Source organism: Capra hircus, chromosome 21 (genome assembly GCF_001704415.2).
Source record: "Capra hircus breed San Clemente chromosome 21, ASM170441v1, whole genome shotgun sequence".
Taxonomy (NCBI): domain Eukaryota; kingdom Metazoa; phylum Chordata; class Mammalia; order Artiodactyla; family Bovidae; genus Capra; species Capra hircus.
The window spans coordinates 25,652,278-25,779,830 of record NC_030828.1 but is presented as its reverse complement, the minus strand read 5'-3'; the positions used below and the strand labels follow the sequence as shown (position 1 = coordinate 25,779,830).

Below are 127,553 nucleotides of genomic sequence, written 5' to 3'. Positions count from 1 at the left end.
TCGTTGTATAAAGGAGGAGAAAAACCTTGCCCTTTTGTTTTGTGTAAGCCTCATGTGAATGAAAGGGCAGGAGGGGGAGTGCTTTGAATGTAAATGTGCCGTGGGGGGAGACAAGGAATAAGTTATTGATTATAATGACTCCTTTCCCTCTTTTCCCACCCTTCTCACCCCCCTCACACTCCATCCCCTAAATCTACGACCTTGCAGCAAGAATACTGGACCAGAGTCCACAAGCCTGGTCCCGAGTCCCAACTCCTCTACTTTCTTGCCCTGTGATCCCAAATAACTCAGCCTCTCTGATCTCCAATTTCCTCATCTGTAAAATGAGGGAATAACATCTACCTCACAAGGTTGTTGTGAGGATGAAATGAGAGAACATGAGCAAACATTCATGTCTTTTCTTGATTTTTACCACCCCCAGGAGAAGCCAGGGGTCTGAACTGGGAGAATGAGGGGTCTGGGTTCCCCCATCTCAGAGGAACCTGAAACCCTGGGTTTTCCTCAGTTCCCAGGGCCCTTCTGAAAGGCCAGACTTCCCAGCCAGGACCTGGTCAGAGGAACGTTCACAGCAACCTCTCCCACCCAGCACCTCACCTCAAGAAATATGGTGTCTACTAATTTACGTAATCATCATTGTCATCAGTAATCCTGCAAACACAATATAAAGTTAAATGAGACCACCTGAACACCCCATGATTCTGAAGGTATTTATTTTATGCCTCTAAGGCATTCCTGCCATCTGCCTCAGAAGTGACCTGCAGCTGGGAAGAAGCTCAAGGCTCCCTTCCCATCACCCACATCCCCGCCATCAATACCACCCCATCCCGGCTCACCTGGGAAATAGCTTTCCAAAGCACCGTCACCACTAGGTGACCACCTTGAAAGTGAACAAGGGCACCGCTGTTCAGGTGGCATTCGAGGGCATTTCCAGCTGTTCCCCATGCCACCCTCCACTGTGTGGGATGCAGTAAGGGACAGCTGACAAAGGCAGTGGACTGAAAAGCACTGGAGGCTCCGTCTGAGGGAACGATCTAGAGCAAGGACCCTGTGCATTGCCTCAGGCCCAGCAGCAGCCTTCAGTCTGCAGCCTACCTCAGAGACACCAAGCACTTCTGTGAAAAGCTCATCAGCATGGATTTACAGTGCCAATCAGAACCAACTCCCAATCGGCAAAGATCCTGAGGAACCAGAGGTCTTGAAGACCTCACTTAGAGGTATTTTAGAGCTCTAAGGAGTGAACAACAGGTGCCTGAGGGCTGTACTACTCAAACCCTGATGAAGGACAAATAGCACCTGCAACAATGAGGAACTTGCTAGAAATCCAAAATCATGGACCCCCACTCCAGACCTCCAGAACTCTAAGCTCTGCAGGTGGGGCCCAGAAATCTCTTAGCAAGATCCACTGAGTGATTTCTATGCACAAACGTGAGCTTCCCAGGTGGCTCAGTGGTAAAGCATCCTCCTGCCAATGCAGGAAACTCAAGTTCCATCCCTGAATTGGGAAGATCCCCTGGAAGAGGAAATGGCAACCCACTCCAGTGTTCTTGCCTGGAGAATCCCATGGACAGAGGAGCCTCGCAGGCTACACTCCAGGGGGTCACAAAGAGTCGGATGTGACTGAGCATGCACACACGTTAATTAAATGCTTCAGTATGTTTTTAGAGAAGGATGTGATCAATTAGTTTGAGAAGCACTGCCCTGGGGGTCCTCTGGTCTCACTTATTTCTCTCTCACTCCTAGACTTGCTAATATTTCCCACCCTATCTCTTGTGACTTTTTTGGTGGCAAAGGGAAATAATAACATTTCAGCAAAAGATGGAAAATTTCAAAATCACTCCTATTCTAAGCCTCCAGATAGTAGTGATTTCCATTGTATGTCCATGTGTTCCCTTCTCATCTTCGTCCACATGCAAAATATATTTTTTCATAAAAGCCTTCTGTTACAACATTTTCATCAGTATCTCATAACATTTCTTCGCAAGCATGTTCCTGCTACAGTCTTCTGTTTATCATGTTAGTGGCTATAAACCGTACCATCTCGTGCACGTGCATAGTTATCCAGAAGCCTGTTGTAAAGTATTTGGATTGCTTTCATTTTTCCCTAGTATACATGTTACAAAATAAAAATAAAGAAAGAAAGAAAGCTTAAGACAGATATGATGAACCCTGGGGCTTACTCAGGATGGTGGATAATAAATTTTAAATGACAGCCGCCGCACCTTAGAGACACACGGAGGAAGGAAAGCCATCTAAATATTTGATCATAATAAGGGAAAACCCAACTGAAGAGTCAAGCTTTTGCTGTTGCTTTAGCTGCTAAAGGATGGAGGAGATGGTCCTTTGTCATCAGAGCATCTTAGCCAGTTTGTAGCTGGCTGAGATGAAGTTAGGGCTTGGGATGGAGAGGTAAACTGTTCAGCAAAAGAAATGGAGAGAATTTTTGAAGACTGGAAGCTGGCAGAGAGAAAATGAAAAGCAGCAGAGAGAAAGAGGTGTTGACCTCAACCCAGGATTTAAGGCAAAATATGATCAGAGAGAAAGAGTTGTTGACCTCAACCCAGGATTTAAGGCAAAATATGATCAGAGAAAAAGTCCCCTTGCAGGGTATAGGTGATGGGGTCTCCAGACAGTGGTGTTTGGTGGTTGATTTTAAGTTGTTGCCTGTTCTGTGCTCTGCTCCAGTCCCTTCCTGTTACCGCAAACTTTCAATAAAGTCTGATACACAATCCACGTTGTGGCCGTGGTGTTTGTGGGGGAATAAAGACATCTGGGGAAAAAGATATCTGGGAAGTGGGTGATGTGAAGGAATGTTATCTGGAAAGGGATGTCACGCTAGGGTGATGTAGGGAAAACAGCAGAAGCAAGAAACCAGTGATGGTCCCTAGCAGAAACATGAGCCCTGAGAATGCTCAGACAGGCTGGTATGACTAAGAGGACACTAGTTTTACCTGCCTGGTCTATCAATTCCCATCAACTCTGTTTCGTTTTTTCCAGTTAGTTGCTCAAATCTCTACGTGTTCTTATTGAATTGCTACTCTTTTTTTTCAGCGGCAGTGGGGTGGCCATGCCATGCTGCAGGCAGGATCAGGGATGGAACCTTCCCCGCTGCACCGGATGTGCAGAGCTTTAGCCACAGGACCACCGGGGAGTCCCTTCCTATTGAATTGAAACACCCATGACTCCCTCTCCTGTAAAACTGCCACAGAATTTGAGGCTAACTCAATCCAAAAGGAGCTGGTTCTGCTTCGAAACATCAGGTGGGGAGATTTCAAAGCCTGGCGTGTCCACAAGTGTGTTTCCACATCCACAGTCCTGCGTGTGTGAAGGAGGACAGCCTGCAGTGCCCTCTTTGCTTATGGCCCAGTCTGCTGAGAGGCACTTGAGCCGAGCTCCCTGGTCCACGTTCACATACCCAGTCATTCCGTCCAAACAGTACCCCAGGCTGGCTGTGTCCAAAAGGACAGACAGCCTCAGCCATGTCAGCCCTGAATCCACATGTCCTTGGTCATCGTCGGCTAAGATACTTCCTCCTTGCTGGGGAGTTTGTCTTGGGGACTTGTATCACTCAGAATCCTAGCAGGAGAGAGATGTACCCCCAAAAGATTCCATGAAGACAGTTTAATGACGGAATATTTACAGAGGTTGTCAGAGTCAAGGGAAACAAAAGAAGGGGACAAAATACCCATGGATGATCCACAGTGCAAGTCCATCACCACTTTAGCCAGAAAAAAGGAGGAGAGGTTGTCCCCAGAAGCTACTGGAAGAGGACTCCCCCCCAACCAAAGCCATGGCTACAGATAGCCAATCAAAGCGCAGCTTGGAGGGAAAAGAATAAGATTCTCACCCTCTGCCCTCTAGTCTCCTGTCCCAGCAGCCAAAAACAACAGAAGCAAAAGGACAGGGAACTCTGGGTGACAGGGTTCACATATATTAGTGAAACGGAACAAATGAAAACTAACCAGTACTGGGACTTCTCTGGTGGTCCAGAGGTTAAGACTCTGAGCTTCCAATGCAGCGGGTTTGGGTTCGAGCCCTGGTTTGGGAACTAAGATCCCATGTGCTGCACAGCTCGACCATAAATAAGTAAATAAATCCATGCCCCCCTAGATAATTGATTAATTAATGCCTCCAGATAATAAATTCAAGCCCCAAATAATAAATTCCTGTCTCTAGATAATAAATAAATAAATAAAATCAAGCCCCTAGATAATAAATAAATGAATTCGTGCCTCCAGATAATAAATAAATAAATTCTTCTCTCCAGATAGCAAATAAATAAATCCATGCCCCCAGATAATTAACTAATTAATTAATTAATCCCCCAGATAATAAGTAAATGAATTCATGCCTCCAGATATTAAATAAATGCATGCCTCCAGATAGCTAATTAATTACCTCATTCCCCAAGATAGTAAATAAATTCATGCCCCCAACCTAGACCTACAGAATAGGGATATGGGATGAGAAGTAACTAGAGAATCTCCAGTGAAGCCCTGGGTTCTACAGCCAGTCTTCCTTGTCCCCATTGTGTTACATTGTTCCCCTTTCCCCTCAGATGCTGGAATAAATCACCCTGAACAGCTCAGTGGTCCCCTTCTCTGCCAACTAATACAAGATGAGGAGACCCAGATGCCTACAGGATGATCTCAGCATGGGGTGGGGGGTGGGAGGGAGGCTCAAGAGGGAGGATATATATATATATATATATATATATATATATATATATATATGAATATAATATATATATACACACACATATGTAGTTAGGACTGATTCACGTTGTACAGCAGAAACCAATATAACATTGCAAAGCAATTATCCTCCAGCCAAAAAATAAAAATTAAATTATAAGAAAACATAGCAACCTTAGGATGCACCCAGTACATGCAGCAGAGTGGTACACACGAAGATGCTACACATTGCTTAAAACTCCAAAGAGGTTCATAAACCACTGAGCCTCTTTCTTCATAGTGGATGGCACAAGGAAGCAAGGTTTCTCACCTAAGAGGGGATATCCCAACATGCCCCCAGCCGCTGAAACCCAAGAAATTTCTGCAATATGGAGGGCACATGCAGAGGCCCCACACTGACCTTGGCGGTGCCTGCTACCCATCAAGTCTTCCAGACACAGGGTGATGGCAGAAACTAGAGACAGGGCTGCCATCCTTACTGCCCGGCCACTGAGCACCCCCTCTGCACCAGAACAGAGAAGAGAGGTGCTTGGGGGTCCCTGCCTTCAAACGGGGGGTGGAGAGAAAGACAGACACATGGCTGCTGAAGACTTCCCATGTTAAACTAGAGCACACAGTTGAAGCCAAGTCATGAGAAACCCGAAAGGAGATCTTCTAATCAGATCAGAAGGGCTAGTGTTGAACGTGGCCTGAAAGATTGCTCCAGGGAGTGGGCTTTAAGAGACAGCAGGATCTGTGCGAACAAATCATTTCCCCATGGAAGCGGCGAAAGTGAATTTTATTTGGAACGAAGATTTTCATTTTAAGAAGTAAGAGATATATTCACTTGTTCATTTTAATTGGCATTAGTATACATTGGAGATGGGCTTCCCAGGGGGCTCCGTGGTAAAGAATCCTCCTGCCAGCCCATAGGGGTTTGCTCTCACCTTCTGGCACGCCCATGTGCACTCCACTCAGCAGAGGCAGTTAGCACCATGTCATCAGCACAGTGCGACTGAGCACAAGCATTAGTATAGCAGCCATTCGTGAGGTGCAGTGGGTTGACAAGATGATCGGGGTCCCACACAATACAACAAAGAAGAGTGGGCAAACCCTGGAGGGAATACAATTAAGGTGTGCCACCACCTCCTGCCTGGCGAAGGTGACTCTTTCTATTATCTTTATTGATCGGGATGCAGCAGAAAGTACTTTCTGGTACAGTGGTTCTCAAACTTTAGCATGCATCAGAATCACTTGGAAAGTTTGTTCTAACACAGCTTCTGGACTCCCACCCCAGAGTGTTTAATTCAGTGGATCATGTTGTCTGTCCTTTAATTTGTCAATCAAAGTACTATAAATTTTTTTGGGGGGGGTTGTTTACTTTTTAAAGTATAGTTGATTTGCTATGTTGTGTTCATTTCTGCTGTACAGCAAAATAGAAGTCCTATAATTTGTGTTTTTAACAAGTTTCAAGGTCCTTGCCTCAGCTAAGAGACTTTATTGACACACACAATTACCTGGCATTGCACGGTTCCCTGGCACTGCAGCTCTGCAAGCCAGACCTTCGTCTGTCCTACAGCCGAGGAAAGTCACTTTACCACTGCATGCATGCCTTCTGCTTCTCCATCTGACACTCCAGTTATGAATTCAGGACTTGGAGTTTATCTTCCTCTTTATGCAAACTCTCCAGGGCAATCAAGAGCAGCCCACCCATCCTAGAATCCACGTAATCATCACTATTCCCCTAGCAATTAAGGGCCAGTGATTTTTTTAAAAATATTTGTTCATCTATTTAGCTGTGCCAGGTCTTAGTGCTGCACACGGGGTCTTCAGTCTTCACTGTGGTGTGTGGAATCTTTAGTTGTGGCTTGTGTGATCTGGTTCCCTGACCAGGGATCGAACGTGGGCTCCCTGCATTTGGAGCACAGAGCCTTAGCCAGGGGACCACTAGGGAAGTCCCACCAATAACTCTTCTCCTAGTGTTTTACTCTCAACCTGCACTCCATCCTATGCCAACACTGATAATACTCCAATAACTGATAGCATTACACAATATAGAATATTCATGTCCTGCCCCCCCCAAGTCAGGAGGTTACTCTGTGGTCATTTAATATGCAAGAAACCCAGTTCCAGCATGCTATTTTCAGAGCCTGTTTCCTGACGCCACTCCTGGTACCAATGGCTTTATTAGTCAGGAAGCAACTGAAGAGGGTTTGATTGATTGAAGAGGGTCTAATTTAGGGACTATTTTTGAAAATGTCGGCAGGGTTTAAAAATGCAACACAAATGAACATATCTACAAAACAGAAACAGACTTGCAGACATGGAGAACAGGCTTGTGGTTGCCAAGAATCTCTCTTGTGAATCTCTCTTGTGGGAGAGAGAATAGGGGAGGGAAGAATTGGGAGTTTGGGATTAGCAGGTGCAAACTAATATCTATAGGATGGATAAGCAAAAAGGTCCTACTGTATAGCACAGGGAACTATACTCAGTAGATTGTAATAAATCAGAATGAAAAACATATATATATATATATACACACACACACACATGTATATGTGTAACAGTCACTTTGCCATACAGCAGAAATTAAACACAACCTGGTAAACCAACTATTTTTCAATAAAAAATGTTGAAAATATAAATAAAAGAGAGAGAGAGAAAGGATGGTGGCTAGTTCAGGGTTGATGACCACGAGAAGCCACTGGCAGCTCTTGCTTGGGGAGGGAACAGTGGAACCAGAAACAAGCAAATGTTATTGAGCCACAGGTAGGCAGGGAGATGCTGGCACAGAGCCACCCAAACCCTAGCCCAGCAGGGAAGGAGTGAGGGGCGCGGATGCCCCTGCCTTCGTTCTCCTCTTACATTCCACCCTCAGCCTGTGCCCCCTTGACCGAAGCCCAGGCAGAAGCCAGAGGGCGGGCGCCTGGGTGACGTCATCCATGGAGGTCTTCCTCCTCCCAAGACACAGCAGGACAGGGAAGGATGACCAGCAGGGCTGGAGGAACAGAGGGAGAGGAACCTGCATGGAGCCCCGGATGCTCTTCCTGCTAGCAGATCGTAGGCATGGCCCAGCGAGAGCTTCTGAACCGACTTTCAAACTGTAACTATCAGGGAGAGGGGATCAGTGTCAGTCACTGACGCCTCTCGGGCTTCTTATGACGTTTGGTCCACTCTCTCTCCTCCCTTCTGCACCAAGAACAGGGTGACCTCACTAGGTTCTGTTGTGCTCACTTCTCCAAGAAAAGGGGTGTCCTCTGGCCTGATACAGTCATTAAGAGGGAACAGGGAACTCAGAATCCTTCAGCCTGACTACACAGAGAAGCAGCTGATTAATCCACGCCTCCTCCCAGGAATTATACTCCTCCCCTAGGGGTCATGTATCATATTGTTTGATAGCATGTAGAATCTCCAGCTACCTTCTACTGTCATAAAATATTGTAGTGCTAAATCTGGTTTTTGCATTCTTGTATTGTTCCTGTGGGGGCTTCCCAGGTGGCTCAGTGGTAAAGAATCCACCTGCAAATGCAGGAGATGAGTGTTTGATCCCTGGGTCAGGAAGATCCCCTGGAAAAGGGAATGGCTACCCATTCCAGTATTCTTGGAAGGGAAATCCCATGGACAGAGCAGCCTGGCAGGCTTCAGTTTATGGCATCACAAATGAGTCAGCATGACTGAGCAACTAAACAACAACAAATATTACAAGTCAGCCCCGTTTCATATCAGTCAGTCCATTAAACGGGGAAACACTGGGTGTCACCTTGAAGATGGAATGGGGACTCTGGCTTCCTATGAATAGACACTAAGGAAGGCATGACTCCAGAGGGCTGTGATGGGATGACACCCACAGGGCTGAAACTTGGACTACATCAGGAGTGCTGCAATGACCACCCTTAAACACACGATTTTTTCTTTCTCTGCTTTGCTCAGATACTCAGTCGTGTCCAGCTCTCTGTGACCTCATGGACTGTAGCCCAACAGGCTCCTCTGTCCATGGGATTTCCCAGGCAAGAATACTGGAGTGAGTTGCCAGTCCCTTCTCCAGAAGATCTTCTTGACCCAGAGATCGAACCCAAATCTCATCTCCTGCATTGGCAGCTGGATTCTTTACCACTGCACCACCTGGGAAGCCCTTTTCCTTCTCTTGGATTACCAAATGCAGCTGTAATATAACTTGGAAGAGCTTCATATTGAGCTCATAGTGATGAGATAGGCAACTCTGTGATGCAATGCCACACATGTTTATGAGCAGCTACTGTGCTGGGTTTCCCTGGTGGCTCAGTGATAAAGAACCCGCCTGCCAATGCAGAAGATGCAGGCTTGAATCCTGGGTCAGGAAGATCCCCTGGAGGAGGGCATGGCAACCCATTCCAGTATTCTTGCCTGGGAAATCCCATCGACAGAGGAGCGGTGGGCTATAGTCCATGGGGCCACAAAGAGTCTGACACGACTGAAGTCATTAAACAACAACCTGTGTAAAGGGGTTTGAACACAAAGTCAAGCACAACCCTGCCTTGAGAAGTTCACTTCCAAGGATCAAAATCAAGGTTCCAACCACTGTTTCAAAATTAGCCCTAGATGTCCAAACCTGTGGAGTCGTCTCCGTTCTACCGCTCTCTAGTTATGTGAAATGAACAAGTCTCTTCATCTAAAGGTTTTTTTGATGTGGACCATTTTCAAGGTCTTCGCTGAATTTGCTGCAATATTGCTTCTGTTTCATGTTTTTGTCTTTTTGGCCATAAGGCATGTGGGATCCTCTTCCCCGACCAGGGATCAAACCCACACCCCTGCATTGGAAGAAGTCTTAACCACAGACCACCAGGGAAGTCCTCAAGTGTCTTCATTTACACAAAAAGATATCTGAGACAGTGTGGGTCCAGAGATAGAGGTTAAGGCACAATATTTCCTGTAGGCCTGGGGAGGAGGTAGGCTTTCCCTGGGATCCATGCTCCAGAGGGCCTCTCACAAACATACACACAAATGAATGTACTCAAGAGCACATGGGAGCACTTCACTGGTGGTCCAGTGGTTAAGGCTTTGTGCTTTCACTGCAGGGTGCAATAGTTCGATCCCTGGTCGGGGAACTGATTTCACATGCCAAGTGGTGTGGCCAGAAAGTGAAAAAAAAAAAAAAAAAAGAACACATGGGCCCCTATCTCCTTGGGACTCAAGCCCCAGGGAAACATCTCTTCACACCTCTGGATTATGCCCTCAAAACAAGAGCGCCGTGTGAATGCCGCACAGCTGTGTGGTGGGTCAGGGCCAGCGCTCTCGATGGACACTTCCGCCCTCCTGCAGGGGGCGCAGGGCAGCAGAAGCACTGTGGAAAGAGAATCTGATGGTCATTAATGACTTCCTACAGCATGAATGCAGCTGGTGATTGCCCAGCGTCATTTCTCAGTCCTACCCTAACTTCATTTCCTTGTTTTTCAATGTGTGGTTCTGACGTGGCATCCACAACAGTTGCACATGGCAATTAGGGCCCATTTTGCAATGTCAACTAATTCATATTAATTTATATTTATATAAAATAAACAGAGAGTGATACTAATTCTTTACTTTGCAACCAGATGACCCTGAACACTAGGATTGTAAATAGTTTTATTTTTATAACAGGTATTTAGTAGGATTTAATTGAATTAAAAATAAATTTAAACATTTCAACTTGATTTAAATAAATTTGATGTTAATGTTCTTTAATTATAATTTGTATCTTACCTTTTAATTTTAATAGATAATTTTGAATGTCAAAGAAAAATTATTGAAGACTTCCCTGGTGTTCCAGTGGTTAAGACTTCTCCTTCCAATAAAGGAGCTGTGGGTTCAATCCCTGGTCAGGGATCTAAGATTCCACATGCCTCAGGTCCAAAAAACCAAAGCATGGAACACACGCAATATTGTAACAAATTCAATAAAGACTTTAAAAATGGTCCCCATCAAAAAATCTTTTTTAAAAAAGAATAACTGGAAATTAATATAAATGTTTCAATTTTTAACATTAAGGTGTTGAAAATATTTACATTTCATATACTTTGAGTGCAACTCAATTTACTTTATCTCATTTATATTAGTCTGTCAATAAAACCCAAATTATGTGAATAGCTTAAGAGAGTATAATTAGTGATTCTAATGAAATTAAGGCAAGAAAAACTAACTTAAATAATAAAATTTTATTTTAAAAATATTGATATAGCAATTCATGAATTCATATATCTTTAGTGCTCATCGCACAGTCGCCATCTCATTAATATTCTTCAAGGGCAATGATAATTATATTCATTTATCATTGATATTTGATGAATTTTCAATCATATAAAAACCATAGCTTTGCAAACATTTTTGTTTTGTAATTATGAAAACATGTAGGCCAAGGGAGAAGAATAAAGAGTATTTAATAGTTTGTGGCTTCACTCATTTCTCTTAAATACTGAGACATAAGTGAATCTCCATGTATATTCTTGACCAGGCAGAGGTGGACCTATGAATACAATCTGTCTAAGCTTAGGTCAGAAAAGAATTTCCAGACACAGAGCATTTCAGAAAGAAGCGAGTTTATTAAGAACAAAGAGCAGAGATGATGTGAGCTCTGCAAGCACAGCAGGCTGACCTCCTGACAGGCCAGGGAGACCCCACGGGATGCTGTTAGAACAGCGGGCTGGCTCAAGGGACAGCCGGCCATTTTCATGGGTCAGTAGCCAACTTTTATAGTCTCAAGACAAGGAAAATTCCTGCTGGAAGGGTGGCATTAGGTGATTGGTTAGGGTGGGTATTTTTACCAGTCAGGGAGCTAGCCGGTAAGGATCAGGGCGACTCACGGCAACCTTGGCTAGGGGGTTCAGTCAGTTCCAGAGATGACCTTGGTGCTGGGCTCCGTGTCTGTGGCCTTGGTACAAGACCTCGCACCTGTGACCTTGGGATAGGACTCCACAAATGTGAGAGGTACTGTGATGGGTAAATCTGTATGTCAACTTGGCTGAGCCATAGTACCCAGAAATTTGGTCCAATATTAGTCTAGATGTGGCTGTGAAAGTATTTTTCATATGAGATTAACACTGAAGTCAGTGACTTTTGAGTAAAGCAGATTACCCTCTCTAATATGGGTGGGCCTCATCTAGTCAGCTGAAGCCTCAAGAGAAGAAGGCCTGCTCTCCCTGGAAGAGGAGGGACTCTGCAGGGGACACCTTCAGACTCACACTGCAGCTCTTCCCTGAGGCTTGGGCTGCCCAGCCCACCCTTACCCTGCAGATTTTGGACTTTCCACAATCACACATGTGCACGCTAAGTTGCTTCAGTTGTACCCAACTCTTTGCGATCCTATGGACCCACTAGGCTTCTCTGTCTATGGGATTCTCCAGGCAAGAATCCTGGAGTGGGTTGTCGTGCCCTACTCCAGGGCATCTTCATGACCCAGGGATCAAACCCATGTCTCTTATGTCTCCTGCGTTGGTACACAGGTGCTTTACCAATAGTGCCACCTGGGAAGCCCAATCACCTGAGCCAGTTCCTTGAAATAAACCTCTCTCCCTATAAATCTCCTGGAGGTTCTGTTTCTTTGGAGAACTCTTCACCAATACAAGTGTCATTCTTTTCCCATGTTCCGGAAAATACCAGGACGCCCAGGATGTCTGATGAAAAACACCAGAACCTCACTCTCACTAATAAAAACCGAAAAACAAGTTAAAGAATGCCTCTCAAGGAAGCAGTACACACCTTGACTCACCAAGTCAAACCAAGAACACAAGGACTTCCTGGTAGTCCAGTGGTTAAGACTCCAAGCTTCCAGTGCAGGGGGCATGGGTTCAGTCCCTGGGATGGGAAATTCTGCATGCCTATGGTGTGGCTGTAAAAAAAAAAAAAGCAAACAAACAAAATAACAGAACAAAAACAAACCAAGAACACGAGTAGGCATTGTGCACAGCCATGCCAGGCTCAGAGCATGAAGACGGAGCACAACAGCTTTATTACTGAGTGAAGAACCAGGCCCACGGCCACAGTGGGGGCCCCCTGGTCCCCCCAGGGAGGTGGAGGGGGCGGCGTGCCAGTCTGGTGTTTCTGGGAGAGCAGAGAGGACCTCAGGCGACCGAGAGGGCAGGCAGCACTTTCCCCGCACACTGGCCGAAGCCAATGCGGTACCCATCACCCTGGCAGTGCCCTGCAACAGAGAGAGGACAGGGGGTCAGCCACAGAGCCACCAAGCTCAGGGAACCAACGCCCAGGCAGCCACAGCACTGGTCAGCACACGGCTGGGCCCAGGGCAGAAAGGCACCATCAGGATGATAAATAGGTATATTCGACAGAAAACTACTGTCCCCAGGACCTGGGCAGAACACCAGGATGGAACTCCAGGCCCATCCCACTGTGGGGACCTCAGAAAGTAGTGCAAGGATGGAGCGATGGCTCTCCTGGGAGGTGAAGGAAGAAACAGAGGTCAACTCGCCCTACGTGAGTCTGAGTTCAAATCCTAATTAGGTCTGCTAATTAGCCTGAGGCCAGGGTTCAAAGTCTGGCTCCTCCACCTACTTGGGTCTCCTGGGAACTCAGTTTCCACATCTGTGAAATGGATCTAATGATAGTACCCACTGAGCAAGACTATTCCAAAGATGACGTGAGTTAATACACAGAGAACTCCCAGAAGTACTTGGCCCAGGGCGAATGTTCAATGTCAGCTACTAGGAGAATTATAAGCTGGGGTCTGGGGGCAGGTGTTTAACCTCTGAGCTCAGCTACTCCCTTGTCTACAAATGGGAACAGCAATCCTTTCCTCTCGGGGTGGTGAGGATTTAATGACGCACTAGGGTGAAGCCCCAGCATGACACCTCTCCCAGAGCAGATGTTTCACAAATTCAATCAATTCCAGAAAGGCAGACAGCAGGAGGCCCTTGTCCCTGTACCCGAGAAGGGTCCGTTCAGCAGGAGCTGCCCGACTAATATGACTTAGAGTAGAAAACTCTATGAGGTGCTGGGAGAGCAGTGTGGAGGACACAGGAGAACCAAGGAGGGAGCTTGCTGCTGGTGGGAACCCCACCTGAGTGGGGGCTTGATGGGTGGGTAGGAGTTCGCCAGGAGGGGGACAATGTAAAGGACATGCTCAACAGAGGAAATAGCATGAGATTGAAGGCAGCCTTGGGAGATGAGTCAACTCAGTTCAGTTCAATTGCTCAGTCATGTCCGACTCTTTGCAACCCCGTGAACCGCAGCACGCCAGGCCTCCCTGTCCATCACCGACTCCCGGAGTCCACCCAAACCCATGTCCACTGAGTCGGTGATGCCATCCAACCATCTCATCCTCTGCCGTTCCCTTCTCCTCCTGCCCTCAATCTTTCCCAGCATCAGGGTCTTTTCCAATGAGTCAGTTCTTCGCATCAGGTGACCAAAGTATTGGAGTTTCAGCTTCAACATCAGTCCTTTCAACGAACACCCAGGACTAATCTCCGTTAGGATGGACTGGTTTGATCTCCTTGCAGTCCAAGGGACTCTCAAGAGTCTTCTCCAACACCACAGTTCAAAAGTATCAATTCTTTGGAGCTCAGCTTTCTTTATAGTCCAACTCTCACATCCATACATGACCACTGGAAAAACCATAGCCTTGACTAGACAGACCTTTGTTGGCAAATAAATGTCTCTGCTTTTTAATATGTTATCTCGGTTGGTCATAACTTTCCTTCCAAGGAGTAAGCGTCTTTTAATTTCATGGCTGCAATCACCATCTGCAGTGATTTTGGAGCCCCCAAAAATAAAGTCTGACACTGTTTCCACTGTTTCCCCATCTATTTGCCATGAAGTGATGGGACCAGATGCCATGATCTTCATTTTCTGAATGTTGAGCTTTAAGCCAACTTTTTCACTCTCCTCTTTCACTTTCATCAAGAGACTTTTTAGTTCCTCTTCACTTTCTGCCATAAGGGTGGTGTCATCTGCATATCTGAAGTTATTGATATTTCTCCCAGCAGTCTTGATTCCAGCTTGTGTTTCCTCCAGCCCAGTGTTTCTTACAATGTACTCTGCATATAAGTTAAATAAGCAGAGTGACAATATACAGCCTCGATGTACTTCTTTTCCTATTTAAAACCAGTCTGTTGTTCCATGTTCAGTTCTAGCTGTTGCTTCCTGACCTGCATACAGATTTCTCAAGAGGCAGGTCAGGTGGTCTGGTATTCCCATCTCCTTCAGAATTTTCCACAGTTTATTGTGATCCACACAGTCAAGGCTTTGGCATAGTCAATAAAGCAGAAATAGATGTTTTTCTGGAACTCTCTCTCTTTTCCAATGATCCAGCGGATGCTGGCAATTTGATCTCTGGTTCCTCTGCCTTTTCTAAAATCAGCTTGAACATCTGGAAGTTCACAGTTCACGTATTGCTGAAGCCTGGCTTGGAGAATTTCAAGCATTACTTTACTAGCGTGTGAGATGAGTGCAATTGTGCAGTAGTTTGAGCATTCTTTGGCATTGCCTTTCTTTGGGATTGGAATGAAAGGACGTCTCCAAAAAGCCCTCCCAGTGAGTCTGGGCACAGTCTGCACAGCCACCTGTGCCCTGCTGACCCAGCCTGTCTCCTCCCACCTCCCCCCTCCTGCCTGGCCAGCCACCTCATCCTCCCTGTGTGGGCTACTCCCACTGCTGGCCTTCTCTGGGAAGGTGGCCAAGTGGACCCACAGCAACACCCCCAAACCTGTCCCTCACTGTCCCTGGCATCCCTGAGGACATCCTGGCCACCCCAGCACTATCCCCTAACACTCAGGGTCACTTTTGGTCCAGAGCAATATCTTTGCCTATTCTGTTGCTCAGTTTCATTATTTTTCCATCAGTCACTTTTGAATCTTGATGCTCAGAAACATTTGTGTCCCCAGGGGGTGGAAAAAAGCCTATTAAAGCAAAACCTGGCAGAAATGCATCAATCATCTATCAAGACAAGTCACTCCAAGAGGCAGTATTTTTGAAGAGCCTTCTTCCTGGAGAGCTGCAGACACTGACGGAGTGTCTTTCTCCTCCCCACCCTCAACGCTGGGCGCTGTCAGTCACATGGCTCCTTCTTGCCCCGGGCACAACAGCACCAACCCTCCCAGCAAATGGCACTGCCTGCTTCCTTAAGCACAGATGCACAATGACATCCTGGTAGGAGAGCCAGCCACTTCCTCCCCATCTTATAGCTGGAGGGCAGATGCTGAGCTGGGTTTCTGAACCTTAGTGACTAGTGACAGTTTGAGCTGAATGGATGATTCTCAAGGCAAACTGTCCTGTGCACTTGGGATGTCTAGCAGCATCCCTGGCTGCCCTTCAGAGTCAGCCAAAACTGGCTCCAGATGATGCCAAATGTCCCCGAAAGACCATGGCCCTGAGGATGGAAGTGATGCTCTGCACCCTGGACTGTCTTTCTGGGCCCTCAGGCTGCTACTCTCCAGGCCAGGGAGGAGAAGCTGGGGGCAGGTGTATCCAGGCAGGGACCAGGGGCCCAGAGAGGCCAGAGAGTGAGGAAAATCCACACCCAAGTCAGAGCGTGTCACCGAGACCTGTGCAGAGCAGGAAGGCAGCTCCCTGACCTTACTGAGTTAGGATCCATCAACCGTGGACACGGAAGGGAAAAGCGTGCTCATCTCCTCTGGGATATCAGCCCAGTCATGCTGATCTCACTGGCTTTTTCCTGGAGACTGACCCTCTGCCTGGGGCTTCCCTGGTGGCCCAGATGGTAAAGAATCCACCTGCAATGCAGGAGACCTGGGTTTGATCCCTGGGTTGGGAAGATCCCTTGGAGAAGGAAATGGCAACCCACTCTAGTCTTCTTGCCTGGAGAATCCCCACGAACAGAGGAGCCTGGTGGGCTATAGTCCACGGGGTTGCAAAGAGTTGGATACGACTGAGTGGCTAAGCACAGCATAGACCCTCTGCCTGCTCCCCACTGCATCCCAAGGGGAACGAGTGTCCATAGTGACAGCTCAGTTTTCCAGCTTCCCAAAATGCCCCACCTGCAAAGTATAATTTTTATTCTTGTTCCTGAGACTTCCATCCATCTATCTCCATTTTCCTCTTCTCTTTTTTACATTTTTAAAAAATTTTATTTATTTATTTTTGGCTGCACTGGATCTTTGCTGCTACAGGAGGGCTTTCTCTAGTTGTGGTGAGCAGGGGCTATTCTCTAGCTGGGGTGCCAGGGAGTCTCATTGCAGGGGCTTCTCTTTAGTGGAGTACAGGGTACTGCAATTAGAGAGTAGCTCCAGTTTGCAGAAACTAGAGAAAGCTTGTACACAGGAGCAAAGACCCAGTGCAGTCATTAAAATAAATAAATAAATAAATAAAAATTTAAAAATAAAAGGCTTTTTTTTTTTTTTTTTAAAGAAGGAGTCAGGATGCTGGGCTTTCTCAAGAGTGGGTTCTGGAAAAAACATCAATAATGATGAGGACAGCAGTGACAACTGCTGCCAATTTTAAGTGCTCACAAAGTAACGCGTGCCTTGTGAGGCTCTTTAGATGTTATCAAAAGGGTGAAGAACCGGGGTTCTGAAAACCAGCTACCTATATGGGAAATCTCTTCCTGACTTACTGGTTGTAAGATCCGAGGCAAGTCATTTACCCATTGCTGGGCCTTTGTTTTCACACCTGTAAAATGGTGCTGCCGTGGTGGAGGAGCACAACCCCAGATGGGTGGGCCCTGTACCTCGAGGTTCACCATGGGAACCCCAGCGGGATCCATAGCCCCTGCCCCTGAGGGATTAAACTGGGTCATGTCAGCAAATATGGAAAACTCAGCAGTGGCCACAGGACTGGAAAAGGTCAGTTTCATTCCAATCCCAAAGAAAGGCAATGCCAAAGAATGCTCAAACTACTGCACAATTGCACTCATCTCACACGCTAGTAAAACAACGCTTGAAATTCTCCAAGCCAGGCTTCAGCAATACGTGAACTGTGAACTTCCAGATGTTCAAGCTGGTTTTAGAAAAGGCAGAGGAACCAGAGATCAAATTGCCAACATCCGCTGGATCATCGAAAAAGAAAGAGAATTCCAGAAAAACATCTATTTCTGCTTTATTGACTATGCCAAAGCCTTTGACTGTGGATCACAATAAACTGTGGAAAATTTTTAAAGAGATGGGAATACCAGACCACCTGTCCTGCCTCTTGAAAAACCTGTGTGCAGGACAGGAAGCAACAGCTAGAACTGGACATGGAACAACAGACTGGTTCCAAATAGGAAAAGAAGTACATCGAGGCTGTATATTGTCACCCTGCTTATTTAACTTATATTCAGAGTACATCATGAAAAATGCTGGGCTGGAGGAAGCACAAGCTGGAATCAAGATTGCCAGGAGAAATATCAATAACTTCAGATATGCAGATGACAACACCCTTATGGCAGAAAGTGAAGAAAAACTAAAGAGCCTCTTGAAAGTGAAAGAGAAGAGTGAAAATGTTGGCTTAAAGCTCAACATTTAGAAAACTAAGATCATGGCATCCGGTCCCATCACTTCATGGCAAATAGATGGGGAAACAGTGGAAACAGTGTCAGACTTTATTTTTGGGGGCTCCAAAATCACTGCAGATGGTGATTGCAGCCATGAAATTAAAAGACGCTTACTCCTTGGAAGGAAAGTTATGACCAACCAAGGTAGCATATTAAAAAGCAGAGACATTTATTTGCCAACAAAGGTCTGTCTAGTCAAGGCTATGGTTTTTCCAGTGGTCATGTATGGATGTGAGAGTTGGACTATAAAGAAAGCTGAGCACTGAAGAATTGATGCTTTTGAACTGTGGTGTTGGAGAAGACTCCTGAGAGTCCCTTGGATTGCAGGGAGATCCAACCAGTCCATCCTAAAGGAGATCAGTCCTAGGTATTCATTGGAAGGATGTTGAAGCTGATGTTGAAGCTAAAACTCCAATACTTTGGCCACCTGATGCGAAGAACTGACTCACTGGAAAAGACCCTGATGCTGGGAAAGATTGAGGGCAGGAGAAGGGGACGACAGAGGATAAGATGGTTGCATGGCATCACCAACTTGATGGACATGGATTTGGGTGAACTCAGGGATTTGGTGAAGGACAGGGAGGCCTGGCGTGCTGCGGTTCATGGGGTCGCAAAGAGTCGGACACGACTGAGTGACTGAACTGAACTCATCTTTACAACCATGCTGTGAGACTAGGCACTGTATCCTTAGCTCCATTTTAAAGATGAGGAAACTGAGTCTCAGAAAAGATTCAATAAACTGAGGTTTATCCCAGGGCTGCTGGGGATGTGGAAGTCCAACCTGAATCTGTGTGACTCTGACCACGGTGGCACCTTCCTCTCCAGCAATATTAAATGATAGGCATAACGGCCCCTCCAGGGGTAAGGGTGCCCTAACCTGCTTGGAATGTGCGTGCTCATATGCTCAGTCATGTCCAACTCTTTTGTATCTCCATGGACTGTAGCCCTCCAGGCTCCTCTCTCCTTGGGGATTCTCCAGGCAAGAATGCTGGCATGGGTTGTGATGCCCTCCTCCAGGGCATCTTCCCAACCAAGGGATAGAACCTGCATCTCCTACATCTGCTGCATTAGCAGGCAGGTTCTTCACTACTAATGCCACCTGGGAAGCCCCTCAGAGTGGGCTGCTACAAATCTTGTCACTAACTCAGTCAGGTAATAGGCACAGGGTCAAAGGGCACAAGGTCAGAAGGCACAGGGTCTCTGCACTGCAAAGTTCAGAATGTGAAACCTGCCATTATTTTATCACTTTGATCTGGGAGGAAGGAGACACTGAGCTGGACTTCCTTGGTCTTTTTGCTCCAGGAAGACTCTGATTTAAAGTTCTAGGCAGGGACTTCCCTGGTGGACCAATGGTTAAGATTTTGCACTTTTACTGCAGGGGACACAGGTTTGATTCCTGGTCAGGGAACTAAGATCTCGCAGGCCACATGGCTTGGCTAAAAGATTAAAAGTAAATAAAGCCAGTGCCTGGCAGGCAGGGCTGAGGTGAAGGCCAGAACAAGCAGACACAGAGCTGGGACTTCCCTGGTAGTTCAGCTGGTAAAGAATCCATCTGCAATGCAGAAGACCCAGTATGATTCCTGAGTCAGGAAGATCCACTGGAGAAGGGATAGGCTACCCACTCCAGTATTTTTGGCTTCCCTAGTGGCTCAGTTGGTAAAGAATCTGCCTGTAATGTGGGAGACCTAGGTTTGATCCCTGGGTTGGGAAGATCCCTTGGAGAAGGGAATGGCTACTCACTCCAGTATTCTGGCCTGCAGAAGTCCATGGACTGTATAGTCCATGGGGTCATAAAGAGTTGGACACGACTGAGCGACTTTCAATTCACTTCATTTCAGTCCCCGTCATGCAGGGCTGGGGTGAAGGCCAGAAGAAGCAGACAGAGCCGGGAAGGCTGGAATGGGGACAGATGGGACAGATGGCTTCCCGGCAGACAGTGAGGACGGCGAGGAGGAGATGCCGCCGTGGGCCTGGCACCAACCCTCACCTGTCATGATGACTTCATCCCCATCCAGCAGGAACTTCCTGGTGTGGCCGTTCCCCAGCTCTACCGCCCTTGTGCCCTTCCACGACAGCTCCAGCATGCAGCCGAAGCTCTCTGGCTCCTTCATAGCAAGAAGGGGAAGAAGTTGTCACAGGCATTTACATCATGGTATTTCCACCACGGTGGGTGGGTCAGATCTGGGGCAGACAGTGGTTAGCAAGGTGAGGGGTAGGGGTGAGGCCTGGGAAGGAGCAAGGGACCCCACAGCCCCTAGAGACCCTGCCTTGGTGGGAATCACCCTGGAAATGTCCTCAAGCCTGGGTACCCTACGTGCCATGCCCACTTCATTCAGGACTTGGGTGTTGGGGGGATGCTGGACCAACCTGCCCAGGCCCATCCTGCCAGGCCCCTGCCCACTCTGGAGGCTGGGGCTTACCCAGATGCTATTACACTTGGCCCCCCAACCCCACCCCCAGTAGGAAGAGACATTCCATCAAAAATAGCCTGAGGTCTGGACCTTGCAGGAAGTGGCTAGTCCATGCACCAACCAAAGTCATCACCAAACGTTCACGGGGGGGCGGTTAGCAGTGGGGCCACCTCATCCTGGAAGGATGTGCTGGGAGGTGGTGACAACCAGATACAACAGTGGCCCCCTGTGTCATTCTCACTCCCCCCAGTAGACAAAGGCAGCCTCTCACCCCTATCCCGATCTCTTCTGCATTTGAAAAAGGAGCCCCTTCTGCACCCAGAGACGGATGAAGCTATGAGGTGGACAGGGTCGTAAGATATGCCTGCTCAAGCTGGACTCCCCTCTCGAGGGAGAACCCTCCAGTCTGTACAGGGAATAGGGATGCTCCACGCAGGCAGCTCCCAGGGGAACCAATCACATACTCACCGGCCCGCTGATGGTTCCGGAAGCCAAGAGGTCACCCGGCTGCAGGTTGCAGCCATTGGCAGAGTGGTGGGTGAGCTGCTGCAGCATTGTCCAGTACATGTACTATGGGCGAGGACACAGAGATGGGGACGGGCAGCACAGGCTTCTCCTGAGCTGCCCGGAGCAGCCAGCCCCACTCACAGCAGCCCGCCCCAGGCTCTCTCCCAGTCCCTAGAGCAAGGACAAGCTGTCCTCCTGCACCTACCCTGTGACCTACCCCAGTTCTCTCCCTGCCCCTTCACCAGCTAGAGCCCCAGCTCCTAGGCTCCTTCTAGCCCAACCCTAACCCACCTTCTCCAAGAAGCACTCCTGGAGTTGCAAACCTCACTGCTCAGACCCTCAATGTGCAGCATGCTCAGGAGTCCATAACCCCACTTTGTCCTGCAATCACCCGAGTCCTGAGTTGACAAGGTCTAGGTCCTCACTAGAGCAAAATTGTCTCACTGGAACAGACACTGGGCAACAGAGCTGAACAACTCAAACAGAACCTCAGAGCAGCCTAAAGGATGAGGAGCACTACAGGAGGTCAGGCCTGGTGGGAAGGGACCAAGGACCACGTGCCCACCAAGCATCTCAGGGGCTGCACTCCTACACCTCAAGCCTACCGCTCCTCAGGTCTGCCCCTCCTAAAGCTACACACCCAGGAAAAGGAAACCTCAGAAATGGGTTTTTGCACCATAGCCCCCTTAAGCAGGCCCCCCCATTCCTTCTTAGCAGCCTAAGGAGCACTTAGGAGCACAGTTAAATTAAGAGGGAGACTAGAAGAAACAGGAATACATTGAATCAGAGGATGTTCAAATGGTCAGCAAGCATATGACAGGATGCCCAGCTGCATTCGTCCTTGTCGTTGTTCAGTCGCTCAGTCGTGTCCGATTCTTTGCAACCCCAGGGACTGCAGCACGCCAAGGCTTCCCTGTCCTTCACTATCTCCTGGAGTTTGCTCAGACTCATGTGCTTTGAGTCGGTGATGCCATCCAACCATCTCATCCTCTGCCACCCCCTTCTCCTCCTGCCCTCGGTCTTTCCCAGCATTCCTCTTTAGGGAGGTGCAAAGCGAAATCACAATCCCCAGAACAGCTGAAATGAAAATGCCGGTGGCTCACCTGTTGACCAGGATGTGGAGCAGCCGAAATGCTCAGATGCTGCTCGTGGTGAGTGCAAATTGTAACAAGCCCTTTGGAAAAGTGTCTGGAAGGACTCCTCAGCCAAGTATGGATATATACCCTCTATGACCCAGCACTTCTATCCCTGGGTATCCAGACATATGCACATTCATGCACCCAGAGACATGGACTAGACTGTTCCCGGTAGCTCTGCCAAAAAAATGGAAACAACCCACCACACGCCGACCCATCATCACATCCCGACATGGATGTTTTCCTCCTGGTCCTGCCAGGAAGAAAGGCCTCCCTCGCCTCCAAAAGCAGTCTGCCCAGCCTCAAAGCTTACCTTAAAATTAGACCTGCATATGGTAGCTGCCTGGCTCATTCCTTCTCCTGTTGGGAAGACAAGTAACATTGACAAGAAGACTTAATTCCATTAATCAAGGAGTGGGGATCCCACCTTGTAAGGGACACTGTTTTGTGGCTTAGGCTTTCCATTGTCTAACATGACTCCGCCTAAAGAGTCTATGAACCAATAAGCTCATAGGGTAGGGTCTCAGAGCTGGGGGACTTCCACAGAGAAGTCAATACCATCATTATCCCACTTGCCAGGTGACAAACCGGACAGATTTAGTAGCAGACAGACTCAGTAACACACCCAAAGTCCCAGAGCTGGTCAGGGGAAGAACCAAGACTTGAACTTCAGCTGTAGCCTGCAAAGCTGGGCTCTCTCACTACTGATCCACTGGCCTTTAACTCAGCCCAGCCGAGCAGCCTCAGGGGTACACCCAGCTGAACACAGCCTCTGACCCCAGGGCAGTACCTTTCAGGGCAACAGAGAGGTTGATGTCGAATGTGTAGGGCTGGTCATGGCAGAGATACGGCAGGGGCTTGGGGTCCTGTGAGGGCAGAGGAACACAGAGGGGCTGGGTTGGCTGGCCGAGCTGGCCAGACTGTCCCCACAGCAGAGCAGCTGGGCAGGAGGCCCTGAGAAGAAGGTGCGTCCCCTCTTTCCAGGACAGTGCCGTGTCCCTCCCTGGACACTGGGGGTGAGGGTGGCAGAAGACAGGGTGGCCAGCAAAGGTTGCACAGTTCCCCTGGTGCTCCTGGCTCAGCGACACAGGCCACTGTGACAGCCAGGCTGGAAGGTCTGTACTTTGTCCAAAAGCAGTGTCTTCCCCAAGAGCCATCTGTGACTCCCTAGTGATCCATGAGCTAACGTGGGGTGACTTTATTTTCATGATTATGGGTTTCTTTTCATGATTGACTTGGTGGCTAGAGACATGGATAGGGACCTAGAAGTTCCTTTTCTAAATATACTGTTTTCAAATGGAAGCTGCTTTAAAGAAAAGCATTCAGCCTGCATCCTTTGTAGATGCTTGCATACATTTATATCTAAGACAATTCTGTGGCTATTTTTGCAGTGTATGGATTTATTCTTTTTTATCACTATTTGGGTTGCAACCATAAAATCTCAATATAAAGAACCCTTGTTGTCGTTTAATTGCTAAGTCATGACCAACTCTTTTGCAACCCCATGGACTATAGCCCACCAGGCTCCTCTGTCCATGGAATATCCCAGGTAAGAATACTGGAGTGGGTTGCCATTTCCTTCTCCAGGGGATCTTCCCAACCCAGGGATTGAACCCACATCTCTTGCATTGGTGGAGAGATTCACCGCTGAGCCACCAGGGAAGCCCAAAGAACCACTGTAGGGATGGGAAAATAAAACGAAAGAAAAAGAAAAGCATTCAGTAAGTCATCATTCACAAGTGGCAAGAATACTGAAGGTTGCACTTTAACAGTATTTGGGAAGGACTGGTATATAAGGAGATAGAGCCCAAAGGTCTTTGGTGAGGGTGAGCGGTGCCTGTGAGCAAAGAGCTGGACCAGGGATAAAGCCTGGAGGGGACAAGCCAGGGATGTGACTGCGGGCCAGGCGGTCCTTGGAGGGTAGTACTCACTGAGGAGGGAGGAGACAGGTCTCAGAGACTGAAAAGGATGGGGAAGGAGATGCTGGCAGGAGCAGTGCAGGAGGGAGTAGGGGGGTCCTGCCAGAGCCCAAAGAGCCTCACGAGGAGCTGGTCTGCAGGGAAAGACTCCCAGGGTTTCAGTACAGCTCCGTGAGAAGACAGCAGGCTGAGACATGTCCAGGGTGGGAGGAGAGGCCATGAGTGAGCAGGGTCAGATGTTCAGGGGAGCAGGAACGGGAATGAGGGAAGAGCAAGGCTGAGAGCTCAGCCCAGGCTGCCCCCACATGGACGATAGAGTCCACTGGAGCACTGTAGGAGATAGAGGACTGAGACTGGTCACATGCCAGAAGCCAGGGGCAGAGTGTCTAGGAAGAGTAGGGGGCTGCCAAAGGGTCAAAAGAAGATCAAACCAGTCGATCCTAAAGGGATCAACCCTGGGAATACTCACTGGAAGGACCGATGCCAAAGCTGAAGCTCCAACACTTTGGCAACCTGATGCTAAGAACTGACTCACTGAAAAAGACCCTGATGCTGGGAAAGATTGAAGGCAGGAGGAGAAGGGGACGACAGAGGATGAGATGGTTGGATGGCATTACAGACTCGATGGGCATGAGTTTGAGCAAACTCCGGGAGATGGTGAAGGACAGGGAAGTCTGGTGTGCGGCAGTCCACGGGGTCACAGAGTCGGACACAACTGAGTGACTGGACAACATCAAAGAGGTCCACATTGAAGAGGGCACAAGGCCATGGCGTCAGTCAAGGTCAAGCGCACTTTGGTGGAGGTCACTGGGGGTGATGGGATGGAGGCAGCAGCAGACTGTGACAGCCTGAGGAGTGAGGACCAAGATCGGGAGTCGGGCCAGGACAGTGGTACAGGCACCAGGAGGCTCGGCACCAGGAGGCCTGTGGTCTGACGCCACGCTGCAGTCTGTCAGACGGCCTCCAGGGGGCGCCATCACACAGAACACAACTTGGCGACCCGGGAGGTTGTGCAATGTGGTGATACTGGAAGGGACCCCTTCTCCTGCCAACTGGCCAATTCCTGTAGCCTCAGAGGATTCTAAAGATTACAAAACTCCATGTTTTTTCCCCAGAACTGTGCAAGGAACAGGGAAAACACAAGGCAGAATGACTGGCGCCATGCTTGCCTAGAGGTCCGTGCAGTCAAGACCCCCCAGGACGTGGGCATGCTGGGGACACAGAGCTTACCCTCCAGACCCTCTCCAAGCTGGATGGGTAAACAGCTGGGAGGCAGCGGGGCCCGGGTTTGGGACTTCTGACGGAGGGCGTCTTACCTGCTCTGGGTTGGGCACAGCAAAGGGCATGAGGGCATCCATGGGCACCACCCATGGAGAGATGGTGGTTCCAAAACTCTTCCCAAGGAACGGCCCAAGGGGGACGTACTCCCATTTCTGGATGTCTCGAGCTACAGGAGAGGGGACAAGCAGGGCTGACAGAAGCCGACGGGGCCACCGGCCAAGTCTCCCCTCTCCCCTTGATGAAGGAACAGACGCTTGGCTCAGCCTTGCCCCACCCTTGGTGCTCCAACCCCGACGAGCTGGTTGCCCCAGGACCAAGGACAGAGGTCCTCTGAGGTCACCGTGCCAGGCTGCGGCCAAGAGCGAGATGACCAAAGGGCAGGAAAAAGAAAAGTATCCAGTACCAGGAGGGAGAGAGACATATTTGTCACAAGAGACAGGAATTCAAGGCCAAGCAGAGTCTGCAAACAAATCTTGTTACTTCAATAATTTAGCACCCCAGACCCAAAATCCTGTGCTTTGTCCGTTGTTTACAAATTTAGTATTTGTTTGAAAAAAGATATAAAAGCTGCCTGCTTTGTTCACTTCCTTAATTTTCTTCTGTGCACTCCTGTATTTACAAATTATATTTGTTTTTCTGCTGTTTAAATAAAAGGGGGGTGCTGCTGCCGCTGCTGCTGCGTCACTTCAGTCGTGTCCAACTCTGTGTGACCCCAAAGACGGCAGCCCACCAGGCTCCCCCGTCCCTGGGATTCTCCAGGCAAGAACACGGGAGTGGGTTGCTGTTTCCTTCTCCAATGCATGAAAGTGAAAAGTGAAAGTGAAGTTGCTCAGTCGTGTCCGACTCTTAGCAACCCCATGGACTGCAGCCTACCAGGCTCCTCCATCCATGGGATCTTCCAGGCAAGAGTACTGGAATGGGGTGCCACTGCCTTCTCCGAAAGCGGGGAGCAGGCAGGATATTTCCCCATGAAGGGTCTGGAACCTTAACCTCATAGTTCCTGGGACACCTGGCACCAGTTTCCTCCTATATAAGGCAGAGGGGTTGGGACAAACTCAGAAATGGAGCTGTTTCATTTGAAATCTTAGCTCAGCAACCAGCTGAAATCACTCTGCCTCACTCCTCACCCCTGTAAAATGGGAATAGCAACAGTATCACTGGGCTTCCCAGCTGGCACTAGTGGTAAAGTGCCTGCCAGTGCAGCAGACGTAAGACACGTAGATTCAACCCCTGGGTCGGGAAGATCCCCTGGAGAAGGGCACGGCAGCCCACTCCAGTGTTCTTGCCTGGAGAATCCCATGGAGGAGCCTAGTGGGCTACAGTCCACCAGGTCTCAAGAGTCAGACATGACTTAGTGACTAAACAACAACAATATTATCAATGCCCAATTGGGATCTGGCAGGAGAGTCCACGGGAGGAGTTCAGCCCTGGGGCCTGGCACAAAACTGCTCAAACATATTAGCCATGTCCCTCTGTTCAACGTACAAGAACACTGGAGCTCAGAGAGGTCAAGTGACTGGCCAAAAGCTCAGAGCCGAGAGGTCTGTTGGATACCCAAGCCTGTGCTCTCAACCACTGACCATCTGCTGCCTCTGACCACACCAGACCCAGGAGACCACCTTGGCTTCTGCAAAAAGTGTCCCAAACACCCAGCCTTCCCCCAGACCCAAGAGTGCATAGGATGCTCAATACCAGAATGCCCAGCTCTCCATAATTACCACTCCAGTCGTTCATAAGGACCATTCCAAAAATGTGCTCGTGGGCCTTGGAAATGGGGATCGGCTCTCCGAGTTTGTTACCAGGGCCTACAAAGAAAGCCTGACATGGGAAAGCTGATGAGAATCTGGCTCTGACCTGCTGCCCTGGAGCACTTGCCTGGAAGGCAAAGGTCAGGCATTTCCAAACCCTGGCTGATACCTGGACTGCTACGTACAAATTCACCATACATCTACCCTGCACCTGAGTTGACAGACAGCCACCCCGGGGCCATGGTGAGCAGCAGTGGGCCAGTGCCCACCCAAGACCCCTGCACGTGGTCCCTGATCACCACGACAGCCCTCTTCATCTCCTTCAGCCCACACCTCTGCCTTTTCCCACACTACATTTTCAGATTTCACAGCTACACAAGGCTTGTGAAAAGTGAAAATACCAGGGTCTGTATTCATGTCATAAAAAATCAGAAGGCTGACTCCATGATGTGGCAAAGAGAGCCCATGGGGGCAAACTCCACCCCTTAACCCATCATACAATTCCAAGAGGATGAGAGATCTAAATTTTTGCAGAGTAAGGCTCTAACAAGTACTAGAAAAACAAAACACCCCCCAAATCGTCAAACTCTTCAGGTGGAGAGAGTCTAAGATGACATAAAAGGAAATGCCATAAAGGAAGAGATTGACATGTTTGACTTTATAAAACTGTAAAATTTCTGCATAAAGAAAGACAACAAATAAAGGCAAAATGATACCACACTGGGAGAACATATTTACAATGTATTACAATGAAGGGTTAATTTCTATTAAATACAAAAGCGTGTTAGTCGCTCAGTCGTTTCCGACTCTTTGTGACCCCATAGTCTATAGCCCACCAGGCTCCCTTGTCCACAGGGTTCTACAGGCAAGAATAGTGGAATGGATAGCCATCCCCTTCTCCAAGGGATCTTCCTGAACCAGGGATCGCACCCACATCTCTTATACCTCCCGCACTGGCAGGCGGGTTCTTGTCCATCTGAGCCCCCGGGGAAGCACTTAAATACAAAACAGACTTTCAAATTAATAAGAGAGCACTGTGCAGAAAGCTGGCAGAGAGTAGCCAAGAATATCTGTGAAAGGAAAGCACTGCTAACACAACATCCAGGAAACAAGAGAGCGTCTAGACATCACTGGGGGAACATGTTGGGAAAATAACTACCAGAAGCGCACAGAATCAACTATGACGTTTGCAAGACCCAAGTCCCAGTTATATTCGTTCTGTGATGGTGTTTAAACATTGAACATTTTTCATCGAGATTATAAAAAGAAAGATGCCATCTTATAGAGAATCTCACCACCATCGTCAAGATGATCTGTGCTCGCTACCCACCAATACACCATTTCTTTACACTCTGACTTTCATTTACCTTCTGCCCACCCCTTCCGCCCCCCGACAGGAACCAACATAGGGAAAGCATCTGCCTGCAAAGTCCCATTTAAACTGGGGCTCTGCGCCCTGCTCTGGGGCATCTGGCTTGGGGAGACCGTCTCTTAGGGGCCACGTGGCAGCCTCACAAAGGCAGTGAGAGGCAGAGGGCTGGCTCAGCACACCCTCCTGGGACTAGTGACTATTTGTCTCCTCTGGATGGAATGCAAAGATATCACCAGGCAGGACCAGAAATACAAGGAGATTCAGCCTGCCTCCAATCAACCTAGAGGCCCATGCTCACAGTGCAACCAGGGGACCCCAAAGCGTACACCAGGGGACCTGCACCAGGAGACACTCCGAGGACCACCTAAACCTGAGACTCAAATTTTCTGCTACCCTGCGTGTCCTCAGATGACCCTTCAAAACCTCTCCGACTACTGATTTGGAGGTTACAAATGAAACTGTTAGTGAACTTACACATACAGAATCAGTGAGTAATGAGGCTGGACGGTACTTCCGATGGCCAGGTGGGGACCCGGAACTGCCCCGTTGTCCAGGGCAGCCACCGGGAGAGCCCTCCTGCCCTAGCGTGTATACAGACCCGACGCCAGTAAAACACCGAGACAAGGCTTACCATCTCCAACTCGAAGTCCAGGAGTTTGCAGGCACCATAAATGGGAGGCTTAGCTGGATAACAGCAGAAAGAGAGGTTAGTGGATGCCAGGCATGGACTTGGGCGTATGGGGACAAAGAGCGGAGCCCGGCAAGGCCTGGGCACTGGGGGCACTTACAGTCGTCGGGTCGCATCTGCCCCAGGGGCCTGTGGATCGGGGTGCCAGACACCACCACGGAGGAAGCGCGCCCGTGGTAGCCCACTGGCAGGTGGAGCCTGAGGAAGGAAGGTGAGAGGAAGCCTTGCTGCTGTTACACATACAAATGAAATTTCAAAATGCTTTCAGATGAAATGAAAGGGAGTCAACATATATATACATGAGCTTCCCTGGTGGCTCGGATGGTGAAGAATGTGGGAGATCTGGGAAGATCCCCTGGAGAAGGGAATGGCTACCTACTTCAGTATTCTTGCCTGGAGAATCCCTTGGACAAAGCAGCTTGGTGGGCTACGGTCCACAGGGTCACAGTGAGTCTGACACAACTGAAGCAACTTAGCATGCATGCAAATATATAAAACAGATGAGTAATAAGGACCTGGGACTTCCCAGGTGGCACAGTGGTAAAGAATCCACCTGCCAATGCAGGAGATGCAAGAGATGCAGGTTCAATCCCTGGGTCGGGAAGATGCCCTGGAGGAGGAAATGGCAACCCACTCCAGTATTCCTGCTTGAGAAATCTCATGGGCAGAGGAGCTTCGTGGGCTACAGTCCATGGGGTGGCAAAGAGTCGGACACGACTGAGTGACTAAATTTCAAAATGCTTTCAAAATAAAAATGAAAGTGAGTCAACACATACATGGTTCAAATATCGAAAAGATCTCCCAAGTGTCCAGAAACGAATAAATGGATGAGCAAGAATGTGGTCTTGATAAGACAATGGAATACTTTCTGTTGGTGTTCAGTCGGTCAGGCTTCCCTGTCCTTCACCATCTCCTGGATTTTGCTCAAACTCATGTCCATTGAGTCAATGATGCCATCCAACCATCTCATCCTCTGTTATCCCCTTCTCCTCCTGCCTTCAATGTTTCCCAGCATCAGGGTCTTTTCCAATGAGTCAGCTCTTCGCTTCAGGTGGCCATTGCTCAACATTAAAAAGAAAGGATTTCCTTGGTGGTCCAGTGGTTAAGAAACTGCCTGCCAATGCTGGAGACACAGGTTCAATCCCTCCTCCAGGAAGATACCACACGCCAGATACCAGATACCATGGGGCAACTAAGCCCATGCGCCCTAAGAGCCTGTGCTCCACAACAAGAAGCCACCGCAATGAGAAGCCTGTATGTATGTAGGTATATGTATGTATGTATGTGTGTACATGTATGAGTGTGCATGTACGTGTGTGAGGCCAAATAATAGCCCCTCCAAAGATATCCATGTCCAGCACAGGGAATTCTGCTCAGTGTTATGTGACAACCTGGATGAGAGGGGAGTTTGGGGAAGAATGGATACATGTGTATGTATGGCTGAGTCCCTTTTCTGTCCACCTGAAACTATCACACCATTGTGAGTCGACTATACTCCAGCATAAAAAGTTAAAAAAAAAAAAAAAGATATCCAGGTCTTAACCTCTGGAAGCTGTGAATATCACCTTCTATAGTAAAAGGGACTTGCAGATGTGACTTAAGGCAATGATCATGAGATTATGGAGATTACTCTCTGAATTATCAGGTGGTCCCTACAGGTAACCGTGTGTGTGCATCACTGCTCAGTCATGTCCAGCTCTTTGCGACCCTTTGGACTATAGCCCATCAGGCTCCTCTGTCCATGGGATTTCCCAGGCAAGAATACTGGAGTGGAGTCTCTTATGTCTCCTGCATTAGCAGGTGGGTTCTTTACCACTGAGCCACCTGGAAGGATCCTTATAAAGGGAAGAAGGTCAAAGGAGGAATTAGAACTGTTGCAGATGGAACCTAGAGGCTGCAGTCACCTGAGGAAGGGGTCCCAAGCTAAGCAGTGCAAGCAGCCTCTGGAAGCCAGAATAGACAAGGAAATAGATTCTTCCCCTAGAGCCTCCCAGAGGAACCAGCATTAGAATTCACCAATAGAACTATAATTCACAGCTTACAAATCAAAGGAGCTGGAAGGATGTTGGTGACTCAGTATCTAATTCCAACCCATGTTCTCTAGATCAAGCCTCAAGGGACTGCCCCACGATTCCACAGCAGGTCCGGGGCTGAGCTGAGAGGAGAACCAGAAGCTGGGGTCACTGTTTCCAAGTGTAGTGATGTCATGACCCTTGTGGGCTTTCCTCCCTGGTTCCTTTAACCTGAGAGGACCTGGCGGCTCCCAGAACCACAGGCTGCTTGACACAGAAAGACAGACTTGGAGCTCAGCCACACCAGGGTACGGGACATACCAGTTTGGCATCAATGCATTCTCCTTGCCCCTGAACATGACCCCGACATTGGTGGCGTGATGCCGAGAGGAATAGAAGTCCGTGTAGTCACCTGCAGGGGAAAGGACGGAGACGCTGTCAGCGACTTGGATGCTGAAGGATGGGGAAGGGCCACTTCCAAGGGTCAGGGTCCGGGCGGTTGAGCAAGGAAGGCTAGCCAGCAGGGGCTGAAGGCACATGCCCAGCAACACTGGCACATCCAAAAGCTATTCACACCACTGAAAATTTGTTTTGAGAACTCCCAATTGAAAAATCAGAAACAAATTAGGGGATTTCCCTGGAGGTCCAGTGGTTAAGACTTCAAGCTTCCCACTTCAGGGGCATGGGTTCGATCCCTGGTCCGGGAACTAAGATCCTATAAGCCACCCTTTGTGACCTAATAATAATAAAGAAATAAAGGGTATCAAAAATAGTTCAAAGTTAGTAAAAAGAAATAAGTTCTTAAATTTGTGAAGATAATAATAAAATAGATTTCCTGAAACAAACAATGAAATTTGCAAATGAATAGCTGCTATCCCTCCCACCCACCAGCTCCCATTACCAGGCCTTTGCTCAAGCTGAGCTGTGACTACCCCTGGGTGGACTGGCCTCTTCCTCGTGTCTGTGTGTCCAGATCCTGGCAGCTCAGTTTAGACCCTGCCCCCTAGACCATTAAGCCACACCCACTCTCCCTAGCTGGATCACCCCTCCTCCAAGTCCACTCAGCGTCCAAGCCAGCCCTTCTCCCCGCCGGAGGGCTCCATGTCCCACTTGTGCCCCAGTCATGTGTGTGCAGGTCTTATCCCTCTGCAAGACTGAAGTCATTTCAGAGCAGCCCAGCACAGGCCGCATTTTGTTTGACTCTCTCTCAGTGCCAAGAACAAGAGGCTTCCTTGGTGGCTCAGACAGTAAAGAATCTGCCTGCAATGCAGGAGACCCGGGTTCAATCCCTGGATCAAGAAGATCCTCTAGAGAAGGGAATGGCAACCCACTTCAGTATTCTTGCCTGGAGAATCCAATGGACAGAGGAGCCGGCTGGGCTACGGTCTACTGGGGCTGCAAAGAGCTGGACACGACTGAGCAACTAACACACACATAGTGCCAAGAACAAGGTCTCAGTGGGGCCTGGTGATGAAGACTGGAACAGACTAGGCGGACTGCACGCTATAGGCACAGGCTCCCAGAAGACAGGGAACTGCTCAAATATGCAGAAACAGTAAGTTGGGGCAGTTTGCCTCTTTATCCTCCACAACCTCTCTTCAAAAAAATTTATTTCTAATAGGTAGATAAAGAGTTGGATAGGGCCAGTACCAACAGCCTAGGCTAGAAAAGGCGGTGGTGGTGGAGGCAGTGATGAAGGATGCATGTTTAGTGTGTGCTTAGTCACTCAGGCGTGTCCGACTCCTTTCAGACCCCACGGACTGTAGCCCACCAGGCTCCTCTGTCCATGGGATTTTCCAGGAAAGAATACTGCAGTGGGTTGCCATTTCCTCCTCCAGGAGATCTTCCTGACCCAGGGATCGAACCCAAGTCTCCTGAGTCTCCTGCATTGCAGGCGGATCCTTTACCGCTGAGCTACCTGATGAAGGATGAGAAGAGAGAAAAGTCTACGAGGGTCCGTTAGAGCGGGGGCACCCTGAGCTTTCATGGCTGCTTTCCATCTTCAGTCCCAAAGCACAGACAGAACAGCTGAGATATTTGTTAGAAGCATAGACCCATAACAAGAAGGCACCACTGGCCAACTGAAGTCGCAAGGTATCCTGGAAGTCAAGCAGTGAGCCAAAATCCAGCGGCACCCCGCAGAGATGGGAAGGCAGGGTTGGGGGCGGGGGCGGGGGCTGAAGAGACTGCAGGGGATTGAGTCCCTGTTGGCCATTCCCATCTTTACCCAGCTTCGCCCAAGCAGCCAATAGCAGGAGACTGTGCCTGGGCTAAGGGGTGGGTCCGGGAGCCGAGGTCATGCCCCCAGAGACTTCAGCACTAGGGAGAAGCAGGGCAATCTCCCCACAACCATGAAACAAAACCAGAGCTCCCCATCAGAAGTAGACCACGCCCCTTTCCTTGGGGCTGGTTACAAGAAGAGCTGCATTCACCAGCACCTGAAGGGGGAGAGTTTCCTACACAAATAAAGATGAGCACAAGGAACTTCCCTGGTGGTCCAGTGGTTAAGAATTTGCCTTCCAATGCAGAGGATGTGGGTTCAATCCCGGGTCAAAGAACTAAGATCTCCCATGCTACAGGGCAACTAAGCCTGCAGGTTGCAAAGAAGACCCAGTGCAACCCCAAAAAAGATGAGCACAAAAAAACCCAGACTCACCAAACATCCAGAAGAATCCTCACCATGAGAGAGGTACTAATTCAACTCACAAAAGAAATGAGAGAGGAAGCAGGATTAATAGAGACACCAGGAGACTGAAAAAGAAGCAGCCTTTAGCGGGCCTCCCTGGGGGTCCAGTGGTTAAGACTCCATGCTTCCAGGGCAGGGGGTGCAGGTTTGATCCCTGGCCAGGAAACTAAGATCCCATATGCCTTATGACAGGGCAGGAAAAAAATAGAAGAATCCTTTAATATATATAATAAAAATGGATGTCGCATCCACAAATCAAGAAGGGGTCTTCGGGGGACTTCCCTGGCAGTACAGTGGTTTAGACTCCGTGCTTCCAATGCAGGGAGTGCGCTGGGTGCAGGTTCAGACCCTGGTCAGGGAACTGAGATCCCAGATGTGTGGCCTAAAAAATTATTTAAAAAAATTTTTTTAAAGAAGAGGTCTTTGGGGGAAAAAAATAATCTGGGATCTTAAAAATGAAAAGTGGCTGGACTGCACCCACCTCAGAGTCAGGGAGGGGGTCCTGGGCTCCTGCCTGTCCTCCTCCCTCCCTGGGGAAGCCTGGCTAGGTTCCTACCATTTGTTGCTGGATATGCGGAACCCTCTTGCATGATGGAAAGCATGTAAGACACAGAAAATCACTTACAGAAAAACAAAACTCCACATTATAGCTCTTCTCTTAGTAACAGAAACATGGAAACAAGTGCCTTTTATTTCATAAAATCATAGGTCTCAGGGCCAGAAGGAACCTGCTTTAAAACAATGCCTTCAGGTAGATCATTCTATTGTCATCTCATAGATGAGCAAGGCCCACACAGTAGACAACATGCCCAAACCTCCCTGTGAATTCTGACTCTGCTGTTTCTTGGCTATGTGTGGCCTTAAGAAAGTCCCTTTGATGCTTTAGAACTCAGTTTCTCCATTGGGAGTAATAAGGCCAATCACAGGCATATCGATACAGTAAAGGAAATAATACATCTATATAATATATGTTATCATAGTGCTTGGCACAATGTTGCTTTTGCTGTGCTCAGTCACGTCCAACTCTTTGCAACCCCATGGACTACAGCACACCAGGCTCCTCTTTCCATGAGATTCTCCAGGCAAGAATACTGGAGTGGGTTGCCATTTCCTTCACCAGACGATCTTCCCAACCCAGGCTAAGTCTTTACCACTGAGCCATCGGGGAAGCCCATCCTTGGCACATAGCAGGCCCCAAATAAAATACCTTCCCTTACCCCACTGGGAGTCACTGCCGCCATTATTCCACTTTCAATTTCTCCTTTGAGAGAATCCAGGCAGACTCAAAGACTGAATCTTTTTTTAAATCATAATCTTTCCAAAAAATTATAAAAACTTGTCTGACACACTATGAAGTGTAGTAGAAGTGTATGTCACTCCAGCATTTACTTTAGAACAACACGGTGCTGAATTTTGCAATAAGACCTGCCAAGGTAGGAGCCCAGGGTAGAACCAGCACACCATTTCAGAGCATTCCTGCCAAAGAAAATTAACAGTTTCTACTTCCTTGTTTGTTTTCAGTTCAGTTCAGTTCAGTTCAGTCACTGAGTCGTGTCCGACTCTTTGCGACCCCATGAATCGCGGCACGCCAGGCCTCCCTGTCCATCACCATCTCCTGGAGTTCACTCAAACTCATGTCCATCGAGTCCGTGATGCCATCCAGCCATCTCATCCTCTGTTGTCCCCTTCTCCTCCTGCCCCCAATCCCTCCCAGCATCAGAGTCTTTTCCAATGAGTCAACTCTTCACATGAGGTGGCCAAAGTACTGGAGTTTCAGCTTTAGCATCATTCCTTCCAAAGAAATCCCAGGGCTGATCTCCTTGCAGTCCAAGGGACTCTCAAGAGTCTTCTCTAACACCACAGTTCAAAAGCATCAGTTCTTCAGCGCTCAGCTTTGTTCACAGTCCAACTCTCACATCCATACACGACCACAGGAAAAACCATAGCCTTGACTAGACGGACCTTTGTTGGCAAAGAAATGTCTCTGCTTTTGAATATGCTATCTAGGTTGGTCATAACTTTCCTTCCAAGGAGTAAGTGTCTTTTAATTTCATGGCTGCAATCACCATTTGCAGTGATTTTGGAGCCCAGAAAAATAAAGTCTGACACTGTTTCTACTGTTTCCCCATCTATTTGCCATGAAGTGATGGGACCAGATGCCATGATCTTCATTTTCTGAATGTTGAGCTTTAAGCCAACTTTTTCACTCTCCTCTTTCACTTTCATCAAGAGGCTTTTTAGTTCCTCTTCACTTTCTGCCATAAGGGTGGTGTCATCTGCATATCTGAGGTTATTGATATTTCTCCCGGCAATCTTGATTCCAGCTTGTGCTTCTTCCAGCCCAGCGTTTCTTATGATGTATTCTGCATATATGTTAAATAAGCAGGGTGACAATATACAGCCTTGATGTACTCCTTTTCCTATTTGGAACCTGTTCCATGTCCAGTTCTTACTGTTGCTTCCTGACCTGCATACAGGTTTCTCAAGAGGCAGGTCAGGCGGTCTGGTATTCCCATCTCCTTCAGAATTTTCCACAGTTTATTGTGATCAACACAGTCAAAGGCTTTGGCATGGTTAATAAAGCAGAAATAGATGTTTTTCTGGAACTCTCTCTCTTTTCCGATGATCCAGCGGATGTTGGCAATTTGATCTCTGGTTCCTCTGCCTTTTCTAAAACCAGCTTGAACATCTGGAAGTTCACAGTTCACGTATTGCTGAAGCCTGGCTTGGAGAATTATCTATACACAAAATCCATTTCATGATCACTTAAAAAGGATTGGAAAAGATGGTGTCCAGGCCAGGTTATAAGACAGTGAGAGAGGAAGAACCCCAGCCACACACCCACTCACTCTACACCCCAGCCAGTGGTGCTTACAGCCCGGTTTAGTGGGCAGGACCTCCTGTTCCAAAAAGCTGAAAATAATAGGGGGGACAATGTCATGTACTGGATACCCAGTGATACACTTAAAAATCATGAAGATGGTAAATATTGTGTAATGTGTATTTTACCACAATTTTTAAAACATTTTTTAAAGACCTCTTAGACCACAAAGCTGAGTGGTTTGTTTTATGTGTGTGTGCGCCACATGGCATGTGAGATTCTAGCTCCCTGACCAGGGATCGAACCCGTGCCCCCTGCATTGGAAGCATCGAATCTTAAGCACTGAACGACCTGGGAAGTCTCTGATTTTCATTTAATAAAAGAATACATGTTACGAAAAAATAATATGAGGGAAAGAATAGTGAGGGGGAATACCAGCTGAGATAGACACAGTAGACCTGCATATGGGGTGATGTTATTTATATGAAATTACTAGAGGTAAAACAGGACAGGCCATGGTTGCCTGGAGTGACAGCAGGGACCGACTACAAACAAACACTTTGTGCTGACTGAGTGTTTCCAGTGTGACAGTGGGAACGACTGCACAGCGGCATATATTGCCTAAAACTCATTAAACTGCACACTGACAATGGGAGAATTGTGGGCTGTGTAAATCATACCTCAGGAAAGCTGCTGCAAAGGCAGAGCATTTAGAAAGAAGTCAAGAAAGAGAAGAACCAGGAGAAAGGACATGAAGGGGGTATGGGAGGAGAAGCGGGGAGCCCAGGGGTGACGATTAGAAGGGAAACGATTCCATTCTCACTACACGCAGGTTTGAGCTATGAGCTTCTGAGCACAGCATCTCAACTGCCTTTCATCCTCAAACCCTTAGATGAGGGGCAGCAAATATACTGAACCTGTGTGTGCCTGTCTTCTGGAAGGAGATTATCCTCAAGGCGGGCCTTGGGGTCTACCTTGACAGACCCAAGGGGCCACAGAAACGGGGGCAGAGGCAGAAGGCACATCTTCCCAGAAGGACTGGCAGGACCACCTGGCCTCTCAGTGCCCAGGAGCCCAGGCTGACTTAGCAGGCAGGCGCCCACCCCTCCGGGCTGGTGGACAAGGAGGAAGGGCTCAGCCTTCTGCCTGATCGTAACTCTCTGCTTTGGGCCAAGAGGGTTTGGACAACTGTAATTTTATGTGTGTGTGTGTGTGTGTGTGTGTGTGTGTGTGTGTGTGTGTGTAGAAATTCTCCAGAATGGCTCAGTGGGTAAAGAATCTGCCTGCAGTATAGGAGATGCGGGTTTGGTTCCTGGGTCAGGAAGATCCCCTGGAAGAGGAATTGGCAACCCACTCCAGTATTCTGGCCTGGATAATTCCACAGACAGAGGAGCCTGGTGGGCTACAGCCTAAGGGGTCTCAGGGTCAGATATGACAGTATCAGCAGCAGCAGCAGCATCATATATATAAAATTTATCAGGCTCTGCCTGGTCTTACGGCTTGTGAGACCTAGCTCCCTGATCAGGGATGGAACCTGGACCCCCTGCATTGGGAGCATGGAGTCCTAGCCACTGGACCCCCAAGAAAGTCCCTGGACAGCTGCAAATTCCAGACTGAAACTCCAATTAGACATCCGACCCACGGCTCAACCTGGGGCCCTCCAGGACCCTCCGGCCTCTCTCCTCAAAGCTGCTGATTCATGGACTGAGCTCTGAGTACCACCTGGGGCCCTCCAGGACCCTCCAGCCTCTCTCCTCAAAGCTGCTGACTCATGGACTGAGCTCTGAGCAACCCCACCACAGCCCTTTGGGAAAGGAGAGTGAGTTCCTGCACACACAGGGAGCCAGGGAGCCAGCTACAAATCTAAGCAGTGAGCAACTACCCTCGGCGAAAGTGCTGGATTTTAGAGAAGCCTGGGTCAACGCTGGGCCTGGGTCCCTGATGGGGAGGCGTTGACAGCCCCAGAGCCCCTCCTCCATGACCTTCCCCACAGGAAGCAGGGACAGGGCCCTGGGCAGGCTGCTCCACGCACATCCTGTTAGAGAGACTAGACTCACCAATGGCGGCCGGAAGATACATCGTAGCGGAAGCCTGGGATGTGAAGGCACTGAAACACAAAAGAAGGGGCTTCAGGGTCAAGCACGAAGCAAAGCAGGGTCCCTGCTCTGGCCATCCGCAGACTCAGCCTGGATCACTCTCCAAACCCTGCTCATACTCTGCAGCGAGCACTTCCAGGCGGGCCTGGAGCCTCACCAGGATGGACATCTACCCGCTAAAGGCAAAGGGCCTCCCTCCTGCTTCTGCGCTCCACTCTAGGAAACGAACCAAACTACCCCTAGTTTAGAGACCAGACAAGACATGAGTGATGCTGATGAGGAATAGTTGAGTGAAAAGGGAGGGGGCCAGGGGCGGGGGGCCAGACATGGCCTGGACACCCCAGTCCAGCCAGAGAGGTAATTCCCATTGGCCCAGAGCCCTCCCACCAAAATGTACCCCAGGTGGGAGCCAGATGAGGCCAAAGCAGCTGGGCCATGACTCAGAATTCCCTAATGACCACACTGTCCCCCTCTGCCCAGGCAGATCTCCTCGTCCCTGCCCACCAAAGACCACCGACTCCTCACCGCTGCCGAAGCTCCACATCATCTCTGAGCCTGGCTTGGCTGGCAGACAGTAGGTTCTGCAAGAATGCTCTCGCCTCCTTCCAGGCAGCCTGACCCAGGCCCATGAAGCTGTTGAGAGTTGGCTGGGACCAAGATGGGGAAGAAGAAAAGGAGATCACCGGTGGGAAGGCCCCTTGCACTACCCCTCCTGTTGACAGGAGCCAGCCTAGCAGCTCTCTGGGGCCCCTGTCACTTATTTCCAGTTCAAACCCTCAGGACTTTAGTTCCATCACTTATTCATCAAGTGGAGGAGATGTGTCATTGTTCCTATTGGGGTTTCATCCCCACATGGCCTTATAGGCAATTGGCCAACCCCAAGAGCTGCCTTCTGGGATGGCTGCCCCGTTAAGCTTGGCCCAGCCTGCAATGAAAATGGCTCGTTCCTCCAGCGGAGGCCTTCAGTCTGCAGGGGTCTTGCACCAACCCCCTTCACATAAGCTAAGAAGAGGTTTCCAAGCCACTGAGGTGCAGCCTAAAAAGCACTTGTGGATTTTCAAGGCCAGAGTTCCAGTCCTGGCTCCAATCCTTGCAGCCATGTGACCTGGGAAAATTTGTCTTGTTTCAAATTAGACCCTCATCAAATCTAATGAGGATGCCATTCCTATGCCAGAGGGTCATTGTGAGCACTGAATGAGAGGTATGTGTAAAACTCCTGATGCATAGGCAGGTACTCAATAAATATCACCTTCCTTCCATGGAAGGAGAGGATGCGCATCAAAGCACTTAGACAGGGACTTCCCTGGTGTTCCAGTGGCTAAGATTCTGCACTTCCAGTAGAGAGGGCCTGAGTTTGATCCCTGGTCAGGGAAATAGATCCCACATGCTGCAAAGACTCTACACACAGCAACAAAGACACCCCATGATGCAACTAAGACCTGTGCAAATAAGTAAATAAATATTTTTTTTAAAAAAGCATTTGACCATTCACAGGGAAGTACATTCACATCCATTGACCATGTACATGTCCTTCAGGCTGACTTCTACAGTGGTGGCAACACAGAGGGCACTTGGGGCCAGCTGTCCATTCCTCCTAGGCTGTATTTAAACCTAGAGAGTGGAGCTCCTGGCTCCCTCCCTCAGAGGGCCCGGCACCAGCCTGGAACAAGCAGAGACTCAAGCATCTTAAAATGAGGATTGGAGAGCTTCATGTCAGGAACAACTGGGGAGGGCCCAGGCCTGTGAAGAGACTCAGTCATCTCACCTCAGAACTCACCCTACAGGGTCCCAAGGCTGCCTCCTGACAACCTGTCCATCTCATAACAACCTCAAACTTATCCAAGGAGTCAACCTGCAATGCAGGACACCCAGGTTTGATCCCTGGGCCAGGAAGATCCCCTGGGGGAGGGCATGGCAACCCACTCCAGTATTCTTGCCTGGAGAATCCCATGGACAAAGGAGCCTGGCCAGCTATAGTATGGGATTGAAAAGAACTGGACACAACTGAATTACTGACTATCCAAGGAAAATCCCTGAGATCTCAAGGCACCACAGCTGTCAGAAATGCAAGGCAGGGACTTCTCTGGTGGTACAAGACTGTGCACTCCCAATACAGGGGGCCTGGATTCGATCTCTGGTCAGGGAACTAGATCCCCATTATGCAACAAAGATCCTGCCTGACATATCTAAGACCTGGCACAGCTAAATAGTTTTTAAAAAGGAAAGAAATGGAAGGTAAAGACCATTTTCTTAGTGGCATTTGCAACAAATGGCCACTGAGATCCAGGGCAAGCCACATCCTAGTGTTCTACCTTATTGAAGACATCCTGGTGTGGGGAGAGAATCGGCCCAGTGAAGAGGTGCTTGATGACACTGAGGTCCAGGATCTGGTCCCCAATGGCCACGCCGATCCTCGGTCTCGGCTGGAAGGAAGATGGCATGGTCAGCACTGGGAGCAGTTGGCCAGGCTGGGCTCACTTACCCAGCAAGTCTGTCTATCTAAGAGCCCAAGGGCCCTGCTTTATAGATGGGCCTTTGTGGAGAGGAAGGGCTTCCAGGTGGCTCAATGGATAAAGAACCTGCTTGCAATGTAGCAGATGCAGGAGATTCAGGTTCTACTGCCAGGTCAGGAAGATCCCCTGGAGGAGGGCATGGCAATCCCCTCCAGTATTCTTGCCTGGAGAATCCTATGGACAGAGAGGCCTGGGGGGCTCAATCCAAGGGGTTGCAAAGAGTCCAACACAACTGAAACGACTACGCATGCATGCACACTGTGGAGAGGGGCTGAGGAATTGGATCCTTAGCACCATACCCCAGCTGCTCGTGCCTCTCAGAGGGCTGAAATTGACCTTGTCATCTCTGTCTGGGCAGAGCCTGGCACCATCTCTGCCTCGAGGACACAAAGAGGAAAGAATCTGTTTCCTGCATAATCCAAGGCCCTTATCCAGGCAAAGTCCCCAACAAAGTTTCTCAGGTGTCACTTAAATGCCTCTGGTGACAGACAGCTCACCACCTCACCAGGCAACTGTTTTATTTCTTAGGTTAAACCTAGGCCTTTTCTTAGGGCAACTCCTCTGCACAGCAGAGCAGAGAGTGTCCCAGGCACAGAGGAAGGTCAGGGACTTGGGCTAATGTACTCTGTTATGGCTCAATCAGAGCAGAGTTCAGGTCACGAGGGAGCAGGAAGCCAGACTGTTCAGAACATTCGAGGGAAGGTCCTTTCTGCACCATCAGATTCAGGCTTCAAGCCTGAGTATGAAGATGTCTCAAGTATTTGGCAAAGCCTGGCCTTTGTCCCCACAGCGCTGAACTTGGTTTATCAATGAGGAATCCAAGAGGGACTTCCCTGGCGGTCCAGTCGTTAAGAATCTGCCTTGCAATGCAGGGGACATAGGTTTGATCCCTAGACAGGGAACTAGGACCCCTCATGCCAAGGAGCATCTAAACCCACATGCCACGAATACTGAGCCCACATGCCAGTGCGCAGCAACTAAACACCTCGTATGACACAACGAAGATCCCACGAGCCACAACTAAGATCCGGCACAGCCAATAAAGAAATAGAAAGCGTTTGACTCTTGGTGAAGCTTTAAAACAAACAAACAAAGAAGGAACCTGAGAGCACGTCTACAGACTCAACCAGCTGGGCTCGTCCTGAGTTGAGCTTCCAGTTCTCCTGAACTACCAGCTTTGCCACCTCAGGTCCAGTGAGTTTAAGAGGTTGGGCTAATGGCTGGCTTTATCTCTACTGGCTGCTCATTTTCAAGGACTAAGAAAAGATGGTTACCTCTCCATGCACGTCAGCCCCTGGGACAGGTGTAGACCAGAGCCACATCCTTACCCGGCCCTGAGGCTCCAGGCCAACCGGGAAGAGGCTGCCTGGAGAACCGAGCGCCTCATTTCCAGCTCCACTGCTAGCTCCCTGGGCCTCAGGCTCCCTGGACAATGAGCTGGGCCACCTGGACCCTGGGGGATGCCCCCTAAGGGGATCTGCAGATAGACCCTTGACCCATTTCTCTGACCCTGGCACTCACACTCTGCTGGAGGAAGAAGGGATCTGAGGCCACTAGCAGCAGCCAAGACCTAATCATAAGGGTGGCTGCCTGCTTCCTCAGCTCCAAGTAAAGGTGAGACGCGGCCCATGTGTCCCAACACTGACCCTAGGACTCGAGATAGCAAGTCCCTCCATTAATTGTTGGAACTTCTCTTTTTTTTATGGCAGTATACTTGCTCTACAATTTTGTTTAGCTTCTGCTATACAGCAAAGTGAATCAGCCGTTTGTACATATATCTCCATCCCACCCTCTAAGTCATCACAGAGCACCAAGCTGAGCTTCCTAAGCTATAAAACAGCTTTCCACTAGTAGTGTACATATGTCAAGAATACTGGAGTGGGTTGCCATTTCCTCCTCCAGAGGATCTTCCCAACCCAGGGATCAAACCCACGCCTCTTACATCTCCTGCACTGGCAGGCGGGTTCTTTACCACTAGCGCCACCTGGGAACCCTTGTTCACTACTGTTCCACCCAAATGATGCATGGTTGGCCTCTGGCATAGAGGAGAAGGAGGACTCTGCCTTGGCGACCTGACCAGTCTGAAGAGGTGGTCACCACCTCTGGAATGTCCAGCGCCTGCAGCCAGAGCGTCGACACAGCCAGTTCCACTTGAAGGGCCTCAGCCTTCTGGAATGCCAAGGGAGCCAACTCACAACCCTCAGCATTCTTTTCAGAAGCAGTGAACCTCTGTACAGTGGCTGTCCTTGCACAGTCTAATATGAAAACAGCTGGGGTATGGAGTCTGCAAGCCACTGGCCACACTCTAAGGAGCATTCATTCTAGAGTTCTCTGGGATAGCAAGTCAGAGCACGTCCCTGCCTCTTGCAAAGGCTTCTACCCAAGCGATTTGGCCTCCAGATTTGCACCCTGAGAAGTGCGGACCCTTAGCTGAGAGCAGAATGTCAGAGGAGTGCAGAGGGAAGGCTGGCCAGCAGAGTGTGCTTGGCCAACATAGGTTAAGGTTTAACATGCCTCAGGCCCTTCAGGGGACTTAACCTTTGGCATCCTTGCGACATCTAGTCAGGCTTGGCAGTTGTGAAACCACATGCTGACTCTTCTAGATCCAAGCATTTGCTGCACATGGGGACAAGGATCAGTCATGGGGGTGGGAAACCACTTTCCAGAAGGTGCTAACTGCCACAGGCTCTGTTTAGCAAACGGTTCCTGAACACTGTTGGGTGCAAGCAGGTTTGGGAGTTCGAGGCTTCTCAGAGCTAATCAAGAGAGCTAGGAGCAGAAAGCTAAGCCAAAAATGCCATGAATAAATCCAAGGGAATCTGCTTTCCCCACCCACGGAAATTTTTATATATTTGATGATAAACCCCACAGTTTTCAAGATTTCTTTCTGCCCATCAGACTACACTAAGTGAAATTTCCTTTCCCTACCCACAAAGGGCTTCTTTTGATCAGCAGGGAATGCCAGGGAGCCCAAGAAGCTGAAAAAAGGCCAGCTGGAGAAAAGAAATTAACCTCTTGGATCCCAGGGCTCTGATGTGAGTGAATTCATCCCTCTGAGTTACTAAATATACCGGGTCTATGAATATTTCTAGGGTTAGGGGCTAACAGGGAGGATGAACAACCGGCCATAATGTGGTGTCTCCAGGGAAGAAAACAGAGCGAAATGACTTCAGAGTAGGCAGTATGACCGCGCTTCAACTTCTCTGTAATAATAATACTTAATATAACTTGCTCTGCTTGACTGAGAGGGAGAGCCATGCTTCATTTTGCATTTAATTTTCTTGCAAATGTGCAGAAACAGGCTGACGGTTTCAACTCACATCTGGAAAGCTACCAGGAGGAATCCGAACCAACATTCACCCTCGGCGATCAGCCCCAGCCTCCAGCCCCCTCCCATCGCACTCCCAGGAGGAGAGGCACCGCTCATGGCGCCCCAGCGATCCCGGGGGTCTTCGCCAGGGGCGCCGAGCCGGGAAACGACGGGCCCCACATCCAGCTCGGTCGGGTGCTGGCAAGAGGGGGCAAGGCTGGACTGAGGCCAGGGGCGGGGCAGGAGGGTGGGGGTCCCGAGCGGAGGGGACGCCCTCCCTCCCCGCGCCCGGAAGCGAGCGCTGCAGCTCACGTTGCCTCGGGTGGAGAAGACGCCGTAGGGCAGGTTGTGGATGGGGAAGTCAGAATCCTCGGCCACCGGGACGAAGGACATGCTGGCGAGCACGGAACAGAGAGACAGAGTGCGCCCGGCCTGCGGGACAGGACTCGCCGAGACGGGCAGGCAGGGCCACGTCCCCTGCGGACTCGGCCTCCTCAGACCCCCCGCCTCCGGCCAGAGCTGACCCGGTGACACAGCAGGGCCCCGCCCCTCCAAGAGCCCCTCCCACAAGAGACGTCCCTCACGGGGCCCCGCCCACTAAGGGACCGCGCCTTCCCGGGCTCCGCCCACCAAGAGAACGCCCCTCCCGGGGCCCCGCCCACCACAAGACCTCCCCTTCTTGAGCCCCGCCTCCCCTGGAGCCCCGCCCCTCCACGAGGCCTGTTCCTCAGCAAATTCCAGCTCCGCAATATCCATCCTGTCCCTCCCACTACAGCTTGCCTCTGCGCGGCCAAGCCTCCTGTTTGAGGGCCCTCCGACCCCGGTCCAGCTGCCGGGGGCAGGGCCCTTGTTCCTACCGAGAGCAACACCCATCTTGGCATTTAAGGCTCTGCCCCGGGTGACTTCAGCCTCATCCCGCACCCCCCCCCCACGCCACCACCCCACCCCACCCCGCCCCCTGCTGCACAGCCCGATCTTCAGCTCAGCACGAGCTCAGCACGAGCCTAGTCGGGTGTCCTGGTCACAGCAGCCAGACGGCGCTTCCGGGGCTGGAGCTATGTTTCCAGTCGCATCTTTTCTGCCTTCGTCAGCTATGCTCATCTGTCAGCTATGGCATTTCCACTTTATCGGTGAAAGGAACAGGCACGCCTGTTTGGAAGGCCTAAACTAATGAAATTTAATATTCTAGAAAATATGTCACCTGTTTATTTCACATTCCAGTGTTTATTTATTTATTTTTTTCACATTCCAGTGTTTAAATGACATTGATAAGCTGTTTGACCTTGGGCAAGTTACTGAACCCCTTTCTGTCTCAGCTCTCTTCTCTGAATGAGGTTGATGATAATGGTTCCTATTTCACAGAGTTGACAGAACTGAATGAATCGTGGAGCACCTGTGGAGCTTCTGGCATACAGTAGCTCTACGACTGTGTGTAAAGGTTGAAAAGAGAGACTGAAGGGGAAAAATACAGAAAGAAAAGGAAGAGAAGGAAAGGGAATGAGGGAGGAAAAAAGAAGGGAGGGAGGGAGAGGAAGAACAAATTTACATGGTAATACTCTTTCCAGTTCTGGAAAGGATGAAGCTAAAAGGATGAAGATTTGAGAGCCACCTCTGACAGTACCCTCTCCAATCATCAGTTTCCTCATCTGTTAAAGAATTGTTCAGTTGCTCAGTCCTGTCTGACTCTGCAGCACACCAAGCTTCCCTATCCTTCACTATCTCCCAGAGTTTGCTCAAACTCCTGTCCATTGAGTTGGTGATGCCATCCAACCATCTCATCCTCTGTCGCTCCCTTCTCCTCCTGCCTTCAGTCTTTCCCAACGTTACGGTCATTTCCAATGAATTGATTCTTTGCATCAGATGGTCAAGGTATTAGAGCTTCACCTTCAGCATCAGTCCTTCCAATGCATATTCAGGGTTGATTTCCTTTAGGATTGACTGGATTGATCTCCTTGTTGTCCAAGGGGCTCTCAAGAGTTTTCTCCAAAAAGAGATTGGATTTCTGTGACAGTCAAATCATGCCTGGCACAGACTTGGTTAGCAATTAACTACTTCTTCCTCCCCAGGGACATCCAACCAGAATGTTATGCTCCGAGCCCGTATCTCCGAACCAACCGAGAGAGCAAGTCCACCACAGTAATGCAAAAACAAGAAGGGAGTTTATCTCTAGCGCGCTAGGGCTCAAGTCTCATCCCACACAAGGGAATCCAACAAGAGCCGTGAACAAAGGAGTATGGCGGCTTATATACAGGCAGTTCTTTGTCTCAGTTACATGAGTAGCTGGCGTTACATGATTCGCCAGGCAGGATGAGCGCATATCCTGTCTCTTTTTGGTAAACATGACTCAGGTCCTAGAGACCGTCGTTTGGTCCCTAACATTCCCCCCTGTCCTTAGATCATATAGAGGAATCTTCCTCTGGGTCCTGAGACACAGTTTGATACTGTTGTCGAAGCACAAACAGCTGTACGGTATTTATGCGTTCCTTTACAAAGGCTACAAGTCTATTGATAATGCATGGGCCAAAGGTAAGCATTAGTAAAAGTACTAGCAGGGGTCCTAGCAAGGTGGAGATTAAGGTAGTCAGCCAAGGGGATTGTTGAAACCAAGATTTAAACCATCCCTGTTGAGCCTCACGTTCTCGTTTACGTTGGGCTAGTCCTTTTTTCACTTTGGCCATAGATTTTCTAACTATTCCTATATGATCTGCATAGAAACAGCACTCTTCTCCTAGGGCAGCACAGAGTCCCCCTTGTTGCAGAAAGAGCAGATCTAATCCCCTCCTGTTTGCTTTTTTCTGGATTGAACCTTATTCTGACTTGTGCATAATTGCAACTTTCACAGCTAAAAGTTGGATCTCCAAGGACCCTAGGGAGGGGCTTGGCGAATGAAAAATTAAGTAAATCTCGATTTCCTACTTCCCAGCCCCGAGGTCCATCATTAGAAGTAACACAATCCCAAGTTTTACAATAAGAGTCTTGTGCCCCCCCACAGGTCTTTTAGTCATGCCTGGGTGCGCCTGGGCATGCCCAGAACCCTTGTTCTCGGAGATAACCCCTAGCCCAAGGCACATTTACCATCGGCTTAAGGTCAAAGTACAAGTCTGGCCACCATGTGTTTGGTGGATGTATTGCGGTAGTGGAGTTTAGCACCTCTCGTGTTAGTCCATTTTGCAGCTTCCAGATGATTTTGACGGGTTGATGCGGGTTCACGCTGGCAACTCCGGAGCAGAGTAACTGGGTCATCCACAAAAGGGCCCAGCCGAGTTGTCCTGGTCCTGTTGGCGCCTTCGAAGCTTTAGCCTCAAGGGGTTGGACGGGTGCAGAGATGCTTCCCATTTTTTTTTTAGTGTCTTCTTGCTCTGCTGAAGCAGCTGGGCGTACGTGGTTGCAATGCACCCAAGGCCCGATACCGTCAACCTTTAGGGCAGTTGGGGTGGTAAGAAGAACAACATAAGGACCCTTCCATTTGGGTTCTAGTGCCTTGGTTTGGTGTCTTTTGACCCATATCCAGTCTCCTGGGCCAATGTCATGTGAGGGAATAGTTCCCTTATTTTGACCCACATGTATTTTCCGGAGCAGTTTTCAGACACGAGAGTGCACCTTGCTTAAGGCCATCAAGGCCTCTTGGAGTTGCCCCAACGTGGGAGGCGGTAGTTTTTTTCCTTCAAATATTGGACATACAGGGGGAGGTCTCCCATACAGAATCTCAAATGGGGTCAGATTAAGTTGATAAGGAGTATTACACGCACGGAAGAGGGCGAAGGGAAGGAGGGTCACCCAGTCCCCGCCAGTCTCTATAGCCAATTTAGTTAAAGTTTCTTTTAGAGTCCGATTTATTCTTTTTACTTGCCCTGAGCTCTGTGGACTGTATTCACAATGTAACTTCCATTTAGTCCCCAGGGCTAGGGCAAGGCTCTGAACTATTTGACTCACAAAGGCAGGTCTATTATCAGAGCTGATGGTCACTGGCAGGCCAAACCTGGGAACTATTTCTTTTAAAATCTTTTTTGCCACTATCATCGCGGTTTTTCCCTTTGTAGGAAAAGCTTTTACCCACCCTGAGAAGGTATCCACCAACACTAACAAGTACCGGTAACCATACTTGCCTGGCCTTACCTCGGTGAAATCTATTTCCCAGTGTTGCCCTGGTCCTTCTCCCCGATACCTCAGTCCTGCATGTTGTCCTTTTCCTGGCCTCATCTGTTGACACGCCTTACAAGCATGCACTATGTTCTTTACAGTTGTCTGGTGCCGGGGAAATCGCAGGCACGCAGTTTGAAAGAGCATCAGAGTCTTCTTTTCTCCCAGATGAGTAGACAAGTGCAAATGCTCACATAGTTGCCGTCCCAACTGAGCAGGGAGTATCAAGTAGCCGCCTGAGTCTCGGTACCATCCATCTTTATCTTTTTGAAGGTTGGTGTGTTTTTGGATCTAAGCAAAGTCTGTGGATGAATACTCAGGGGTTGGGGGCAAAGTTCCCATACCTGGAGGTGGAAGTCCGATCGCCAACACAGGGGTGATGAAATCTTCATCAGCTACTTTTCGAGCTGCCAGGTCTGCGGCACGATTTCTTCGTGCCGTGGGGCTGTCACCCTTCTGATGTCCAGGTACGTGTACCACTGACACAGCCCGAGGCATCTGTACAGCCTCTAAAAGTCTACGGATTTTAGGCAAGTTTTTAATTTCTTTTTCTTTAGCTGTCAAAAACCCCCGTTTCCGATATATCGGGCCCTGGATGTGTACTGTGCCAAAAGCATAGCGACCGTCAGTGAAAATAGTTATTTTTTTCTTTTGGCTCTCTCTAATGCTTGAATCAGGGCAATTAACTCTGCCTTTTGTGCTGAGGTATCTGGGGGAAGGGTCTCTGCCCATATCGTCCATCCAGAGTCATCTACTACTGCGGCTCCCGCCCGTCTCTGTCTATCTTTTACATAACTGCTGCCGTCTGTGAACCATCTTAGCTCACTGTTATCCAGTGGAGTATCAGTTAAGTCCTTTCGCATTGCTGTTACCCCGGCCAGTATCTCATCACAATCATGGAGGGGGCTATTTTCCCCCGGATTGGGCAAAAGAGTGGCCGGATTTAGAGTGCAGGGCATTTGGAAATGAATCCGTGGGGTGTCAAGTAGCAAGGCCTGGTAGTGTGTCAAGCGGGCATTAGAAATCCATTTACCTGGGGGTTACTTTAAAACTCTCTCTATGGCATGAGGAGTGTAGACCAAGAGTCTCTGTCCATAAGTCAGTTTATCAGCATCGTGGACTAACAGCGCGGTGGTCGCAATGATACGGAGGCAAGGTGGCCATCCGGCTGCCACTGGGTCCAGTCTCTTGGAAAGGTAAGCTACAGGTCGCTTCCATGGTCCCCATCACTGTGTTAGTACTCCTTTTCTTATCCCCCGCTTTTCATCTACAAATAATTGGAAAGGCTTAGATGGATCAGGGAGGGCAAGGGCAGGAGCCTCTAGCAAGGCTCGCCTGAGCTCTTGGAAGGCCTCTTTCATTGGCTCAGTCCATTTCCAGTCTTTGTTTTCTTTGGTCCCCTCATATAGGGGCCTGGCCTTTTCTGCAAACCCCAAGATCCATAACCGGCAATATCCCACCGTTCCCAGAAATTCTCTCACTTTTCTAGGGTTAGCTGGCTCAGGGATCTGGAGGATGGTTTTTTTCATAGCCTGTGTTAGCCACCTCTGGCCCTGTTTTATCTTATAACTGAGGTATGTAACCTCTTGCTTGGCAATCTGGGCCTTTTTGGCACTAGCCCGGTAACCTAAAGTCCCCAAGGTTTGGAGAAGGTCACCTGTTGCCTCTTGGCACTCTTTCTCTGTAGCCGCCGCCAGCATAAGGTCATCAACATATTGTAATAAAACAGTGGTAGGGTGTTCAACCCGATACTCACGGAGGTCTTCGTCCAGGGCCTCATTAAATAACGTGGGCGAGTTTTTGAAACCCTGTGGTAAGTGAGTCCATGTCAACTGCACAGGGGTCTGACCACCGTCTTCCTGCCATTTGAAGGCAAAGATCTCTTGGCTTGCGGGGGCAAGAGGCAAACTAAAAAAGGCATCTTTTAAATCTAAAACAGTGTACCAAATGTAGTTTGGAGGCAAGTTGCTTAGCAATGTATAAGGGTTAGAAACCATAGGATGAATATCATTCACCCGTTTGTTGACTTCTCGTAGATCTTGAACCGGTGTAAAATCAGTTCCCCCAGGCTTTTTCACAGGCAACAGGGGAGTGTTCCATGGGGACCGGCACCTTTTCAGGACCCCAGCGTCTATGAGGCGTTGTATATGAGGAGTAATTTCTTGTCGAGCCTCCTGACTCATGGGATACTGTCGTACCCTCACCGGGGAAGCACTGGCTTTCAGTTCCACAATGATAGGGGGCCTCTGTTTGGCTAGTCCCATTCCTGCAGTGTCAGCCCAGGCCTGAGGGTATCTTTGAACCCATGGTTGTACTTCGGGGCTTATTGTCGCTGGGGCCTCTGGCAAGTAGAGTCTGTATTCATCTTTTAATGCCAGACACAGGACCTGAAGAGGATGCCCGGTCCCATCTAAAACCGACACTTGTCCGTGGTCGAAATGAATTTGGGCATTTACTTTAGACAGTAAATCTCTTCCCAACAAGGGCGCTGGACACTCAGGTATCACCAGAAAAGAATGGGTTACCTGGTGGGCCCCCAAGTCCACATGCCGTTTTGTAGTCCATCCATATCGTTTAGTCCCGGTTGCTCCCTGCACCCAGCTACTTTTTTTAGACATGGGTCCATCTTTTTGGTTTAAGACTGAGTATTGGGCTCCCGTGTCCACCATGAAGCCAACTGGTTTCCCCTCCACATTTATAGTTACCCAGGACTCGAGGAGGGGCTTCGAGCCCTGACCCCCCTAGTCGCTATCCTCACCCACGTAGAGGATATGACTGTCTGGAGAGGGAGTCTCGTTCTTGGGGTTCTTGGGCCCCTCTTTTTGATTTTTACGGTTTTCTTCAGCTCTAAATTTTCTTTTTTTTTTTCTAATGCGGTCCTCTCTCTCTTCTGGGGTCTCTCCATGATTAAAAACTCTCTCGGCTGCCCTCACTAGATCTTGCAAGGATTGTTCATTTAACCTCTCTATCTTTTGTAACTTTTTTTTAATATCGGGGGCTGCTTGATTTACAAATGCTAACATAACTGCCGCTCGTGACTCATCTGCCTGTGGGTCTATAGGGGTATACTGTCTAAAAGCTTTCATTATCCTTTTTAGGAAGGCTGCTGGGCTCTCATTTGGCTGTTGTCTCACTGGATTTATTTTGGCCAAATTAGCTGGCTTTCTGGCGGCCCCTCTAAGGCCAGCCATGAGAGTCTGACGGTACACTCGGAGATGCTCCTTACCTTTAGCGCGTTCGAAGTCCCAGTTGGGTCGCACCAAGGGGAACCCCTCTTCAATGAGGTTAGGCTGTATTGTGGGCCTCCCATCCACCCCTGGCACATTTTTCCAGGCTTTTGACAGGATCCGTTCGTGCTCTTCTGTAGTAAAAAGTACCTGTAACAGTTGCTGACAATCATCTCAAGTGGGATTGTCAGTAAACAGGATAGACTCTAAAAGATCAATAAGACCCTGCGGTTTTTCAGAGAAGGAGGGAGTCTGGGTTTTCCAATTGTACACATCACTAGTGGAGAAGGGCCAGTACTGATATGTCCGTTCTCCACCCTCTCTGGCTGGCCCCGCCCGGACCGGAAACGCATGAACGGTGGAGGAGGGAACCTCTGGGTCTTTTTCTGCTACACCGGCCATTTTTTTTTTTTTTTCCGCCTTTCTCCGAGTTTCCTAGGTGGGGCCCCTTTTTCTGGGAGGAGCTGAAGGCTTGGTTCTCTCTTTGGCTTCTCCCGATGAAACCTGTGGAACCTGTGGAAGCAAGGGCGGGGAAGAGGGAAGGGAAGTGAGGGGCTGAAAAACAAAAGGTTTTAGCCAGGCCAGGGGGTTTTCCACCAGGTCCTGTCAGACTAAAATGTATGGAGTTTGGTCTGGCTGGGTGTCCTGAAGGGTAGGGGGTGAGCACCTTCTCTCTGACCGCTTGAATAGTAGGCAGGCTGAAGGTGCCTTCTTGTGGCCAGCTGACATCAAAAGCAGGCCACTCGGCAGAACAAACAGTTAACTAACTTGCTTTTTTTCACCAGCAATGATAGATTCTGTGCTCTACACTTGAAATCAGAGAAGTGGTTAATCATAAGAGATAAAAGAGTAGAAGTTGTTTGTCCCGTGATCACAGAAAAGTACACTGGGAGCCAACAGAGCACACAAAGAGCAACGCAGACACCACGAATAGACAAACAGATAACAAACGCAAGGTGGCCACCGACAATGCACTCAATCTTACCTGCAGGATGTTCACAGAGCCAGCCGCCTCCCCAGCACGAAACTAGGCCCTGGCCTTACGCTGACTTAATCCAGTAACCAGAGCCAGCTGCCTCCCTAGCACAAAACCAGGCCCCGGCCTTATGCTGACTTGCCTCTGCACTTTACAGCCAGATGCCTCCCCAGTACGATACCGGGCCTCGGACTTAATCTGGGCTTCTGCAACGTTAGCACCGGTGCTCAGAGCTCTTATCTCCTAAAGAGGTTACTCCCTTTTACCAGGAGAGTTGTCCTCCCCGGCGGGATGGAGATCCCGGACGAGCCCCCAAATGTTATGCTCCGAGCCCGTATCTCCGAACCGGCTGAGAGAGCAAGTCCACCACAGTAATGCAAAAACAAGAAGGGAGTTTATCTCTAGTGCGCTAGGGCTCAAGTCTCATCCCACACAAGGGAATCTGACAAGAGCCGCGAACAAAGGAGTATGGCGGCTTATATACAGGCAGTTCTTTGTCTCAGTTACAGGAGTAGCTGGCGTTACATGATTGGCCAGGCAGGATGAGCGCATATCCTATCTCTTTTTGGTAAACATGACTCAGGTCCTAGAGACCGTCGTTTGGTCCCTAACACAGAAAGGTAACCATTTCTTAGTATCTGAGTTTTGCTTTTCTTCTTTAGAAGACAATCAAAAAAGGAGAGAATACAGCTGTTAAGGTAAAGTGGTCAGCACTGATGTTTATAATAGGAATAGAAATTTCTCACAAACTTCACAAAGTATTTTTTGGGTGAGTTAAAATTATTAAAGTATAGGCTGCACAATACATATCAACACACAAACCAGTATTTGAAACACTGGCTTTTGATTAATTTGCTTGGCAATTCTCACAACATTAGAGGCAAAAGTTAATGAATTAATTGATATGCAAGCAGAGCTGACTGAATACATTTGAAAACAAATTTAAGCCAAAACCCTACAAATTATTATTGAAAACAATTTATTTAGTATTTATTTATTTGGCTGTGCCAGGTGTTAGCTGTGGCACGTGGAATCTTTAGTTGTAGCATTCAAACTCTTAGTTCCAGCATGTGGGATCTAGTCCTACTACCAGGGATCAAACCTGGGCCCTCTGCTTCAGGAGCGCAGAGTTTTAGCCACTGGGCCACCAGGGAAGTCCCCTAGAAATTATTTTAAAAGAGCATTTTAAAGATTGAAGAATCACCCTCAGGTTTGTAAATATAACCCTTTCCCTTCAAAAACATTTCATAATGAATAATAGAAAGATCAGAAAGTAAATAAGAAGTTGCACCTCCTTTTCCCACAACATCTTGCCCTGTATCTCCTGTCATCCACTGTCCAGCTCCCTAAATCAGATTCAATTATCTTCATTACTGAAGCATGCATTTGTCCACAGCCAGTTCTAAATCCCCCAGCAGTTCTTCCCTGTCTTCCTGCCTCTGTCCTCACCTCTAAAACAATGCTGCCATTTCAATAAGATCAGCAGTAATGTGCGTACCACGTATCTTGCTGTTAAAATCAAGTACTAAAATTGTGAGTGACAGGTAAAGAGGGAAGCTGGGAGGGGATCAAAGGGAAGAGGAGGGAGGGAAAGGGGAGAGGAGGGAGGGAGGAAAAGAATGTTAGGGAGAGTTCAAGGTTTTGTTTGTCATCACTCTTGTCTGGTCAGCTAGAAGTTTTCAGAAACAAAGTTACATCCAGGGCTCTGAGAACACAACATGAGAAGGTTATCTGTGTGGGCGCTTCAGACACACTTTTTTAAAATTGGGGTTTAGTTGCTTTACAATGTTGCCTTGGCTTCTGCTGCACAAGGAAAGCAAATCAGCTATTGTTCAGTTGCTCAGTCCACCGACTCTGCGATCCCCTGGACAGCAGCCTGCCATGCTGTCCTTCACTAATCTCCCGGACTTTGCTCATATTCATGTTTGAGCTGTATGCATACGCATATCCCGTCCTTCTTGAGCCTCCCTCCCACGCCCCCATCCCACCTCTCTACGTCATCACAGAGCATTGAACTGAGCCCCCTGTGCTAAACAGCAGCTTGCCGCTAGCTATCTGTTTTACAAACAGGTCATGAAACTCAATATCAAAAACAAACAAACAAACCAATTCACAAAAGCGCAGAAGACCTAAATAGACATTTCTGCAAAGAAGACATATAGATGGCCAAAAGGTACACAAAAAAATGTTCAGGCACACTTAACCATCCAGGATGCTGTCAGATCCTAGCACAGTTAAAAAAAAGTAGTCAGTAGTCAGGCAAGGGTAAACTCTGCAGTTAGATGGGGGAATATAGCCAATATTTTATAATAACTATAAATGGAATATAAGCTTTAAAACTGTATCATGATATCACTTATAACATATTGTATATATTATATAACTATACTTCAATTTTTAAAAATTATTTTCAGAGTTAGGAAGGCTGTCCTGGAGGTTGGCTTGGAAGGAGGAGGGGCTGGGTCGGTGGGAATATGTGAGATAAGATGGCCTGGAATCAGAAGGCCTGGGACGAGGGGACGTTACAAGAGGGGCTGGCTGCTGACCCCCTTCCCTAGGCCCAGAGATGATTGAGGTTGACCAGTGATTACCCTGTAAGAGGCTCAGTCTGCCTCAGCCTCTTCTTGGTTCTCATCTCCTGTTCTGAGTGCCTCTGCCAAGGCTGGACCTTGGTTTTGGTTAAGTCTGCCCTGGGAAAGAAGGAATGAAGGGTAGTCTCTGGCAATGGTAGGTGGTCGACTCATTTTCTGTCGTGGTCCCTGTGCAGGTTGGAAAAGAATTTTCAGACATAAGGTGGAATGAGAGGAGAACAGTTTATTACAGTAGAGGCCCTGCTGGAACAGCGGGCAGGCTCAAGGGAGAGCTGACGCTTTTAATGGGCTAGCAACCAATTTTTATAGCCTCAAGATGAAGAAAATTCCTGCTGGGAGGGTGGCATTAAGTAGGTGATTGGTTAGGATGCTATAGCGTGGGTGTGTGCGTGCATGACAAGTCACTTCAGTTGTGTCTGACTCTTTGAGACCCTATGGACTGTAACCTGCCAGGTTCCTCTGTCCATGTGGATTCTCCAGGCAAGAATACTGGCGTGGGTTGCCATGCCCTCCTCCAGGGGATCTTCCCAATCAGGGATTGAACCCGTCTACTGTGGCTCCTCCACTGCAGGCAGATTCTTTACTACTGAGCCACTGGGGAAACCCTATATAGTGGGTATTTTACCTAATTTAGAGTCAGGGAGCTGGTTGGTTTAAGTCAGGGGGGCTCATGGCAACAAGCGCTATGGGGGTCAGTCAGTTCTGAGAGGACCCTGGCACAGGGCTCTGGATCTGGAACCTCTCCACAGGTTCCAGAAAGAGGGAAAAGAAAGAGGAAAGGGTCCCAGCTCTGCTCTGTGGCTTTGTCAGAGGCTTTCTGCAGTGGAGTAATGGAGCAGAAGGCCTCTTCCCCTCCACTCCCCTGTCCGCAGCCTGCCTTTTCTCTCTTAGCCAAAGAGTCAGTTTAATCAGAGAAGTGAGAAAATGCAGAAGCAAAGAAAAGGAGTCAAACAGGACAAAACAATAATTGTTTAATCAGTAGGCAAAGTCAAGGACCTTTCCTTCCTTCTCAAGGGCTACAGATAATATTCTGAGCCATATCGTGTGAGCTCTCCTGTACTGATAGATGCTGAAACTGGTACCAGGTGGAAGAAGTTAGCTGCATGATGATCAGACTGTAGGCATGACATGAGCTGCCACACACTTCCAAGAATTGGCCTCAAAGAAATGGAAACAAATCGACCCTGGAAACGAAATAACTGTACCTAAAACAATCAAGATGACTCTGGTCAGACCACCCATGACCGATTTGAAGATGACTGCGGAGCTGACTGTGTTATTTCTGCATGGAGCCCCCTCCCTCGGTCTATAAGAGGCCCTGCCCACTGACTGTCCGTGGGGGGCAGCCAGCCTTTGGACAGGAATCTGCCTACCCCACCCTACTCCCTGCTGGCATCCAAAATAAAGCAAACTTTCCTTTCCACCAACCTGGCATCTTCACTGGCTTTTGAGTGAGGAGCCAGCCAGACTCTTTTATTTTTGGTTCCCCTTCCAGGTACCACCTAATACCTACCGAATTCTAGTGACTCTAGCTGCAAGGCAATGAACTCTTTGGGCTTCCTAGGATGGCTCAGTGGTAAAGATTCCGCCTGACAATGCAAGAGACACAGGAGACTTGGGTTAGATCCCTGTGTTAGGACAATTCCCTGGAGGAAGGCATGGCAACCCACTCCAGTAGTCTTGCCTGGAGAATCCCACGGACAGAGGAGCTTCGTGGGCTATAGTCCATAGAGTGGCCAAGAGTTGGACACGACTACGTGATGAAGCACACACAGTGAACTATTTGCTTGTTCCGTACTGGCCTGGTCTCTCCCCTTAGAGACAGGAACTATCTTACTCTTTCTGTAGCTTTGTTAATGCCCAGCAAAAATGTCTGGCACAGAATAGGTCCTCCATTAATACTTAAGTAAATAATACAAAACGGTTGAATGGCAATTAATCAATAACCAATGAGCACCCCCACCTCATCCAGGCACTAGGAATAGTGCACAACTGCTTCCTTATTTACTGAGCCTGTGCTGTGTGAGTGATGGGCCAGGAACTTCCACTGAACACACAAGCTAGTGAAAGCCTAGATTACAAAGCTTCAGTTGTGTTTGACTCTTTGTGACCCCATGGACTGTAGTCCGCCAGGCTCCTCTGTCCATGAGATTCTCCAGGCAAGAATACTGGAGTGGATTGCCATTTCCTTCTCTGATAAAAGCCGTGTAGAGAGAAAATCAACCTTTTGGGGGAAGGGCATGGGGCTGATGTGTGTGTGAGAAAGGGTGTGGGCGTGAGATGGCTGTAGGGAGAGTAAGATTTCATAGTTTTAAAATAGACTTGCCAAGCCACTAATTATATATAGTGTCTGAAAGGTACCAAAGCTGTTCTCCATTTGGAAAAAAAGTTGAAGTAAATAACTTGCAAGTACACTATATTTTCTTTCTCCTCTTCTGGGAGGGAGTGTGTTGAGCATGTACAATCATAAAAAAGAATTTTAAGGAAAAAAATGCTGTCTGTAATCCTGCCATCCTGCAGTTTTCATGTTATTTGCTCATTATATTTGTATGTGCATGATTTTTTCCATCTGTACAGAAAGGCCAATTTTCAGTCTTTCCTTAGACTTTTCTCCTGAACACTTTTCCTTGTGGCCAAATCAGCTTCGTTATTATTTTCATCGGCTGAAGAAATTGTAGTGCTTGAGACTGTTGCAGTACTGGAGCTATGGAGATCTGCACGCACAAAATGTTTTCCTTTTCCTACTCTGCTACTGGAGTGTAAATTCCTGGGTGGCAGGGTCTGGATGCTTTCAGGACTGGAGGCGAGCCTGGCACCTCCGTCATGACGGGCTGGTTTGAGCCTCTGTAGCACTAAGCTCAGTGCCTCCCTCGGATGCGAAAATGCGGCACAGGAGACTCCAGCAGCTGCCCATGACTCTGAGAACTGGAGAGCTTTCTGAAGAGAGAAAGTCTTGCCAGAGGCTGGCCCCTGCCATTCAGATTCCTAGGATGTGGAGCTGCCTGCACTGGGAGCAGGGGAGTAGCCTTTTGGGGCAACACTCAGGAGTCCATCCATTCCCCTTCTCCCCACCCTACAAACTTCACTTGCACATGAATTACCTGAGCTCATCTCCAAGGTCCTCTAAATGTTGAACTCCTTGCAGAGAACCGAATGTCACTCGCGTTTGCACAATATATATCCTTCTGATGTTAAAGTGTATGGTATACACACCAAATACACGGTGTGCCCTTGAAAACGTGCTGCTCTGCTCAGCTGTGTCCGACTCTTTGGGATCCCATGGACTGTAGCCCACCAGGACACTGTCCACGGAAGTTTCCATGCAAGAATACTGGAGTGGGTTGCCATTTCCTTCTCCAGGTCTCTTGCATCTCCTGCATTGGCAGGTGGATTCTTTACCACTAGTGCCACCTGGGAAGCCTGACACAGTGTGCCCTCTAAAGTATGTACTATAAGTGTTTCTGAGCTTGAGCCTTAAGAAGAAAAGAGCTTTGCTTCATTGAAGTGCTTTGTCTTTTATCATAGTTCCCTCTTTTTCTCGACTATTCTGAACAGAGCTAAATGAACCAGCTCAACAAGGGCTGGGTTTTCTGCAAATTTTCTTCTTTCCTGCCCCTCCCCCCCCCTTTTTTTTGTCTTTAGCCTGCTTTTTGTTGCAGGTACTGTTCATCCATGTTTTAATGGAATACCAGCTCAAAGCTATTTTTCACTGATTTTTAAACATATGCCAGCTGAGTTGGCCTTTTTTCAACTGGACCATTTTTAAAGTCTTTATTGCGCTTGTTACAATATTACTTCTGATTTGTTTTGGTTTTTAGGCCTGGAGGCACCGTGGGATTAGCTCCCTGACCAGGAATCAAACCTGCACTCTCTGCGTTGAAAGGTGGTCTAAACCCCTGACCGCCAGCGAAGTCCCAGGGTTTTTGCTTTTTGTGTTGTAGGATTCTACAAGTTTGGACAGATGCATAGTTAGGTATCCACCATTACAGTCATGGAAGCTGTTTCCCTGCCTTAAAACTCCGCGCTTCACCTTTTCATCCCTTTTACTACCTGAACGCAGACCACCTCTTGACTCTAGTTTTGCCTTTTCCAGAATGCCATCTATTAGCGAGTCTTTTTGGACTGCTTCACCGAGCAATATATAAGGTTCCTTCATGTCTTCTTGTGCCTTGATGGCTCATTTTTTTCTTATTGCTTAATACCATTTGATTATGCAGATGTACCACCGTTTATCGGTACCTATGAAGGACAACTTGGCTAATTTTTGGCAATTATGGATAAATAAAGCTGCTAAAAACATTTGGGTGCAGGTTTTGGTGTAGACATGGTCTTTAATTCATTTGGACAGATACCTAGGAATACAACTAACTGCTTGTCCTTAGGACTATGGTTAAATTTAAGAGACTCCTCAACTTCTTCCTTCTGTCCTATGTTGCATTCCCATCAATGAACTCAAATTCCTGTTGCTCCACATCCTCGATAGCATTTGGTGTTGTCTTTTGGATTTTAGCTATTCTTATAGGTATTAGCGTCATCTCCTTTTAATTGGCTATTCTCCAATGACATACTGACCACCTTTTAGTTTTATTTGCCATCTGTTTATCTTCTTTGATGAGATGTCTAGATATTCTGACCATTTTTTAACTGGGTTTGTTTTCTTACAGTTATTTTTTATTTAGGGTAAGCCCTTTGTCACTGTGTTTTGCTAATATTTTCTCCCAGTCTGTGGCTTGTCTTTCTGTTCTCTTGGCAACGCCTTTTGCAGAGAAATTTTTAACTTTGAAGTTCAACTTACCCATTTTTTTATTTCCATGAATCGTGGTTTTGGTGTTTCATTTAAGAAAACATCAAACATTAGACAACAGGCTACATTAGAAATGGTGGGCATACTAGTAAGCTGAGTTACTTAGAACTAAAGTCTCAATTAAGCAATTTGTATAATAATCTTTAAAAACGATGACTTCTTTTGATTTATTTTTAAGTATCTGGGGCTTTTTCCTAAATAAAATTTTAAGGAGTAAATCGTGTATGTGGGAAAAACATCAAAACAAAAAAACATCACCCAGACTCCCAACTTTAACATGTGGTCACTTAAAAATCTTTGTAATTAAGACTGTGGACTTCGGGTACTTCTATTTTGTTGTCTCTAGGGCCCACTAGTTTTGATCACTATTTATACTCCATTTTAAGAATATGTCACATTTTATCCGTTCTTCAAAGGGGAACCGAGCGGTTTCTGGATTTTTGCTTTCTGTAAACAAGGCTTTGAAAATTGCTGTACATGTGTACTGTTCTCTATATGCAAGTTTTTCTGGGGCACACACTTAGAGAAGTAAAATTTGTGGATTACAGGATGTTTTAAAAGTCCAATTTTAAAAGGTACTAGTTTCCAAACCGTCCTAAGGACTGAACCACACTTGGTTAATGTCAGCAACCCTTCAAACACTAGATACTGCCAAACACTTTTAAAGCTTTGCTAGCCAAATGGGTATAAAATAGTATCTTATTGTGGTCTTGATTTGCATTTTAACTTTTCCTGGTTTGTAACTTGGCTTTTCACTTTCTTTGATGGTTCTACCATATGGTATTTTTGGTTTTAAATGCCTCATTTTAATAGACAAATTCATCAGTAATTCTTGCAGTCAATGCTTTGTGTCTTAAACAGTCCTATATCCAAGGTCGAAGCAGTAATCATGTTTTTTTGAGAATTAAAGTTTGTGTTTTGCATTTAATTCATGAATTTTTTCCTTGTGGCATGATAGGAGCAATTTTCACCTCTTTTCTATGCTGACTAGTTGGGCTAGCTGTCATGGTCACAGTCTCCTTCCCCCAATGTGGTGTGCTGTACCTCTTACACCCAGTTCATTTCATGCATGGCTTTTCTGGGGGTATTTTGGTCTAATCTATTAGGGTTCTGTACCACCTTTAGTGAATACCATGCTATTTTAATGAACGTGGCTTCATGATGAGTCTTACATAGAGTGGAAAAATGCCCATCTCCCTAATTTTTCTTTATTGAAATGTCCTAGCCTTGGGCTCACCTTTATCTTTTAATTTAGAACCACCTTAACAAGTTTCAGGAGGAAACTTGGTGGGACTCTGATAGGGACTGCTTTGAATCTATAGGTCTATTTGGGTACAAAATACATCTTCTTGACATTGTCTGCCTAGCTGCAAACTTCTCTCTCTCCCTACGTTTTCAGGTCTTAGCTATTATCTCAATAATGTTTGAAAATTTTTTCTTAAAAGAGGTCTTTCAACATGCATTGTTCACAATCAACTGTGGAAAATTCTGAAAGAGATGGGAATACCAGACCACCTAACCTGCCTCTTGAGAAATCTGTATGCAGGTCAGGAAGCAACAGTTAGAACGGGACATGGAACAACAGACTGGTTCCTAATAGGAAAAGTTCGTCAAGGCTGTATATTGTCACCCTGCTTATTTAACTTATATGCAGAGTACATCATGAGAAACGCTGGACTGGAAGAAACACAAGCTGGAATTAAGATTGCCTGGAGAAATATCAATAACCTCAGATATGCAGATGACACCACCCTTATGGCAGAAAGTGAAAAGGAGCTAAAACGCCTCTTGATGAGAGTGAAAGAGGAGAGTGAAAAAGTTGGCTTAAAGCTCAACATTCAGAAAACGAAGATCATGGCATCTGGTCCCATCACTTCATGGGAAATAGATGGGGAAACAGTAGAAACAGTGTCAGACTTTATTTTTTTGGGCTCCAAAATCACTGCAGATGGTGACTGCAGCCATGAAATTAAAAGACGCTTACCTCTTGGAAGAAGAGTTATGACCAATCTAGATAGTATATTCAAAAGCAGAGACATTACTTTGCCGACTAAGGTCTGTCTAGTCAAGGCTCTGGTTTTTCCTGTGGTCATGTATGGATGTGAGAGTTGGACTGTGAAGAAGGCTGAGCGCCGAAGAACTGATGCTTTTGAACTGTGGTGTTGGAGAAGACTCGAGAGTCCCTTGGACTGCAAGGAGATCCAACCAGTCCATTCTGAAGGAGATCAACCCTGGGATTTCTTTGGAAGGAATGATGGTAAAGCTGAAGCTCCAGTGCTTTGGCCACCTCATGGGAAGAGTTGACTCACTGGAAAAGACTCTGATGCTAGGAGGGATTGGGGGCAGGAGGAGAAGGGGACGACCAGGGATGAGACGTCTGGATGGCATCACGGACTCGATGGATGTGAGTCTGAGTGAACTCTGGGAGATGGTGATGGACAGGGAGGCCTGGCGTGCCGCGATTCATGGGGTCGCAAAGAGTCAGGCACGACTGAGCGGCTAAACTGAACTGGTGTTAATACAACTGTAAAATGTGTCCTCCCATTTTCTGATTGTTGCTGATACAAAGAAATGCAACTGGCTTCAGAAAATTAATGTTACACCTACCGCTATAATGAAACCCTGGTATTTCTGGTATTTTCTCTTTAGATTTGAGTTTTCTACAAAAAAAGAATGTGTAATGTACAAATAATTAGTGTTTCCTACTTTTTATTTCTTATAACATTTTTAGTTCTATTGACTAGGATCTCCAACACAATTTTGAATATAAGCAGTGATAGTGGAAAACTAGCCCTTTCTTTCTGAATTTAAAGGGGTATGAAATTTCCTCTTTGTGGCAGATGCTTGTTTTCTGTTTTACAGATTTACACAGAAGCTATCACCTTAAGGAAATTCCTTTCCAGTCCTAATTTATCAAGTTTTTATTATGACTGGGTGGTGTTAAATCCTATTATATACTTTAATCGGATCTACTAAGATAGTCATAATGGTTTTCTCTTATTTAATATTTACAGATTCCAATGCTAAGTCATCATTACATATGGAGGGAGAATACACACAGTAAGACGGAATACACAAGCATTAAGTAAACAAATATAAACTTAGAAATCTATATTGTAAAATACTATTTAATCTGTTTTACACACTATTTCAAGCTTTTAAAAGGCTGGCTGCCAGGTAAGTTTAAAAACCACAGAACAAATGGCTTTTGGGAGATCTTTCTACTCCACAGTTCTCCAGCTCTCCATGTTTGAGTTATGCTCTTTCAGTTTCTCTAATCCTACTAGAAAAAGAAGCTTCTACTAGATACTAATTCGCTGTGACAGAGTTCAGGAGAAACAAACAAGAGCTAGAAAATATGACACATTCAACTCACGGGAATGTAAGATCACAATTTATCATCGTTAAGTATCAGTCACAGATAGACGTGAGAGCTCATCTCACAAAATCAGTAAAGCAGAAAACTAAAGGACCAGAAGTCAAAATGAACTACCAGCAAGAGTAATGGAGAAAAAGTAATACAAGGGAACGTTATGGTTTTCCTTTTTATTTAATCAAAGACTGGTGGATAAACATAAATACAGCACAATTACTTCAGATCATTCTTCATATTGTATACACACAGACCGATGAACATCATCTGAAAGAAACCTGCAGTCAGCAAAGAAATGCGTACAGCTTTTCCTTCCTTCGCTCAAAAAAACTTAAAAACACACAAACTTAGAATCTCATCAGCACACACTCTCCTGTGACAAATGATTCAGACATAAATAGTGGGTGCAAAGAAACTATATGCTAACATATGTATAACCTTTGTTAAGGAAAAACAGAAGCAGCCATAATGATTAAGATACATTCAGTTACTGATAACTAGCTGTGCCCTAAAGGACATTATCAAAACAGAAATCGTGCTGCAGAGAAAAGCTATATATACATACACAATGAGAAAATAAACTGCAAGATTAAAGCATGCATGTTTAATACTGGGAAAAATCACAGCCCTCCAAAATTTCTCCACATTTGTTATAAAAGCCCTCTGCACTCAACTAAAATTTAAATGATCTTAAAAGGATAATACTCGTAAAGTTTACTTTTTTCAGCCACAGAAACTGCAATGGAAATAAATGTTCAGAGTCATTTTCAAAACAAAAACAAAAATCTATTCTTCTGATGACATGTATGATTAAAGGTCTATGCAAGATACATTGCTCTACATTCCCAATGACTAGGAAAAAAAAAACCTCAAGTCAGTTTTTAGTTTGCAGATGGTCAAAGGATTTTGTATTCCATCAGGAGTTCAAATCTTCTGGATCTTTTCACCAACAACTACTGGATTTTCTTTTCTGATTTTCTCAGCAGCATCAGCTTTGTAATTGTAAGAGCAATTGTGTACATCTGAGTAACGGTGTACACCACAGTAAACATTTCCACACCGGCATTCAAACCCTGAAAATGGATTAATACATGTACATGAGTTGAGTGCAAGGTCTAAATTTTAAACTCTCTACATAATTAATGTTAAAAAGATCATGTCTGTAGGGCAGCAATCTAAAGAATCATTCCAAACTAGCAGTTGTACAACCTAGTATACTCTCAAATTCACCAGCTGATGGCTTCAGTTCTTGTTACCACCTACAAACACAGGTCTGTGCCAGCCCAAGTCACAGCCACTTCTCTGAGCTCAAGTTTCTTCACCTGAAACACAACTGCTTCCTATCAAAAACAGGACTGATAAAATGAAAATGTAAGACATTTCTCAAATACTACAATGTGAAAAAATAAGCATACTGTCAGAAGACAACCTTAAGATTTAGTTAAGAAAGATGAAACTTTGTACAGAACTGTTAACAAATAAAACAGTACACCAGCTTTCCTTGGCCAATCTCTAATGGAAATATTAACTGCAATCTGGCTCAGTGACTAAGAGCATCAGATCCAGTTGCAGTTGCCTAAGCATGAATCTATTTACTAACACAGGCAAATTACCAAGCCTCCCTGAGCCCCAGTTTCTGCACCTCTAATTCTGGAAATCAGTTATAGTAAGAATTAAATGAGGAAGTATTACCTGCCTAACATACAGTGAAGATGCAATAAATGCTATTTATTTTAGGGAAATGCCCCAAGAATTGAAGCCAAAAGAGAGAAATAAGCAGGGTGAATAGTCTTTAAATAAAACTAGTCCTGCACCCCTAAAAAGATTTTTACTGTATGATAGAACTGTTAGAACACAGGAATCAATATTTTAAATGTTGACATTTGATGCAAACTTCCTTTACCACATTTTTTAAAAAACTTCCAAAAGATATCCTGTAACTTCATAACATTTTATTTTAAAAATTTTATTATTATTTTGGCTGCACTACACATCTTGTGGGATCTTAGTTCCCCGGCCAGGGATTGAACCCAGGAGTGAAAGCGTGCAGTCCTAACTCCTGGACCACCAGGAAGTCTCCTGTGACTTCGTAATAATGAATGAAAAATGAAGCCAAAAGTAACACCAGACTAACAAGACTGGACAAGATAGAAATTACTAAGTCGCAGTCTTCTATTCGTGAGGTCTAAGTTTCTGAGATTTTGACAGACAGTATTTGATACTATACATATTTATTATATAATATATATACACACACTTAAAAATGCCTTATTTGTTCATGTTTGTATTCTTTAAATAAATACACTTGCCAAGGCATGAACCAGTCTTAAAACATCTTTGATATCAGACTATAAATCTCCTTTCCTCTTTTATCTACTCCTTAGCCACATAACCTTCCTAAAACATAATTTTGCTCAAAATCCTATCTATTCTTAAGTCAGTTTCTTAGGCGGTACAGCTGCCACTCTTCTTCATCAGTTACCCACAGTGCACATCATCAGCCTCATCTGACGGTCTCAAACACCCTTCTGCACCTATTTTGTGCTATATTCCCTATTTATGGTCCCTCAACATGCCCTATTCTTTCCTTTCTCTGAGCTTTCATCCAAGCTCTTTTTTTCTGCCTGAAATGCTCCTATGTCCATCAGTTATAAGTCCTACTAACTTTTCAGGACCCAGCTGAAACATCCTACTTTCCGGATTCTTTGATGGGCCTCTGCTCCTCTCCTATGAATTATCAATAATTACACACATCTCTGAACTCCCAAAGCAATCTATTTGCATTTAAATGTACTTGCTTTGCCAAATAGCCAAGTAGTATTTCGAACATTTTCCCCTCTCTTAATACCATCTAATACCTCTGTTACAGCAGTCAGCAGGTACTGATTACTTATTGGGTGGCAGGACAGGTCTATCACCTTACATGTATGAACTCTGTGAGCCCGCACCACCAACCAATGATTGGCCATTTTACACACAGCTCACCAAGTACTTAAACACCCTCTCTCACACAACCATCTCTGGCTCTCTAAAGGCAGGAGACACACCCCTGCCCTTTCACAGAGCCTGGCATACTGACTTGACTTGTCTAACATTCTCAAATGCAGTTAAAATGAATTTTAACAGAAAAGCTACTCATTTCAGTATTAGGTATGTAATTAAAGCTACTTTTACTTAAGAAAATTCAGGAGGTGAAGCATATCCATTATTAACTCACATGGAAACAGAAATAATCTTAACTGAAGCCATTAATAATAAGTCAAACATTATCTTAAATAAAATCTTAATTTAAACCTGTGACTCAGGCCCTTACCAGTAAGTCCCACTTTCTTTCTGCACATGAAACAGCGATTCTTTTTCTGTTTTGGTTTTTCAAGAGACTTGCTTTGCTCTTCAGACGCCTGCTGTGCCGTTTCTGATACTGAAGCTGACAAAAATATGAAGGTAGTGAAACTCAACTGTGCAATGAGATTCTGAGGTGAGGTGGTTGCTACCCCCACTTGCCCCCACTGATCTGTTTATTCAGAGGATAATTGTTTATTTATTAGCATGGAAAGATGCCCACAGTTAAGTTTCAAAGTAGTTTATATAATATGACCCCTTTTTTGTTAAATGCATAGATGTATGCTAAGTATGTATGTATACACACATGCAGAAAAGCTAAACTATACATTGAGATGTTAACATAACTCTAGAAAGTGCTATATTTTCAAAATTTTCTGGTAATTATGTATTTGACCCATAAAAGACATACAACACACAAACATTACTTGGGTATTCTACGGGAGAAAGAAACAAAATGTGTAAGAAAACGGTCACACGCAAACTTCTAAATATTGTTGAGTCAGAACTATGTAGATTTCAAAGAGTACAAGGGAAAGAAATCCTAAAACCAAGATTCAGTGGAATACTAAGTATGTTCAAAATTCTCAGAATATTTCATATAAAACCTTTAAAATATGGGGAATAAGATATATTGATTACAACATTACAATTAAGATAGTAAATTAAGCAGTGAACCCAAGGTCATCTCCACCAAAATTCAGGTCAAATTATTGCCCCTACACCCTAACTTATGGGTTTAATAAACTGGAAACCTGTCATTCCTAACTGATACACACTCCTCACTGTATAAGTGAGATACTGCTATTTATTAAATCACAAGGCATAATTAAAAGAGAAAGATGTTTTAATATAGTAAATTCTCAAATAAACATGAAAAAAATTCTTCAGAGCCATGAGGACCAAATGGAAGCAGTACCACCCACCTGGTGGCAACATATCCTGATTATGAGCAAAACACCTACAGAAGCAAAATACCTACAAAATCTGTTTCAAGGACACCACTCTGAAAACTCCAATAAACAATGTTAGGGAATTCTGGTTTAGGCACACAGCAGCTACTCGTGTGCCTTCTTCCATCTGGGATGATTTTCCTATCCAATAAATTCTGCTTGAGGGATACAAGTGGAACAATAAGGCAAGAGAGAGGACAGATACCTGGGCAAGTCACCAAACCAGCTGACCCTACCCTGGGAACTGAGGGAGGCTGGAGCTGGCAGCAGGAACACACACACAGACAGCCTACTCCAGGAAGCACCACAGCTGTCTAGTGGAAAGAATAATGGCCTGGAGTCAGGTGCCCAGGTTCCAGTTCCAGCTCAAATGACTACAGCACTTGAGTCAAAGACATCTTTTCGTCCATCTATTAAGTAGATGGAAAAAAACATTCTCTGCATTTATTCCTATCAAATAAAAAATATTCTCTGCATTTATTCCTATCAAATAGGGAAATCACAGGTATATTGTGTGTCATGAGTGTGTGTATCTGTATAGATACACAGTAGTATGAGGGTTTATAATAGGACATTTTCAACAGTATAAGCAAGACTTTAAAAAAAGAAAAAAACTGGCCTAAGAGCTTTTACACATGGAAAACTAACCCTCTCAAACTCATACGAAACTTATACCTGATTGTTCAATGATTCTGCTATGCTGAAATTATGCATGCTAAGTTCTTAAAAGGTACTTAAGTTAATACTGGTTTAACTTAAGTCCCTGAAATTACACGTGAAAAAAAAAAGGAGTCTATACAATTTAAAACCCCAATAGTGGTACAGAACGCACTTGCCAGTGAAGGAGACATAAGAGACATGGGTTCAGTTCCTCATCAGGAAGATCTCCTGGAGGAGAGCATGGTAACCCAGTCCAGTATTCTTTCCTGGAGAATCCTACAGACAGAGGAGCCTGGCAGGCTATAGTCCATGGGGTCGCAAAGAGTTTGGACACAACTGAAGCAACTTGGCATGCGCAATTTCTCCTAACATAGCATCAAGACCATCTTTTGCATTAATGTACTCAGCACTAGGTGAAGAGAACTGTTATTATTATCCATATACCATAAATGGGTCTTCGTATTATAATAGTTTACCAACTTAAAATCTTTTTTTTGTGTGTCAAATTTGTAAAACAACCGCTGTTTTATTCTTAAGCACCATATAATTTCCCACTATCAACATTCTAAAATTTGTTCAACTTTAAGATGTAAAATAACACCTTCATAGTTAGCAGCCTGTTTTCATTCTTCCATCCTTAGCTCTCTCTGGAGACTGCCAAGCAACCCCTGTTTCTCAATTCTCTGCATGTGGGTCCTGAAAGTAACCAGGATCCAGATAATGTATCCTCTCCCTGGTGCAGACTTGGTACCCTACCTGCTCTTCTCCATTCTGCCTCTCATCTTCCAAGCTGGGCCAAGGACTTCCAAACCTCAGACAGAAGACTGCTCATACATTTAAATACCCATTTACCCATCTACTACCTCCAATTGAGTCTTTAAGTTTTGAAATGTGACCACTTCCAACCTGCTCTATCTAAAATCTTGTCTCAAAATCACTTCTTTCAACCTCCCTGTTGAGAACAAACACATCACTGCTGTTTCAACTGTCATCCAACTGAAAGCTTTAACATCACTCTTGTCTTATTTCCCATGTCTAATGGATAACTAAACTTGGGGAATTTTTCTATTTCTGCTTTAAAAAATATCCTTTGTTTCTGCCCATCCTTAAACTTTTCTATTTAACCAAAAATAAAAATTATTCACTTATAATAATCATGAATATTTACAATATTCATAATTGCATGGACTATTTATCCTAATCAGACAGTTACATTCTCTTCCTACAGCAAAATGTGTAAGGAGGCAAATTATGCCAATCATTTGTTGGGCATGAAATCAGAGGAAGGGGAATTAGCTAGCTTAACTAAACTTAAACTTCAGCAAACTTCAGCTAAGATCGCCAGGTGTATCTGTCGTCACCCTGTGAACACCATGTACAGTGGAAGGCTTCAATGGGTACAGCATCGTGTCTGTTTAAATCATGGCACAGGTCAAATGACACAAGCTCATCTTCAGGCTTCTTTCCAGAGTATCCTCCTCAATTAATACATCGTTTCCACACACTGTAGAATATAATTAACCAAGCACAGATTTTTCACAGCATCCTAAATGCCTCCTCTAATAGCTCTGCCCACGAAGAAAGCCTTCATACACATATTCCAGTCTTCCTAGATCCACTTCACTTTGGTTCACATAATGGGGATACGAAGAGCATGGGCAAGAACTTGAGATGCCATGCTATAAATAAGAGTAACTGAGCGTGACTGTTGCGCTGGAGGTGGGGGTGGGGGTGGTGCCAGTCAAAGTAAATAGATAATCCAAGTCCAAAGCAAGAGATTCCTCTTAAGCCAGCAGCCCCGGTTCATGGGAGAGGAAAGAATATTTAGGTTAAAACAGACAAAACAGTAAAAGAGAACAGTATAACACAACCACTCATTCATTTAATTATATTTCTCAAACAAAACAGATTTTAAATTGCTATGCTGATGCTGATGACCTAATTACATATAAGTGGGAAAAAGTTCCCTACATTTCAGTCAATTGAGTACTTAAGAATGTAAAACACCCTGCTCATAAAGAAAACAAATATAAAAAATACATATTAGGCAGGTAATTTAAAAACACATGCATCTAGGAGAGTGCCTGGCTAAGAAGACTCAAAACATTTAATGACCAACACATGCTAGATCATGTGCAAACCTTGGAGGGCTTCTGTTTCAGGTATTGCTTTGTCCACAGATGTACTGTCCACTTGGGAAGACGCTACAGATTCTGATAAAAGTGACTGATTTGACACAGGGCTAGAAAAGCAAAAATATTTAGGTTTTAAAAGATAATCTCTTCATGACTAGAAACTAAGCAATTAATAAATAAGAGTTCAACATATCTAAGCAGATCATTAAGACAGGAATTAACCAGAAATGCTTTTTTTAAAAAAATAACTTCCATATAACTACAGAATTTTGAAACTTGAGACCAATTTGGACCAGAAATTTTTTGATTTTGAAATAAAGCAATAGTATATGTCCACTGTGTATGAATTCACTAAATGAACACTAGTATGATAAAGACATGCTTCAGGAACCCTAACACAAAGTTGTATATGATGCACTGATGGACACAGAAGAATTGGAAAAAACTTCAGAGCAGAAATTTAGTATATATTTCCTAACAGCAGGGTAAGAATGAAACAAATATTTCTGTGTTTCCAGCTTCTAAAAGACTTCAGTTAGAAAGAAAATACACTACAATACAAATAGGTATCAGGACGACATCATGATATTAAACAGAGAACAGGATCACACGATATTAAACAGAGAACCTGTGACAAGACCATTTTTTAATACAAAGCACTAGTATTTGCATCAAAGGCCTATGACTAGAACTTAACATGCTTCAAAAGGACTTCAGGGGTTGGTCAGGATACATTATGAAGAAAAATAAAGAAAAAAAGCTGTCTGAAAAACAAAATCTCTTCATTAAATTTTAAGACAACTCCCTACTCTCACTGTAATGTAATACCAATAAAAAGATTTTTTTGACTAGTCAGCAATAATAATGATACAGATACAATTTTCTGCTAGTTAATCCTAAAGTGACTTTAAATAGTTTTCCTTAAATAACAGAACTGACCAGATACGGAAAAAATGCCTTACTTTTTGATAGCTCTCTGGCTATCGAACGGTTCAGAGGCGGCCTCTTACCTTGGCTGCATAGATGAAGCTGCTGAGTCGAGCGCTGACTGAGCCTCTGGGACACTACCATCTGTGCACTGGACTGGTAAGGACTCAGACAGACTTGTGACAGAAGGCGCTGCAACAGGACCACATCACACGTTAGTGACTCTGTGCCCTGGGCGGGCTGGCATCTTATCTAAAAAAACCAAGACCAGCTTCCCACGAAATACAGTACAGGGGTTTTGTTTTACTATCTAATATGCCGGTTCATTACTTTAGCTAAAAGTTTTCAATAATTTTCCTATGAAAAGGATGCTAATTTTACCACATACGAAATATATGTAGTCAAGACTTAAACTACTATTTTTTAGAATTATCGCACAAACTCTTTAATTCATAAATGTCTTCCAAATAACAGTGCACAATGAGATCTTTAAAATAAAAAAGAATTCAGCAGTAGGGCAAATATAAGTTCAGAATTAAAATCTGCATGCAGGTTATATTATTGTACCTGTTCTTCATAAGGCAAAATGTAGATAATGATTTTACAAAACAATATGGTTAACTTATATTCACTTGATTTTAGCCTTAAGAAAATTTAAAGAAGTCCGGCTTGAACAGGAAGCAAATGATGAAATAGACTTCACAAGCAATTTTAAATGAACTTAAGTAACAGCCTGCACTTTCATTAACCACAGAAACCTATACATTCAGGCATTAACCTACATGAGAACTATCCTAGATAAGTAAAGCTCATGTTCAATATCCCTTTTTACACAATCACTGAAGCAAAAGCCACATCAATTCCAGGAGAATCCTCTGACATAATAATGCATAAATAACACAAGTGAACTGGGGATGAACAAACACCTTTTTCTCTGAGTCAAACTGCCCCACCTCTCCTTCCTATGCAGAAGGGAGGAAGGGTTTCTCTGAAGTCATCTGTGGCTATCTATCTGGAACTCTCTCCTCCAACTACCTTGGCCTCAGAAGTCATCCTAGAGAAAAGAACCAAGGTCCTCATACAGCCCCCACTTCTTCAGAGCTTATTTTCCAAGACAGCTCTACATACTTGGAGTGCGCATCTATTTTATTAATTAGTAAGATAAGAGTTCTGGAGCGCAGCATGTAAGACTGAGATGGATCTACAGCAGTTCTTTTCAATGAGTGGAGACACTCCTCTTTCTCTTGCCCTACCACTGATCATTACAATATGTAATGAGGCATTTTCCTGATGTAAATGTAGTAATGCAAGTACAGTGTGAAAGCAGGAAGAGGTGCTGGGTAGCCTGTGCTATTCAGGTGTATCTCAGTTATGAACAGCGCTGTGTTTTACTTACCAGGTAAGAACTACTTACCAGGTGGGCTTATTCTACCATTACTACTATTCTGTCTTTGAAGATGTTCTTTATAGCACACTGAACACATGCCATTCGTACGAGGGTTTCCATAAAATCCGCAGCCAGTGGAACAAAGCATAGGCACTTGGCTGTGATTAGTTTCTTGAGCCATGTTCCTCCGTTGCACACCTGAAATTTACACAGAATAAGCCGAGAACTCTGATACATACTACGATCATATATTATCCAAATCTGCTTTATGTAATAAAGGAAAATGCACATATACTCCTCCCCAAACCACTCTATAGCTGTCTGGCGTAGAGAGGGAAAAAAATATATCGAAAGGATACAAAAACTGAACTTTTATCTCCAACCCTCACTGTACAAAAGGCGGATTGTACTGGCTCAAACAATGTTATAAACTAGACAAAAGTATCTGATCTGAAGACTCTACACCATCAGAATGTTAAGAAAAATTCTTTAAGTCTACTTCAGCTTGGACACCTAGGAATGAGAAATACAGTTTGTTCTTTGTTGTATTAGTAAGGCCTAATCACTTAACCTTTGCTTAAAAAAGTTCATGTTTTAACTTGCATAACGTTTTCTGTTTAAAAAGCATTTAACATATTATCAATGCTGGTGAAGATGTGGAAAAATTTAACACTGGTAAAATGAGAAAGTGAGTCAGCCATTTTAGAAAGCTACATTGACAATTCATCTTAAGAGCCTTGTGAAAGACTGCCCTTTTGAACCCATCATCTCCGTCAACAGAATAATTTGGGTAGAATCAGAAAAAAATTATAAATACATATGAATATATACACACATATACACAAGGCATGTATTTCACAGCTTATTTATAATGCTGACAAACCTATTACTCATCAATAAGGATCAGAAAGACTAAATCTTTTTTTTTGTTTGTTTGTTTTTAGAAAGACTAAATCTTAAGGATAGGAAAGCTAACAGATTTTTTTTTTTTTCTGATGTATATCTTCCCTGTACTTTTAAAATCCTCTTAAATGAAGATACTACTATACAATTGGGGACAAAATATTTAAAACTAACAGGCAGAGGAATTGTTTGGGAACCACAGGCAATAATCAATTACAGCAGACAGAAGAACCCTGAGTGCCATTTTCCCCATACAGTAAGTGGTTCTTTGGCATGAATAACGTGACAGAAGGTAATAACAGGTTCTATCTTATTTAAAAAAACAACAACAACAAAAAGCCTCCCAAATGAAATGAAGGTTACTCCAAAATGGGTGTAGGTGTCTTTACAAAGAAGTCTATGTTCAAACATCATAAATGATAAGACTAACAATGAAGGACAGTGTTTTGCCACTGAAGTTTTCTTGAATTGATAAACAATGAAAGAAACCTTCACTGTTTACCACTAACAGATTTTTTTTTCCACCTAAATTATTTGCAAACATGTTGTGGATTGAGGGGTGAATGGGGTGAGTTTAATGCAAACTTCAGAACCAAGAGCAATAATGCATTTGACTGGATTATAAAACAAAGCAGGTTTAGGTTTAGCATTTACCTTTAAAAAGAAAAACCTAAAACTGTTGGTAATCTTTAGGCCTAGGAACAGAATCTGAGATTTTGAAAAACATCTTTTTTACTTTATGAAGCCAAGTCATCTCAGAATCCAATGATGAGTAAACAGCAAAGGTGGTTAAGAACCTGGAGCCTCATCAAGGAGTCAAACCATGACGTACAGTACCATTATATTCTTGATCAGCATACTGTCACAGCAAAATTCTTAATTTATTAAATCCTGAGACTGAACACACACAACTTGTTAATATTTTGTGTGACAAACTGGGAAATACACATAAAGCATTCCTGCTGCATACAGAGGTATGGTGAGTGAAGAAAAAGCACTTGAACAATTGTCTGAGTTACAAGCTGAGTCATCTTCACAGAACAGGTTTTTTGTTTCAAAGAACTGACAAACTGATTATTCAGACTTGATTATATCAGATATTTTCTCAGAAATGAATGAAGCCTGTTACTTCAAGAAAAATAACTAATAGTATTTATTGCCAAGGACAATATTTAAATAATAAAATATAAAAGCTTGACAAGTAATTTTTAGATAGTCTCTGAAATTAGTGAAAAAAGTGAAAGCGTTAATCGCTCGGCCATGTTGGAGTCTCTGTGAGCCCATGGACTGTAGCCCACCAGGCTCCTCTGTCCATGGGATTCTCCAGGCAAGAGTACTGGAGTGGGCTGCCTTCTTTCTCCAGGGGATCTTCCCAACCCAAGAATCAAGCCCATGTCTCCTGCACTGCAGGCATTCTTTACCATCTGAGCCACCAGGGAAGCTGATTAGTAGTGATATTAATGACATGTGAGTACTGGTTCTATTATCAACATTTGGGAGATGTGCATAAGCCAGGAAACCAGTATTTTCTAAATGACCAACGTACTATGGTACAAAATTATTCATGAACAAAACACTCTCTCAAAGGGAAAGATAGATCCATGGGTTTCAGAGTAACAGGACAAAACATTTTTACACAGTATGAGATTCTACACTGTAACTTATCCCTTTAAGAAACTACAAATTGTCACATTTTGGTGTAATGTGACAAAGAAGAGAGACATCTGCTATCTGAAAAGGTTATCAAAATACTCCTTCCTTTTCCAACTACATATCTGTATGACACTAGCTTTTTTTTTTTTTAAACATCGTTCAGTTCAGTTGCTCAGTCATGTCCGAGTCTTTGCGACACCATGAACCAACAGACTGAATACGGAGGCAACTGTGAGAATCCAGCTGTTTGTTCTAAGTCAGACCTTAAAGAACTTGCAAAAATGCGTAACAATGTCATGTTTCTTACTGAACCCTTTGAAGGGGGAGTTATTTTTCACAATAACTTTTAAATAAATTAATAACTAATAAATATTTGTGACTGTCTCACTTTAATTTGTAATATGATAAAATTTTCACAAGATATGACAGACACAGGCTAAAGGTCTTCAACGTACTCCATAACTTTTGAGAACTCAAAAGGTCCTGAAACCAAAAATTCTGAGAACCTGCTGCTGTAACCAGCATGGCAAGCAGCACCAGCTCAAGAAGACAGACTCTGACCCTGGAGATGGGAATACAAAATCCCCTTACTCTGTATGTATAAAACAGATGTACAGATAATATATATATAGATAACTGCATCTGTGGAATTAAAATTTTATGGAGGTAGGAAGCCAATAAGGAAAAAACTATTTCAAAAGACTCCTGGGAGTGGGGTAGGGGGCAATAAAGGAAAAAGATTGAGACACAGTGTCCTTATTTATTTTCACGGCTTGCTGGATCTTAGTTCCCTAACCACATATCGAACCTGGGCCTGGGCAGTGAAAGTGCCAGGTTCTAACCACTGGACAGCCAGGGAATTCCCAAGAAACACTGTTCTAAATCACCAACTATTCTATACTGCATATTAATGACATTAAAATTATATAAGAATTAAAAACTTTCCCTACCAGTACTGACAAATTTTTCAGTATATGCTGGCAATTACAAGCATCCAGAAAAGAGAACTATCTTATTTCTGTAAAAACTCAAGCAGAGAGTCACAGGTAAGAAGCACAACATGACCACGAAGCTTTTTGTATCACAACCTCTGCTTTTGAACAGTAAGACTAAAATTCAAAACGTTAACAATTTCCCCAAGCCAAAATACCCTGCACAGTAGCAAATTAGCAGTAATTTTATAAGTCAAAAGCTTTCAAAAACAACCATTATCACGGCAGATAAAAAGCACAAAGGATTTCACAGGAAAAGAAGAGAGAAATAAAAGGAAAAAAAATCAGTTTTATTTATTCATGGTTAGGTCACAAAATGTAACTTTCCATGAAGATTTAAAAAAGAGACCAAGAGCCATAAAAGGGTGTCCTAGTTTATCTTTATGTGTAGTGGCAAAGATGGGGTGGCTCTGGAGAAACTGAAAGTCTGGTGTCCCCATGCTCCGATACCTTTTTGGTAGGTAACTATGAAGGGCCCACGAACCTGGCATTCAGGAAGGAAAAGAGGAAAGAAAAGGAGAAAGCAGAACAATTCTTTGATTGCTCTAGGTATTGTGGGATTATAGAACCACAAATCCAAGGAGGTAAAGACTGAGACTGCCAGAGAAATGGAGGAATTGAAAAAAAAAGTACGAATTAAAAGAGAATTCAGAAAATGTGATTTGACTCTTAATAACATTCATAATCAAACCCACATCTGACTGTCCTCTCTACCTTCCTCGGATACTTAGTTACTCAGAGCTTACTATGGGCCACAAACCACTTTTATTGTTTTATTTATATTATCTCACTTAATTCTCTCCAGAACCCTAGGATGTCAGTATTAGTGATATCCCCATTTTAAATGAGAAAATTGATATTCAAAGAAAGTTAGTAACTTGCCCAAGGCCACATATCTGTAAGCTTTGAGGTCAATGTCCTTTTTTTAAAAAATCAAAAACAAAATTAAAAGAGAATGACTTTCAAAGTCCATCCTGTCCTGCCAAACCTACAAATTTGTGAACATTCATGAATTCTTATTCTTTTCATTTAAAGGTAATTTAAAATTTCATTCATTTACTCAACTTTAAGGTTGAATATGCAGCTTTTTAAATTTTTTCATTATGCAGCTTTAATTAGCTTAACTAAGTTCTTGAGAAGCTTTTTTCCTTTATGCCTTTTAACCTAAGAAATTTTCATTAGCATACAAAATTCAAGATCAAATACTTTTAAGACTACAAAGAAAGTTCATTACTAATTATTAAAATTCTGACAAAAGAACAGCAATGAATGAATGCAACATAGACTCAATTATAACTGCAAATACACGGCAAACCTATTTCACTCTGCTTCACTCCCTAGAGTTCAGTCACCAAGTCCCAATAATTTTCATTTGGAAATATCTCATGCTCTTTTCTTTTGCATCCCAATTCTGATTCTCATCATTTCATATCTGGGTTATTTTAATAGTATTTTTCCTTCTGTTTTACTACCTCTCCTCAAAATCCACTTATTTAAATTCTCCTAGAACACCAAGTTCTCATCATATTTCTTCCAGTTTAGTTACTCTATATTTGCCCCAGGAAGGAGTACTAGACCTATAACTTACCGTAACCAGTCCAATTTCCCTGCAAAGTAAATGCTGAGTGCAAAGTGAATAGGCTTGGGGTCAGAGCTCAGCTTTGCCGTTTTTATTGCCTATAAGAGCTTGAACATGTTACTAGACTTCCCTAGGTTTCAACTCCTTAAAAGGGTGTTCATATTTATATAACCAAATTAAGTAATACAATGTATACAGAAGGCATCCATAGAGTGCCTGGCACACAGTGGAAACTCAGTAACTGCTCTATCTCTGCTTTGCCTAAAAGTAGAGGGTCCTTTGCTCCCATCTGTTTGAAACAAATCATGCTCATTGCTGGAAACAAAAACCTAACTCATACTGCTCCTTCCTTGGTAAATGCTGTCTGCTTCACTTTGCCTACAACAATCCTATTCAGGAATCAGCTTAAATTCTACCTCTTCTGGTTTCGTTTCTGTCCACCTCCAACAGACACACTCTGTATCACCTTTTGGGGGCACTTAAGCTCACCTGTTACTCAAATGCTTTACAGGTATACAAGTCATTTCCCAGGTAAATGGTTTCTTTTTCAAATTCCCTTTTTGCCTAATATGAATACTACAAAGTATTTTGTTGAATACACACATTTCATTTTCGTTGGACTATTCACATCAGGCCCCCCAAAAGGGTTATTTTTCACTGAAAGGGGGAGAAAACAGACCGATGAAAAATGTTTCAACCACAGCACCCATGCCATTCATATACTGAAACAGTCACTCAGCAAGAATGACTGGTAATCCAAACCAGTCATAAAAGGCACATATAATTTTTCATTTCATTGTTCTCCCTCCTTCTGAAATAAATAGGGAGGATATATGGTTTACAATGACGAGTTAAATACAGAAGTTGTGAACTGGCAAACAAGTGAAATCTGACCCACAGGCATGTTTGGTTAGCCAGCACATATTAATTTTTTTTTAATTAGTTGTTAACTTTCAAAAGTTGGGGAAATGTCAAACAAAAAATCCCAGATTTTCAGCTCCTCTTGAAAATAGCAAAATCTGACAACAGTAGACTGATGTTCCCAAAAGTAAACCTATCAGGTGGGATGCTTCTCAGAGAGAGCCTATACTCTCCAACTCAAGGCTATCTTAACTTTCAGTTACCTGGCTCATAAGCATCAGAGTTTTAATTCTTAGGTTAACACCTACAACCTTTTCAACTTGGAATCATTACTATTTATTTCAGGAGAAGAAAGAAATACACATGCTGAGTTACATAAGAATGCCTACTAAACTTCGAACTAATACTGCAGGCCACTCAAAACTGGCTAATCCTCTGCAATTTTACCAAACGGAGATCTCAGAAAAGAGCAAAGTAGAACATTCTTCTATAATTTGTTTTATTAATAATAATTGATCAAAAGAATACCCATTCTGTCACAGGTGTTTGAGATTAATGTCTCCTGGTAGCATATAGTAATTTCCCAGAGTTCTCAGCATTTGGCTCCATGAGCTATCATGTAGGCAAGAGACATATGTTCTGGGGGTCAAGAACTTCTGCAAAGGTTATAGAAAACCTAGGGACATTCATAAAGTGAACAGACGAAAGAGCAGAAGATGTGGCGATGATGCTGTTCACTCTGACAGTAGAGTTACCCTGTTCACTCTGAGTTAGGGTTCCTACTGTACTGAGGGTGCCCTGCAGCTCTCTCTCTGTACAGGAGTTCCTAGGTCCCTATGTTAGCTTGTCTTTCCTGCCACTGTGTGGGCTGAAGGACAAAATGGCTTGAGTCCAGCTAACAAGAGGATGACATCTTGGGGGATACCAGATATTCCTTCCCGGCAAATAATTAATCCATCAGTTTCAACATACTAAGTTATACAAGGATAAGACACCCCTGAGCCAATTCTAGTATACTCAAACCTCACTTCCCTGGTTATTGACATAAAGTTTTCACTGACCAGCACAACAGGTCTCACAAATTGAGGCCACTATGGTTCTTCCAGGTTAAGAAGACAGGCTTCAGGAAAATTGATTGGCATTCCCACCTTAGATGACTCTACTCTGCTGCACCCAAAAATGGGTAAGTCAGGGGCCAGCAAGCTTTCTGTAAATGACCAAATAGTAAATATTTTAGATTTCAAGGCCATGCAACCTGTTACAATTATTCAATTCACTACTGTCACATCAAAGCAGCCACCGACAATGTTCCAATAGACTGTAGTTAATGACCACCAAAATTTGAATTTCCTAGAATTTTCACATTATAAAATGTTCCTCTTGATTTTTACCTTCACCACTTAAATATACAAAAGCCAATCTTGGGTCATGTGCTGAATAAAAATAGGTGAAAAGTGCCAACTCCTGGATTAAATAAGCAAATGGTGTTAATGTAATCATCACCGGAGAGAATGTGGGGAGTCTAGGTGGGCCTGGGACTCCCAGGGCAGAGGTCCTACTAACTGTGGGACTCTCTCTAATCCAGACAATGTAAATTTAAAGTATTATTTGCTCCCTAAGCTTTATCTCTTAATTAAGTATATGTTCATCACCCAATAAGGGGAAAAAACTATGAAAGGCAGCATTTCACACAAATCTTTAACAGCAAGTATAGTTTACACAGAGAGTTGTAGCTATGATGGAAAAATGACAGCAATGCTCTTGGTACAAACTGTCCTCTATTTAGCACACTGCTTTCTATTCACCAAGGCTATAAATAACATCCATGGTGTCTTAATAATTATAAAAGTATTCAATAGCTGGACATGAAGATATCATATTCCTGAACTGACAGTTTCTGTCTGCCTGGAACATCTTCCTCCTTACCCTTTCAGATAGCAGAACCTCTCTCTCACTTGCTGAGATAGGTCTAACCCTGCCTCCTCAGAGCCAGACCTGTCTCAGGGGGGGCATGTGATCCGAGTCTGGCCTATGACTCAGTCACTCCTCCCCGGATCTCACTGGTACTGTTGGGAGAGGCAGGCTTTGCTCTGTGATGACACTGAGACAATACCATGTAAACCAGGCTCCAGCCTCCAAGGAGACCCCCAGAGAGCCCCAGGATTCCTGGCATTCAGGCCCTTGGTAGTCCCCACCCACATTGTCTGGGTGTTGGTCTGGATAACAACAGAATGCTGTGCACGTGATGGTCTGTATCTGAGTCTAGTCAAGACAGACGCTGCATGCTGTGGCTGCTGCCCTGCTCTCTCTCGTGGATTGCTCGCTCTCGGGAAAGCCCTACGATGCTGTAGGGAGGGCCCCACCTGCTCAGTCACTGAGGCCTCAGGCCACGAGGCATCTGAGTGAATCTGGAAGCAGACCTTTCAGTCCTGGTGAAGTCTTCAGATGACTGCAACCTCTGCTGACATCTGAGCTGCAACCTCATGAGAGACCCTGAGTCAAAATTACACAGCTAAGCAGCTTCTCTATTCTTCACAGAAACCATGCGAGACAATAAACGTTTGTTGTTTTAAGCCATTAAGTTTTGGGGTAATGTGCTATACGGCTATTGATAACCAATACAGTTATTGATACATCTGTCTCCCCTGCTTCTCTTACTACCTTCCTATGGTGTATTTTCAACACAGCAGCCAGTGATCATGTTAAATCTAAAACAAAGCACACTGCATGCTTGCTCAAAATCCTCCAGCTGACCAAGTAAAAGCCAAACTCCCTACCGACATACAGGCACTTTATCATCTGTTCCCCCATTACCTGACCTCCCCTCCCACTCCTCCAGATCACATAACACTGCCAGGTATGCTCCAGTCTTAAGGCCTTTGTAACTGCTACAACTTCTACCCTCCAGAAGTCACTAGGAGGACAGGAGTTCCTCATCTACTTCACGTCTTTGCTCACCTGTCATCTTCTGAAGAAGGGTTTCCCTCATCCTCCTATTTGAAATAACCACCAGCATCCTTATTACCCTTTTTCTTCAGTACCCTTATCTTAATCTTTACTATTAAATTACACTTATTTCATCTATCTTCCCTCTACTAAAATGTTACCTCTGTAACAGCAGCAATTCTGTCCATTTTGTCCACTGATAACTTACAAAAATGCTTGGCACATGGTAGATGTTCAGTATTTGCTGAATGCGTGAATGAAACTGTGTTGCAAAGTAGCAGCCTTGTACTACAACCTGCAATAACCAAGCATTTACACCAAAGCAAATAGGCTGCAATAGGCTCCTTCTAAAGAAACTGAATTTGCTATTCAAGACAGGATCTAGGTTTGCCAGCAAGGACCACTACATGTTATACAGTTTGTGCCCTGAACAAAGAGGCTTAGCCTCACGCTCTTGAGCTTCAGGATATTTTTTTTCTAATTCAGTTCACTCAGAGAGGGCTTCATTTAGCAATGTGCTTAAGCTGGCACACCATGTTGTTATTTTATAATGAAAGTTGTAGTCAATTTTAAGTTCTCAATTTTATGCAGGTTCCATATTGCATATCTTAAAGAATTTGACAGTCATTATCTGCACAAAACAATTCAATATCTTTTTTTTTTTTTTGGCAAAACAGGGAACCCACTCAAATTTTCCCATTGGTTCCCATATTTATGTGTTTTCATTTACTTTTCTTCTCCAAACAACTAAATAAATGGGCATAACTGTGTTCCAATAAAACTTTTATTAATAAAAAGAGGTGGTAATGGGCTTCAGTTTGCCAATTTCTGTTCCAGAGCAATGGCAGGTACACAAGAGGCACTCAAATATAAGACAGATGAAAAAAACGCCTTCAAAACTATGCAATTTAGAGTGTGATCAGAAAAGATACAGCAAAATTAAATGGCTATAGGTAGATTTTTCTTTCTTTTATCCCAGTTCTTCATTTAAGGTGCCTTGCTTATACACTTGTGCTGCCTGCTGCTCTCCGAGGTACCATAAAAGATGAAAGTTATGACAGACGGCTCTGCTTGTAAGGATCAGTCCAAGTGTTAGGACAGGAATACGGATGTGTGACTTTCATGCATATACACAGATGTCACTTTTAATTTCAAAAATCCCTATGAGCCACAAAACTATAAAATGCACCCAAAACACTCTACTTTCATAGAGTTTCTCCCTTCTTTTTAATCAGTTAAAGAAACTGAAGTTAGGCATGCCAACTGACTCCTTCAATTCTCCTTTAATACAATATGTACAACCTACAGGTCTTAACTCTAATTGCCCCACTGGTACCATAGGATATTTCCAGAAAAGTTAAGTAGAGAGGGGTGAAAACCTGACCCAATGACCCAATCTGAAAAGGTGGTGGTGAAGAGGAAGAACACCTAACACAGAAAAAGGTACCAAAGCTGTAAACCTCTTGCCAATTCCTTAGATTTTTCACATCTCTTTTAAAATAATCTCCCCATTTCCCTTTTTCAGTTAGAATGGGTATCTGTTCCAATGTGTTCTGACCCCCGATTAGATTCCAGAAAACAGCAAGATCTTACAGAACATAAAACCACGTTTCTACTTCTTGCTATTAGAAGAAGCAGAAACACACACACACACCACATTTCTACACACACAGTGAGTGATGACCAGTGCTGACTCCAGATTACTTTAAGGTTTAGCAGGACCATCTCCAACAGAGGAAGATTCTCTTATAATAAAACACTGGTACTGAGTCCTTCCTGAAAGACGTAAGTTTGCCATCCATCACATTGCCAAGCTTTCAAAGGTGCTTCTAGAATAGAAAGCACTCTTCCAGCATTAAATGTAAAAAGTAGCTCACTTTAATCCAAGAAGCAATCTCTACTGACAGAACTCAAGACCTTCAACACTGCTTAGTTCATCCATCCATGCCTGTATTTTAAAAAATCATTATAATGACTCTAGTCAAAGCTATGATTTTTCCAGTAGTCATGTATAGATGTGACAGCTGGACCATAAAGAAAGCTGAGTGCCAAAGAATTGATGCTTCTGAACTGTGGTGTTGGAGAAGACTCTTGAGAGTCCCTTGGACTGCAAGGAGATCCAACCAGTCCATCCAAAAGGAAATCAGTCCTGAATATTCATTGGAAGCACTGATGCTGAAGCTCCAGTACTCTGGCCACCTGATGCCAAGAACCGATTTACTGGAAAAGACTCTGATACTGGGAAAGACTGAAGGCAGGAAGGGAAAGGGATAACAGAGGATGAGATGGTTGGATGGTATCACCGACTCGATGGACATGAGTTTGAGCAAGCTCCAGGAGCTGATTATGGACAGGGAAGCCTGGTGTGCTGCAGTCCATGGGTCGCAGAGTCAGACACGACTGAGTGACTGAACCGATACTGATTTTGCTGATGTGCCTAAAAATCACTTGACCTAAAACTCAGAGAAAATATCCCTAACTTTAACCAATATTCTTCAGTAAGTATTTTCCCTTCCTTTCTTCCTCTTGTGTGGAGTTACATCTAAAGCCAAGACCAATCTTTCATGTTCTAGACAAATACAGCTGCATGTCATCAAGACATGCCATGCTTAAAGTAAATATATTACAGATTCAAATCCAACCATCTAGAAGAGCGCTCACTGTCCGATACACTTAGCCACATATGTCTACTGAAAACTGAAACCTGGCTAGCTAATACAGCAGAATGAGAACAGAAGGCAAGAGAGTAAGGTTCTCTATGCTACTGGTCAAGAGAGATCTTCCATGATACCCAACTGAAAATACCCTCCTTTTTGGGTTTCCAATTCTAGATCCTAAAGCCTTACAATTGATTACTTTAAGGACTTGGAATAGGCCATTTACTATTAGTCTTCTCAAAGAAGAAACAAAAGATTAATAATAAAATCAATGACTCACTTAAACCTCACAATACCCCATATCAGGTAACAAATTATTACTGTATCTATTTTACAGATTAGAAAAGTGAGTCACAGAAAGGTTTAAGTCATTTGATCACGTTAGGATCTGAATCAGGCAGCCAGACTGTACACCCTGGGCCCTTAACCATGCACGTTACATGGCTTTCAGTGTAACTCAGGAACTCCATGCTACTGAATATTGCAAGACACAGCAACATAAGAAGTTAAAATGTGCATATGATCTAGGCAAAACTCTGTCACAGATGTGAGCGCAAGATCAACACGAAGCCTATGTCGTATGCTAAGGGTGCGGCAGGCCAGGGACAGAGCAAAAGCAGAGTTTACGAATGGTGCTCACACTCTCCTGCAAACCCTTCCTAGCCCAGGAAACTTAATTAGCTTCTCAGCACTCTGCTCTACCTGCTCAGCAGAATAACACAGACACAAAGAATCATCTCAGAGCGACAGAAGGAGAAATGGAAACAGGACCAATCTCCTGGCATAGTTTCCCCCAAACCCTCCATAGTTATATACAAGCTTCTCGTTTCCTACTGCATGTCCTTTCTGCCTAATTTCATCTTTAAAAATCAAACTTTTGCCTATGGCTGATTCATGTTGAAGTCTGACAGAAAACAAAATTCTGTAAAGCGATTATCCTTCAATAAAAAAATATGTACTAAAGGCTTCCTTCACCTACGTTTTCTTTATTCAACAATAAAGAAACACTAATTAAAGAGAAGGGCATAGAGTGCTAGAGTACTGCACAAAATAGTACCAAATTAAACTCATCCTTTACGGGGGAAATACCAAATGACTGTAAACTGGAATTAAACATCATATTATAGACCTTAAAACCTCACTAAAGTGAGACTTGTCATCATTAAACATGATTTCTTTAGAGCTACTGAACAATTAGTACTAAGGTAACCCCTGGGGATTCATACAGTACTGTCCATTTACTGACCAGCCCAGAAGAGAAAAAAAATCGACCAGACTGAAACTTGAAGTTTTTTAACTGCTTTTGAATGTACCCATATTCCTCTCATTTCTGGCATGCACTCTTTGACTACTTTCACAAGAACATCCATATTCACTACATGTTCTTCATTATGCTTTCTAAGAGCCTCCTCACTCACTGATTCTAAAATCAGTCAATTTTTATTTTCCTTCAGTCAACACATTCTGATGTGAAAGAGAAAGTAAGCTCATCTTACTGCAAACAGCATTTCTTTTATTTCATACTTCCCTAAATAGTTAATAAGATTTCATAAATCTTAACCTACACGTTCATCACACTGCTCATGGTAATGTCTTTTAATTATCTTTTCTATAAAACCATGCATTTCTCTATTGCGGGAAACATTCAATTAAGAGTCTTACTCCTAAACCCATGGAGGAGGAGGAAAAAACCCAAAACAAAAACAAAAAAGAAAGTAGAAAAAAAATCAGACCCCTCTATCCCAAAATATTTCTTAAGGTGATAGCTTTAGTAAGAGAAAAAGGAGAATCTTCTTTCCACAGGTATTTATATTAAGGCACTTTTAAAAACAAAGTTGGCAAGTGTAAAAGACTTCTAACTGCATTCAGTAAACTACAGTTCCTTTATTTTGAAGTACATACTCTCTCTGATTAAACACAGCTATTATAAAAATTATTAATTATAATTTAATAAGTTATTAAATTATTTCCAAGAGCTATTTTCTATATTAATATCTAACATACTTTCAAAATACATTTTATGATTGATTAAAATATTAATTTTTAAAAGATGAAATCAACTATAAAATAGAGTGATCTACAGAATTTTCTTCTTTTGCTTCACAACAATAGAATAATGAAAAAAGATGCATGGTCACTAATGATACTTGGTTGTTAAGTTTTATTCTCAGAAACACTTTATAAATAGAAACCTATCACCCACTCCACCCTCAACATTCTACCCACCAGAAAAAAACAGACCCTAAAAAATACCTCATCATGCTGGCTTAAGTGTATGTTTAAGTACTTTAGATTTAAAAACTGTAAGTTATTATTATGCCTAAGTACACAGTGTTACAGGCTTAAGTCTACTCACACAGTTGAGGTTGATGAGCAAACAGCTGTCCTGTATCTTGAGACAGACATTAGCTTCCTCCCTTCCCTATCCTCATAAGCAGCTACTTAAAGTTTGAGTTTTATGCAAGAAAACATTTTAAAGCCTTCAGTGTTTTATTGCAGCAGACTTCAGATTCATTCCTGTAACACATTTAACATGAAAGAGAGTTGAGACAGTTCAAATTAACTATGCACACTTTAATTGTCTAAAAGTTTAAGAGGTGCTTTCACTCTTACGGCTACATAAAAAGGGTTGCAACGTAAAATTAAGAGTAACATCTCACTTGGTATCTGACACCAATTTATGTAACAGAACAATATGTAACTGTAACATATAGATTTTTCTACCTTTTATAATCATTTATACCCAAAGTAAGCAAAACTAGGTCTTTCTTTTTTTCCTAAAGTTTACCTTATTTCTTTAGCATAAATAACCACCAATGAAAGAACTTTTTTTATAAAGAGACAGTCAATGGGGTGCCCTGAGTGTACCAAGAATATCCCTGGGGACCCTCTGACTAAGGAGAATAAGACTCTTGGTTCTGTTGTAACAGAAAGAGGAGCTATACTTCTAACATTACAATGAAGGGTTACAGCACATTTCCCCACAGACTCAAATTCCTATAGTATCATTATTGAAACAGGTTCTCCAAGTGTTCTAGACAGCTTATCTGGAAAATAAAATTGCGTTCAATCAATATGTCCTAAAATATCTGGATAACTATGTTCCCCCAATATGTGTGTATTAATAAACTCAGTTTCCATAGTAAATTTTAAGAAAAGTTTCAGGATTTCACAAACTAAATTTACTATTTATATTAACAACATGGTTTTAAAATGCCGTAAGAAATAGCATACGAACACTCAAAATTCACTGGCTAATTTTTAAAATATTATTTAATGCTGAAAAACTGTGTATTTGCTATGCACGAAAAGGCTAAAGGTTTTAGGATTCAGTCAAAGTAACTCAAATGTTTGTTTCTTTATAATCTACTTATAATGGACATATAAATAATTTAAGAAATGACTCTAAACTTTATCAAAGTTGTCACTGATAGAATAATATTCACATAAGTTAAAATATTTATTCAAGAGTCTAACTGTGCTTCAGTAGCACTTATTAAAACTTTCTCATTTTCACCACAGATTTAAATGAGCCTACAATAAAAAACAACAGCTAAAAATAAATTGCACCAATCTTGGGTGTAAAAATAAAAGAATCCTTTCTATATAATAACAATAAACATTTGATGAGTGATTACAGTGCAACAGACACCATTCTCATAATTTTACATGCACACTTAATCCTCATTCCCCCCTAAAAGGTAGGTGCAATTATTACCAACTCTTTTCAGATTATGGAACTGAAGTTCAGAGACGTTATGAACTTGCTGAAGAGGACAGAGCTAATAAGTGGCAGAGATAGGACTTGAATCCAGATTTATCTGACTCCAAAGCCTCGTGCTCAAGCTAGAGTATAAGCAACAGCAATTTACTGTATTGAATAAACCGTATCTGGAAGTGATATAAACCATATCTGGAACTGATATAAACCGTATCTGGAACTGGTACCTGGATTTGGTGCTAGATCTATGAATGTTAGCTGGAAACCAAGAATACGGTTATAAATTCAGGAAAGCTCTCTCTCACAAGGAACAGCTGTTAGAAATGGGAGTAGTAACTGAGAGAAAAGACAAAAGTGGAATGCATTCTGAGCGGCTGTTACAAAGAAGAAAACAGCCGGCTTATCTCACAAGTGGCATAAAAGTACAAAATTTGAAATAATGTGTCAAAATCTCAGAAGAGAAAACACAGTTTTCTCACAGTTCAACACAAAATACTTTATAAAGCCAAGGAACCCAATAGCTGGAACAGACTCCCTCCTATACTACTGGGTTTGTGCAATCAAAGATTTGAACTTCAACCACCATACTAACGATAGATTCTGGCAAAACTGCCAAAGAATGTTAAAATTTTTGAGGATGAAAGTTTGATGATGAAGAGCATATATTAAATCTCCAAGTATCTCCCCAGAAATTGCTTACTGGAGAAAGGAAAACAGCAACTTTCCCACACTAATGGGAAGATCAAAGCTGGTATCACTGCAAAGAGTACAAGGGAACATACTCCTGATGAGAGGCCCTGAGAATCACACGCAATAACGCAGCGTTCCTGCTCACCTCCTACATTCAATCACAAGGACACACCAGACAGACCCCAATCGAGGGAGATTCTGTAAATAAACGGTCTGTCACTCTTCAGAAGTGTCCGTGTCACAAAAGACAAAGAAAGGCTAAGGATAGGGTTCTGATTAAAGGAAACTAGAGACATGACAAGTCAATAAATGATTGAAGATTGGATCCTAGACTGGAAAAAAATTATTAAAGAACGTTACTGAGGAAACTAGAGAAATCTGAATGTGGGCTGTGTGTTAGAGAATAGTACCCTATCAATTTCCTTGATAACTGGAATGTCCTTGAAACTATAAGAATGCTGTTCTTAGATAATTTATGTCTTTCAGTACTACATGGTAAAGGGACAGGATGCATGCAACTTCTCAAAAAGTTCAGAAAAAAATAAAATGATAGCCCAAATGTAGCAAAATGTTAACAATGAGTGAATCTTGCCAGGGGATAGATGGGAACTATTTGTATTATTACTGCAATTTTCTATAATTTCAAAATTAAACCTGAGAAAAATAAAGATTTGGACCTGATGTTCTCAAGGAGTTCAACCAGATACCGAACAACAAGAGAAGCATCATTTCCTATAGCCATCTCTGCACACTCAAATCCAACCCAACAGCAGTCTAAGCTGATTTGTGACTATCTATTTTAATCAATTATAAGAAGCAGTGCTCTCATTTAAAATATCGATGTGAGAGCTGAAGATTAAGTGAATGTCTGCCTCTTCTCAACCCTGTTACTCTATGCAGTTAAAGAGACAAACTTCTCCAAGAAAGCACAGCTATTCTTCAGTTGGATATGCAGTAGTGGGTGTGTCCTTGCTAAAAACTCCAAATTAAGTTAATTTCTGGGTACGCCAAGTAGCAAAGCATTACCAAAGCCAAGAGAGAATCAGTGACCAGTAACCTACGAGGGAAATACCGTTAATAAAACAAACGTCCCACCCAAGCAAATCCTGCACTGCGCACAATAAGCAGACAACACCACAATGACTACAGAGCACCTGGAAAAGACAAGAGAATGTTAATCACTGAGGCCAAGGTGTAAATGGATAATATACAACATTTCAGTGGTCTAAATCCACAAAATAAGAGAGGGAGGAAAAAAGGAAAGGGGGAGGAAAAAAAAAGAGAGAAAATAAAGGAACATAGGCAAGAAAGAAGAAAATCCTGACAGCAACATACCACTTCACTGATTTCATGTTCTCGTTCCTCTCCGATGGTGTAACACACTCTCCCTCACTTTAACTCGTCTTCAGTTGTCTTCTACTAACTAAGAGTCAGTCTCTGTAAGACGGCAAGAGCTATGAAGAGCACAGCTTTGACTATACAATCATTATTTGCATCCTACCCCCATACTCCATTTTTGTTTTACTTGTCAGGAGGACCAGAACAGTAGTCTCTCTAGTGGGAAATCTCACAAACAGTTCACCTCAAAAAGGAACAGAAAAACACATCACCTCGCTCACAGCCTAAAAGAGACAAAGGCAGGAACTGGAGGGAAAACTGAAGGGTCAGCACAAAGAAGAAGGGATGAATTTTAGTCTCCTATACTAATCTGGATACACTCTCTGTCAGGTATGAGCAACCTAGCTGGTAGAATATTCACTGGTACTTAAGCTAATTCCAAGTCAGGAGCACTGTTACTGAACCGTAGCCTTCTTTCAGGCAAGCTCTACATCAGATTAATCTTTGATATAGCACCAAACACTACCTTGTCTAAAAAAAGGCACTTGAATAGGCACTTGTAGAACTGTTGTTGTTTAGTCGCTAAATTGTGCCTGACTCTTTGTGACCTCAGGGACTAGAGATCACCATGCTCCTCTGTCCATGGGATTTCCCAGGTGAGAATACTGGAATGGGTAGCCATTTCCTTCTCCAGGGGATTTTCCCCACCCAGGGATCTAACCCTTCTAGTATGGATTCTACCCAACTATAAAACAGGCAAAATTATTTTATCCCAAACCCTGCCTTCTCTCCCTTTTTCTCAGGTAGCACGTGTCAAATACTCTCCCCTACCAAACCTATCTGCTGGCTCTACAAACTTTTCCTCTGATCTAAATTCAAACCTCCAATTCCCTAAATGCTGCAGGTAAACACTGTTATAATAAAAGGATCAGAACAACTCATACTGTGAATGAAATATGACCAACTCAAATCTAAAAATTTAATCCAATTTTAAACCTAAAATCTCTAGCTCAAATATGGGACATGCACATGGGCACCTGTATGTATACCTATGTATGTATTGTGGAGGACAGGGAGCAAATTTTCCTACCTGCTTCTAAATCAACTCTTAACCTACACTGCCAAGGAGACTGTAACACATACACACGTGAGTCAGAAAATGCAGCTCACTTCAGAGGCTTTACTAAGTCAGATCAACATGGTCTTCATATGAATTTCCAGCAAACCCCTAATACAGGACATGACAAATCATGAACCTTTATCTGTATCTGCCATATTTTCCTTAGCTCTTCTGTACTATACAGGTCCCAACTTTGATGAGAAAGGGAGTGCTATAGAAAGAAATGAAAAAAGACTCCAAGACATGTTAATACACAAGCCACTTTTGTGGTCAAAGTTAGACCACGTAATTCAGCCCACTATATTTTGGTAACGATATATTTTAGGAGCCATCAGTCTTGCTAACCTCTGTATTTCTAGTATTTGGCACACCTACATAGAACAGCTGTTCCAGGCACTCAAATATTTATATAATGGATTAACACTTGACTTGCATTTACCCACATCACAAAAACAAGCCCTGAACCCTTATATATCAATTATATGAAATCCAATCACCCATGTGAAAATCAAATTACCAGTATCTCCATCTTTAATTTTTAGAATCTGGGAATGCTTTAACAGTGTAGAACACACTAATCCAGTTTAAATTAGTTCCTTTCCCCTTTCCAAGCCATTAAACAACCAGCAGATTAATCTATGACAATCCAAAAATAGTATGCCAGATGACAAGTCTGTATTTAAAACTTTCTAGTTTGTATGATATTCTTTTCAAGAATTTAATGCAACTCATAGTGGAAGTAAGAAACAGATTTAAGGGACTAGATCTAATAGAGTGACTGATGAACTATGGATGGAGGTTCGTGACACTGTACAGGAGACAGGGATCAAGACCATCCCCATGGAAAAGAAATGCAAAAAACCAAAACGGCTGCCTGGAGAGGCCTCACAAATAGCTGTGAAAAGAAGAGAAGCGAAAAGCAAAGGAGAAAAGGAAAGATATAAGCATCTGAATGCAGAGTTCCAAAGAATAGCAAGAAGAGATAAGAAAGCCTTCCTCAGCGAACAATGCAAAGAAATAGAGGAAAACAACGGAATGGGAAAGACTAGAGATCTCTTCAACAAAATTAGAAATACCAAGGGAACATTTCATGCAAAGATGGGCTCGATAAAGGACAGAAATGGTATGGACCTAACAGAAGCAGAAGATATTAAGAAGAGGTGGCAAGAATACACAGAAGAACTATACAAAAAAGATGTTCATGACCCGGATAATCTCGATCGCGTGATCACTCATCTAGAGCCAGACATCCTGGAATGTGAAGTCAAGTGGTCCTTAGAAAGCGTCAGTACAAACAAACCTAGTGGAGGTGATGGAATTCCAGTTGAGCTATTTCAGATCGTGAAAGATGATGCTGTGAAAGTGCTGCACTCAATATGCCAGCAAATTTGGAAAACTCAGCAGTGGCCACAGGACTGGAAAAGGTCAGTGTTCATTCCAATCCCAAAGAAAGGCAATGCCAAAGAATGCTCAAACTACTGCACAATTGCACTCATCTCACATGCTAGTAAAGTCATGCTCAAAATTCTCCAAGCCAAGCTTCAGCAATACATGAACCGTGAACTCCCTGATGTTCAAGCTGGTTTTAGAAAAGGCAGAGGAACCAGAGATCAAACTGCCAACATCTGCTGGATCATGGAAAAAGCAAGAGAGTTCCAGAAAAACATCTATTTCTGCTTTCTTGACTATGCCAAAGCCTTTGACTGTGTGGATCACAATAAACTGTGGAAAACTCTGAAAGAGATGGGCATACCAGACCACCTGACCTGCCTCCTGAGAAACCTGTATGCAGGTCAGGAAGCAACAGTTAGAACTGGGTATGAAACAGCAGACTGGTTCCAAATAGGGAAAGGAGTACGTCAAGGCTGTATATTGTCACCTTGCTTATTTAACTTCTATGCAGAGTACATCATGAGAAACGCTGGGCTGGAAGAAGCATAAGCCGGAACCAAGATTGCTGGGAAAAATATCAGTAACCTCAGATATACAGATGACACCACCCTTATGGCAGAAAGTGAAGAGGAGCTAAAAAACCTCTTGATGAAAATGAAAGAGGAGAGTGAAAAAACTGGCTTAAAGCTCAACATTCAGAAAATGAAGATCATGGCATCTGGTCCCATCACTCCATGGCAGATAGATGAGGAAACAGTGAAAAACAGTGTCAGACTTTTTTTCTGGGCTCCAAAATCACTGCAGATGGTGACTGCAGCCATGAAATTAAAAGACGCTTAACTCCTTGGAAGGAAAGTTATGACCAACCTAGATAGCATATTCAAAAGCAGAGACATTACTTTGCCAACAAAGGCCCATCTAGTCAAGGCTATGGTTTTCCCAGTAGCCATGTATGGATGTGAGAGTTGGACTGTGAAGAAAGCTGAGCGCCGAAGAATTATGCTTTTGAACTGTGGTGTTGGAGAAGACTCTTGCGAGTCCCTTGGACTGCAAGGAGATCCAACCAGTCCATCCTAAAGGAAATCAGTCCTGAGATTTCTTTGGAAGGAATGATGCTAAAGCTGAAACTCCAATACTTTGGCCACCTCATGCAAAGAGCTGACTCATTGGAAAAAGACTCTGATGCTGGGAGGGATTGGGGGCAGAAGGAGAAGGGGACGACAGAGGATGAGATGGCTGGATGGCATCACCAGCTCGATGGACATGAGTTTGAGTGAACTCCGGGAGTTGCTGATGGACAGGGAGGCCTGGCATGCTGCAATTCACGGGATCGCAAAGAGTCAGACACGACTGAACCGAACTGATAGGTCATTTAACAAAGATATTACTACTATACATAAGTAAAATGAAGGGCTTCCCTTGTGGCTCAGGTGGTAAAGAATCTGCCTGCAACGCAGGAGATGTGGGTTCGATCCCTGCATTGGGAAGATCCCCTGGAGAAGGGAAAGGCTATCCACTCCAGTATTCTGGCCTGGAGAACCCCATGGACTGTATTATGTATTAGTCCATGGGGTTGCAAAGAGTCGGACGTGACTGAGCAACTTTCCCTTTCAAGTAAAATCAAAGTAGTCCCTTTCCCACACCATTAAAATATCCTACGTGTATTTTTTCACTACTTCAAAAGCTGAAAAAACCACCAGTAATTTTCAAGTCTCCCTAAATTAAGAAAAAAAGCAGCATATTAACTTTAAAACTACTTAAGTCAACACACGAATCTGCATTGGATCTTGTTTCAATAATACATAGAGATCATTTTGATAATTTTAAGTTCCTATTAGGATACATGCCATTCCAAGATCAGACTTTCCTCTTCTGTTTCTATGCGCAGTTATAAAACACAAAATAAACTGCTAGGCACCATACTCTTTGAAGCCATTTAGCATTCAGCTGAAATTGTATCTACTTCATCAACAATGGGCCCTATAACAGCTCCTTATTTGTCTCAAATCTGCTGGATGAATTCCAACTAGTTTCAATATTAGCCTCAAAATACTGCCAGCAAAGTTAAAAGTCCCAAGAACCTGGCTTTAAGTCATATAGAAGCAAAGACCAAGGATTTGTTGTTGTTTTTGTTGTTTAGTTGCTATGTTGTGTCCGACTCTTTGTAACTCCATGGACTGCAGCCCACCAGGCCCCTCTGTCCATGGTACTTTCCAGGAAGGAATACTGGAGTGGGTTGCCATTTTCTTCTTCAGAGGATCTTCCTGACTCAGGGATTGAACCTGCATCTCTTGCATTGGCAGGTGGATCCTCTACCTCTGAGTGACCAGGAAAACCCAAGACCAAGGAAAGTATGATTTAAAATTTCAAGAGATAAGCAAGATTAAAAAGTTTTGAGTTTTCCTCATAGTCAGAACACTCTCTGACCTAAATTTTAGCAATTCTTTTTTAATCCATCCCCTAAGACCAAGGAAATAAAAGCGAAAATAAACAAACGGGACCTAATTCAACTTAAAAGCTTTTACGGATAGCAAAGGAAAAATAACCATCGACCAAATGAAAAGACAGAGTACTGAATGGGAGAAAATATTTGCAAATAATATAAACAGTTCATATGACTCAACATTAAAAAAACAAGTAACCAGATTAAAAAATGGGCAGAGGATTTGAATACATATTTTTCCAAAGAGGAAATGCAGATGGCCAACAGGCGCACGACAAAATGCTCAATACAACTAATCACCAGGGAAACACAAATCAAAAGCACAATGAGATTATCACCTTACACCTGTCAACAGGAATGGCCATCTTCAAACAAAAAGGACACAAATAACAAATGCTGGAGAGGATGTGGAGAAAAGGGAACCCTCATACATACACTGTTGGTGGGAATGTAAATTGATGCAGCCACTGTGGAAGACATGTGGTTTCTCAAACAACTAAAAATAGAACGAACCTATGACCCAGCAACTCCACTCTATATAGGATATATACACATATAAACACTAAGTCGAAAAGATACAGGCACCCCAATGAGAAAACAAATATTTTAGAAAGAAAAAAGCACTCTGGCATCACACTCTGCCTCAATCCTTTCCAGAGGGTGAGAAACAAACCACATGAGAATACTGTCAGTGTTACCCTCCTGTACTAATGGAAGAGACAAAACAAGTCCTTCAACATGTCTATTTCTCATCAACAACTAAGGAGTTTATGAGCTTTTCTCTGCTCTGTTTTTAAATAAAAAAGGTAACATATGCGACCTGTGGGGCTTCCCCAGTGAGCGGCTCAGTGGTAAAGGATCCACCTGCAATGCGGGAGACACAGGAGCCGTGCGTTCAACCCCTGGGTCACGAGGGTCTCCTGGACAAGGAAACGGCAACCCACTCCAGCACGGTTGCTTGGAGAATCCATGGACAGACGAGCCTTGGTGGGCTACAGTCCACAGAGTCTCAAAGAGTCGGACACAGATGAAGCGACCCAGCACACACATGCGACAGGTATACAAAGGTCTGATTTCATAGAACAAATTATGCCATTATGCCAGTATTATTCCAAGGTGGGTGTATTTTGCAGAGAATAACTTCTGTGGTTAATGTGGTTTCTTTCCCTGCTTTTTCTAAACTTCTAAAACCAACTAACTATGCAATATAGGTTTCCCTTGAAAAGAAGGAATGTCCATTCAATACACACATTCCAATTAAGCAAATGTGAATTATAAAATAATTAGATCTCCTGGGATTATGATCATTTAAAAATGTTCAGCTGTGGCTAACACCTTACAGAAGCTCTGGGGTACAATTATCTGGCTACCTATGTACTTTGAACATTACTTAATACCTCTTTATCTCTTCTAACTATTTAAGGAGCTAGGTCTAACAAATGACGGGTAATGAAAAAAATATTTTACCTGCAATACAAAATAATTTTTTCCTGTTAATGAACACTCAAGTTTCCTTCCCCTCAGCTTAAAAAAGAAAAAAAAACTGACAGCCACTTTAGACTCATTTTACATGCAAGATTTCTGGTTAGTATGAAATATATTTGTTTCTGTGTTATTCATATTTTTTTCATACATTTTTATTTCATACATTTTTTTGTTTTGTCTTTGTGCTACGTCACTTCAGTTGTATCCAACTCTTTGCGACTTCATGGACCGTAGCCTGCCAGGCTCCTCGTCCATGGGATTCTCCAAGCAGGATTACTGGAGTGGTTTGCCATTTCCTCCTCCAGGGAATCCACCACTCCAAGGATCAAACCGGAGTCACTTATGTCTCCGGCATTGACAGGGAGGTTCTTTACCACTAGCACCACCTGGGAAGCCCCTGTTTTCTCTTAAGATGGACCATAAATGTGAAATCAAGCAAACACATGCAGCAAGCCAGGATATTGTTCTCTCTTTATTAACACACATCCTCAACTTATGCAGCACTCTCATTTTAAGAATTATGGTACTGAAAATATAAAACAGCTTCCATCCCAAAGTGTCAACTGAATGATCACTGCAGTTGATTTGGTCTTGAGAGGTAAGCTTCCTCACTGTTATCAGACAGTAAAATTTTAATTTCTAGAATGTAAAATTCTAACGCTCACAGTTAAGAGTGAGGTATTAAGAGATACCTATAATTGGGACCGTTTCTTTGTTTTGGGCTGTACCACAAGGCATGCATGATCTCAGTTCCCTAACCAGGCAGGGACTGAACCCTAGCCCCTTGCAGTGCAAGTGTGGGAGTCCTAACCACTGAACCACCAGGAAAAGTCCCAGAATCTGTTCCTTATGAGAGACAACCAAACCAAGGATATTGGTGACAAATCAGCAAGGTTCTGTGCTATTTTTCTAGAATATTTTACTCCTGATTTTCATAGGAAGACAGCACCATGAAGAATAATATTAAAAATTTTATCTACATGGAATTCATTCTGTTAAAGCAATCAGACAAGAGGTCCTGGCAACCCATTTCCTTCAAAGGGATAATTATTCTGAGAAAATTATCCAAATCATTAAAAGGATAAAATATGGCTTGGAGTTTAATTATATACAAATCAGCAATTAAACATCTAGATTCATCACAGATTCTTGCGATTTTTCTACATTTTCTCTCATCCTCATTTACACTCCTCTGATTTCAGGTGCATCTCCCTTTACCCATCTTCTCTGATAAATCAACCACCTAATAAATAGTGTCTGGCATCTTACTGACTAAAAAGACTATACAACATCAATCAAATCTTACTTTGGAATTAATTCCTTTGATGATTTCTCTTCCTCCTCCATGTTAAATGGGGTCACACTTCTGATGACCGTTATCTTCTGAATCAAAACCTAGGATATGTGATCTAACAAGATAGAATATTTCATTCAAAAAAAAAAAAAAAAGGGTGCAGGAAATGGGCAGAAATATCAGACTACCTGAAATTTCTATACTACTTCCAGGTATGTGAATCTGCATTTTATGGATGCCAAAAAGTTGGTATTTCTGAAATATTTCACAAGTTGAGAAGCCAATAAAAAAAATACTTGAAAACCGAAATGTCCAAAGGTGTGTGGGTCCTGGATCTGTATCTCATCACCTGCAATTTGTCTCCTTATGTACAAAGTTCAAGTTTCAAAGCTCTAAGTAGCAGCTCTGTGCAAATGTCTTCAAAACATGAGTCTAGCCCAGACCTTTCTCCTAAAAGGTCTCTCTTTGCTAACTGTCTAGAAATTCACTTAGATGTCTTATCAACTCTGCCAGTAAAAGATCATGGGCCAGGAGATACCAGAAGCTTGTAGCTAAATCAGAGTAGTAGGACAAGAGAAGAACAGAAATGAGAGGGTCCATGATAAATTCTTTACCTGCAATGTCTCACCCAATCTTCACAATAATATCCCTTACAAATAGGACTATTACCATCTCCACTTCAGAAATGAGGGAACTGAGCTTTAGAGATGATGGAATCTGCTCAGGTCAAACGGCTAGTTGAGTTCAGTTCAGTCGCTCAGTCGTGTCCGACTCTTTGAGACCCCATGAATCGCAGCACGCCAGGCCTCCCTGTCCATCACCAACTTCCGGAGTTCACTCAGACTCACGTCCATCAAGTCAGTGATGCCATCCAGCCATCTCATCCTCTGTCGTCCCCTTCTCCTCCTGCCCCCAACCCCTCCCAGCATCAGAGTCTTTTCCAGTGAGTCAACTCTTCATATGAGGTGGCCAAAGTACTGGAGTTTCAGCTTTAGCATCATTCCTTCCAAAGAAATCCCAGGGCTGATCTCCTTCAGAATGGACTGGTTGGATCTCCTTGCAGTCCAAGGGACTCTCAAGAGTCTTCTCCAACACCAAGTTCAAACCCATCAATTCTTTGGCACTCAGCTTTCTTCACAGTCCAACTCTCACATCCATACATGACTACTGGGAAAACCATAGCCTTGACAAGACGACCTTAGGCGGCAAAGTAATGTCTCTGCTTTTGAATATGCTATCTAGGTTGGTCGTTAACTTTGCTTCCAAGGAGTAAGCGTCTTTTAATTTCATGGCTGCAGTCACCATCTGCAGTGATTTTGGAGCCCAGAAAAATAAAGTCTGACACTGTTTCCATTGTTTCCCATCTATTTCCCATGAAGTGATGGGACCAGATGCCATGATCTTCATTTTCTGAATGTTGAGCTTTAAGCCAATTTTTTCACTCTCCTCTTTCACTTTCATCAAGAGGTTTTTTAGTACCTCTTCACTTTCTGCAATAAGGGTGGTGGCATCTGCCTATCTGAGGTTACTGATATTTCTCCCGACAATCTTGGTTCCAGCTTGTGTTTCTTCCAGCCCAGCGTTCTCATGATGTACTCTGCATAGAAGTTAAATAAGCAAGGTGACAATATACAGCCTTGACATACTCCTTTTCCTATTTGGAACCAGTCTGTTGTTCCATGTCCAGTTCTAACTGTTGCTTCCTGACCTGCATACAGGTTTCTCAGGAGGCAGGTCAGGTGGTCTGGTATGCCCATCTCTTTCAGAGTTTTCCACAGTTTATTGTGATCCACACAGTCAAAGGCTTTGGCATAGTCAAGAAAGCAGAAATAGATGTTTTTCTGGAACTCTCTTGCTTTTTCCATGATCCAGCAGATGTTGGCAATTTGATCTCTGGTTCCTCTGCCTTTTCTAAAACCAGCTTGAACATCAGGGAGTTCACAGTTCACGTATTGCTGAAGCCTGGCTTGGAGAATTTTGAGCATGACTTTACTAGCATGTGAGATGAGTGCAATTGTGTGGTAGTTTGAGCATTCTTTGGCATTGCCTTTCTTTGGGATTGGAATGAAAACTGACCTTTTTCCAGTCCTGTGGCCACTGCTGAGTTTTCCAAATTTGCTGGCATATTGAGTGCAGCACTTTCACAGCATCATCTTTCACGATCTGAAATAGCTCAACTGGAATTCCATCACCTCCACTAGGTTTGTTTGTACTGACGCTTTCTAAGGACCACTTGACTTCACATTCCAGGATGTCTGGCTCTAGATGAGTGATCACGCGATCGAGATTATCCGGGTCATGAACATCTTTTTTGTATAGTTCTTCTGTGTATTCTTGCCACCTCTTCTTAATATCTTCTGCTTCTGTTAGGTCCATACCATTTCTGTCCTTTATCGAGCCCATCTTTGCATGAAATGTTCCCTTGGTATTTCTAATTTTGTTGAAGAGATCTCTAGTCTTTCCCATTCCGTTGTTTTCCTCTATTTCTTTGCATTGTTCGCTGAGGAAGGCTTTCTTATCTCTTCTTGCTATTCTTTGGAACTCTGCATTCAGATGCTTATATCTTTCCTTTTCTCCTTTGCTTTTCGCTTCTCTTCTTTTCACAGCTATTTGTAAGGATCTGAATCCAGCTTCAAAGCCCAAGCACCTATACTTTTAAAACCCCAAAAGGAGACGAGATATATTTAGATTCTAACAAATAAGGTGTAGTCATTGGTCAATTCAAGAAGCATTCTCAGAGCACCAAATATGTGCCAGATACAAAGGAGACCAAAAAAAGAGATCTGAATTTAATTCCCCACTTTATCACTTAATAGCTATGTAGCCAGGGTAAATCTCCAGCTTTACTCTCAAATGACTCAGAAAAGAAAACATATATATACCTATATTTTTACACAGAGAAAGAGAGAGAGAGAGAGAATATGATAAAGCAGATGGGAAAAACCATAAGAATTAATTGAGAATCTCTGAAGAGGGGATGGGACCTTTTTGTACTGTGCATGCAGCTTCTATGTAAGTTTGAAACTAAATCCAAGTAAAAAGCTACAGAAAAACTCACAGTGGTATCAAAACAAAAAATTTTGTGACTTTCTCTGGTTGCATTCAGTGGCTTAGGTTTAAAAGCAGCGTATATAAACGGTAGAATTGCTCCAAGACTAGAGGCTAAGAATACTAGGAAGAAAAATGACTGAAGAGGGAACTGAAGCAAAGGAAAACAAAGAAGTACTACTGGGAGTGAGGTCTTGATAGAGCTTAAGACTAAGTATGGTGGGGAAAAGGGGAGTGAGAATTGGAATGACAGGAGGCTAAAGCCAGAGGAACAGTAGGTAGCATTCAACATTTGTCATTTAGGAAACATAATTTAACCCCACGAAGAGATGCCACTTCATGTCCACTGCTAAGTCGCTTCAGTTGTGTCCGACTCTGTGCGACCCCATAGACGGCAGCCCACCAGGCTCCCCCGTCCCTGGGATTCCCCAGGCAAGAACACTGGAGTGGGTTGCCATTTCCTTCTCCAATGCATGAAAGTGAAAAGTCAAAGTGAAGTCGCTCAGTCGTGTCTGACTCTTAGCGTCCCCATGGACTGCAGCCTACCAGGCTCCTCTGTCCATGGTATTTTCCTGGCAAGAGCACTGGACTGGGGTGCAATTGCCTTCTACATCATGTCTACTAGAGCAGTTAAATTTAAAAAGACTTACTACTGTATCAAGTGTTGGTGTTGGCAGGGTTAAAGAGAAAAACTCACACATTCCTGATGGGAACACAGAACGCAACAGAAACTTAGGAATACAGTTAAACCATTTCTTACAAAGTTACACATGCAGTTATCACACGACCCAGTAATTCCAGTTCTAGGTTTCTACTTAAGAGAAACAAAAATGTATGCCACACAAAAACTTACACATAAATGTTCTTGGCAGCATTATTCAAATTAGCTGAAAATTGGAAACAATCCATTCGGAGAAGGCAATGGCACCCCACTCCAGTACTCTTGCCTGGAACTTCATCGGAAATAGACGGGGAAACAATGGAAACAGTGTCAGACTTTATTTTGGGGGGCTCAAAAATCACTGCAGATGGTGACTGCAGCCATCAAATTAAAAGACGCTTACTCCTTGGAAGAAAAGTTATGACCAACCTAGATAACATATTCAAAAGCAGAGACATTACTTTGCCGACTAAGGTACGTCTAGTCAAGGCTATGGTTTTCCCAGTGGTCATGTATGGATGTGAGAGTTGGACTGTGAAGAAAGCTGAGTGCCAAAGAATTGATGGGTTTGAACTGTGGTATTGGAGAAGACTCTTGAGAGTCCCTTGGACTGCAAGGAGATCCAACCAGTCCATTCTGAAGGAGATCAGCCCTGGGATTTCTTTGGAAGGAATGATGCTAAAGCTGAAACTCGAGTACTTTGGCCACCTCATATGAAGAGCTGACTCACTGGAAAAGACTCTGATGCTGGGAGGGGTTGGGGGCAGGAGGAGAAGGGGACGACAGAGGATGAGATGGCTGGATGGCATCACTGACTCGATGGACGTGAGTCTGAGTGAACTCCGGGAGTTGGTGATGGACAGGGAGGCCTGGCTTGCTGCGATTCATGGGGTCGCAAGGAGTCGGACATGACTGAGCGACTGAACTGAACAGAAGCCAAGACAGTTCAATGGGAGAAAGGACAGTCTTTTCAACAAATAGTGCCAGGAAAATAGAATATCCATGCAAAATTATGAGGCTGAACCCTTTACCTTATACCACGTGCAAAAATTAACTGAAAATGGATCAAAGATCTAAACATAAGAGCTAAAATTACAAAACTTCTAGGAGGAAACACGTGGCAAAAGATATAAATACTTAATATCTAGAATATATAAAGAACTCCTACAATTCAACAAACAATTTAATCCAAAAATAGGCAAAGGACTTGAATAGACATTATTTCCAAAGAAGGTATACCCAAGCATGGCCAATAAAGCACATGAAAAGATGCTCAACATCACTAATCATTAAGAAATGCAAATCAAAACCAGAATGAGATATCACTTCATATCATTAAGATGGCTATTCTCAAAAAATCAGTACATTTTGCTGAGGATGTGGAGTAACTGGAACTCTTCTGCATTGGTGATAGGAATATAAAATAGTGCAGCCTCTGTGGAAAAGTTTGGCAGCTCCTCAAAAAGTTAAATATAGGATTACTTATGATCCAGCAATTCCACTTCTAGGGATATACCCAAAATATTTGAAATCAAGACCCAGAACAGATATTTACAATGTTTATATCATCATTACACAATAGCCAAAAGGCAGAAACAACCCAATGGCCATGGATGGATAAAAAAACAAAAATGTGATAAACATACATACAATGGAATATTACTGCCTTGAAAAGGAATGAAATTCTCATATATGCTACTAGATGAATGAACCTTGAAGGCATTATGCTAAGTGAAATGGGTCAGACACAAAAGGATTAACAGTTTGATTATACTTAGATTAAAAAAGGGAGGGGGGGACGGTGGAGAAAACAAGAAGGGAAAAAAAGAAAAGGCAAAAAAAAAAAAAAAGGAAGGGAGGGACCAAGCTAATGACAGACATTGCTACATGGATATACCTCACAAAAACAACCTAGGTGATGAAAGAAGCCAAACTCAAAAGACCATGTATTTCATGATTCTATTTATATCAAATGCTGAGAAAGAACAAATCTACAGAGAAGAGAGCAGGCTATTGGTTGGTTACCCAGGACTGGGGATGGAAATGAGACCTGTTTAAAAACACTCAAAGAATCTTTCTGGAGTGATGGAAATGTTCTAAAACTGGAATGTCCAGCTAATCTAGACAAGATTAGCTGAAGTATTTAACTTTTTTGATGATACAATATTTGATATTAAAGAATACATGCAGCCCATTTCCTTATCTGTAACTTACTCAGAAGCTTATATGACTTGGGTTCACAGGTAGATTCTTTATACACCTGGATGCAAAAATGAACACAAGGTTCTGGCTAACATCTACTTTAGGAGGTTACTAGCATTTTTAATTGCTCAGATGAAGTGTGTTCACACTTTGCCTAATCTTCCTCTTATACAACCAGGTCTCATGCTTTTATTATGTGAGGAATTCAACAGCTATGAAATGCAAAACTAACCACACATGGAAAACTACCTGAAGATTTCCTATATTTCAATCTTTTACCTTCTTACATTCTAGGGATGCTAAAATGTTCTGTATCTTTTTAGGCATGTTCCAAAAAACTGTCAGAAATACGTCTTTGAAAACATTTGTCTTTAAGCTCTGGCAAGTTGTTGTTGTTATTTTTCTGAACCTCATGGGATGCAGATTCTTAGTTCTCTAACCAGGGATGGAACCCATGCCCCCCTGCCCTTGACGTACAGAGTCCTAACCACTGGACCACCAGGGAATTCCCTCAGGCAACAGGTTATGATTTTGTCTTTTAAGGAGGGACTGCTAATAGCTCAGAATGGTGTGTGTGGAGGGGAGCTGGGGCCGGGGAGATGTATTAGTAAGCAGAGGTTAGACTAGGAAGTCACATGGCTGGGTGGTTAAAAGGGACTTTGATATGGCAAACTTCAGTTCAAAGTATGCTAGCCACTCACAAGCTGAGGCAACCCTAGACAAATTATTAATAGGAAGTGTTTCTAAATCATCTCACTTGTTAAATGAAGGTAACAATACTTCCTCCTCTTAAGGTTATTGGGTAACTACCTCAGAGAACCCTTAGGACAGAATCAGCTGGTAAAAAATTCAAAAGGCAATAAGAAATCACTATAGAATTTTAAGCAGAGACAGACGTGAATGAATAGTGAAGAATGTATCATAGAGAGCCAAAACTAAAAGTGAAGATTGGTCAGGGTGCTGTTTTAGTAATCTAAGAAACCACACTGTCATGCGTGCTAAAACAGTGAAGAAAAAAAGGATTGATTCCAGAGTTACTATGGATTTTAAATCAATGGGAAGTTGTGGCTAACTGGGGGAGAAGAGAAGGAAGACTCAGTGGCACCTGGGTTCTGACATGGATGGTAATACCACCGCACGTTTACTGTGAGGGTAGGGGGAAAAGGACTTGAAGGACACTGCTGGGGAGGACAAAATAAGCCACTTAGCTTTGGTGAGTTTAACACAGGTGTGGAAGAAACGCTCAAGGAAGAGTTCAGTGAACAGGAGTCTTAAGTGCAAACAAAAAATCCGTATTTAAGACACTAATCTCAGAACCATTAATATATAAAGATGTTAACTGATGATATGGGACTGGAGATTATCCAAGAAGTATAGAGTGAGAAGAGTGTTAAGGTCAGAATCCTATGAAATTCCAATACTTAAAAGCTGTAATGAGGAAACAGCAAGGATAGAGATCAGAAACAGAAGGAAGCCCAGGCACATCACTAAACTTAGGGGAGAAGCCTCAAGAAGTAAGGCACAGTCAATATACTAAGCTCTGCTAAGAAATCACGTACCTACAAAAAATGTGGGAGTAGGGGAAGTAACCAAGATGCTTATTTGTGGAGGGAAAAAATGGGTATAAGGATAGAAAGATCTGTTCGCTTCTACAAAAACAGTACTAACCACAGTGTTTTGAGTTCATTTTTTTTCTAACGATATACAAAAACACAGAAAAATCAGATTCAGCCAAAGAGGTTAATATACATTATCAGTTAATAAATAAGCATTTTCAAGTTACAAAAAAAAAAAAAACAAAAAAACAAAAAACCACCTCCTAAAACATTTACCTACTTTTATAAAGAAGCCATAAGGGAAACCATTGCAAAACTGTAAAGTCCCCTTTTACACAAAGAGATATTGTAACTACTAAGCCACAGTTTCAAGGCTCTTTCACATTTTACCAACTTTCTGTCCATTAACCTTTTCCTCTGTCATTAAGAAAAAGAAATCAACGCATTCTCCTTGAATGAAGACTAGCATCAGACACTGAATGCATTTAATATCCTTCCTCTAGATCACTTTTTTCCTTCACTTTAAAAGAATAAAATAGAATTATTGCTACTGTTATCTTGTCTCAATATTAGGTCATTTAAAGATTCTTCTCCCTCTAGAAAATTGGCCTCTACCCTCGGAATGAAACTACTGTACTAAAAGGATACTCCTTAGTTCAAACTGTGGACCAGAAATCAGTAGTAGGGGTACAGAAGAGAAACAATGGAAGGTTATCCTTCTCAAAAGCACTGCAGGCAGATTCTCCACTGTCTGAGCCACCAGGGAAGCCCGAAGTTCTAATGTTACCAGAGTTCTAGGAGAGGAGGTAAACCTGTATCTTGCCTACTCACTAAAATATAATCTAGAGCTAAATTTGAAATGACTTTCACTAAAACTGTTGTATTTACAATTACTTTCATCTCTATCTGGCAGCAATAAGATGAATCGGTTAAGAACAAAATTAAATACGTTTTCTTAAATTCAGAACAAAGGAAATATGATACAAATGTTTTAACCACCAACATAAATCTTAAATATTTAGGTGAAACAATTGTTCTACTCATGAATCAAATATTTAGATTATCTGTATAAAATCCTGACACACCTAGCAAATTTAAATGCAGAGAAAATGTATTTCACAACAACTGCTTCATTAATTAAAAGTCATCAGGTTTTATTTTTTTCTCTTCCATTTCAAATGTTAAGAAAACCAAAATATCTGGAAAGAAAAAAAAAAAATCACTCCTAAGCCACAACAAACACAACAGCCATGAAAAGAAACTTCCCCCAGAAATATACAAAAAGCCAAAGATTTAAGTTTATCAGCAAAAATTTACAGAAATTATTTACTAAATTTATTAAATTATTTAAACTGAAAAATGAGCTGAACTATTTAGTTCAAGATTATACATACATGCTTAACTACTGGCTCCACTAGTGAATTAGAACTTAACTCATGACTTATCACTGACTCCTATTTATAAATTAGATTTTTTAAATGTCTTATAGAATTTTACTTTAAAACAACTTTTTAAGTTTATTCTGGAACATTAGTTAACAAGGTCACATCCTGACAATCCTAGCCTATTCTATTTAACAGACTAGGTGCCAAGCTTATACACAATGCAGCAGTTACTGCCAAAGAACACTCTTAGACGGGAAGAGCACAAGACTAGTAACACACTATGTGTATATGGTCATCTTACCTTCAACTGAAAACCTAAGGAACACTAGGAAAGTGCTAGTATTTTAAAACCTAGATCTGTAACATAGATCTATGTTTCTACATCGTACTTAAAAAATCAGAAATGCACAAAGTGACAAAGGCTATTCATATCTGTTCAGACTAACCTTAAGTATTTCAGCTCCCTCTCTAAAAATGTTTCTGATGTTTTTCTTAGAAGAAAATCCTCTGATATGTGCTACCAGAAGAGACATGTACTAAGGAAAATTTGTGTGAGCAACAATTCCAATGTAAAACATCAAGCCCTGTACTTAACTGACAGCTTCACATACAATACAACCAACAAAGATATAATTGCTCACTTAAGTAGGTAAAAATTCTCCCAATTTCCTTCAGCTGATTTTAATGTCCAGAAAATGGATTCAGATTCATCTACATCGTGGAAAACGGAATTTAAAACAGCCTATTAGTTTAGGCAAAAACTAATCAACAAGTCAGACACCTTCAGAGGCACACTTTAATGAGAACACTTAGGGGCTACCCATTAGAGAAATTTTAAAGCACATTTTTCTGGTGGCAATATAAACTGGAATAACCTTTTTCAAAAGCAATTTGGCTACTGAAGTCTTTATAGCCTTTGATCTAGGTAAGCCCACTCTAGGGGATTTTCCCAAAAGAAATATAGAAGAAAATATCTTAAAATTTACACAAAGAGGTTTGTTTAGCAATACCATTTAAAATGGTGAAAAATTAGGAACAATCTAAATGTAAAACAGGCAAAAAACTAGGTAGATTAAGGTCCCATTAACCTAAGGGAATTCTATAGCAAATGAAATGAAAACATAAATAAATGATACAGTTTGATAAAAAATAGAAAACTGTCTTTATTAACAATCATGGGGAAAATATAAGAATATGGTAAGGTACACAATAGAACAGGGAAAGAAGACCACCTCACAACAATCTTGTGGATATCTGGGTGACTTTCCTTGATTTTATTAGTATTATAGTATTGCTTATGCAATAGATGGAGCAGAAAGCATTAATTTAAAACCTTTTGTGTGATCTGAAAGAAGCAGCATAGTAAATACAAGTATACTGACTGAAATGCTTAGGTGACATTTGGACCAATTATTCAAATTATTCTAAACCTTAATTTCTATGAGATCAAAGAGCAATAATACAAAAACAAGGACCTCTAAGGGAAACTTCTGGTACTGAAACATAGTAAAATTATTTCTTAAGTAAAAAATGTCAATAGATTTATAGACACTTTTTAAGTTTTGGCAGCCTATTTATACTTCTTAAAAATATAAATTCATTCATTTCCTGTTTCAAAAGGGTGTTGATTGCTTTATGTCCACCTTGAAAGAAATGAAGTTTGAAAGGAGGACAAAGTTTTACCTTGTTCTATATAAAATGAATCTATGATCTTTTAAAAAAGCAAAACTAAAATTATGAGCATACTAAAAAGCGCCAACACATTGGTAGATTTAAAATACACTGAAGTTTAAAAAGGGGGGGATGTATGCTGGGGGGTAAAAAAAAATTAACAGCTGGCATTTCAATTCTTTAAAAAGGACACCTTTAAACCTACCACATATATCTGTCTTTTAGCAACTTCACATCTTAAGTTTAAGGAAAATGACATAAACAGACCTCCTCCTCAAGATGTCATTTATAAAAACTGACAAATGACTCTTCAAACATCCAATCTGAGAGAAAAGACTGTTACTGGAGATGATTTTTATGCAAGTATTTTTTAATGACACTTAAATTCTGAACTAAAAATAATGATAAAAGAAAGTCAAGTTTGATTCTCTGAACACCTATTTCCTGTCCAAACAGCCCTTTTGTTCTGCTTCCCTGCTTAATTTTAATGTTCAGTTTGCATCAGAAAATAGCAATAATGACAAAAGCTGGCATACACAGAAGCACAAAGGAGCAAAAGTGTAAAATAAAGGATCATTAAAAGATTAGAACAAAAATCCTACCAACAAAACCTCCACAATTTTCTGTTTGCTTCACCTCAGATTAACTTCACTTGAAGCTGTACTCCAAAGCAACCAAACCTGAATACCAAGCTCCACCTTCTCCAATTCTAGTGGCTGAAGAGTAAAACCTCCTCCCTGTTAGTGAAACTGATAATTGTGATTGGATACGGCTAATATCCATTATTTTAAAGAACTTTTCCTTGCTAGCAGGTTAGGTTAAACATACTAAAACCCCCTGGATAAGCTGGTTTCTTAAAGAAACAGTAGGTAATGTTTCAGTTTTCCCATCATATACTATTTGCTTACTCTTTTGTCTAGGTAAAAAATAAATAAACCAAGTAACAGCAATGAAAATCTCACAGAAGAAGTGTTAATTTGCAGTTCAGTGACCAAGCGTTTAAAATACAATGCTTTTAAACGAAATTAATTGATGTTTTTTTTTACAGAGCCTGAGAGTGAAGTTATGCTTTATAAAGACAAGATTCCTTTTTCAATAGAGTTCACATTTGGTATGAAATCTAAAACACCAACAGAAATCCACCACAAAAATTTTGCTAATGAGAACAAAATAGTATTTTCTCTAAGACTTAAAACATAAAACTACATCTTAAATGAAAATACATAGAACTAAAATATTGAATGCAAAAATTTCTAAGATATCAAATACAATATCACAAGAATAGAGTAAAATTTTCAGTGACATCAGACTGATATTTCTATTTAAAACTGAAGAAAAATGAGGCAAATATTATTTCTATGTCACCACACTTACAGGTTTGATGTCATGTTTTGCAAGGTTAATGCTTATCCACTGCAAAAACAAAAGACAACTTGTTCTAATGAACTTCAGGATGGTTCAAGTCATTTTCTTTTTTAGTTTTTTTAAAAGAAAAGTGGACACTATTTTGCATCCTACTGAGATATTAATCTAAGGTGGCATAGTAACCCTAAGGGAGAGCTGAAGGGTATTCTCCTCTTAAAATATAAGTTACATTAAATGTTATTTTTACTACAGAGATTCTAAAGAGATTCTGACTTTTGAACAAAGATCTTTGGTCACTTTGGACATTACAAAATTGGCTGTATTTTAAAATTTGCTGTATGCTTAAATTAGAACCGTTTATGTTTTTAGGAGTTTGATCCGTTAACTGTTACTCTGACATTCATCATTATCTGATTGAATGACAAATTTAAAGAGTATTCACCTCTACCAAAAATTGACTTATAAAAACAAATTCAAAATTTAAACAAATCAGAGTAGCTCCTTCTTAAAATATACTGTTACTTTACGTAAGAATTTTTCATTTAAATTTCATTTTCTGAGTTAAAAATCTTGCAAGCATTTTTCCTCAAAGAAAATTCATACATTAAAACAACATAAAGCCAACAAACTTATTCTGAATACAAAGAGAAGTCTTTGTAAGAAACTGAAAATGCACATAATTGCAACTAGACATGAATATGGAGTAATACCCCACAGAAGCCCAAACAGCTGCATAATCTATTATCCCTTTTAAGTGGACAAATTGAAAGAGCCAATTCACAGAGGTCCAGTCCCAAGATCCTTTGCAAGGATTCACAGCTTTGAATGCCCAGCACTTCACAAGTCAAGTTCAGGTTTTCTTCCCACTGTGTGGACACATGCAAAAAGACCCTGGGAGGAGAAGAGGTACAGGAGCAGACAATAGGAAAAATACACAATTTGAGTTATAGCATCAAACTTGAGTTACATCATAAAACAAGTTTTAGATGGCCAAAATTTTACAGGGTTATAGAAAAAGAGACAGCGAACATTCTACTTTTAAAATTTGGCAAACATAAAATTAGTCTTCGGCTATGGGAACCAAATGAACCTTTGTTCTAACATCAATTTTTCACATCAAAGTTAACTATTTGTGTACAACAAAGACACAGAACATACACTAATCTAACACCAAAATCCTCTCCATTTACAACCAAAAGAAAATATAGATTGAAATATAGACTGAACTATTCAGATGGTTCAAAGATCACTAGGACCTATTTAAAAGAACTGCAAGTTGACAAGTATCATTTTAGGTGGCTTACAGAGTAAAAGTATTGTATTCCTCTTCTGAATCTGCAATAGAAGAAAACAACAGACAAAATAGCTAACAAGAGAGCGATACCACAACTGAAGTTATCTGAAAGTAACTCTGCTTCCTGGGAACAGGAAGGCGGCAAAAGGGTCAAGGCTTCCTCAAGGCTCCCTGATTGCTTGTGACATCACTTTTCCAACATCAAATATTCAAAGGGTGTACTCTTTGTGAGAGTTCAGAGGTTTTCACAAATCTATCAACTGAAAACAGTTTAGAAGAGATCAAGCCACTAAACAACTTGGTCTCATTTCACTTACTATTAAAAAGACCCTATATAAAAAGGCAATACCTAGACTATTAGGAATAGCCTTCGGTACCTTCAGAGCAGGGGGAAAACTTCCATGGAATTTTTAGGGACTGAGAATGGTTCAAAATATTCTTCCTACAACAGAAATTATTACTTGGCAGTAATATCCCTGAGTGCTACAGGTAGTTAAGGCAGCAGCTGGTGAAAGGTAGCTGGTGACAATAGCAAAACAAGACTAAGGTCACTAAGGATAAAGTCCGAAAACCATCAACTGATGGAGGGAAAAAATATTTAAGAAATATTTCCCTGACAAATACAGTGTCTACAGAAGTGAGGTATGTATTTGAGTTTGGAACTCCTGATGACTATCTTCTCATTAAGAGAAAAAAATACAAAGTGAGCATGGGGGAGAAAGAGGGGGCACTGAGGGCCCATTCAGCAGACTACCAAACACAAGGGAAACATTTAGGAAGTAAACAGGTAAAAAAGCATAAACCAAGCTTAAAAAGAGACAGCTTTCTGTAAGACAGTAAATTGTTCTAAGTCTAAAGAAACAGACAAGGTCACCAATAAATGTAAATTAAAAAGGAACAGGGATCATAATATGGAGACCAAAGAATAAGTAAAAGAAATGCATTCATAGTCCCCAATTATTTAGATTTAATAGTTATGAATTTTCATGTGCCAAACAACACACAATCGATCATCTAAGTAAACTGCTACACAAAGAAAAATGACAGAAAACAGGTTGGCAGACTTTAAATTCCCTCTCTGGTTAGCAGCCTAAAGCCAGAAAAACATAACCAAAAGATGAATGATGCACAGCAATTATTTAATAAGGACAGTTCTTTATTTAGCTATCAAAAGAAAAGCTTCTTTTCTCAACAGTCATAGGAAAAAATTTTAAATTATAGTCCAGAAGAAAACCAACAATTTTAAAAAGCAAAAGTTGAATAGGTAATGTTTTCTACCTACTGAAAAGCTTATTCATTCATCAAACATTTTGAACACCTACTATATATATGCTGGGCACCACTGGCTGCTGTAAATGCCACCGTGAACTGTCCCTCCATCCTAGAAACTTACGGTCTAGAGTCAGACCAGTGCTGACCACCTAGAAAATAATGCGAGTCACAGGCAATCTTCAACTTTCTGGTAGCCACATTAAAACACTACAATAAAGTTAAATTAACTGTCATAAATATTTTCTTTAACAGGAAATATGTAAGGTAGCATTACTTCAATATGTAATCAATATCTTAAAAATTGAGCTCTTTTCCCTTTTTTGTGATAGAAATCAATCTTGTATTTCATACTTACAGCACATCTCAATTCAGACTTGCCATATTTCAATAGCCAGATGTGGCTACTTAAACTTAAATACTGTAGCTTTTAGCCACATGATTATTCAGAAATTAAGATAAATTTTCATTACTGCACAAGACTCTATCTCTGCTGTCCACTGTAATAGCCACTAGTTGCATATAGATACAGAGCCCCTGAAATGTGACTAGTAAAACTGAGGATATGAATTTTTTACATTATTTAATTTTAGTTAATTTAAATAGCCACAAGTGGCTAGTAACTACAAGATTGAAAAGTACAGCTCTAGGAGAAAAAGACTGTTGAAACAAATCACATGCATTTAATGAATTGCAGTTGTTACAAGTATTTACCAAAGAAATGTCCAATGGGAAATGGGAAATGAGTAAATATAGCCAACAGAGAACTTAACCTGTTTTGCCAGCATTAAGGGTTAACTCATCAAAGGAAATCACAATTTAGCAAATGCAGACAGCCTTTGCAAAGATCCTGAGTGGGAGGAAAGTGAAAATACAGTAGAAATAATGAAGGAAAGTACCAAGGAGAAAAATAATCCAGGTTATTTGTAAGTGACCAATTTGGATCACAGACTATAAATAGGATAGGAAGGTGGTGAAGCAGAAGGAGCCTTAGCACTTGGAAATAAGTCTTGCAATAACCCCACTCTCTTCACTCAGTAAACTCCAGCCATTCCAATCTCCGGTCACCTAAATTGAGCCAGGTTCTTTTTGTCCCTTTTACTCCGGAAACTTGCCCCAGTATTTTTCTGATCTTAGAAGTCAGAATCACAGTTCCAAAATTTTTATTCCAGACAGGGTTTGAGGTAATAATCCAACTGGAGGATATGGCATGGAGGGGGTGGGACAGGGGCTTGAACCTGTTTGCAAAACAATTTTTACAAAACATGTTTACAGAACTAATTCAGTGTGTCACTTTTTTTTTTTTAATGTTGTGACAAGACTGGGGAAGTTAAGAAAACTTCCCAAACACACACACCATCACTAACTTTAAACGTTACATTCTCAGAACAAACATCCCAACTAGCATCTTCCAATCTCTATCAGGACACCCTACTTCTCTCCTTCCCAGCAGCTGTCAAAATCTGAAAACTCTATGCAGTGGTCTGTTAACAGCCTAGCTTTTCCAACGGACAGTAAACTCCATGACAGCAAAGATCCTGTATCATTCATCTCTGTCTCCTCAACACTTAGCACCATGCCCAAGTAGCATAGAGAACAGCTGAATGAAAACTCCAACAGCAGGGATTTTAATAAAGATATTACAGGTTAAATTTAAAGGAAAAAAAATACCTAAACTAGGCTCAAAGGAAAACTTAATGGCATTAAATTTTTTTCATTACACAACATAAAACATTAAGTAGAAATAACAGTATTTTCTAAATTAAAAAATTCAAGACCAAAAACAACCTGAAGACCCTGAGGAATCAACTAAAAATTCCAGGACCAACAAAGCAACAACCAAAAATTGTAAGGGGAGTGAGGGGAAGAGGATGGTAAGACTTAACAATAACAAAAGGAAAACACATTATTACTCCCAGTTACTAAAACAATGTGCACTGGCTGGTACTGAATAAAAGCTAAAAAGAACCAAACATAAATGTATTTAGTATATGACAAAGGCAGCTTTATTTGAAGGCAAAAGAAAAAGTTTTCTTTTATGGGGCTAAAATAACTGATTAACTACTAAGGAAAACTAAGGACAATTCTTTCACTTCACATATTATGTCAAAATAAATCTTCGATGAACAGAAGAGAGAGATGTGAAAAATGAAACCACAAAGAACTAGAAGAAAACAGTTATCTGGGTAGGAGAGTGCATTAACTATGAAAGTAGAAGCTGTAAAAACAATGTTATTAACCTAAACTTCTTAAAAGACAAAAATTTTTAATTAAAAAAGTAAATAAACAAAAGGCTAATGAAGAGCAAGGGAAAATGTTAGTAGGATGAGTCAAAGGGTGGCTATTCTAAATATAAACACCACCACAATGAGCCAAAGACAAACCAGAAGATGTTCAGAACCTATACCTCTATTATCATAACTCATTAATCTAAGAAATAAATTACAAATCTTATGAAAAGAAAAAGAAAGAAAAAATATTATTTCTGGTAAAGATAGGGAGGAAATGTGTACTCATATTTTTCATCGAACTTCATACAGGTTTGGTCAACTTATACTGCAACGTTAGTCAAACTTTTAAGATAAGATTTGTCAGTATTCATGAGTAAAAAAAAATGTTCATATACTTTAAACAATTTTAAGACTGGTTGAATCCTAAAGAAATAAGAAATACATGGTAAGATGTAGCTCTTAAGATGTTCTTTACCACATTGTAATAGTGAAAAAAAGGATAAAGAAGTAAGTTATACACAATAAGTGACTAGTTAAATTAACAGTACTTTCATAAGACAAAATGGCAGGTACCTTTTAAAAATCTTATTTTCAATATATAGGGACCTAACAGTAAAGCTGTTTTTTCCAGTAGTCACACATGGATGTGAGAGTTGGACTATAAAGAAAGCTGAGCACCAAAGAATTGATGCTTTTGAACTGTGTGGTGTTGGAGAAGACTCTGGAGAGTCCCTTGGACTACAAGGAGATCCGACCAGTTCATCCTAAAGAAAATCAGTCCTGAATATTCATTGGAAGGACTGATGTTGAAGCTGAAACTCCAATACTTTGGCCACCTGATGTGAAGAACTGACTGATGTTGAAGCTGAAACTCCAATTCTTTGGCCACCTGATGTGAAGAACTGACCTATGTGAAAAGACCCTGATGCTGGGAAAGATTTTTAAAAAGCAGGAGAAGGGGACGACACAGGATGAGATGGTTGGATGGCATCACCGACTCAATGGACATGAGTTTGAGCAAACTCCGGGAGTTGGTGATGGACAGGGAGGCCTGGCGTGCTGCGGTCCTTGGGGTCGCAAGAGTCAGGCACAACTGAGGGACTGAACTGAACGGTAAAGCTGAGGAAATCCTTGCCCATAAGCAGTTTACTTCAAGCAGGGGATACAGACAATAACCAGATAAATCACTTCAGATGTAAGGTTCTCAAAGGACACAAAGAAGGTAACACAGCCAGCTGACAGGGAAAGTGGTCTGAGATGGCGTTTCATAAGGAGTGACATTTGAGCAAAACACGACTGGGTGTTCAGGCAGAAGGAACAATTTTAAGAGAACTAAGCTTGGCATACAGCACTGCTGGGGGTACACGAGTCAGGGTGAGCAGCATTAAGATAAGCCTGTGAGGCTGATGGGCCCGACAGTCTAGATCAGCCACAAACAAGTCCTGCCCAAGAGGTACCTTAAGTGGAAAACACACAACCAATGGTGAAGACGGTCTTAAAAAAGTAAAATATATCCCATTAATTTCTTATACTGACCACTTGCTGAATCACAGTATTTTGGGTTAAAAAATATTTCACCTGTTTCTCTTTGTAAATGTGGCTATTAGAAAATGTTTAACTACTTATGTGGTTCCCATTTGTAGCTCCTATTGTATTTTCATTGGACACTGCTGGTCAAGAGTATTAAAAAATCTGGATTTGTTTTGAGTCTGAGAATAAGATAATCTAATTTACACACTGAAACGATTGTTCTGCACAGGAAAGGGAGAGAACCTTGAAGCAAAGATACCAGTGAGGTGACTACCACCACCATACCATGTACAACAAAGGTGTTGAAATGGATCATGTTTGGTTTAAGTTTTGAACACAGAAGCAGCCTAGTACTGTTTAGAATTCAACGTTTAATTGTTTAGGATAAGAAAAACAAAAACAGAGAGACTGGTGGGATACCTGCCAAAATATTAATAATTACTCATTCTTTGCTAACTTTTCTGATGGTTTAGGGGAAAAAAAAAAGTTGCCCTCATAATGAAATACAAAACTGAGGTTTGTTTTTGTTTTTTTAAAGCAAGATAAAATAGTCCTATCAAAACAAAGCCTCCTGACACATGTCTGCAGGCTGCGTGCACTGTCCTTAAAAAACAAAAAACACCACTTCTCATGCCTATAAAAAAGTTCACTCAAAGATATATATAAACTCATATTACTTATACACACACCATTTTCAGGAAGTTAATACTGCTTCATAATTTATCTTTGCGTTGCTGTTCACACAATAAATCCCAAATCTGAGGCGGGGGTGGGGGGGTGGCATAAAAAGTACTTAAATGTGTTGCTAACATATCCTGATCAATATTCACCACATACCTTTCTCAAAAATGTTCCAAAGGACACATACAATGTAATTCCAGAGAATAATACTCATTTTCCTTAGAAGCTCTGCCATTTGATAGGTGCTCCACTTAACTAAAGTCTGCGTAACTGATAGGATAAACTCAGGACAGGTTTCTTTTACACATGTGTACTACGGCACAAGAGAAGTTTTAAGAAGCTTGCTAGAGTAAAGAGTGGGAAAGGGAACCCCAGAAAAGTGGTTTATTTTATACCCAATCAAGTGTTTTTTTCTACTGTATTTACATTTTTGCAGTGAAAAAGTTGACAGCAAATAGTGCCAGACTTCTTACCATGGGATTTCCAAGGACAACATTCATTTAGACTGACAGGAATCCTGGTTTCTCATGCAGATGTTCAAAAACTATTAACCAATTACTATGGATATGAATTTGCCATTAAAACATAACAGAGAATCCTTAAGTTTTTCATTTATTTCTAGTATCTCAATCTATTTTACCCCTGAGTACCTAAAATGTCCCAGTGAAATCTGCATTCACCCTAAAGCAACTCTTGCGCTTGTGTACCAGGAGCCAGGAAACCGGAAATGTTCATGGGACACAGCTGGTGACAGCAAAACAGAATCAAAGACGCAGGCTAAAGGCCCATGAGTCGTGGAAGATGAACACAATATTAGTCCTTACAGTAACAGAGCAATGAAACGAAGTGAACTGCAGCCATATATTCTTTTTATAAAAAAGCTCAAAAGAAAAACATACTAAACACACAGTTTGAGGACACAGACGTTATGTTATGAAACTTCTAAAAAAAAAATGCAAGGGAATGGTAAACAAAATACACTAGACTGAAACGATTACCTTGGTAAGGACAGGCAGAGGTGTAAGACAGATAAGAAACTCATAAACATATGCAAGTGTTGGTAATATTCCAACTTTTGGTTTAGAGATGGAAAGCATGGATTTTTATTACATTTTTATCTCTTTATGCTCTATTGTGTACAGCATACTTTAACACTGTGTTGTCTGTGTTCATACCTTTGTGGCATTAAATATACTTTGAATACTTCGCTTAAAAAGCTGTAATTAACATACAATAAACTGCATATACTTAAAAGTGTAAAATGTGATCTGTTTTGACACAGGAAATTATCACAGTTGAGACAATAAGCCAGCAACACCGAAATTCTCCTCCTGTACACCTCTGCAATCCCTGTTTCCCTTAAATACATTTTAAAACATAAAAGAAAGAAAATGTTAAAAGATAACCTGTTTGGGAAATATAAACGTGTATATTCTGCAGAAAGAAAACATTTTCCCTTGAAGCCCTGGACTAAGGGTAACTCGGCAAAATGTCCTAAAATTGGTAACATAAACATTACGTAACTAACCTTAAAAGTCTATGGGATTTTACATTAAAAAAAACAAATTCCGAATTTGATTTGACAGAGGACTTTAAACCTCTTGCTCGGAGCATTAAATCATTAATAACGAACCAGTTTTTTAACCACCAAACAACTTATACATGGTCTGTGTGTAACTTCTTCACCCTGCTGAACAGCTAATCTGAGTGTGAAGATAAATCATCTCCGCGTCTTAATCGGGTGGTTGGTTTGGCACAAAGTTTCGACATAAAAGTTAAAATCGTCTCAGACGCATTATTCTTTTGTCCTTGTTTACGTAGTTAGATGGCAACGTGAAAATACTACCCCAGAGGAAAATCGAGAAATTCTGAGTCCACCCAACAAAAGCGGAGAAAAGAGACACCCCCCCCACCCCGACCCCCTTTCCTTGTCTTGACTTGCTAGACTTTCCCCCTGGCCGGTGGCTGTAAACACGGCAGGTGAAAAACCCTTCCAAGAGGACTCGGGCTGGGAGGCGTGAGGCGAGGAACTTGACCCGGGCCGGTGACAGGGACGCGCCAGAGGGCGCCAGGGGTCCCTCCGGCCCCCGCCCGCCAACTGCTCGGAATGGGAGGACAGCGGCGGCTCCCCATCCCCCGAGGCCTGGGGGCAGTCGGGGGGGGTCTCACCTCGGCGCGCCGCCCCCGCCCCCGCTCCCAGCGGGAAGCCCGGGACCCCGAGGGCCCGCCGCGCGTCCGGGAGTTCCGCCGCACCTCAGCCCCCACCCCCGGGGCCAGGAAGCCCCTCACCCCTCAGCAAATACCCGGCCCGGGCCCGCGGCCGGCCCACCACCTGCTGCGCCCGCCGGCCGCCCTCCGCTTCCTGCTCCCCTGGGCCGGGAGGGGCCGGGGGCGGGCCTGGCGTCGCCTGAGCCGGTGGGGGAAGGGAGCGGGAGGGGGAGGGGAAGCGCCGGTCGCCGGGGCCCCACGGGCCCCGCTCCTCACCTGGCGGCGGCTCCCTCCGCCTGACGCGCTACCTGCCGCCGCCGGTCGCCGCCGGTGAATGGGGACAGGTGAGGCCGCCAAACCCCTGGTCGCTCCGGCCCCGCCGCCGCCGGCCCCTCCGTCCGCTGTTTATTAAACTTTTCTGTTTGGTTGTTCGGCCTGTGACGCGACTAGGGGGCAGAGCTCCGCGATTGGCCGGCGCCCGGCGCTGACGCGGCAACCCCCGCCCGCAGCCTAATTATTACCGGCCGGGGCGGAGCCGCAGGCCGGAGCCGGCGGGGAGGGGCGGGGCCAGGTCTCGGAGCAAGCGGTGATTGGCTGGAGCGTGAGAGGAGGCGGGGCGAAGCTAGGGGAGACTCTCCTCCAGCCTCTCCGCCTCCACTGTCCTTCCTCCGCCGGGGCTTCCTCCCGGCGGTAGCGGTGGCGGCAACAGGAGGGCGTTTCCTGGGGTCTAGAGGAGAGTCATCGAGTCTGGGGCGGTAGGTTCAGGTCCCTCTGCTACCACGAAGGGGGCTGCATGTTCCTGTGCCGGATCGAGTAGCCAGAAAGAGTTGCGTTTCACCTGCCAGTTGTGCAAGAAGGAATTCTTAGCTTTCCCCCACGTGCAACACTGTGCCCCCACCCCCCATTTTTGCAAGCGCAGAATCCAAGGCCTGGGGCACTACTGTGCCCGGTCCTGAGCCACTGCTTGGAAAGATAAGGAAAACTAGTAGAAGCGAGCGTGCACAGGTGTGTCCCCCCCGCCCCAACACACACACATGCATGGACGCACACGCCCCCACAGGCACCCGGACTCCTTTGCAAAACTCTTTGCAGAAGTGCACATCCACTTCCCAGCTGAGTGGGCTTCCCAGCTACTGTGCTGGGGCGTGGCGTGCTGAGCAGAACGGCTCTCCCACAGCTTCTCACCCTTGGGCTCTGATGCAGTACAAGTTCGAGGTCATTCAGTCCTGCCGTGATTAGAGGGGTTCAGATGGGGCTGGCAAGTAGAAGGTGGACCGGGTCCTGCGGGTCCTTTTTAGTTTTATATTTGGTGTTTTGTTTAGGAATATTTTGGAAGAAAATTTCATGTTAAAAAAATGGAGTAAAAAATATTATTTGATTACTGAGGTTTTTTGGTGCCCCTTAAAATTTTCCGTTTCAAAAATCTCACTATCCTCACCCTAGTTGGATCTCACTTGTGGGGAGAGAGATAATGATGTGACTGACTAAGGTATTTTGCAATAGGCCTTTGGGATAAGAAGAGGTTAATTATAGAGGAGAGATAGGGGCCAGAAAGTTTTCAAGGAGGAGGTGGCATTGGTTTTTGGCACTGAGAGTGTGTAAGTCTCAGCCTGCTGGCAACCTGGAGCAACATTTTCTTGCTCTCCTCAAGAGGCTGGAAAATGCAGTGTGGGATTGGAAGGACAGAGAACGGTTGTGAGGTGACAAACAGATGCTTTAGGGGCAAGTAAGACCCCTAGTGTGAGCATTAAAGTTAAACCTAGTGTGAGCATTAGAAGGGGGACTTGCCCAGGAATGTTGATTTAAAAGGCATTCAAATTTAATTGTAAAAACATACATACAAACAATGGACTCACCCAGCACAAGAGGATTTTGCCCAAGGTCATCATCCTTGATAATGCAGACCTGGAGATTAGGTTATAATGGAGACAAGAGATCGTTTTAGAGTCAGTTATTTGACAGATCTTCAAAGCCACATTGAGTACTTGACTCAGTAGGAAATAAGAAAGCATCAAATGGTGAATTAGAACAATTTGGTGGATTCTTCCGATACTAGGAATAATTTTGCAGCCCGGGCCACCTGGGGTACTTTCAGCTATTCACTGCCCTCTTGTCACCAGGTAGAACTATATGGAAAGAACTTAGGATTTTGGTCAGGATTCAGGTTCCTAACCAGATGGGTCACTCAGTGACCTTGATCAATACTCATAACCTCCTTGGGTCTCAGTTTTTTAATGAGTTTGGGAAACCTCAGCAAACAATGATCACTCCCTTTATAGATTCTTCATTCTCATGGGGGAAATATAAAACACAGTTAGGTCTTTTTGCTGTGAGTAAGAAGATGGTAAGTAGTATAGCTTGAAGAAAAAGTAGAGCAGGGTGGTGGATGGGGGAGGGTGGGTCACCATGTTCAACAGGGTTGTCAAGGTGGGCTTCACTGAGAAAGTGAGGTTTGAACAGAATTGTAAGAGATGAAGGTATAGTCATGAAAACCTGGGAGAAGAACATTCCAGACTAAGATAACGGTTGCAGGAATGGGGACCCCCTTCCAGGCCCGAGAGTGGGCTCCTTAACACTCGGAAATGAATTGTCGGAGGAGACACACAGGCTGACAAAGCAAGAGACTGTTGGGAAGGGGTACCCAGGTAGAAAGCAACAGAGTAAGGGAACCGAGGAGACCAGCTCTGCTGTGTGGCTCACAGTCTCGGGTTTTATGGTGATGGAGTTAGAGTCCGAGTTGTCTCTGGTCAGTCATCTTGCTTGGCCCGTCTTTGGTGACTCAGGGTCCTTCCGGTGGCGGGTGCATCACTCAGCCAAGATGGATTCCAGTGGAGGACTCTGGGAGGTTGGCAGGACATGTGGCATCTCCTTTTGACCTTTCCCAAATTCTTCTGGTTTGCTGGTGGCTTGTTCTGTGTTTCTTACCAGGACCTCCTGTCATGAAATAACTCATGCACATGGTTACTGCAGTGCCTGGATAGGGTGGGTGGTTTCAGTCAGTGTTCCCTGTAACAGAACTGCTAGAACACGGGGCCCCAGGCAGGAATGGCAAGGAAAGTGACCCTGAAACCAGGTGAACTGGGGAGAGTAGGAAAGGAAGTTAGGGGTTGAGAGGACTTGCTCATGTAGGACCTTGGGGGCCATGGGCTTTGACTATGAGTGAAAGGTGGAAGTGCAGCCACTGTAAGGTTTTGAGCAGAAAGGTCACATGATCTGACTTAGATTTTAAAGGATCATTCTGCCTGTCGTGTTGAGAGTAGACCAACATGGCAAAAAGTGTAGAAACAGGATCTTTTAGGACAGAGTGTCGGCATCCACAGCTTCCCCCGTGGTTCATTGGTAAAGAATCCACCTGCAATGCAAGAAACACAGGAGACGCAGATTCGGTCCCTAGATCAGGAAGATCCCCTGGAAAAGGGCATGGCAACCCACTCCAGTATTCTTGCCTGAAGAAGCCCATAGACAGAAGGGCCTGGCAGGTTGCAGTCCATGGGATCGCAGAGTCAGACACGAATGAAGCAACCAAGCACTCACACATGCACATTAGCATCAGTGGGAAAGATAGTGGTTACTTGGACCAGGTGATAGTGGAAGCAGTGAGAAGTCAGATTCTGGTATAATCTGAAGGTAGAACCAACAATTTCCTCATAGATGGAATGGAGCGTGGGAGAAAGAAGGGGTAAAGATAATATCCAGGTTTGGGGCTTGTGTAACTGACAGAGGAGAGATCAGGAGATTCTTCTTGCAAACACTGCACTGGAGATTCTATTTACACATCCCAGTGGGGACCAGGCAGGCAGCTGGATGTATAACCCTGGAGTTTGTGGCACAGGTGTCGGAGGGATACAGGTTAGGGAGTCATCATCATAAATGGCACTTAAAGCCTTGAGATGGATCAGGAATTGAGTACTCAGAAGACCAAGAACCGAGCCCTGGGGGTTCTGACAACTCAGAGTTCACAGAGAAGTGTGGGAATTCACGCGGGAGACCAAGAAGGAGGAATCAAAGGATGAAGGAAAACAGTTTGGTGTCCTGGAAGCCAACTGAAACATTGTCACATAGGGAGTGTCAAAAGCTGCTCATCATTCAAGTATGAAGAGGACTGAGAATTGACTGTTGCATTTCACGACATGGAATTCACCTTGGAGAATATCACCTGAGTGGAGGGTAGAAATCTGATGGGAGTGGTGATAAAATTTTCTTATTGGGGTTTGGTGGGGAGGCAGTTAACGCAACACAGTAAGTCTCCTACATGCGAACCTTTATGTTGCAAACGTTCAAAGATGTGAATGTGCATGCCAACCCCATGTGCCAGCTGTTATACTGAACTTTCCAAGATACTGTACTGTAAGATTCAAAATGTTTTCTTTATTTTTTGTGTCTGTTTGTTGTATTATTTGTGTGAAAAATACTATAAACCTATGACAGTACAGTATTATATAGCCAGTTGTGTTAGTTGGGTACCTAGGCTAACTTTATTGGACTTTCAAACAAATTGGACTTAACCAGCTCACTCTTGGAATGAAACTTGTGTTTATGTAGAGGACTTGGGCTTCTCTGGCCATTCAAACAGTAAAGAATCTGCCTGCAATGCAAGAGACTTGGGTTGGGAAGATCCCCTGGAGAAGGGAATGGCGAACCACTCCAGTATTCTTGCCTGGGAAATCCCATGCACAGAGAAGCCTGGTAGGCTACAGTCCATGGGGTCACAAAGAGTCTGACATGACTGAGTGACTAACGCTTGCAGTTTTTCACTTTTTTTACAGTAATATTTGTGAAGGATCTTTGTGAACTAACAAGGACGTGAGCAAGTTCATGGCGATTTTGTCTTAAATTTCATTACACTTCTTGCCCAGTGTATCTTGTATTAACCTTGGCACCTAACACAGTTGAGTATTCACGTATATTTGTTAAGAATTTACAGAAATTGGTTTATGTGGCCTATTCACTCCCCTGTGTCCCAAATCTGTACTGAGAGATGACAGCATTGCATAGTGATTTGGAATTCAGATAGATCGCCACCCCTAATTAGCTTTATGAAAGTGAAAGTGTTTGTATCCGACTCTTTGCAACCCCATGGACTGTACCCCACCAGGCTCCTCTGTGCATGGGATTTTCCAAGAAAGAATACTGGAGTGAGTAGCCATTCCCTTTTCCAAGGGATCTTTCCAACTCAGGGATTAAACATAGGTCCCCCATATTGCAGGCAGATTCTTTACCATCTGAACCACCAGGGAGGCTGATTAGCTTTGCGGTCTTGTGCAAATCATGTAAAATAGTCAAAAACCTATCTCAAAGGGTTGTTATGTGGATTAAAAGCTACTACATTTGTATCCATTCAGTGAACATTGCATGCTGACTTTCTGCCAACCTGTGTTAAGTACTAGGATACAGCAGGAAGAAAGAGAGCTAAAGGCCCCCCTCTCATTGACATGGTTATATAAAACTTACTGGCAGGGAGTACATAAAGCAGCTTTTATAGCACAGGCACCTAATAGATGCTCAGTAAATGATAATTTGCTTTATTGTCTCCAGTCCTTCCTCTTTCCTGTGCTCCAGACTACGAGATCTAGTGTCTGCTCATCAGAAGCATTCAGTATGTCCAAAGTTCATTTTCTTCCTCGAAACACATTCTTACCTTTGGTCCCAGTTTTGACCAATGGCGATACCTCATTTTCAGTAATTAAAGCTAGAACCTCATCCTTTTCCTGTCTTTATAAAACTTTTTTAAGAAAACCTTTATTGAGGTCTAATACACATGCCGTAGAATTCACCCATTGAAAGGACACAATTTAAAGAATGACAAATATTATATGATATCACTTATATGTGGAATCTAAAAAATAATACAAATGAACTAATAAAACAGAAACAGACTCACAGATATAGAGAACAAACTGATGAAGGGGGAAGAGGGGGAGGGATCAATTAGGAGTATGGGATCAACAGATAACATGACTATATATAAAATAGATAAAAAAGATTTACGGTATAGCACAGGGAACTTTATTCAATACCTCAGAATAACCTATAATGGAAATGTTATATATATTATACACTCAGTTACAGGTAACTGAATCACTTTGCTGTACACCTGACCCTAACACAATATTGTAAATCAACTATAGTCCAGTTTTTTTAAAAGGTACAATACAGTAGTTTTCAGTATATTCAGAGAGTTGTACTGATATCACCATAATCAATTTTAGAACATTTTATTACCCTTCAAAAAAACCCTCTACCCATTAACAGTCACTGTCTTTCCCTCCCCCCACCCCCCCGCAACCCTATATAAGCACTTATTCTGTGTCTCTATAGATCTGCCTATTTTAGTCATAAATATGGAATCACACTGGAGAAGGCAATGGCACCCCACTCCAGTACTCTTGCCTGGAAAATCCCATGGACGGAGAAGCCTGGTAAGCTGCAGTCCATGGGGTCGCTGAGGGTCAGACACCACTGAGCAACTTCACTTTCACTTTTCCCTTTCATGCATTGGAAAAGGACATGGCAACCCACTCTGGTGTTCTTGCCTGGAGAATCCTAAGGATGGGGGAGCCTGGTGGGCTGCCGTCTATGGGGTTGCACAGAGTCGGACACGACTGAAGTGACTTAGCGGCAGCAGCATGGAATCACACAATACATGGCCTTCTATGACTGGCTTCTTTAACTTAGCATGGTATTTTCGAGGTTCATCTGTGTTGTATCAATGCTTTTGTCTTTTTTGTTGCTGAATCATATTTTATTATATGGACATACCCTATTTTATTTATCTGTCAGTTCATGGATATTTGAGATGTTTTTACTTTTTGCCTACTCTGAATGGTGCTACTCCGAGCATTTGTGTACAAGTTTTCATGGAGGCATATGTGTTCATTTCTCTTGAGTATATACCTAAGAGTGGAATTATGGTAACTCTATTGTCTAGTCGTTTGAAGAAGTACTAGACTGTTTTCAGAGGGGCTATACCATTTTATACTTCCATCAACAAAGAGTGAGTTGCACTTTCTCCACACCCTTGACAAGGTTATTATTATTTGGCCACACTGGGCATCATGTGCGGTCTTAATTCCGCGAACAGGGATCACCCTTGAGCCCCAGACAGTGGAAGTGTGGAGGCCTCATAGGGAAGTCCCGACAACACATGTCTTCTTGATTGTAACCATCCTGGTGAGTACGAAGTGATATCTTGTGGTTTTGAGTTACATTTCCTAGTGGCTACTGAGCATCATTCCATGTACTTATTGGTCATTTGTGTATCATCTTTGAAAAAGAGTCTACTCAGATCCATTACCCATTTTTAAACTGAGTTATTGACCTTTTCATTGTTGGCTGTGAGAGTTCTTTACATATTCTGAATACAAACCCTTTATCAGGAACATAATTTGCAGATATCATCTCCCCTTTATGGATTGTCCTTTCACTTGCTCAATGGTGGCAACATTTTAAAGTTTTAAATTTTGACTCATCCTTTTCTTAGGTCTTCCCTTACCCAACATCTAATGAGTCACAAATTTCACTGATTCTTCCTTAGAAATATCTCTGAAATGTACTCCACCCCCACTGTCCTATACAACCCCCTTGTTATTTCTCACCTGAATATAACCACTAGGCTTCCCAAGTGGTTCAGTGGTAAAGAATCCACCTGCCAATGCAGGAGATGAAGGAGATGTGAGTTCAGTCCCTGGGTCGGGAAGATCCCCTGGAGAAGGAAATGGTAGCCCACTCCAGTATTCTTGCCTGGGAAACCCTGTGGACAGAGGAGCCTGACACGCTACATGTAATTCATAGGGTCACAAGAGTCAGGCACAACTTAGCAAATAACAACACTGAAATCTCAGTAAAGTATTTATGAACTACAGTTAATAATAATGTACCAATATTGGTTCATTAATTGTGGCAAATGTCCAGTAAGTAGTTGATAGTAGGGGAAACTCGGTGCTCCATTCTAGCGTTATAACTTTTCTGTAAATCTAAAAATTATTCTAACACAACATTGTAAAGCAACTATACTCCAAAAAATTGTTTTAAAAAGAGATTAAAACTATTCTAAAATAATTATTTAAAACACCTGTCTGTAACCCCCCTGACAGCCATCAGAACCTGTTTTCTGTCACGCATCAGTGACCCGCCTTGGCCGGGCCCTGGACCAACAGGCCCCACTCCTGGCCGCTTCTACAATGTCTGCTCTTCAGTGAGTGAGACAATCAGATGCCCAGCCGTTGCTGAGAACCCACCAT

General features: G+C 43.4%; 2 protein-coding genes and 1 long non-coding RNA gene across 7 annotated transcripts; all 3 read right to left on the bottom strand.

Moving 5' to 3' along the window:
• On the bottom strand, positions 12,573–45,182 carry FAH (fumarylacetoacetate hydrolase). Of its 2 annotated transcripts, XM_005695063.3 has the most exons (14): positions 44,936–45,181; positions 41,113–41,223; positions 39,326–39,447; positions 38,762–38,811; positions 31,519–31,609; positions 29,286–29,383; positions 29,129–29,181; positions 27,096–27,195; positions 25,413–25,543; positions 22,968–23,043; positions 22,491–22,537; positions 21,003–21,104; positions 20,111–20,228; positions 12,573–12,822 (listed from the first exon to the last, which is right to left on the bottom strand). In XM_005695063.3, exons 1-14 carry the CDS (start codon positions 45,014–45,016, stop codon positions 12,743–12,745), a joined length of 1,260 nt encoding a protein of 419 aa, XP_005695120.1. In that variant the 5' UTR covers positions 45,017–45,181; the 3' UTR covers positions 12,573–12,742. The 2 variants fall into 2 exon arrangements, with proteins under 2 accessions (XP_005695120.1, XP_005695122.1); XM_005695065.3 differs by lacking the exons at positions 25,413–25,543; positions 27,096–27,195 and having other exon boundaries at positions 44,936–45,182.
• LOC108638465 lies at positions 52,400–53,198 on the bottom strand. Its single transcript, XR_001919824.1, has 2 exons — positions 52,976–53,198; positions 52,400–52,503 (listed from the first exon to the last, which is right to left on the bottom strand). It is a non-coding gene; the product is annotated as an uncharacterized LOC108638465 (long non-coding RNA).
• ZFAND6 (zinc finger AN1-type containing 6) lies at positions 63,888–119,765 on the bottom strand. Of its 4 annotated transcripts, XM_018066299.1 has the most exons (8): positions 119,590–119,765; positions 87,086–87,246; positions 80,188–80,333; positions 73,166–73,336; positions 71,835–71,943; positions 70,831–70,931; positions 67,048–67,161; positions 64,324–64,807 (listed from the first exon to the last, which is right to left on the bottom strand). In XM_018066299.1, exons 4-8 carry the CDS (start codon positions 73,317–73,319, stop codon positions 64,659–64,661), a joined length of 627 nt encoding a protein of 208 aa, XP_017921788.1. In that variant the 5' UTR covers positions 73,320–73,336; positions 80,188–80,333; positions 87,086–87,246; positions 119,590–119,765; the 3' UTR covers positions 64,324–64,658. The 4 variants fall into 4 exon arrangements, with proteins under 4 accessions (XP_017921786.1, XP_017921787.1, XP_017921788.1 ...); XM_018066298.1 differs by lacking the exon at positions 80,188–80,333 and having other exon boundaries at positions 64,317–64,807; positions 119,590–119,757; XM_018066297.1 differs by lacking the exons at positions 80,188–80,333; positions 87,086–87,246 and having other exon boundaries at positions 63,888–64,807; positions 119,590–119,764.

Excerpts from the sequence above, each read along its gene's own strand:
- FAH (XM_005695063.3), bottom strand. The coding sequence starts at position 45,016 with ATGTCCTTCGTCCCGGTGGCCGAGGATTCTGACTTCCCCATCCACAAC. Across the intron at positions 31,610-38,761 it reads GTATCTTCCGGCCGCCATTG|GTGACTACACGGACTTCTAT; the intron begins GTGAGTCTAGTC and ends TTTCCCCTGCAG. Across the intron at positions 23,044-25,412 it reads CTGTGCCCAACCCAGAGCAG|GACCCCAAGCCCCTGCCGTA; the intron begins GTAAGACGCCCT and ends CTGCCCTCACAG.
- ZFAND6 (XM_018066299.1), bottom strand. The coding sequence starts at position 73,319 with ATGGCTCAAGAAACTAATCACAGCCAAGTGCCTATGCTTTGTTCCACT. Across the intron at positions 70,932-71,834 it reads GCTTCATCTATGCAGCCAAG|CCCTGTGTCAAATCAGTCAC; the intron begins GTAAGAGGCCGC and ends TTGCTTTTCTAG. Across the intron at positions 64,808-67,047 it reads AAAGAAAGTGGGACTTACTG|GGTTTGAATGCCGGTGTGGA; the intron begins GTAAGGGCCTGA and ends ATCCATTTTCAG.